General features: G+C 46.6%; 2 protein-coding genes across 2 annotated transcripts; both read right to left on the bottom strand.

Annotated features, from left to right (window-relative positions):
* Window positions 1-53,221: 53,221 nt before the first annotated feature.
* LOC147725148 (GTPase IMAP family member 8-like) lies at window positions 53,222-72,468 on the bottom strand. The gene is made up of 3 exons (XM_086918189.1): window positions 72,423-72,468; window positions 71,423-72,163; window positions 53,222-53,802 (listed from the first exon to the last, which is right to left on the bottom strand). The coding sequence occupies exons 1-3, from the start codon at window positions 72,466-72,468 to the stop codon at window positions 53,222-53,224; spliced, it is 1,368 nt and encodes a 455-aa protein (XP_086774315.1).
* Window positions 72,469-72,880: 412 nt separating this feature from the next.
* LOC147725147 (uncharacterized) lies at window positions 72,881-118,201 on the bottom strand. Its single transcript, XM_086918188.1, has 2 exons — window positions 117,595-118,201; window positions 72,881-73,641 (listed from the first exon to the last, which is right to left on the bottom strand). The coding sequence occupies exons 1-2, from the start codon at window positions 118,199-118,201 to the stop codon at window positions 72,881-72,883; spliced, it is 1,368 nt and encodes a 455-aa protein (XP_086774314.1).
* Window positions 118,202-144,179: the final 25,978 nt, after the last annotated feature.

Below are 144,179 nucleotides of genomic sequence, written 5' to 3'. Positions count from 1 at the left end.
TAGCGTGACTCCTCCATTCCATCTAACGCTCGGTCCATCAATGTTGGTGACCAGAAGACACCCTGTCCACTGCCTGCCTGGCGGATGCTGAATTGCGGCTCGCTAATGTGAAGCCTGACTTCATCCTTTTCCCATTGCACAGGCTGAAACCCGGCCTGTAATTATTGATGGAAAAACAGGAAGTGATATTAGAACACCACTGACAAATAAATATAAGGTATGTACGCTGTGTAGTGCAAAAAGTCACACTTTGAGTTTCCTAATAGACAGTACAATATTTTTGAAAGTGCGTATTCTGTGTGAGTCTCCTTTTGAAGGATAAATAAGTATGGGCGAATTAATTTAGCGGATCTTTCCCCTCAAGCTAGGTGTACTGTAAACTGTGTTTTAGAACAAAATTAGACCTTCCCAGCAGTGCTCCCAGACCCTTACTAAACCCAGTCGCAAAAATGTAGAAGACCCCCAATCAGATCTCAAAAAACGAGGCCTAGTAGAAAATGGTGACAAAACGTACTTTGAAAGTAAAGTAGGCCGAAATCCCCCCTTACCCACCGTGGATTGTATTCAAACCACTTGCAAGCAAGAAAAAGTATCCATACCCAGCATCGCTCCAAGACTCGCAAGCCACCCCACAAACAGCCCCCCGCCCAAACACATGCAATACAATACTGCTAACCCTAACGAGCCCTAAGTTAAGAATAGTGGCAAACGCTTTCTTTAACTAGGCCAAATCCCCCCTTTCCCACCATGGATTTTCTTCAAATCACTTGCAACCAAAATTACACATTCCCACGAGGGCTCTAAGACCCCACAACTCAGTTGCAAACATCGAGAACACCCCGCAACACATGCAATCCACCTGCTAGTGGTAACCCTAACGAGCCCTAAGTTAATGTGCCAAAACGCTTTTCAGCATGGATTTTCTCCAAACCACTTTTATCCGGTATTAGACCTTCCCAGCAATGCCCGAAGACCTGCCAACCCACCCACAAAAAAGCAGAACACCCCCATACCGGCAAAAAGTAAAAATGGAAAATCTCATACTTAGAATATTTTCGGCCTTCTTTCAATTCTGTCCAAACGCGCTGTGCAGTTAGGCCCTAACTCCACTTTTCCACCATGGATTTCCTGAAAAACAGATGCAATCCACATTAGACTGGGCCAGCAGTGCTCCCAGACCCCAAAACCCACCCACAACAACCTAAAAGCCTGCCAAACAGCACCCCAAAGACAGGCAAGTGATCAAAAGCGCAAAATCTTTTTCTGCTCCGATTTTGTCCAAACCACTTTTATCCGGCATTAGACCTTCCCAGCAATGTCCACAGAGCCGCCAACACAGATGGAAACAAGTAGAAGACCACCAAACACCCAAAAAGCAAAACTACAAAAATGGGGACTTTGAAATTTTCAGGCAAATTTCCAAAATCACTCCGTGCGCGCTCTGCAGCTAGGCCCAAACTCCCCTTTGCCAGCATGGATTTGTTTTAAACCTCTTGCAATCAAAAGTATCCATACCCAGCAGTGCTCCCAGACCCCAAAACCCACCCAAAAGCACCAGGAAACCCCCCAAACAGGCCCCCGAAAACATGATAGTGGGCAAGAAGGCAAAAACTTTTTCAACTCTGATTGTCTCCAAAACACTTTTATCTGGTATTAGACCTTCCCAGCAATGGCCCCAGATCCGCCAACCAAGGCGGAAACAAGTAGAAGACCCCCAAACAGCCAAAAAGCAAAACTTCAAAAATGGGGACTTTGAAATTTTCAGGCAAATTTCAAAAATCACTCCATGCGCGCTCTGCAGCTAGGCCCTAACTCCCCTTTGCCAGCATTCATTTGCTTCAAACCTCTTGCACTTAAAAGTATCCATACCCATCAGTGCTCCCAGACCCCAAAACCCACCCCCAAACCCCAGGAACCCCCCCAAACAGGCCCCCGAAAACATGATAGTGAGCAAAAAGGCAAAAACTTTTTCATCTCCGATTTTCTCCAAAACACTTTTATCTGGTATTAGACCTTCCCAGCAATGGCCTAGAGCCACCAACCCAGGCGGAAACATGTAGAAGACCCCCAAACAGCCAAAAAGCAAAACTACAAAAATGGGGACTTTGAAATTTTCAGGCAAATTTCCAAAATCACTCCGCGCGCGCTCTGCAGCTAAGCCCTAACTCCCCTTTGCCAGCATTGATTTGCTTCAAACCTCTTGCAATCAAAAGTATCCATACCCAGCAGTGCTCCCAGACCCCAAAACCCGCCCTCAAACACCAGGAACCCCCCTAAACAGGCCCCCAAAAACATGATAGTGAGCAAAAAGGCAAAAACTTTTTCAACTCTGATTTTCTCCAAAACACTTTTATCCAGTATTAGACCTTCCCAGCAATGCCCCAAGACCCGACAACCCACACGCAAAAAAGAACAACACCCCCAAACAGGCAAAAAGCAAAAATGGATAATCTCATACTTACAATATTTTTCGGCCTTCTTTCAATACTGTCCAAACGCGCTGTGCAGCTAGGTCATAACTCCACTTTTACACCATAGATGTCATGGAAAACAAATGCAATCAACATTATACTGTGCCAGCTGTGCTCTCAGACCCCAAAACCCACCCCCAAACACCAGGAACCCCCCAAACAAGTCCCCGAAAACATGATAGTGAGCAAAAAGGCAAAAACTTTTTCAACTCTGATTTTCTCCAAAACACTCTTATCCTGTATTAGACCTTCCCAGCAATGCCCCAAGACCCGCCAACCCACACGCAAAAAAGCACAACACCCCCAAACAGGCAAAAAGCAAAAATGGAAAATCTCATACCATATTTTTTGGCCTTCTTTTAATTCTGTCCAAACACGCTGTGCAGCTAGGTCATAACTCCACTTTTCCACCATGAATGTCCAGGAAAACAAGTGCAATCAACATTAGACTGTGCCAGCAGTGCTCCCAGACCCCAAAACCCACCCCCAAACAGCAGGAACTCCCCCAAACAGGTCCCCGAAAACATGATAGTGAGCAAAAAGGCAAAAACTTTTTCAACTCTGATTTTCTCCAAAACACTTTTATCCGGTAGTAGACCTTCCCTGCAATGGCCCCAGAGCCGTCAACCCAGGCGGAAACAAGTAAAATACCCCCAAACAGCCAAAAAGCAAAACTACAAAAATGGGGACTTAGTAATTTTCAGGCTAATTAAACACTTCACGTGCAGTGTGCAGCTAGGCCCTAACTCCCCTTTGCCACCATGGAGTTTCTTCAAACCACTTGCAATCAAAAGTATCCATACCCAGCATTGCTCCAAGACCCCAAAACCCACCCACAAACACCAGGAAGCCCCCCAAACAGCACCTCAAAGATAAGCAAGTCAGCAAAAATGCGAAACAATTTTTTACCTCCGATTTTGTCCAAACCACTTTGATCCGGTATTAGACATTCCCAGCAATGGCCCCAGACCCCTGCAGCCACCCGCAAAAAAGCAGAACACCCCCAAACTGGCAAAAAGCAAAAATGGGCCTACTACCTGGAATTCCTTCCAAACGCGCTGTGCAGCTAGGCCCTAACTCCCCTTTTTCACCATGGATTTCCTGAAAAACAAATGCAATCCACATTAGACCGTGCCAGCAGTGCTCCCAGACCCCAAAAACGACCCACAACAACCTAAAATCCCGCCAAACAGCACCCCAAAGACAGGCAAGTGATCAAAAGCACAAAATCTTTTTCTGCTCCGATTTTCTCCAAACCACTTTTATCCGGTATTAGACCTTCCCAGCAATGGCCCCAGACCCGTCAACTCACCCGCAAAGAAACAGAACACCTCCACAAGTGCAGAGTCTTTCTTCATTGGGCGTAATCCAGCCATCTGCTTTGAGGGAAATAGGAGTCTGGAGGAGGAGGATAGAGGAGCATGTTCTTGTGAACTTGTGAACCTGAGGAATGCAGACTGCGGCACCTTCAAATCAATAAGCAAATAAGTGAAGACAGTTCTGCTGATGGGCTTGTTTTTGCGATTAGGTGATTAAAGTTTTTTATTATATAAATTTTGCAAAACAAAGAAAGACAGACACACAGGAATAAAAGTGAATAAGGATGAAAAAGAAAGTTATTGATTCATTGGCTCATTTTCAGGGCTCGGTGTCAGGGAAGAAGAGTGCGTCCTCATACTCTGCGAATTCAGGCGGGAGTAGGTCACATAACAGAGAAGAACTTCCCTCATCTAAGTTGGTGTCCTCCTCGTCTTCTTCCTGCGTGTATTCTCGTATTTTGTAATCTGGTGGTATGAGGTGCTGATTCATCTTGATCTTTGTTAACCTCTCCACATTTTTGGGCGAGAGGCGGGTCCTTTTGCAAGTTACAATGCCACCAGCAGCACTGAAAACACGTTCAGAAGACACGCTTGCGAGTGGGCAAGACAAGTAATTTATAGCCAGGTTGGAGATCTCTGGCCACAAGTCTTTTTTCCCATGCCAATACGCCAATGGGTCATCATGAACCTAGACCTCTGTGGAGTCATTCAGATAGTCCTGCACCATCGAATCAAGGTGTCATATAGCTAATTCTTTTCTATATACTGTGTTAAGTTAGCATGAGCTTATTAAATGTTTAAACGCCATTTTACCTTTCTGCCTTATTGTGCACACAACACATAATTGTTGTTTTAGCTTTCAACCCAGAAGAGCTTCGCGATTTACTTGAGAAATAATATGTTATTGCTCTGATATCAGTTTTGCTCGGTACACTGTCCGCACAGTGAGTGCTGAAGGCTGCAAGGATAACTTGACACAATGTTGTTGTGAGGTCTGATCTTCGCACCTCCATAGACATAACACACATGCTGCTGCCAAAATCTGGCTCTAGGCGGGATTTATATTGTTGTGCTGAACACACACGTAACACACTTGATGGTGCTTCTCATGCAGAGAGCTGGTGGAAGATGATGTGATCCTCTGCCACTGAGACCTTCATAGATATAAAATACTATGCTAAATAGGGAGGGTGTGAATTAGGTATTGTTAATTCCTATTCATTTCAGTATCTTAGTATGCTGTCACCATTCACCTTTAATGGACTAGTAACTATGCTGATAACTTTGTTGCTTATAATATGTTTGCTAGTATTGTACAAGATACTGCATTTGAGAACCATGCATTAGTAAATAAACATTTCAAATATGCACGTGTCCTCATTTATCCATGTTCTGGTTTGTAATGATTATATAACGAAAGAGTGTTCATGTGTTCCACGATACCTGAGGTAATCTAAGTTCATGTTCTAGTCTGTCTAAGGATTGGGAGTTTGTTATGACCAATGAGACACTGTAGCTAGCTCGGTAAGTGGATTTTGGATACTGAGGTGAGTTTTGGGCCATCCTAATTCACCGAGGTTCCAGGTCTCTACTCACAGTTCTGTAGGAGAACGGAATTCCCGCTACATGGCGCCCATAAGTTGTTGGCCTTATATCATGACACTCGAGTAGTATATCATTCATTCCTTAACCCTTTCACTGCTGTTTACGGAAAACAGTGGTGTCGGACAAACTTACCTATTTTGAAATAGGTCTTTTCAAGCTTGATTCTTACTAAAAAGGTTTCCTTGAATTACTACCCAGTTGTGCTACAAAGTTTACTTTGTTTTTCGTATTTCCTGTGCTGTCATGGCTGCCTTGGACATCCCGCAGCATAGTCGCATTGCGGTGCGAGATCATTTGCGGATGTACAATGTGCCTTTAGAAGGCTTGGCTGTGATTATGGTGGTGAGTGCGGATGCTGCTTACCCTTACGAACTGTTTTATTCGTGGGTGACGTTTCCGGCGGTGGACGCAAATTCTGGTGTGTTCCACACATACACTCCCACGGCTGTACCTAATGAGTATACTCCGTACAGGGCACAGGAAGTTCCTATTGATGTTTGGCAGCATCGAGTTTGGTTTGGTGGCGCCCTACCCTATTCTTTGAACGCTCCGAGGCTAGGTCATTTGTCCATTCCAGGCGCTAGTTGGCCTGTTTTGGCTGGATTTACTCCTCATCCTCTACACAGCAATTGTGACGTGGATGAACTTCGACGACTACATGTAGTCGCAATTGCCTTGATTAGAGCATTAGTGCATTACATGGGCCGTAATCTTCGGGTGGAGCTCCGGGGGATGCGCGCTTCCAGCCGGACAGGGTGGTTTGAAACTCAGTCCCGTCATGGTCAATGCCGTAATGGGCAAGAAGCCCCAGAATAAGGATGATTTTCGTTTCTGGCTTGCCAAGAAATTTGACCAGCTGGAAGCTGTATTTCCTAATACGACACTTTGTGAAAAACACCGGATTCTTACTCTAAGTTTGTCGAAGGATTTGACCCCTGAGCTTGTTGACTGTGAGACCTGGGGTAAGACTTTTGCAGCGGTCTATGCTAGGTGCTACGGCACCCCGTCTATGTCCGTGCTATCTACGGTCCTTAAACGTGTTCAAGATGATCACGGACCGGAGTCTGCGGTAGAGTTGGGCATGCGCCTGTGTGGCACTTTTGATGTAGTTTGCGTTCTGATCCTTGCTAATGTCAAAGGGGATGCAATAAATTTTCAGGTTGCTAACGCTTTGGCGGCATTTCCCGATGCCGAGAAACCCCGACAGTTAGCGAAAATTATTGTGGCGGCTTATAAAACCGTGGGTCGCAATACTAAGGGTCTTAAGCCTTTATCTGTTAAAGATAAAAAGCAGCCCCAGGGACAAACTTCGGAGACGGAAGTTTAGCCCAAGTCCAAAAAACAAAATTGGCCTAAAAAACAGAAACAGGGAAAGCAACAGCAACAACAACAAACCCAGGATTCTCGTCCTGCTTCTCCGTTGCCGGCGCAGTCGGAACGTGTTCATGACTTGCGCGATCGCGCGACGATTAAAACTCCTGATCGATTTCAGGCTTCTGACCAACGCTCTCCTCGTTCCTTTCAGGACTCATCGGCCCGACAACCGGTGGTGGAGGTGGTGGCAGGGGTCGGGGTGGCCAGCAAGGAAGTGACCAGCCCCGCCCGAGAAACGGTGCAGAAAAGCAGGAAGGCTCTACGCCTAAGAGACCGCAGTTTGCCAAGAAGAAAGTCGCAGCCTTGACAGCGCATCGATATGCCACAGATTGTGAGAACGTGGCTTCGGAATCTGTCGTGGGCTCTGACCTTGCTGGACAGCGCGGCGGAGATTACCATAGTGAAAGAGGCCCTCCGTCCACTATTGAAGGTGACAGCGACTGATACTTACATTGTGATTGAAACAGCTGATGCAAGAGTTGCTCCCCCTAATAGACTTCTTGAAATTGTCCCGCTAATCGAGGGTGACATACAGCGAACCATAAAAGGGGTATTTTGGGAAAATCTTTTTTCTACATATGACATTTTGCTTTCGGAGGCTGACTGGCCTCCACCTTTTGTGCTCGCAGCTCCGCGAGGGGAGGAGGTGATCCTCCCCAGTTTCACGAACACAGTCTCGAAAGAGGATGCGCTGCACTTTGCAGAGGAGTGGGCTCTAGCTCTAGCGCCGGCTGTGTACCGCAATCAATGTGGTTGGAATAAATTGTCCCCATGCCATGAGATTCCTTTACGGTCTCAGCCACAACCTCAACCTCAATATCCCATACGGCGTGAAGCAAAGGCTTCCGTCGCGGCTATCCTTGAACAATTAGAATATCAAGGTGTAATTGAAACATGTGTGTCACCAATGAATAACCCCCTTTTTACTGTAAACAAGCCAGACGGTTCATATTGTTTGGTATTGGATTACCGGCATTTAAACTCGCATTGCCGTAACTGTGCAGTACAGAATACCCGCGGCTCTGCTCTAGTGAATAGTCTTGTGCGTAAGCTGTTTAAAACCACGCTTGACAACCAGACCAACCTGGTGATAAGAATTATCCCTGGGACGGTGGGTTTCACGTACCTGACTTTTAATGAAGGAGACACAGTACCTTTTGCTTACAAGTCACACTTGTACACTTCGGCTGAGTTGCACTTTTCCACTGTGGAGAAGGTTTTGACGGCTGTGCAGACGGCAATTCTTAAGGAACATGCTCTGTCACAGGAAAAGCGCATGTTGGTTGTTACGCCGTGTCCTGCCTTGGAGGCAGTCACGAAAGCCAGTGTACCAAATTCTAAAGCCTTGCACCCTCGGTGGATTCAATGGGCTGCGTCCTTGACATCCCAGGATGCCATGTTTATTTTTGACGCCTCATTACGGTCGCAGGAGTACTTACAGTATGAATTGGTTCATCCAGCTCCTTTAGCATTGCAACCCCTGGAGGATTTCCATTGCATCATTTACACTGATGGTTCAGCGCAGGTTGCGCATGGCTCTAAACATGCCTACGTTTCTGCATGCGCCATTGTGGTCGGTGCCATGGTGAACGATGAGTTCAAGTCCAGTGTCGTGCACACGCAGACACTAGGAGACTGCACTGCACAATTAGCAGAGCTTTGTGCTCTGATGCTTGCATTGAAGTACGCAGATCCCAGTGTGACAACTCTAATCGGAAGTGATTCTTACTACTGTGTCCAGTCTTACAATGAGAACTTATTCTTTTGGATTCAGAATGACTTTCATGATTCCAAGGGTAGCACAATAAAACATAAAATGATCTGGGTCCAAGTGGCTTAGCTTAAAGAGCGGTTGCCACTTGTGTTTGTGATTCATACTCTCGGCCATCAGCTTGTAGGAGTCCACGCTGTCGGTAACTCGCTTGCTGATGAAGCGGCGAAATCAGCAGTATCAAAATATTTAGTTGCAGCGGTTACACGGTCCAAAAGTAAAATAGATGAGGACATCTTGGCGGCAGTTGCTGCCACTGAGAAGGGAGGTAAATATCCTTCGGGGTTCCCTTCGAAGTACACATACCGCTTAAGTCCCGATAAGGTTCCTTATGTGAAAATTCCTGATGTTGGTGAACGTTTGGTTCTCAACTCGGATCGCAGAGCAACTTTGATTACAGCGGCGCATGAAGGTGTGGCGTCTGCGCATGCGGGCGTCTCAGCCACTGTAACTCAGCTACAACAGAGGTTCTGGTGGTGGGGACTGTACAAACAGATGTGCGATTATGTCCTTCAATGTGACATTTGCCAGCAGATCAAGCCTTCGACTGCTGCGCGTCCGCCTCAGACACAGTTGTACATATCTAATAAACCACTGGGTTGCGTTTATTTGGATCACTGCGGTCCTTTTTCTTCTGATACTGCCTATAAATACATCTTAGTAGCAGTTGATTCATGCACACGCTTTGTGTGGGTATGGCCCCATCGCAGCGCTGATTCACGGACTGTCATAAGAGATTTGCGTGTCTTTGTAGGGATTTTTGCCTGTGGTACCTTCCATTCGGATCAGGGTCCGGCTTTCGCCTCTTAGGCGTATAAGGATGCTATGGTTTCGTTGGGGGTCCAAGTCAAGTTTTCGTCTCCACACAGGCCTGAGGGTAATAGTGTAGTGGAGCGAATGAACCGTGACTTAAAGCAATCTTTGACAGCTCGAGTTATAGGCACTGGCAAAAACTGGTTGGCCCACCTTAATGGCGTGCAGCTTGCTCTAAACAATCTCCCTAGAAGGTCTCTGGGTGGGCGGACCCCTTACGAAATGCTCTTTGGTATCAAGATGTATGTCCCTGACCTCGACGGTCTAGACTGCGTGGCTCAAGCCGCGGCCTTTGACGTAGATGAACATAATAATAATAATAATAATAATAATACTGGATTTTATTCAGCGCGAACAGCTACCTCGCGAGGAGGTGTCCCGGCGCTAGTAGAACCCAGATATCCTGGGCCAAAGATAGGAAAGCTAGCGTGGCTGGGTGAAAAGCCAGGTCTTTAGCAGTTTCTTAAAGCAGGGTTCGGAGGGGGCCTGTTGGATTGCTTGTGGCAGGGAGTTCCACAGAGCGGAGACGTTTGCTGAAAAGGTCCGACCGCCTAGTCGGGCCTTTTTTGCGCGCGGGACGACCAGTTGGACACAGTCATTGGACCGTAGTGCACGGCTTTGGGAGTATCTTGGAAGGCGGTTTTTCAGGTATTGTGGGCAGGAGCCATGCAGAGATCTGAACGCAAGCGTCAGGGCTTTGAATTTTATTCTGTTGGCAACTGGCAGCCAATGCAGGGTTCGAAGATGCGGAGAGACTGACTGCTTGAAAGGGATTCGCAGTAGCAGTCTCGCAGCCGCATTTTGAACTACCTGAAGTTTGTGAGTCAGGTATTTTGGGAGGCCAAGGTATAAACCATTGGCATAATCCAGCCGTGAGGTGACAGTCGCGTGGACAACCGTTTTTCTGCAGCTCTCCGGTAGGAGTCTTAGGATTTTTCGGAGGTTTCTTAGCTTGCTCAGGCAGCATCCGGCCACTTGTTGGATATGGGATGTAAAGGACATGTTATCGTCCCATCTCACTCCAAGGTTTTTTGCCGAATGACTGGGTGAAGGGGGCGGGCCCATCTCCGTAGGCCACCAGAGTTCTGGGGCGGGGGTGGGACCCTTGCCGAAGAAGATGACTTTGGTTTTATTGGCATTTAGTTTTAACTCCACAGTTGAGGGTTTTGGGTGTGGAAGAAATCGTCCCAAGTGCCACCTTCTGCGTTCTCAGAGATAGGTAGGAGTTTATCCACCCCAGCGCTCTGTCCTGAATACCTATCTCTGCCAGCCGGCTGAGTAGTCTGGCGTGGTCCACCGTATCGAAGGCGGCCGACAGATCCAGGAGTACCAGCATTGCTGAGTTTCCTGCATCCATCGACCACCTCACTGACTCGGCTACCTCTATGAGCGCTGTTTCAGTGCTAAAGCCGGGACGGAAGCCAGATTGAGTTTCATGTAGAATGTTGTTGGTTTCCACAAATTTGCTCAGTTGGCGCTGTATAACTTTTTCCAGCATTTTTCCCGGGGCAGCTAGTAGGGATATTGGGCGGAGATTCGTAAGGTCATCTGGGTCCCCATTAGGTTTTTTCTTTAGGGGTAGGGGAGTAGCGTGCTTCCAGACGTCCGGGAAAGTGCCCAAAGTGATGGAAGAGTTCCAAATACATTGAAATGTGGGAGCTACCGAGTCCGCTATGGCACTCCATAGTTTAGCTGGGCAGGGGTCGTCAGAGGAGCCGGATTTGCAGCGGCTAAGTTCTTGCCTTACCTCATTCAGGGGGATATGCATGAACTGGGTGAGGGTCTCTACTAGCTCGCCATTGTTCGCTAGGTCCTGCTTCTCTGTTTTTATTACTGGACCAAAAGAGTCGTACACTTTTTTAATTTTATAATCCAAAAACTTGCTCGCATAGCGTAGCTGTGGGTACAACCTCTCTTTCAATGCATTTTGGTTTGAAGAACGACTGTACCACTTTGAAGACTTGTAATGTAATGTAATGTAATGTAAATACCAATTTATAACGCGCGACAATCACTCCAAGGAGCATCTAGGCGCCCAGAAAAGGACCACCAGATGTTAGGTACTTGTTTGCTAGACTGTTCTGCCTGAAGAATCGAGTCCGCATAGTAACGCTTTTTACTTTTTCTGATGGTTTTCCGGAATTTTTTGGAAGCTTCCTTGTACCTAGCTTTTTCTTCCAGACCGTAGTTTGCTCTCCAGAGTCTCTCCAGTTTTTTACATGCCGCTTTCTCATTCCTAAGTTCCTGCGAGAACGAGGGAGCTGAGGGGGAGTCTCTTTTTGATAGAGCCCGAGAGGCTGGAGCAATGGAGGAAACCATCTTTCCGATCCATTCATTGAGAAGTATAGCATCCGTATTGACATTTTTTGTCAAGGAAGGGGTGGTTTGCGCAAGGACCGGGCACATAGTATCAGGGGTCAGTTTTTTCCATTGCCTCTTCAGGAAGTAGCATTTACTTGACGCAGGGATGTCATTCACAATGTTCAGTGTGAATGGGACGAGTGAGTGGTCTGACCATGTCAGAGGGAGAGGTGTTTCAGACAGCACATTCTTGATATTAGAAAAGATGAGATCAATAGTGTGGCCCCCTGTGTGTGTAGGGCCCTCATTGATCAGTCTGAGACTGGCCGTATTTAACGTGGTTCTGAGCAGCTCTGCCATGGCCCAGTTGGGTTCATCCATGTGGATGTTGAAGTCGCCTACCACAATAAAAAGGGGGTGGAGGAGCGAACTCTGGACAATCGTGTCTAATAAAGTAGTTAGGTAGGGGTCCGCGCCGACCGGGGGGCGATATATCACTAGTCCTGCTAGTGATAGCTGAGGGCTCACTTGGAAGCAAAAGTGGAGGCCTTCGATTCCTTGAATAGCAGTGAGGGCTGAGGATGTCAATACTAAGTGCTCTTTGAAAATAATGGCTACACCACCGCCTCTTTTTGTCCCAGGGCGGTTGGCGAGGCATATTTTAAATCCCAGAGGGACTGCAAGTGCAATGGAGGTCAAGTTGTCCTCCTTGATCCAAGTTTCAGTTAAAAACAGGATATCCCATTCCTGCTCTTCTAGTAGAAGCCAGACATCATCTGCGTGTTTGGCTAGGGATCTGCAGTTAAGTAGGCCCGCCCTAAGGCATGTTTGAGGTGGGGATTTGGGATTAGGGGGTATCGCAGAGGCAACGCTGCCAATAGCTATCCCGCTGTTGTTGCAGATCTGAGGGGGGTCGAAGGTCATAGGGTCTATTGAGTGAGGGCAGCATTTAGATGGGGGATCGAGCGCCTTTAGGTCCTCACCTGACCACGCTATCCTTCCACCTTGTGTTCCACTGCCGGCAGCATGTCTGGCCCCGGCCGCGGTCTGGTCACGGACGGGCGCAGACGGGCTTGCCTTAGGCGCGCCTTCGGCGCGCAAACGGCGCTCGTCCACTGCGCATTCTTGCAATGTTTTACAGGATCTGCAAAAGACCAGAGACAGTCTTGCAAAGGAACATTTGCCCTTCACATCGGATGATGCGTTGCAGATCCCGGTAGTTGGCTGGCTACCCAAAGTTGGAGAACTGGTTCGAGAGAAGATCGATAACAAGAAAGAATTTGGTCCTTCCTATCGAGCACTGGTTCCCGTTCTTGGAGTGAAGGGCACAAGAACAGTCATTTTACCACAACTTCCAGGTCGTAAGGAAAACAGGTTTATCTCAATTGACAATGTCAAGATACACAGGGTGGCCGATTCTTCATTTTATGACTCCGGCGGTCTCCTGTCCTTCGATTGAGAGAAATTCTGTGTTGACCACAACTTCTAATGCTGAACCAGAAGTGGCCCTCGAGATGCCTGCCATTTCCAAACATTTATTGAATACTTATCATGTTAATACCATTGATGATCTAGACTAAGCCTATCCTGCTAATTTGTCAGTACCTGATTTACAGACACGTCTGGCCACAGAATCCCGATTCTCATTTGACTCTGTTTCAGTGAATTCGAAAAAACCCTCACGTCTAGCAACTTATGCCACATTATTTAAAAAACATTTTTGGTCCCTCCATGGACGTATATTTGGCTGGTGCTTTTTTCAGTATATCTTTTTATGTCAATTGGTTATGTGTTTTATTTTTTCCGTCTGATCGATGGACACTATGTCGAGGAGAGAACATGCATTCAGCATCTTAATGGAACTTTGGCCACCCTTTCCTCGTCCCATTCTGCACACAGACTGAAGAGAGACTTGAATTTTGTAAACATCACTGCTTGGCCAGTTCTTGATGGGATTGTGTGGGATGCAGGTAAATTTCAAATCCATGGCCCTACTGAAGTGGTTAATGTCCCTAATGTGCTCAGGGTAAACATGGGGGATGTGGTGAAACAAAACATACGTTCTGATGATTGGGATGTTCAGGCCGTAAAATCATTGTTTTCTGATTTGAAATATTATGCTGCCTTTGATGCTGAAGATTTGTATTTAGAATCTGCTAATTATGGTGATTTATTTTGCTTTCAACATTTTGGTAACCATTTCCTGCATAAAACGAGTTCCTGGAGGGGTACTGTAAATTACACAGTGGGAACATTGCCAGCACCATTACAAGGCAGCTCCAGTACATTTTTGAAAAAGTACACTTATTTTACCGACTTTAATCAATCAAGTCCTGAGTCCTTTTATTTTAAGATGACACAAAAGCCCATGTCCAAAGTTAAACTTACCGATACTAAATTGTTGTATTCGAAGTCCTTTCTAGACAAATTAGCTGCAGAGGGCTATGAGCTATGGAAGAAAACCATTGACCTTAAATCGGTTTGGGGTTCTAAAAGTTGGCAGGTACAAGGCACTGAGGCTTTGCACCGTGCATGTCTCATCCCAAATCATATGTTGTTTTTAAATTCTACCATTTTCCAGACAACATGCTTTGGATTGGCTACTTAGAAAAAATTGAATACCCCTTCTATTCCTGATTTAGAAGAATATTCCGGTTGGAATAATTTCACACAGTTTTCCACTCGAGAATTGCAAACATTAATGCACAATTCATCCTTTAATGTATCCAGTTTGGATCCGAAGAGTTGGCTGATGTGGCACAGAAGCTCTGATTTTTGCCAACGTCGCTTTTTGGGTTTAACTGAAGGTTTTACACAAGTCAAGCCTGATCCACGTTTTGATACTGACCACACAGTCACCACTTACTCAGTTGGCAAATTATGTCAGAATTGGCTACATTCTACATTAGCTGCTGTTAAATTGCATCTATCCAAGCTGACTGATGATGTGGATTTAAATGATTTCGTAAAGGGCCCGAATAGTGGTAGATCTAAAAGATGGATTTATGTGATTTACAATGAAATCTGGAAAACTTCACAGGTTGAAGCTGCTAAGCGCCTAAGGGCAATTGATCAAGCTAATTTGGAAAAGGTGCTTGCAGTTGTCGATAACAGTATTAACATGCTTTCTTCCCGCATTTATACGTTAAATAATATTGTATCTTCTGTTGTTGACATTGTACATGATGAAGTGTCTGTTTTATACCATGTTCAAAATCAATTGCGTTCTATTATGCAATTTGCATGGACCCTGCAGACGCTTAAGGCTCGTATAGTGCCTTGGAGTTACTTGAACGTTTCCTCTCTTTTTTCCCCTTTTAATTTAACTAACAGACAACGCATGCTTTCAATGCGTGATGCATCATTTTCCATGTTACACATTGAGAGGTTGGAATCTTTACTGTTCTCTGTTGCTGAGGCCACTGCTACAACGTGGCTTATCCACGGATTATTCACATTACCTTTTGCCTTGTACAAGTTTACTAATTGTATGCGTTACATAGCGATAGGGAGATATGAACCATTAGGGAGCTCATTCCTCCATGAGGCGTGGTCTCTTCCGTTCACTTATAGATGCCTGAAAGACGAGAAAGAAGTGTATCTTAATGGGGAAGAATGCACAGAGTCCCCTGACCATTCATTGATATGCAGGCACATCCAGTTACATGGTTCCTGTAATCAGGACCGCCCTAATTTGGTCTGTTTTTTAAAAGGAACTCCGGTTCCCGCAATTGTTCCCACATTCACAATACTGGCGAATGGTAGTTATTTGCTGTTGAATAACGAAGAGTGATGTGGTTTAATTAAAGGTGTCGCTTATGTGGTAACTGTATCAGAACGTGTCGTCTGTTGCAAAAATGTTCTGTATCCCCCTACGCATGGGAATTCAGCTGTATCCATCTGGCCGCGCATCCCAACCTTGAAAGCAGAGTTCAATGGTATGAGTAGAATAAGAGCCCTTTTGTCTCAAAAAGAAGTGGCCCTGAGTTGGGCCCGAGAAACATTCGTCCTTCACATAGCTAGCACGCGCACGGAGGTGCAGGCCCTTTTGAATACTGATTTACCGTTACATTTCAGCGAGCTAGTTCACCAAATCTTTAATCCCTCCTCCACTTCTGGCCTGGCTCACTTTTTTAAATTAGTTAGCAGTGGTCTTGTGACTTCATTCGAGAAGATATTTGGAATCATCCCTAGCTTTTTCCATTCTATATTTTCGAGTCTGTTTTGTGGTTTCCCGGTTTTACTGGCATTAACTGCAGGCGTTTTGGTGATATTTTGTTTTAATAAACATGGCTGCCCGTCCTGCGTTGGAAGCTGCAGAGCCCCTCCTACTGCTGTTTCGCAATCGGATGCTTGATTACTATGGCACCCTGCCGCTTGCGACTTTAAGCACGGCATTTGGATTATCGTTTCGATTTTCCTATTTCACATGTGTCCAGCCTGTGTTTCATTGCCTGAGCTGCGATTTCGAATGGGCCCTTGATTTGTGTCTCTGCTTGACGGTGTCTCCTGACGTCGATTGTAATCATCTGATGAGCCCCGTAGTTGCTCACGAGTTGGTTTGTTCTGGCGAAAGGATTATGGCCTTGGCACCGATGCATGGACTAATGGGTCATTGGAACATACTCGCAGCAGCGCATGAGTTCTTGGCACAGAGCGTTCTTGAAAACCCACCGAGTTGTCCTCTGATGATGCTAAAGGATCCAGTGCTAGAGGAGCACGTATGTTCTTTTCCGCTGCTTAATTGGATGGCTGAACTGTTTTCGAATGATGACAGTGATTTCATGTTGGAAGCTGTTGCTGCATATTTTGCATATACAGTCCTATCCTGGGATGCCTTAGAGACTTTTTATTATTTAGGCACGTACCCGCTTATATTTTTTGAGGGTGCCTTTTTATTGCACTCAATTCTTTTTAAACGCCCCTGGCCTATTGACATTATATTTTAGGGCCTTGTGTTGGAGAGTTTGGTCCAGTTATTTTGGCCACTATAGACCTTCATGTATGCCTTTTCAGATTAGCTTTGCTAATTATTATTGAACTTTGCTTTCATACTATGCCCCTGTTCTGGTTTTACCTTGCCTTAGTTTTGTTCGTGCTCGGATCATTGGGGGGGGTGTCATATAGCTAATTCTGTTCTATATACTGTGTTAAGTTAGCATGAGCTTATTAAATGTTTAAACGTCATTTTACCTTTCTGCCTTATTTTACACATGACACATAATTGTTGTTTTAGCTTTCAACCCAGAAGAGCTTCGCGATTTACTTGAGAAATAATATGTTATAGCTCTGATATCAGTTTTGCTCAGTACACTGTCTGCACAGTGAGTGCTGAAGGTTGCAAGGATAACTTGACACGATGTTGTTGCGAGGTCTGATCTTCGCACCTCCATAGACATAACACACATGCTGCTGCCAAAATCTGGCTCTAGGCGGGTTTTATATTGTTGTGCTGAACACACATGTAACACACTTGTTGGTGCTTGGTGGAATATGATGTGATCCTCTGCCACTGAGATTTTGAGGTATGGGCCCGCCCTGCTAAAACCCAAATGAGACCTTCATAGATATAAAATACTATGCTAAATAGGTAGGGTGTGAATTAGGTATTGTTAATTCCTATTCATTTCAGTATCTTAGTATGCTGTCACCATTCGCCTTTTATGGACTAGTAACTATGCTGATAACTTTGTTGCTTATAATATGTTTGCTAGTATTGTACAAGATACTGCGTTTGAGAACCATGCTTTAGTAAATAAACATTTCAAATATGCACGTGTCCTCATTTACTCCATGTTCTGGTTTGTAATGATTATATAACGAAAGAGTGTTCATGTGTTCCACGATACCTGAGGTAATCTAAGTTCATGTTCTGGTCTGTCTAAGCATTGGGAGTTTGTTATGACCAATGAGACACTGTAGCTAGCTCGGTAAGGGGATTTTGGATACTGAGGTGAGTTTTGGGCCATCCTAATTCACCGAGGTTCCAGGTCTCTACGCACAGTTCTGTAGGAGAACGGAATTCCTGCTACAAAGGTTCTCCACAGTTCCTCCACTTTGCTTACTTTTTGCTGGGACCTTTTGAGAAGCAAACCCAAGCTGAGTTAGCCAATCCTCTTCTTCACACAATGTTACTGTTGTGTCTGGTGAAGATGATCCGGTTGCTGGTGTCTTTAACGGCTGAGATGGAAAATCACTCACTTCTGCCACAGCCACAGGTGCAGAAGTGGATTCTTTTGACTCCGGATGGCCTGCTGATTCTGATGTACTGCCTTCTCCTTCAATTTCCTGCCGTTCTCTTTCAAACCCAGTGGCTGACACAGCTAGCCAACGTTTGTACTTTGTAACTCCTGCGTCATCAAAAGGAAAGAATACTCTGCCTGCCAGTGCCTTTTTGTACCGTGGATCCAGAATAGTAGCACAAATGTAATGCTGTTCTGTGTGGATCTTTTGAAGACGTTCATCGCAAAGTAGGCGCTCTAATAATTTCTCCGCCAAGTGCTCTAGCATGCGCAACAATGGGATAGCTTTTCCCAAGTTACAGTCCTCCCTGCTGACTGCACACGTTAAGACCTCAAAAGGACGAAGCATGTCTGTCAGGCTTTGAACTAGCTTCCATTGCTCCGCATGTATCCTCAGGTCCTTCATAGCTGCACCCTGTGTAAAGAAATACTGATCGACTACCGCACACTGCTCAAACAGGCGCTCAAGCATGTAGAAGGTTGAGTTCCAACGTGTTGCCACCTCCTGGATAAGGGCTTTCACTGGCAGTTTACGTTGATGTAGCAGGCCCCTCAGACGCTTCTGGGCCTTAAAAGAATGGTTGAAATATGTGCACATTCTTCGGCAGGTGGTCAGTAACTCGCACACTGGACTTTCTTCACTCAAGAATTTTTTAACAACCAGGTTTATACAGTGCGCCAAACACGGCACTCTGAAATAGTTACCCATATCCATGGCCTTAACTACATTGGCGCCATTTTCCGTGGAAACATAACCAATCTTGCGTTTTATTGGGGACATCCTTTGAAAGACCTTTGTGTTAAACTCCTGCAAAATAAACATGGCTAGTGTTGCATGTTTCCGAGCAGCTTTAAAAACGTTGCCCGGGTCAACACCTGCCCTTAGCTTTGCTGTAACCCCTGAAAAAGAGACCCAGTGTGCAGTGATGCACATGTAATCAGTGGCTGCACATCTGGTCCACATGTCTGTTGTCAGATGTATAGTGTGAACAGCACTCTTCTCCAAAGCTGCCCCAATCACTTCCAGCAGATCTTCATGTAGTGCTGGAACCGCAACTCTGGAAAAATAGAACCGGCTAGGAACCTTCCATTTAGGTCAGAGCGTTGCCACTATTCAAGAAAACCAACCCCTTCCACAAAAGCAAAAGGGAGAAGGTCCAGAGCTAGCATTTTAGCCAGCTTAGCGTTATACAGACGCGTCATTGGGTGGTTGCGTTCAAATGGCGCATCTGAAAACAACATGCTTCTAATGGAGGGCTGGACCATTTTGCGGGATAATGATGATGATGACTTCTTCGACCCAGTTACGCTCGGTGATGATGATGAACTTTTTCGCATTGGTGACTCACTCTCTCCCACACTCTTAGTGTGGCTCATATATCTTGCAGGGGGTGTGCTGCTGACAGGGGTACTGGGTGTAAGTGAAGAAATGTTCGACGCTTCTTCCTCCTCGTCATCATCAGATGAAACATCAACGGATACAGTTTCTTGACTTGCAATTCGGGCATTCCTTGATCTCCTTTAGGCGCGCATGCCTTTTGACAGTGTGCTGTCTCTCAAGATGGCCTCTCTGGCCTCCGGTACCATAGTTGGTACCAAGCTTACCACGACTAACTCCAAGTTTACAAATGGTACAAATGGCTATGTTTTCCCTTGTTGTGCTAACACTAAAGAAGTCCCAAACTGCGTACTTCAAATGTCCGTGGGGGGCGGAGGAGGCAATACTGGTCATGCTAATGCCAGATGAAGTGGAGGATGTGTGTTGCCGAACTTTACTACGTTGTGCACTTGCAGCACCACTAATTGAGGAAATGGAGGTCGAGGTGGATGGAGGTCCCTTCTGGCGAGAAAATATGGAGGCAGTAGGTGGTGTACTAGTTAACTGCAATGGTGGTGGTCCCATTGCCTCGTCGACAACATCACGCTCAGCAGCTTTTCGGGCTAGGGTCAAAATGTCTGTTTGCTGCATGCCCGCTGGGGCTGCAGTGACGTTTATGATGACTGCGTCTTCGTCGTGAGAGTCTTCATCAGCAGTAGTATACGCAACTTCTTGTTCAGCGTCATCATCACACTCCATAAGTACGAGAGTTTCGGGGACCTTCCTTTTACGCTTAGCTACCTTTGTCAGATCATGGTGTGCCTCACTCTTAGATGGCAGTGGTGGTTCTTAATTTGGATCCATATCATCAGAAGGAAAGGGGCTTGAAGAAGATGTAGACAACATCCTTGATCTTTTCCTTGCTAGGGATCCAGAAGACAATGAATGATCAGGAGGAGTGGCTTCCTCAAATGATACCTCAGCTTGAATGTCGATTTCCTCATGTGCCCCTGCTTAGGGAGGAACAACTATTGTGGGCACTTGTGCCGCTCCATGCACCTCTGCTTGCGCATCTCCTTGCGCTGCCTCTCCTTCCACATGTACTTGGGCTTGTACTTGCACATGTGGTTGTTGTTGCGGCTGTGGTTGTTGAACACTCGTCAGATGAGTTACAACAACCTGTGTTGATTGAGGGATGCTGCTACTTTCTTGCGAAGAGCCAACATCACTGGTCGATGGTGATTAAACAACTATACTGGCTACCTCTAAAGCACTCAAGGGCTTGGACTTAAGTTGGTGTGGTGGTGGTGGCACTGAGCCCAATGGAGCGGGGGTGCTGCTCCCAGCTTGGTCCCCAGCAGATCCCGCTGCTGCTGCAGGCGTACTTTTTTTTCCCAAAAAATGTGGCGGGCGGCACACCAGTCTCCTTGGTAAATGGCACCACTTGCTTCTTCTGCTCCTTACTGGCAACTTTCTTGCTAGAGGAGCTACGGGGAACTTTTTTTGGCACCATCTTCATCAGATGTCAGAACAGCAGGCCGCAGTTCCACGAGTTGCAGAGTTGTCTTGTCTGTGGCCACACGTGATGTCGCGTGACGTTATGCTGCACACACCGCTGCAGGACTTCTTCCTGACACTGGTGGTTCTCTTGTGCACCTAAAAGCAATGGAAGACAGAGGAACATCAGTTATACACCCCAAAAAGTTGAAAAACACACAAAAATCAGCACAATCCCATGCCATCCATGCCCTCAATGATGTTCAAATTCAAGACACCCCACAGAAAGACTAGGCCCATGCACCACTCACGACCCATGGGCATAATGGATGAAAGCTAGGCAAAATGGGTGCAGGCCTGAGAGCACTGCCTGCCTTCAAAATGGCCCCTTGCCCCCCAGCACATGGCCAGGCCCTGCCTGTATCAGCACTCAAAATGGCCCCCACCCACATGGCCAGTCCCCAACAACACCCCCAAAAATCGAAAAACACACAAAAATCAGCACAATCCCATGCCATCCATGCCCTCAATGATGTTTAAATTCAAAACACCCCACAGAAAGACTAGGCCCATGCACCACTCACTACCCCTGGGCATAATGGATGAAAGCTAGGCAAAATGGGTGCAGGCCTGAGAACACTGCCTGCCTTCAAAATGGCCCCTTGCCCCCAGCACATGGCCAGGGCCTGCCTGTACCAGCACTCAAAATGGCCCCCACCCACATGGCCAGTCCCCATCAACACCCCAAAAAAATCGAAAAACACACAAAAATCACCACAATCCAATGCCATCCATGCCCTCCATGATGTTTACATTAAAGAGACCCCACAGAAAGACTCAGTCCATGCACCACTCACTACCCCTGGGCAAAAGGCCCCAACAGCAGCCAAAAAAATCGAAAAACACACAAAAATCAGCACAATCCCATGCCATCCATGCCCTCAATGATGTTTAACCCCTTCCATGCTGGTGACGAACCCCAGCCGTCATGCACTACGGTGCTCGTGTGCTGATGACGGCTGGGGTTCGTCATGGCCCGCCCGTGTTCTGCCGGCGGCCGCACACGGGGAAAATCGCGGCAGCACGGAAGGGGTTAAATTCAAGACACCCCACAGAAAGACTAGGCCCATGCACCACTCACTAGACTACCCCTGGGCATAATGGATGAAAGCTAGGCAAAATGGGTGCAGGCCTGAGAACACTGCCTGCCTTTAAAATTGCCCCTTGCCCCCCAGTACATGGCCAGGGCTTGCCTGTACCAGCACTCAAAATGGCCCCCACCCACATGGCCAGTCCCCATCAACACCCCAAAAAATCTAAAAACACACAAAAATCACCACAATCCAATGCCATCCATGCCCTCCATGATGTTTACATTAAAGAGACCCCACAGAAAGACTCAATCCATGCACCACTCACTACCCCTGGGCAAAAGGCCCCAACAGCAGCCAATAAAATCGAAAAACACACAAAAATCTGCACAATCACATGCCATCCATGTCCTCAATTATGTTTAAATTCAAGACACCAAACAGAAAGTCTAGGCCCATGCACCACTCACTACCCCTTGCCCCCCAGCACATGGCCAGGGCCTGCCTGTACCAGCACTCAAAATGGCCCCCACCCACATGGCCAGTCCCCATCAACACCCGAAAAAATCGAAAAACACACAAAAATCAGCACAATCCCATGCCATCCATGGCCCATGCCCTCCATGCTGTTAACATTAAAGAGACCCCACAGAAAGACTCAGTCCATCCACCACTGAGTACCCCTGGGCAAAAGGCCCCAACAACATCCCAAAAATCGAAAATTCCAAAATTGTAGTTGCAGCAACTGTAATGCCCCAAGAAAACTTACTTGTGAAATTTCTAATCCAAAAGTGATCCAAAGAAAGTCAAAAAGACCTCAAATCCAAATATCCAGCAGCATCCACAAAAAGATCCATATGAAAGTGACCAGCACATGAAGAAAGCACTGGGAGGAGCCTGTTGGACAGGAACAGGAAGTTGGAGACTGTGCGGCACTTCCTTCCTCCCACCCCTGTCCCCCCAAAAATGGACTCCTTGCAAAAAAAAGTGCAGGCAAATGTCAACCTGAGGAGTTATTCTGATGAAAATCATCATTTTCAGAAGGTTTATGCTGCTTGCTGGTGGATTTCTTGTGCAGAATTGCAAATTTTGCAATTTCGCGAGTGCGAGATTGTTGCTGCCCGCCGCATCTACGTGTTCGCAATTGCGAGCTCTCGCGATGCGTGCTGTGCAAGGTGGCAAGCCGCGATGATGTAATCGCGGTCGCCAAACTCCCGCTGAATCCCCAGCAAGATCCAAAATGGCGCAGCACATACAAAATATGGAGAAAAACAACTCTGCAAACTCTGAATGACGGTAAGTGAACGCCGCGCGCCGCAATATTGTATCACCAAGCAAAAACAAAAGCTGCATGCGTTCGCGGATTGCGAATTTGCCGAAAATCCGCAAATTCCACGAGCGGAATGGATTTTACACCCATGCTTACTGTAGACTAATAGGAGCATGATCTGATTGTGACATTTTAGAAATTGCAATATCTATTACTTTTGATATAACATAATGTGAAATAAGGAAATAGTCTATTATCGAATGGGTATCATGTACTGCAAAGTGAAATGTAAACCCGTTATCTGATGGATGTAGTAAACACTAGAAGCCAATCAAACCATGATCTGAGGGGCCAATTCTGTCTGAGATAACATCCAGGGCGAGATTCCAATTGCTCCCAAAACTATTTTGGAAATTCCCATTTCCATTAGAATTTTGTTTAAGTGAAGGAAAAATGGCCTTTGGTCCCAACGGGGGCATACCTTGAACCTACTCATAATATTTTGTCACAGACTTTAAGGTTCGCTAAAATAAACTCATGATCCTCATCAGACCATGACTGTTATATTTGACGTTACAGCGTTTTCTGTATAAGAATGGCTATCCCAAGTTTTCTAGTAGGGGATCTCCTGACATGTGAAAATGGGGTTTGCAACTGTAAAGAATTAGGCCCACTGTTGGACTTGGCCCTTTTGGCAGGTTCACCTCTAAACTTTTTGCATTTGCCTAGCCTGTTTCTGTAACCTGGTGTTGGTGATTTTAGGCCTCTGCGCACTTTTTCACTGTGGTCCAGTGAAAAGTGTGTGCGCTCTCTGTATATGGGTGGTGAGAGTGGCCTGCCCTCCCAATAGGAATGCATGGGGATATGTGTTTCCATGGTAGTTCTGGATGTGTGGGGAGTGCAAGGGCGCATTTGGTATGTGCGAACTCGTGAGATTAAATGCTGAGCGCCGGTGTGCGCAGATTTAATGTGTCTAGTGGAGAAGTGCCACTTCTAGAAGTTTGCAACAAAGAAGGTAACCCACACTTCTAATGGTTTAACACCATTCTGTTTACGGTGAACAGATAAACAAAACTTAATATGTTTATCAAGGCGATTATTTGCGCCGTTTTTATTTTTCAAATTTTTGTAGAAAAATTGTATATGTGTACAGAGAAATCACACTGCCATTTACATAGTAACCAACCAAATTTAGCTACACAAATCATAAATTTACAAACATAAACAATATGAAAAACAGTGCGTGAAAAGTTTTATATATACAACAAAGTGAACATATATCATGAACGTGGGGAGGGAAAGATGTCAAAATATTTTTTCAAAAACAAACGCAATTTAAGCAAACTTTTTCAAACCATAAAGCAATTATTGCCCAAGGAGCAGCCTTTCAATGAATCTGCATGAAAAACAAAATAACCTCTCGGAAACAATGTTTGTAAGGTTATAGAATCCCAAGTGTTTTAGCCTGTTTCCAAACTTAGGACGTAATCCTGTTCGCCTACGCATTTCGAGTTTGCAGGGTATCTTCACAAACTCTCTTCAGGGCCAAACAAATTCTTTCCCCTGTTTCTCAACCTATTAGTGAAAACACAAATAATTGCGGACACTCATTATAAATTGCTCTCCTACGCCCACTCGTACCCTCTCCTATGTACAACTTAAAATTAGGGAAACATACCTCAGGGGACTTGAGGTAAGATCCGTATGTCCGGAATGTAACGACAGGATTTTTCGAGTCTGTGCGTTTTCTAAAAAGACACAAGTAGTTGTGTCAGAAATTGTGCTATTGATGATTATTTGCCAGCTCATTAAGACCATGGGAGCAACCAAACAACTCCTACCTGGATACGTAATTCGGGAGGAATCAAGTGGATTCTTCAATTCTGTGGTCAGAGTTTGGCGTTAGTTCGATTCGCAACCTTTTTGTCGAGGGAGGGTCCAGCAGCGGACCGGTGTCCCTTAACTGATCCTTGTCTTTGTCTGCAAGTGAGAAAAGAAGGACCGGGCGCCCTTGTTTAGAAACACACCCGTTCGGTAGTCTATTGCTTGCGCGGCTAGTCTTTTGACAGCACGTACCTGCTAATGTGTCAACGTGTTCCACTTCCTCATTCCATCAATTAGTGTGAGCGGCATACAGCTCCAACAGTCTCTCTAAGAGGCTCGCTGTTATGTAGCCAATCACGGGAGGAAAATTTTTGAAAACCATCCGTGGTGCATTGTGGGACCTGTAGTTGAATTGCCTGTGAGTGGACTTCAAAGTCTAGAAATTTCACTCATTGAGTTAAGGCCCGTATTGATGGTGTCAAAGCGGAGTATCAGGTACGCCTCTTTGCGCAGGAGTGCTTGCTCTATATTGGGCGATCTATGTTGTGGATCTAATCCAGACAAGACCGTCCATTTGAAGTCCGTTTCTTTGTGGCTGGCAGCTGGAAAATGCTCCACCATTGGGGCATTCTGTACTTTTTTCTTAAGTCTCGAGTGGTGTTGCGTTATTCTGACATTTACTTGTTGACAAGTTTTACCTATATACAATTTGTTGCACGCACACAAAATCCCGTAGATTACGTTCTTACTCTTACAGTTTGTGTGTAAACTGTGTCTCCATTTGATGCCATTGTGGCAGAATTCATCTCCTTCTACAACATTATGGCAGGCCACACAAGTACCACATTTGTGGTGGCCTGTCACCGGTTTCAGATTCCATTTGGAAATGAGGTCACTCTTAGGTTTGTGTAAAGAGCTGTCAGCTCTGATGATTTGTTGTCCGACGCTTGGATTTTTCTTCATTGCAAAAATTGTTTTTTGCAAAGGGAATTCCATCCCCTCTAATAAATGCCAATTGCGTAAGATGATTTGGCGAAATTTGTTTGTGTGCGCCCCATAGGTAGTCACACAGACCAATTTCTCCAATTCTTTTTTCTCCTTGATTGTTAGTAATTCTTCTCTGGGAGTGTATCGTGCTCTTTTCTTAGAGTGTTTTAAGAGTTTGTGGGGATATCCCCTTTTGGTAAGTTCTTGGCAGAAGTTGTCCGCATGAGTATCAAACTCCTCAAGTTCAGAGCAATTGCGTCTGATACGCAATAGTTGGCCATAAGGGAGATTCTGTTTTAAACACTGTGGATGGGCACTCTTGTAGTGTAAAATGGTGTTTTTGTCTGTTGCCTTTTTAAACAGAGTAGTGGTTAACCTATTTCCCTGAGTGCAGACGGCCACATCAAGAAACGTCATCTTTTGATTACTATGGTTGATGGAAAACTTGATGTCGGGGTGTCTTGAGTTAAGCCATTCATGGAAGGCTATGAGCTCTGTCTGGCTCCCCTGCCACAGGAGCCAGACATCGTCAATATACCTCAACCATTGTATGATGTTTGTGCTGTAGGGGTTGTCTTTATGAATAAACTTTTCCTCGTATTGGGACATGTACAACACAGCCATTTCTGGTGCGTACGGACATCCCATGGCTGTGCCTTTGATTTGAATGAAGAATTCATTTTCAAATTTGAAATAGTTGTTTTTCAGAGTAATGTGGGCCAGAGCTAAGATAAAGGCAGTTGGGACTCTGTGTGGTCTTACGCGTTGTTCTAAATACAATTCCATCACCTCAAGAGCCTCGTCTTGAGGGATTTGAGTGTATAATGAAGTGACGTCTAACGTCACCATCAATTGTGTGTCAGAGTCGAAGGTCATGTCCTTGATTTTATTGATGAAGTCAATAGTATCTCTCAGATACGATTTGACTTCAGGCAAGAAAGGCTTCAAGAAAAAGTCTATATATTTTGACGCAGGCTCCAGGGCTGAGTCACAGCCGGAGACGATTGGTCTCCCTGGTGGTGTAGTGCTGTTTTTATGAACCTTTGGTAGGAAGTAAAGGACTGGTGTTCTGGGGGACTTTTTGTTTAGAAATTCATGCTCCTTTGGACCAAGGAATCCATTCTCTAGTGCCTCAGTGGTGATTCTGGCAATTTTTTCTGGAATTTCTGTTACTGGGTCATCTTTGACCACTCGGTACCATTCTCGATTATCCACGTGAGTCCTTCCTTCTGAGAGATACATGGGGCGAGGCCAAACTACCACTGCACCGCCCTTATCAGCCTGTTTAATTATGATGGATGGATCTGACTTTAAATCTTTTATAGCCTTAAGCTGACCCTTACTGATGTTATGATGAATATATGTTTTGCTCTTCTCCAATTTCGTTAAAGATGACAAGACAGCTTGTTCAAAAGCATACACCTGTTTAGGTATATTTGTAGTGGGCAGGAATTTCGATTTTACTCTTAAACCTGTAGTTTCGCCACTTGTAGTGGCCTCTGCACCAGCAAAATAGGTTTTGAGTCTAATCTTGCGACAAAAATCCAGCGCCTCAAGTTTGAGTTTGGTAAAATCTGTTTGTCGGTTAGGTACAAATTTTAAACCTAAGTTTAGGATGGTACTCTCGTCAGCAGTGAGGGTTCTGTCTGAGAGATTAATTATTGTGGATGTGTCTAGCTCTAGTAGTATCTGTTCCTTGTTCGCATTTCCCATGGTTCTTTGAAGCGGACGTTTTGCTGCCCGCCTCTTGCTAAAAAAGGTTGATTTGAGCCCTTTTTGTTTTGTGGGCCTTGGTTGGAATCACTAGAAGACCCGGACGAAGAGGTCGAAGAGAAAGTGGTAAATCTGGACCTCGACCTTCCCTGATATGAGTTTAGGGCTCGTTTAGACTCAATAGTGGTGTAATAGTCCTCTTTCAGGAATGGGTAAACTTGCTCTATTTTAAACGACTTGGAGTCTTTTTCAAATTGAGCAGTTTTGGTGGTTATGGTAATGTCTTTAAAGGTTTGAATTTCTTTTTCAATTTTTTCCAATACATTTTTGGCCTCTAGTTCAGTTTTATTGTCAGCGATTGCTTTTATGAGTTCCTCGATTTCTTTCTCTTCCTCACTGCATAAACGTTGAGCGGTCTCTATTGTATGGACCATGAGGTCCCTGCTACACTTGGTGTTAATATAGCTAAAACCTTTTTATACTCAGTGTCTTCTACAAAGATCACTGGTATATTTTTGACTTCTAGGCCCCAAGGTATTGTGCCGGCCTGCAAATGTTGTAGAAGGAAATATCCGTGTAATTCTGTCCTTATGTGTTTCTTCTGGAGACGAGTTAATTTCTCTGCTTCATTCTGATGTTTCGCAGAAGTACTCAGAGAAAGACCTGAGAAGGGTTTGGAGGCAATTAGATTTTTTATGTGGCTTTCTGAAAATGACAATGTTTAATTCTCTGACATATTTTAACAAGGAAGGTGCCCTTGTTACGGAATTGATCAATTCAACAATGTTCAAGAGACACAAATTGTCTCAGTCCTACTCGCTCGGGTGACAACCCGCCCTAAACTATGTAACAAAAAGGAGTTTGGCCCACGCGGACAGAAGTGGGGTAAGGGCCCAATTAACTTTGCAACAAAGAAGGTAACCCACACTTCTAATGGTTTAACACCATTCTGTTTACGGTGAACAGATAAACAAAACTTAATATGTTTATCAAGGCGATAATTTGCGCCGTTTTTATTTTTCAAATTTTTGTAGAAAAATTGTATATGTGTACAGAGAAATCACACTGCCATTTACATAGTAACCAACCAAATTTAGCTACACAAATCATAAATTTACAAACATAAACAATATGAAAAACAGTGCGTGAAAAGTTTTATATATACAACAAAGTGAACATATATCATGAACGTGGGGAGGGAAAGATGTCAAAATATTTTTTCAAAAACAAACGCAATTTAAGCAAACTTTTTCAAACCATAAAGCAATTATTGCCCCTGCTCCTTGGGCAATAATTGCTTTATGGTTTGAAAAAGTTTGCTTAAATTGCGTTTGTTTTTGAAAAAATATTTTGACATCTTTCCCTCCCCACGTTCATGATATATGTTCACTTTGTTGTATATATAAAACTTTTCACGCACTGTTTTTCATATTGTTTATGTTTGTAAATTTATGATTTGTGTAGCTAAATTTGGTTGGTTACTATGTAAATGGCAGTGTGATTTCTCTGTACACATATACAATTTTTCTACAAAAATTTGAAAAATAAAAACGGCGCAAATAATCGCCTTGATAAACATATTAAGTTTTGTTTATCTGTTCACCGTAAACAGAATGGTGTTAAACCATTAGAAGTGTGGGTTACCTTCTTTGTTGCAAAGTTAATTGGGCCCTTACCCCACTTCTGTCCGCGTGGGCCAAACTCCTTTTTGTTACATAGTTTAGGGCGGGTTGTCACCCGAGCGAGTAGGACTGAGACAATTTGTGTCTCTTGAACATTGTTGAATTGATCAATTACGTAACAAGGGCACCTTCCTTGTTAAAATATGTCAGAGAATGAAACATTGTCATTTTCAGAAAGCCACATAAAAAATCTAATTGCCTCCAAACCCTTCTCAGGTCTTTCTCTGAGTACTTCTGCGAAACATCAGAATGAAGCAGAGAAATTAACTCGTCTCCAGAAGAAACACATAAGGACAGAATTACACGGATATTTCCTTCTACAACATTTGCAGGCCGGCACAATACCTTGGGGCCTACAAGTCAAAAATATACCAGTGATCTTTGTAGAAGACACTGAGTATAAAAAAGGTTTTAGCTATATTAACACCAAGTGTAGCAGGGACCTCATGGTCCATACAATAGAGACCGCTCAACGTTTATGCAGTGAGGAAGAGAAAGAAATCGAGGAACTCATAAAAGCAATCGCTGACAATAAAACTGAACTAGAGGCCAAAAATGTATTGGAAAAAATTGAAAAAGAAATTCAAACCTTTAAAGACATTACCATAACCACCAAAACTGCTCAATTTGAAAAAGACTCCAAGTCGTTTAAAATAGAGCAAGTTTACCCATTCCTGAAAGAGGACTATTACACCACTATTGAGTCTAAACGAGCCCTAAACTCATATCAGGGAAGGTCGAGGTCCAGATTTACCACTTTCTCTTTGACCTCTTCGTCCGGGTCTTCTAGTGATTCCAACCAAGGCCCACAAAACAAAAAGGGCTCAAATCAACCTTTTTTAGCAAGAGGCGGGCAGCAAAACGTCCGCTTCAAAGAACCATGGGAAATGCGAACAAGGAACAGATACTACTAGAGCTAGACACATCCACAATAATTAATCTCTCAGACAGAACCCTCACTGCTGACGAGAGTACCATCCTAAACTTAGGTTTAAAATTTGTACCTAACCGACAAACAGATTTTACCAAACTCAAACTTGAGGCGCTGGATTTTTGTCGCAAGATTAGACTCAAAACCTATTTTGCTGGTGCAGAGGCCACTACAAGTGGCGAAACTACAGGTTTAAGAGTAAAATCGAAATTCCTGCCCACTACAAATATACCTAAACAGGTGTATGCTTTTGAACAAGCTGTCTTGTCATCTTTAACGAAATTGGAGAAGAGCAAAACATATATTCATCATAACATCAGTAAGGGTCAGCTTAAGGCTATAAAAGATTTAAAGTCAGATCCATCCATCATAATTAAACAGGCTGATAAGGGCGGTGCAGTGGTAGTTTGGCCTCGCCCCATGTATCTCTCAGAAGGAAGGACTCACGTGGATAATCGAGAATGGTACCGAGTGGTCAAAGATGACCCAGTAACAGAAATTCCAGAAAAAATTGCCAGAATCACCACTGAGGCACTAGAGAATGGATTCCTTGGTCCAAAGGAGCATGAATTTCTAAACAAAAAGTCCCCCAGAACACCAGTCCTTTACTTCCTACCAAAGGTTCATAAAAACAGCACTACACCACCAGGGAGACCAATCGTCTCCGGCTGTGACTCAGCCCTGGAGCCTGCGTCAAAATATATAGACTTTTTCTTGAAGCCTTTCTTGCCTGAAGTCAAATCGTATCTGAGAGATACTATTGACTTCATCAATAAAATCAAGGACATGACCTTCGACTCTGACACACAATTGATGGTGACGTTAGACGTCACTTCATTATACACTCAAATCCCTCAAGACGAGGCTCTTGAGGTGATGGAATTGTATTTAGAACAACGCGTAAGACCACACAGAGTCCCAACTGCCTTTATCTTAGCTCTGGCCCACATTACTCTGAAAAACAACTATTTCAAATTTGAAAATGAATTCTTCATTCAAATCAAAGGCACAGCCATGGGATGTCCGTACGCACCAGAAATGGCTGTGTTGTACATGTCCCAATACGAGGAAAAGTTTATTCATAAAGACAACCCCTACAGCACAAACATCATACAATGGTTGAGGTATATTGACGATGTCTGGCTCCTGTGGCAGGGGAGCCAGACAGAGCTCATAGCCTTCCATGAATGGCTTAACTCAAGACACCCCGACATCAAGTTTTCCATCAACCATAGTAATCAAAAGATGACGTTTCTTGATGTGGCCGTCTGCCCTCAGGGAAATAGGTTAACCACTACTCTGTTTAAAAAGGCAACAGACAAAAACACCATTTTACACTACAAGAGTGCCCATCCACAGTGTTTAAAACAGAATCTCCCTTATGGCCAACTATTGCGTATCAGACGCAATTGCTCTGAACTTGAGGAGTTTGATACTCATGCGGACAACTTCTGCCAAGAACTTACCAAAAGGGGATATCCCCACAAACTCTTAAAACACTCTAAGAAAAGAGCACGATACACTCCCAGAGAAGAATTACTAACAATCAAGGAGAAAAAAGAATTGGAGAAATTGGTCTGTGTGACTACCTATGGGGTGCACACAAACAAATTTCGCCAAATCATCTTACGCAATTGGCATTTATTAGAGGGGATGGAATTCCCTTTGCAAAAACCAATTTTTGCAATGAAGAAAAATCCAAGCGTCGGACAACAAATCATCAGAGCTGACAGCTCTTTACACAAACCTAAGAGTGACCTCATTTCCAAATGGAATCTGAAACCGGTGACAGGCCACCACAAATGTGGTACTTGTGTGGCCTGCCATAATGTTGTAGAAGGAGATGAATTCTGCCACAATGGCATCAAATGGAGACACAGTTTACACACAAACTGTAAGAGTAAGAACGTAATCTACGGGATTTTGTGTGCGTGCAACAAATTGTATATAGGTAAAACTTGTCAACAAGTAAATGTCAGAATAACGCAACACCACTCGAGACTTAAGAAAAAAGTACAGAATGCCCCAATGGTGGAGCATTTTCTAGCTGCCAGCCACAAAGAAACGGACTTCAAATGGACGGTCTTGTCTGGATTAGATCCACAACATAGATCGCCCAATATAGAGCAAGCACTCCTGCGCAAAGAGGCGTACCTGATACTCCGCTTTGACACCATCAATACGGGCCTTAACTCAATGAGTGAAATTTCTAGACTTTGAAGTCCACTCACAGGCAATTCAACTACAGGTCCCACAATGCACCACGGATGGTTTTCAAAAATTTTCCTCCCGTGATTGGCTACATAACAGCGAGCCTCTTAGAGAGACTGTTGGAGCTGTATGCCGCTCACACTAATTGATGGAATGAGGAAGTGGAACACGTTGACACATTAGCAGGTACGTGCTGTCAAAAGACTAGCCGCGCAAGCAATAGACTACCGAACGGGTGTGTTTCTAAACAAGGGCGCCCGGTCCTTCTTTTCTCACTTGCAGACAAAGACAAGGATCAGTTAAGGGACACCGGTCCGCTGCTGGACCCTCCCTCGACAAAAAGGTTGCGAATCGAACTAACGCCAAACTCTGACCACAGAATTGAAGAATCCACTTGATTCCTCCCGAATTACGTATCCAGGTAGGAGTTGTTTGGTTGCTCCCATGGTCTTAATGAGCTGGCAAATAATCATCAATAGCACAATTTCTGACACAACTACTTGTGTCTTTTTAGAAAACGCACAGACTCGAAAAATCCTGTCGTTACATTCCGGACATACAGATCTTACCTCAAGTCCCCTGAGGTATGTTTCCCTAATTTTAAGTTGTACATAGGAGAGGGTACGAGTGGGCGTAGGAGAGCAATTTATAATGAGTGTCCGCAATTATTTGTGTTTTCACTAATAGGTTGAGAAACAGGGGAAAGAATTTGTTTGGCCCTGAAGAGAGTTTGTGAAGATACCCTGCAAACTCGAAACGCGTAGGCGAACAGGATTACGTCCTAAGTTTGGAAACAGGCTAAAACACTTGGGATTCTATAACCTTACAAACATTGTTTCCGAGAGGTTATTTTGTTTTTCATGCAGATTCATTGAAAGGCTGCTCCTTGGGCAATAATTGCTTTATGGTTTGAAAAAGTTTGCTTAAATTGCGTTTGTTTTTGAAAAAATATTTTGACATCTTTCCCTCCCCACGTTCATGATATATGTTCACTTTGTTGTATATATAAAACTTTTCACGCACTGTTTTTCATATTGTTTATGTTTGTAAATTTATGATTTGTGTAGCTAAATTTGGTTGGTTACTATGTAAATGGCAGTGTGATTTCTCTGTACACATATACAATTTTTCTACAAAAATTTGAAAAATAAAAACGGCGCAAATAATCGCCTTGATAAACATATTAAGTTTTGTTTATCTGTTCACCGTAAACAGAATGGTGTTAAACCATTAGAAGTGTGGGTTACCTTCTTTGTTGCAAAGTTAATTGGGCCCTTACCCCACTTCTGTCCGCGTGGGCCAAACTCCTTTTTGTTACATACTTCTAGAAGTTGGCATGTCTGTGTGCAGTGAATGTGAATTGCCTGTCTGGCTGTGATTGGCTGGGGCTGGCTGGTGTGCCTGGCTCCAGGAGTCGGGATGGGTCTGCCTGGTGGTGAATGGAGAGATCTGCATGTAGATGGGATGGAGGAGTTGCACCTGGGACCTGAATAGGGCTGGGCCTTCCCTCCACAATGCTGGCTCCGCCCCCTCTGGTGCGTCTGATGTCCCTGGCCTGTCCTGTGAATCGGGAGGGGGGCTGAGCAAAACAAAGTGCTCAAGAACCAGTTGAAACTGGTTCTCCCCCTACCCTACAGCCTTAATTAACGGATTTCTGTTTATAAAAAGGGTTTTTGTTTTGTTCCTGGAATCTACAAGTGGCGTGCTGCTGCTGGGGCCCAGGGGAAGGCTTGACTCCCTGAGCCCTGCCCAGCACCTGGATGCCCTGGAGACTTTGTGGGACCCTTCCACTTTGCTTCATCACTTTCAGGGCCCCAGAGAGACTTTTGGGGGCTGCCCCAGCACCTTGTAAGAGCTGGCTTCGTTTTGGGGTTACCTAGCTCCTCATGGCGGCATTTATAATTGCAGCACAGGTGCCCACCCTGCTTATTTTGATATTTACAAACAGGTGCCTAACCTGCATTATGCCTTTGTTTTTGATGTTTTAATTGCGCGGGTGCCCACCCCGCGACTTTGCCTGGATTCCTATTTTATTTCCGAGCTGGTGCCCACCCCGCTCCTAACTTTGTTTTGCTGATAAAGGGAGCCTACCCCTCGTTGTGCCCCAAAGAATTTCACCGCCGCAGCCGCAGGCAAACAGAAAGTCAGGCACTGTAGTGCCTGATGGCAGGCGTGACTTCCGGTTTGGAGGGAAGTCCCGCGCCCTCCGCCGCGCTGTGATTGGAGGAAGCCGGCAGAAGTGGCACCAGTGTTGCGGGGGTCCCCTGCGCTGGGGGGAGCCCCGGAAGAAGAGTTAGCCCGGAGCCATGAGGGCTCCACATCCTAAGTTCCAGTCCTGAGATGGGGGACCCGGTGAAGACCGGCACATTGTGATGGCGAGGCTCTCGAGATGAGTGAGAGTCCCGCAAGTGCCGCCTGTGTCCTGCGGAATGGGTGCGCGAGGCACATTGCTGGTGCTTGCACCCCCTGCCACCTTGTGGAAAATGCCGCCACCCGGAGGAGCCCCTATCAGCACAAACAGCCCGGTGAGTCAGGGCTGGGCCGGGTAACGTGAGGGAATTCCTGTCTCCGCTTCCTCCTGAGGGAGCAGATGGAGTTTTGTGGTGCCAGTGCGAGGCACCGAGCTAGAGCGGCCCCGTCCGTCAGCGGGCCGCACCCCTGAGGGGGCAATTATTTCTAAAAGGAGCCAGAGTGGCCCAGGGACAGTTCCAGGCTCCACCATTGCTCCCCGAACCCCGTGTGGTTCCAGCATTACCACAGGTGTCTCCTGAGCCTGAGGGCTCCAACGTGCTAGGTAATTAGTTTAGGAGCCAGAGTGCTTCAGGGACACCTGATTATTTCAGAAGCCTAGATGGCTCCAACATGTGGCACATTTGTCCCCAGGGCCAGTGAGAGCCCATGCCGCAGTTTACATTTTCCAGCTGCCTAGCAAGTAGTGGGTAGCTGCACCTTCAGGGGACCTGTTCTTGGTGAATCTAGGAGTGAGACGCACTCCTTCGCCCTTACCTTGGCCTTCCACAGCTGCGCAACACTTACTGCCAGCTGCAGCGTTTAAGCCTCCAGTCATTGTTCTCAGCTGCCCAGCAAGTAGTGGGCATCTGCAACGTTTAGGTTTGTGCAGATGGCGCACCCCTGACTGGCGCTGCGTTGGCAGCGTGCCCTGACATTCTGGACACAGGGCATTATAGCCCCCTTTTTGGAGATGGCCAGTTGACCAGAGGGACTGGTAGATGTATAGGGCGCAAGGCCCTAATGTGATTTTTGTGCTGAAGTGATAGTAGTGCTAGGAAATGTAATGCATTTTGTATGTTTTACGCACCCTGTTTGACACCTCTAGATAAGGTTTAGGCTTATGAGATTGTTTTACCTATTGAGGTTTGTGTTAGTGAGATTGTACTTCACGCCCCTAAATGTGAGTTATACTTAGGTGGTAGGGTCTAATGTGTTTAGACTAGTGAGGTGATTGCATAATGTGTTTATGCAGGTGAGGCTGGCGTAGGATGTAATTTGCGCCTGATGTGACTGTGCACAATGTAAAGTAATGTTACAGGTTGAGGTGGAGTACAGTAAATACCAGTGGCTACTGGTTGTAGGTTTATGATCTGTTTTTACTTGTACCAATTTCTGCTAGGTGTTGAACTTGACAGTGTCCCACGTGGCCCTGTCCTGTATAAATAATCCCTTGTGAAAATTGCCCGTGCCAGTTGGCACAATGTATATTGTGTGATTACTATCTGATGCGTTTTGAGAATACAAAGGCTAATTTTACATAACCTTGTGTGGAGTTCCTTTTGTAGTGTGCCTGGGATGTTGTTGCTGAGTGCGTGCGCAAATGCTGCCTCCTCCACAGACTGAGCATCCTCCCCATCCCATAGCATCCTCACCAGCCCAGAGCATCCTCCCCAGCACGGAGCATCCTCCCCAGCCCAAGCATCTCCACCAGCCCCGAGCATCACCACCAGCCCAGAGCATCCTCCCCAGCCCAGAGGATCCTCACCAACCCTGAGCATCCTCACCAGCCCTGAGCATCCTCACCGACCCCGAGCATCCTCACCAGCCCCGAGCATCCTCCCCAGCACCGAGCATCCTCCCCAGCCCTGAGCATCCTCACCAGCCCTGAGTATCGTCCCCAGCCCTAGCATCGCCATCAGCCTCTAGCATCCTCCCCAGCCCTAAGCATCCTCCCCAGCCCGAGCATTTTCCCCAGCCCGAGCATTGCCACCAGCACCGAATATTATACCCAGCCCCAAGCATCCTCACTAGCCCGAGGACCCTCCTCAGCCCGAGCATCGCCACAAGCCCGAGCATCACCACCAGCCCAGAGCATCCTCCCGAGCCTCAAGCATCCCCACCAGCCCAAGCATCCTCACCAGCCTGATCATCCTCACCAGCCCGATCATCCTCACCAGCCCTGAGCATCCTCACCAGCCTGAGCATCCTCCCCAGTGCCGAGCATTCTCCCGAGCCCCGAGCGTTTTCACCAGCCCCGAGCATCCTTCCCAGCCCGAGCATCGCCACCAGCCCGAGCATCCTCCCCAGCTCTGAGCATCCTCCCCAGCGCCGAGCATCCTCCCCAGCCCCGAGCGCCCTCACCAGCCCTGTGCATCCTTCCCAGCCTGAGCATCGCCACCAACCCTGAGCATCCTCCCCAGTGCGAGCATCACCCCCAGCACCGAGCATTCTACCCAGCCCCTAGCATCCTCACCAGTTCCAGCATCCTCGCCAGCCCTGAGCATCGTTCCCAGCCCGAGCATCGCCAACAGCTCCGAGCATCCTCACCAGCCCTGAGCGCCTTCACCAGCCCTGAGCATCTTTCCTAGCTGCAAGCATCATCCACATCCCCCAGCATCCTCACCAGCCCCAAGGATCCTCACCAGCCCAGAGCATCCTCACCAGCCCCAAGGATCCTCACCAGCCCAGAGCATCCTCACCAGCCCCAAGGATCCTCACCAGCCCAGACATTTTTGTACTTTTATGTAACTGGCTGTGCTACAAACGTCTTATTTACGAGTTTATTCCAGTCCATACAGCGCTGATGTAGCTTCAAAGCGCATTTACAAGTAAAACAACATTACAAGGCTAACATCCGGACCAGGAGTTGCCACTCATGGAATATGACGTGCTGCAGATGTGAGGAAATAATTTTTCATCAAATGTGTGGAGAGGGCTACGGAGCCTTGTGAGCGAGGGTCTCAGCTGTTTACATTACACACAGGCATTCATTTGCGCAGGGTCTCCGATGTTTACATTACACACAGGCACAAATGCACGGAGAGTCTCAGATGTTTACATTACACACAGATTAATGCACGGGGTCTCAGATGCTTCATTACATACAGACATTAATGCGCAAGGGTCTCAGGAGCTTACATTACGTGCAGACATGAATGCACAGAGGGTCTCAGATGTTTACATTACACACAGGCACAAATGCAGGGAGAGTCTCAGATGTTTACATTACATTCAGACATTAATGCACGGAGGGTCCCAGATGTTTACATGACATACAGACATTAATGCACGGAGGGTCTCAGATGTTTACATTACATACAGACATTAATGCAGGTAAGGTCTCAGATGTTTACATTACATACAGACATTAATGTACAGAGGGTCTCAGATGTTTACATAACATACAGACATTATTGCACGGAGGGTCTAAGATGTTTCCCATACAGACTTTAATGCAAGGAGGGTCTTAATGTTTACTTACATACAGACATTAATGCACAGAGGGTCTCAGATGTTTAACTTGAGCCTATGGAAAAATTCCTGGAGACCAACTTTGTATACCTTTACACCATCCTTTCATTCATTGATTTTATTTATCAATCACACATTCATGTCTCATACTAATCCAACCTTAATCCCAAGTATATTCTAAGACTGAAATGTAGGCACTTACGGTGTTTTATTAGTATAAAATCGTTTCTTGTCTTGACATTTAAAATTTACGGAAATACTTCCGAAACAATACACATAAACAATAAATAAAACCTTTACCACAATTTATACATCTCACTTTATGTTGTCATGCACTAATACATAGATACTTTAAAAAGAAAGCATAAAGCATAATCATAAAAACAGCATTAGAATCAACCCACTTAAAAAAAAAACAGTTTTAATATTCTAATTAGATACGGGTCTGATCCAAAAACCCTATACACATTACAAGGGATGCTAAGTACAGGAATTTCCGTGTATGTCACAGTCCCTCAGCTTTTATGAATTTCTCATTATAATATAGGCGTCAACGCGTTTCGGTGGTTGAAACCAATAGATATGGGGCCACCTTCTTCAGGACAGTATTTCATGTGGGGTCCCTTTTTCATTTGAAAGTTAATTCTGTGTATGTAGAGATAAAAGAACAATAAACTATATTTAGACTTACATTACAACATTAATCATATGCCGCTCTAAAATAACATGAATCTTATTGCACCCTGGGAATGTACTTCATGAAGGAAAGACCTGTTCCTGCTGTCATTATATACACATTTTCTTCTTATCACATCTCTTATCTTTACAAGACATTCAAATGGACTCTACGATGTGCCTTAAACATTGATGTGCATTGCAGCTCACGTCGTGTAACACTTCATTGATACAATCCCCCCTCTGAATTAACAGAAACCTCATTACATTCTGGGTATCGATTAACATGAAAAAAACATATACATTTACCTCCTACCACATCTCTTATCTTCTCAAAAAGTTCAAGTGTGTTGTATGGTGTGCATTACATTTTAGTTTGGAATATAGCGGGAATTCATACACTTCAACAGTCTTACAACCCCCATAGTCATACCGCACCCTTTATTTTTTTGTACTGACCTTCAAAGTTTCTAGTGGTTTTGTTAATGATATGAGCCTAATATGGACTTATAAGTAAGTTGATGCTCCGGTTTTTGGAGGTATATTTCTAATCAGGAGGAAAGACAAACCTTTTCAGTTTTTTTGTATATATCATATGTATACCTATACATGTTCTATTTTCTCAGATAGTTTACATTTTTCACTGAACATTTAAGATATATAATCTTCCTTTGTTTCTCCTTTCTCAGGTGGAGGTAGCCTTTGGCCGCAGGTTAACACTTTGATAACAAGTTAATTCCACATCTATATGTTTCTGTTGTGGATATATAATCAAATGGACTTTGATCAGTCACTCTCCCGAGCACAAACAAAACCCACTCTTTTTGTTGTGGACTTCACTATCTCTTACCTTTTATCGATAATATGTACTCCCGTTTAGAATATTGGGAGGCGGGAAATCACCCTGGTCTCTTTGTCGGGTTGATTTCAGAATTATATTTTTACCGATCTCTCGGAGTTCTAAAATCTGCTATAAGAAAATATCTAATTAATCAACCTTCCCCTTCTTTTTCTACTTTGTTCCTTTTATTTTCAAGCCCTATAGACAGTTATTATATCCATTCTTTTTATCCCATAGTTTGACTCCTCATGTTATTACCCTTCACATTTGTTTATTGGGGGATGTGTGCATAGATTTAACAATACATCCCTTTTGTGATAATCTCTGCTTTTATCTTTGTCCCATAGGGGCTTCACCCTCTTATTTTTTCTCCAAATGCGTTTCAGTGTTAGTATATATCACCATCCACTCATCTGTAAGCACAGGCTAGGATTCCGGCAATGTCGTGCGTATGGCATTCCCTTTCTATCCGAGTACTCTTTTAACAAACGCTAATCATATTTACAAAGACTGGTGTCTATTTCTTCTATTAGCCTGATGCCAATTCACTATCTCAAATCCCCAAACGACCCAACGACCAGTCTCCTCACCTGTATGGCGTGGTTGGCTCCGCTCCGCTCCTGATTTCGATCTATCTGCGGGGCTCCCTAGATGTCCTATTTATATTCTGGTTAATTGGTACTGATTGATTCTAGACACAATACAAAAAATAGTGGAGGGTCAAGGGGTATGGAATTCACAAGAGACGACTATGTGATGGAAGTAGTGATACTAGTTCACTAGACCGGGTACATCATTCATAGTTATTGAAAAATACCCATCAGTAGCTCTTCCTGGGCGCCCTTTTCATCATGTGGGTTCCTTCTAACCATGAAGGATAGGAAAAGAGTTTAGTCATAAATGACAACATGGGAAACAGTGATGTTATATCTGGGTCGCAGGGGGCTACTGAGAAGCAGTGCGAGGAAAAGTGAAATAGTGCAAAGGTGCAAAGTAGTGATATTTAAAATTAGATGGCTCTGAGGAAAGTACTTATTTATTGGAGACCACAGAGTCTCTAAGACTTAAAAAGAGCGAAATTGGTAGTTTTAACTAATAGCTACCAACAGGTTGGTCGACATGTTTCAGCAGGAATTGCGGATCACACTGGTATCCACTGCATTCTTCAGGACCTGTGTCGCTACTGCTAATATTGTGTAAAGAAAATATGAAAAAAGGAAAAGGTATCACCTGGGTATTAGTGAAGGATCATTCTCCCAGCTGTGAAGTCCGAAGGAGAATAAACATAGTCGAAAACAAGGGAAAAACATTTAGTTAGTATATCTACGGTATCCAAAACATTTACATGGTATACCATATCTGAAAAGAGAATTTATAAAGCAATCCTCTTGGTAGTGTTTTAGTTACTACATATAACTACAATACCTACATATGATATGTAGTAGAACTCCCACTTACCATATTGTGCAGGAGAGTACTGCCTCACCTCACCTGGCAAACAGCTCAGGTAATTGAAGCACCGCTCTAGTGGAAAGAGAGAGACATACAAAGACACGTCAGCGAGCAGCTGACTTCACACTTAATCACAACTTGTACTGGTGGTAGTAGTAGGTCAAAAAAAGCCAAAAAGCCCAAGCTTGGGCTTTGGCCGCAGTTGAACAAATGGCAAGGAACAGACCCTTAATGGCCTGGAAATTTGTTTGATGGCGATTAGGACAATGCAAAGAACAAGCATGTCAGTTCCCAAAAAAATGATGAGGTAAGAGGTTCGCCTGCGCCTCATTTTATAATTTCTCATGCATATATCGCTGAGTCATTAAAGAACTGCCACTAGTAGACATCGTGACAGAATCCCTGCTTGTGAGGCTGTATTTTAATTTCAGCTTGAACACTCTAGCAATTGTATTAAAGCACTTTCCGTTATCTAGTCAAAGTGTAAGCACGTAAATACATAAATGCTTTTCAAGCACTGCTCGCGTGTGGGTTTAGAACAGCAGCCCAACGCGAGAGAGCAAACAGATAAATAATGCCCATAAACGATGTAAAGCTCTAGTGCGCTTTAAATCAGATGTCTATAGCCGCGCTGTGGGTTTAGATTACACACAGGCAGCAGCGCTTTTCAAGCTCTGCTCGCGTGTGGGTTTTGAACAGCAGCCTAACGCGAGAGAGCAACCAGATAAATAATGCCCATAAACGATGTAAAGCTCTAGTGCGCCTTAAGTCAGATGTCTATAGCCGCGCTATGGGTTTGAATTACACAAAGGAAGCAGCGCTCAACTGATAATACAGAGCTCTGGTCCGCAGTGAGTCAATTAGCTCTTACCGCGCTGTGGACTTAAACTCTACAGAGGCAGCAGCGCTCAATGGATAGACAGCGCGCACACTGGTGGGGAGCGCGCACAAAGGCATCCTGCTAGCAAGGATTGCTGACAGCCAGGCAAGCAGAGCGTGTCTCTCACCTGTCCGTCGGTACTTCCAGCGTCCCTCTGGCTGTAAGGGGAGGTAACGCGCGGAGTCAAACACTGTGGTTTTACTTCCTCAACTGGGCGTGTCAAAAGTCATCACATGACCACCAAGGATTCTGGGATATGTAGTCCGGTTGAGAGGATGGACGCTCTCAAGGAGATTAGAGGTTATGAAAGCTCACATATTTATTAATTTCTTTATTACTACTCAAACATGTATATATATGTTTAAAGCATGGGCATCAAATAGAAGCACACCAATGCGCTGGAGGAGTGCATCTCACAGGGACATCCACGGGATGTCATCATTCAACCCGTCCTTATCTGTGTTGAGAGTGTACACCCATTTTTGTTCTTTTTTGAACAGATACTTGCTGATGTCTGTCACATGGTTGGGTATCAGGGGCTGTTCTAGAATGGTCCATCGAAATTCATCAGGGCCATGTCCCACCTCCAAAAAGTGATTAATCATTTTGGTGGACTGTTTGCGACAGCGGATGGTACTCCTATGCTCGGAAATGCGCGTCTTGACCTGCCTGGTCGTCATACCCACGTATTTGTATTCGCAGGGGCAGACTATCAAATAAATGACATTGAGGCTGTTACAATTGGTGAAGCGCCTTTGTTCCCATAGACGCCCGCCTCCAATGTCAATAGTGGTAGATTTGGCAGTCTGGGGGCAAGCAGCGCAATTCCCACATGGATGGTGGCCTGTCACAGCTGGCATACCCCAAAGTGTGCCCACTGCCCTCGGAGTCGCTGCTTTTGGTCTAGTGTGGACAAGTTGGTCTTTAAGGTTCCTACCTCTTTTGAAGGCAAATAGAGGCGGGGGCAGATTATCATTACCCGTGTTCAAGATACCCCAATGTTTCCTAATGATCTTCTGGATCTGATTGGAACGGGTGCCAAACGTGTTGACACAGGTGATCCGAGATTCTTTGGCTTTTGGAAATGTGGGCTCCAGAAGGCTTTCACGGTTGTTATAGAACGCCCTCTTTGATTGATTCTACCATGGCGAGAGGACAGCCCACTTTGTAAAGATCCATTCTTTCTATTGCGTGTCTGGCGGCCATCGCGAAAAAAGTTGTCCATTAACTTCACTATTACGGCGTGATGCAAACAGACAAAGCTCATTTGCGCAGGTCTGGCAGCCATATTGGAAAGGGTTGCAACTGATGTTTTGCAACTAATATTTTACACCCAAATTGTGGCGTACTAGTGCATTAGTCACTTATATGTGCATGTCAACTAAATTAAACTAAGACGCCCCATGCTGCGCAGGTCTAGCGGCCATATTAAAATGGGTTTGCAGCTGATATTTTGCAACCCAAGTGTGAACATTACTCACTTATATGCGTTTGTCAACTAAATTAAAGTTAGATGCTGCATACTGCGCCGGTCTAGCAGCCATATTGGAATGGATTTTTAACTACATACAGACATTAATGTGCGGAGGTTCTCAGATGTTTACATTAAATACAGACACAAATGCACGGAGGGTCTCAGATGTTTAATTACAAACAGATATTAATGCGCCGAGGGTCTCCGATTTTTAAATTACATACAGGCACAAATGCACGGAGGGTCTCAGATTTTTACATTACATACAGACATTAACGCACAGAGGGTCTCAGATGTTTAATTACATACAGACATTAATGCACAGAGGGTGTCCGATGTTTACATTACATACAGGCACAAATGCATAGAGGGTCTTGCATGTTTACATTACATATAAGGACTGATGTGCGGAGGATCCCAGATGTTGACATTACATACAGGCATTAATGTGTGCATGGCCTCAGATGTTTACATTACATACAAGTGTTAATGCACGCAGGGTCTCAGGTGTTTACATTACATACAGGCATTAATGCACGGAGGGTCACAGATGTTTACATTACATACAGGCAATAATGCGTGGAGGGTCTCAGATGTTTACTGTATCTTAATGAGCGGGGTCTGAGATCATTGCATTACATTCAGGCCTTAATAAGTGCAGGGTCTCCAATGTTTACATTGCATATTGGCATTTGTGCGCAGAGGGTCTCAGATGTTTGCATTACATACACACATTAACTTAAGTAGGGTCTTGCATGTTTACATTACATATAGTGATTGATGTGCAGAGGATCCCAGATGTTGACATTACATACAGGCATTATCCCGTTTACCGCTGCAACCATTTTGCTGTGGTGCAGGTGTTCTGAAGGGTGGGTGGGGCTGCGTTGGCCAACGGTTGTTCGCAGCACCAGGGAGGGAGTGCTCCATCAGCCACGGAACAGGTTAATGCACGGAGGGTCGCAGATGTTTACATTACATAAAGGCATTAATGCATGGAGGGTCTAGAATGTTTACATTAAATAAAGGCAATAATGCGTTGATGGCCTCAGATGTTTACTTTACATACGTGTCTTAATGAGCGGGGTCTCAGATCATTGCATTACATGCAGGCATTAATAAGTGCAGGGTATATGATATGTACATTGCATATTGGCATTTAAGCGCAGAGTGTCTCAGATGTTCACATTACATACAGGCATTAATTCAAGGAGGATCTCACATGTTTACATTACATATAGTGATTGATGCGTGGAGGATTCCAGATGTTGACATTACATACAGGCGTTAATGCAGAGGGTCTCAGGTGTTTATATTGCATACAGGCATCTATGTGTGGAGGGTCTCAGATGTTTACATTGCATACAGGCATTAATGCATGCAGGGTCTCATTTGTTTACATTACGTACAGGCATTAATGAGTACATAGTTTCAGATGTTTACATTAATGTTAGACCTGGCACCATTGGCGTGGGTTTCCCTTCCATTTTTGCTGTTGCCTCATGTGTTTTTCTGGTGTTAGATGCTTTGGGCACTGTGCCACTGCTGTCCAGTGCCACAGTGCGAGTGCTCCCTACTGTACATTGATCTATTGATTAGTGGTTGGATGACTGGCTATTTGGTTTACATGTCAGACCCTTGTACAGTGCACTGAGTGTGCCCAGGGCGTGTACATCCAAATGCTGCTAGTGGGCTTGCAGCACTGGTTGTGCCACCCACAGATGCGGCCTTGTAAAATATGTCTAAGGTCTGCCATTGCAGAACCTGCGTGCAGTCTGGTATCGTCATGCTGACTGTGCAATTGCAACCACTTGCCGGTGCCTAAACCTTCCCTTGTCTTCATATTAGTCAATAGGGAGATCTGCATCTAAGATGGGAGGGAAGAGTTGCACCTGGGACCTGAATAGAGCTGAGCCTTCGCTCTACAATGCTGGCTCCACCACCGGTGGTGTGTCTGATGTCTCTGCCCTGCACACTGAAAGAAGAGAAGGAAGACTGTCAAAAAAGTGCTCCTGGACTGTACTTGCCTTCCACAATGCTGGCTCCACCTCCTGTGGGGCGTCTGATGAGCCTGCCCTGTGCTGTGAAAGGAAAGGAGAAGTCTGGTAAACAGAGTGCTTCAGAACTGGCTTGAACTGGGCACAGGCCCCTCTCCCCTCAGAGAACAAAGGATTTTGGGGTATAAGTATTGGGACCCTGATCCCATGAAATTAGATCACTCCTGGAACTGACAAGAAGAAACCTCTGCTGAGGAGAAGGAACCTGAGTAACCTGAGGAAAGACTATTCGCAAGCTGAAGTGCTGCTTGGGGGATTGGCCTGCAGTGGTTGCCAGGCTGCCTAGAGAGGAGAAATGACTTTGGGATTTTACCTTTGCTTTCAACTTGTGCTAAAATGATCTCCAAGGGCTTGGAAGAGAGATTGTCCCCTGACCAAAGTCCCAGGATCAGTGACCTTCACCAGCCATTGTGAATTGCTGCTGTTCCAGTGGCTACAGAGGCAGGGAGATGTGACCGACTCTCACGACCGGCCCGGTGTCCTGTTGGCACCGCACTGAGCAAAGTCTGCCTCGTACAACGCAAGCTCTGTGCTCACTGACTCCGTCTCGACGCCGCTCAACGAGCTGTAGCCTGCACCGCGACTGGAAGGACACTGCAACGTGCAACACCTCGCTACACCGAATGGAACTGGTCTGTCCGACCCGGTCACTGCTGCTGACTTTGAGTCCTGTGACCGCACCGGAGATGTCCGGACTGACCGACGCCAGCTCCCAAACTCCGGCTCGAATGCTGCACTGTAAAACTGGAAGCACCGCAACGAGCAACGTCCGCCCCGAACAATGCAAGCTTACCAGCGCCATCAACGAGCCATAGCCTGCACCGCAACGGGAGGGATACCGCAACCTGCAACTCTTTCTTTCTCTACACCGCGACGAACATCGGAACCGGCTCGCACATCGGTGCTGGCTGCCTCAAGGAAAAGGTACTGTGTTTGAGTATGTTGACATTTGAGTGGGCCCGGACCATCGCGGTACGCTGGATTTGTTAGACTCTGTGTTCATTCAGCACGCCGTAGCCGGACAAGGCTACCGACTCGTACAGAACTTTGATTTACACATTTATAACCAGAACTCTTGAAATGTAATAGTACTGTGGATTCTTTTTGTCGTTTATTGGTCTTGTGATAATTCTATATAAAGCATACTTATTTTTTATATAAAACCTTGTGTGGTGCCCATTTGTAGTGTTGTCACTGGGTTACTGTATGTGGTCACAAATGCTTAACTTACATTGCCTCTGAACTAGCCTGGACTGCTCGTGCCACGCCACCTAGAGGGTTAGCATGGGTTATTTTAAGAGGGTAATTCCCTTGCCTTGACTAGAGGAGAGGGTTCCTGCTTGTCACAAGTACCTACCTGTGCCAACCAGAGACCCCCAATTCTAACAATTACATACATGCATTAACCAGTTTACTGCGGCAACCATTTTGCCTGGGTGCAGGTGTTCTGAAGGGTGGGTGGGGCTGCGTTGGCCAACGGTTGTTCGCAGCACCAGGGAGGGAGTGCTCCGTCGGCCACAGAACAGGTTAATGCACGGAGGGTCGCAGATGTTTACATTACATACAGGATATAATGCGCAGAGGGTCTCAGATGTTTACTTTACATACATGTCTTAATGAGCGGGGTCTCAGATCATTGCATTACATGCAGGCATTAATAAGCGTAGGGTATCCGATGTTTACATTGCATATTGGTATTTACGCACAGAGGGTCTCAGATGTTTATATTACGTACAGGCATCTATGTGTGGTTGGTCTCAGATGTTTACATTGCATAAGGGCATTTATGCATGCAGGGTCTCAGATGTTTACATTACGCACAGGCATTGATGAGTGCAGCGTTTCAGATGTTTACATTACATACAGGCATTAACCTGTTTACCGCAGCAACCATTCTGCTGCGGTGCAGGAGTTCTGAAGGGTGGGTGGGGCTGCGTTGGCCAACGGTTGTTCGCAGCACCAGGGAGGGAGTGCTCCGTCAGCCACGGAACAGGTTAATACACGGAGGGTCGCAGATGTTTACATTACATAAAGGCATTAATGGATGACGGGTCTAGAATGTTTACATTAAATAAAGGCAATAATGCGAGTAGGGTCTCAGATGTTTACTTTACATATGTGTCTTAATGAGCGGGGTCTCAGATCATTGCCTTACACGCAGGCATTAAAAAGTACAGAGTATCAGATGTTTACATTGCATATTGGCATTTATGAGCAGAGGGTCTCAGATGTTTAAATACAGACATTAATGAGCAGAGGGTCTCAGATGTTTACATTACATACAGGCATTAATGCGCTGGGTCTCAGATAAGTACATTACATGCAGGCATTAATAAGTGCAGGGTATTCGATGTTTACATTGGATATAGGCATTTATGCACAGAGTTTCCCAAATATTTACATACAGAAATTAATGCGTGGGGGGTGTCAGATGTTTACATTGCATACATGGGTTAATGTGTGGGGGTCACTGATGTTTAAATTACATATAGGCGTAGATGTGCAGAGGGTTCCACATGTTTCTTTACATACAGGCATTTACCTTTAATGTAATGATGGATAAAGTGGTATAGTCAGAGGTACAGGTCTGTTGGTGAACATCTGGCTTCACGCTTCGATGGTCCTTCAGTACCAGAGACCCTAAGGACCCTCCACTTCCTATGGCGCGGTGTGACTGAAACTCAACTGATGCAAAAACCACAGTTGATGGACAAAATGCAGAACAATGTCATATATTCACCCCAGTACAGAGATCTGGGCCTAAATCCATCGTTTTTTTGCACTCCACACCACCCCAGTTCAGACATGGCCATATGCAAATCAGTCTGACCCTGTGCCTCATGGGAACAGTCCAGCCCGAACTGCTAAACCATGACTTCCCTGGACCGGAAACAAGCATCCTGGGACCGGTTTTGGATTCATAATCCTCATCAGCCAGGCTATCTTGAATCCAGTGGCCAAGTGAGCAAGGGACTCACGTCTCAGCATTTGCAATTTTCACCCGAGTGGGCTGGGTATGCTCAGACGTGAGTCCCAGGCTCTACACATCACTGCAGTCAAGCTATCCAGGCTGAAGAAGGCTGATAGCCAGAAACCGGTCCTTGGATGCTTGATTCCGGTCCAGTAAAGACATGGCTTGGCAGTTCGGGCTGGACTGATCCCATGAGGCACAGGGTCAAGGCAGATTTGCATATGGCCATTGTCTAACCTAGGGTGATGTGGAGTGCAAAAAAACGATGGATTAAGCCAGATCGTTGTACTGGGGTGAATGTAAGACATTGTTCTGCATTCTGTCCATCAACTTTTTTTTTTGAAACTCAACTGAAGCATGTAATTAGCATGTGCAGGTGTTGTGAGTCAGCTGGGCTAGCCGTGGTGCATACACAATGGTAGTTGTCAACAAAGAACAAGAGGCAGGACGAGGCGAGGACAGAGCAGGGTTTACTGAACATTATGTGAGCACCAGAGCTGTACTTCCGGGGTATTAATGCGCCCACGATTACCCTGTATCAGTGGAAACTTTACCTACACATGCACTTTGGCTAACAAAATAGTAGGTGATTGGCTAAAAACTCACCTTAGTGTGTACAGAATACATGGCTTTGTCTTATAAGGTGCCGCTCACCAGTTTAGATTCACGTCTTTTCTTTTCACTGTTCACGGGTGAGCCCTTGATGGTGTCATTGAGAGGCCTCGGAATGCAAGGTCACTCCTTCCTTTCGAACTTTTAAATTTCGTTCCCTGATGAAAGCACAGTAGGTGCTGAGGGTGTCAGTGAATAAATGTGATTTTACAGTGAAAATAAAAGCATGGTCGTCTGCCCGTGGGTAGGGAGCTGCAGTTTTCTTTTCCGTGTTCACGTCCGATTTTGAATTATTTGAACATCCCTCTGAATGCCGCTGCCCGCGCACCTTCTTTCCTCGCCGTGGGCTCTTGGCGGCGATGTCGCAGCTCTTCATCACTTCGCCCAGCCCTCGCCCTTTCCTTAATGATCTCTCCCTCCCGTCTCCGGATCTTCTCCTCCGCCTTCTGAAACCTCTGATTCGTGTAGTAGGAGCCCCCGTTCTTCTCCACCATCCACTGGACCCAGTGGCGGTGCGTCCATTGGGGGCGTTGGGGCGTTGCCCCACTAGCCATGGACGCACCTGCCAACAACAACAACATGCATAATTTAAAAACTAAGTCAGAACGTTCTCAGAACGGGATTAATCTGAGCAGCGTGCTACCGTCCCCGGCCGGGAGAAGCCCGACAGAATCGGGCAGCGCATAAGGGAGTGGGCCGTGCGGGGGGCGGCGCAAGCAGAATTGCGTTGGCACTGGCAGTAACTGCGCGCGGGCCAGTCAAAATATTGAGGACTCGTGGGTTTCACATGCGCAGTGTGTACTACAGTAACTGTACACACCGCGCAAGTGAAATCCAGGAGGCCTCGATATTTTGACTGACCTGCGCATGCGTACTGTGGTCCATCCACCCCCCACCCCCCATATCACTCAGAGACTAGACAGGCATGGGACCCGGGCCCCGGTCTCATTAGGGGCAAATAGCAGTCTGCTCGTAAACCAATCCTGGCGCTGTGGCGCTCTTAACGCTGCGCCAGGATTGGCTGCTGCAGCAGGATGGTACCTCGCGGCGTGGGTGTTGGCTGCTCTGCTGCGGCCCGCACTGCATGGCCAATCACCTGTGGCTATTATCCAGCAAAGTAGAGGTGATTGGCCATTACCACGCGTGGCGCACCAAAACAACAACCAGAATACGAAACTAACAACAAGTCTACTAAGTGAAAGTAGAAGTAGACTCGTCATCGTCAGAGAGAGTGTGTCTTCTAATCTAGAATCACTCACAACTCACAAGGAGTCCGTCCGTCGTCGTCGTCCTGCCCTGGCCTGGTTACAGAGTAGTGAGAGACTGAGAGTGTGTGTGCCCAGTGTGCCCCTACGGACCCGGACCGGACCTCACGACCACCGTGACACGGCACCTCGTCCACCGTCTACGACGTAAGTCTTTTACTGTGCACAGCACAGACAGTAGCAGCGCACACCACACCACTGTTTCACGAGTACTGTTTCACCTGTACCTGCATGTTACAGACGCCCCCCGCGCTTTTGCCTGTAGGCTGCTGCTACAGTTAGCATAATGTGAATGAAATGCGTTAGTGTTACTTACTGTAACTTGCCGCAGGTGAGTAGTCGGCTGCACTCGGCCTGTGTGACCCTAATTTAAACTTAACCTACCCTGCTGAATCTGATGACCGCATACCAGTCCAGAACTCTCTGTACTGAGAACTCTACTAGAAGGCTGAAAACTGGTGTGAACTGTGGGGTGGGACTGTCTTGTGACCAGAATGAAGAGTGAGAGTCGCATTTGACCCACAGGCTCGGAGGCGCCACAAGTGCAAAAAACTTGTGTTCTTCAAATAAATACCCACAGGATGGCTCCCGCGCCTCTGCGCCTGCCTGCTACGCTACCACCCACTCCGGTTCGAGTGTATGCCAGACAATGCCCTTGCGCCAGTTCTGAGATGCCAAGTTAGAAAGCCTGCAGTATAGCTTTACGCGTTCTCCCTGCCTGCAGGCTTAGAGGCTCTCAGAATAAACAGTCTGGAAGTATTCCTGGCATTCTTGTTTACTCCTTGCTCCACAACAAAGAACTTTTTAGGTCTGTGGGGTGGGGTGAGTATTGTTTGTTGTCCTACATTATGGCAAATGGTATTTTTAGGCCTATTGTACGTGATTGTGATACTGTTTATGTACACGTGCGCTAACATAATGTAGTAGTGAATGATTAAAGTTATTTTTCTTTTCAGGTAAAAGCCCTGATTGGACTCTGAATGTTTTACTGCACCTCGTTGCATTAGTTAAGAATCATGCTTCAATACCGCTCTTAGAGGGCGTCGTCAGTAAACTCATTCCACCACCTGATGATTGCGGGGATGTTACCACATCGAGGTATTACCACATTGGTAATACCTCGATGTGGTAACATCCCCGCAATCATCAGGTGGTGCGTTATTACCATTGGTTGGTTTATGTTATCGCATATTTTACTATGCTTACATGTACAGAGTTACTGTCTGCGTTTAACTGGCGGCGCCGGCGATGATGCACTGGGGGCAGAATGCGCATAGTGGGTAGTACTGTTTCCCACTGCCTCAAATTACTATCAGAGCTTCTCCATTTTAGCGACTGAAAGCAAATTTATTTGCTATTAACACTGGAATGCTTGGGTGCAATTGTGAATTTCTTGCATAAAATGTATTCTCGTCGGTCGTCCTTAATCTGCAGGTACCAGCTGACGGCATTCATAGCAACTGCCTGTCCATGACTGCTATGAGTGTACTATGGGACCCGTATCCGATGATTTGTACCAGCCCGAGAGGTGGATGTAGCTGGGTTTGGTTGCAGGACAGACACAATGGATATATAGATCCAGACCTAGGGTTCTGATATGAAAATAAGAACAACAGGACACGGACAGAGTATGATTGTAAGGGCCGCCTCTATTTTTAAAAACTTAATGGACCGGCCAGGGTTTGTAGTAGGGGTATTTTACCCTAGCACGACGTGCGATTTGAAGGACATGGAAGAAAGGCAAGTTACGAACGAATTATGTGACAAGTATGTTGGGAATGTGGGCAACATCTCCGTGACATCAACTGAAACCAAATGTCTTTGCCATGTGTGGAAAAGAATTCTTTAATGGCTTTGAAGAGACACTGATGGAATGAAACAGTAAACCAAAGATGAAACGGGTAAGGTCTGGGATCTGATAATATAAGAACAAATCGTCGTTGTGGCTACTGTGGTCCGTCTCGAGTATTGTGAAATGAATAAAAGACGCTAAATTAAGACAGTGCTGAAATGAAATTTGGGAAGTCATGTAACTACTAAAGACTTAACTGCATGATAAGAATGGCGAGAAGATGCACTGTCTTTATGCATTGTATGTGACAATAACTCTGCAACCATTGAGCCTCTGCCACTTTAATAGGAACAATATGTGAATGGTCCAGTCCTTCCTTACTGTTTGTAGTTACCTTTTGTAAAGATCAAACATGCCTGCCTTAGTGCCTTTACTATGCTGTCAGCAATGTCAGTGCCGTGACTGGTCTTAACACAAAGTCGGACGCGCCACCGTGATCGCTTCTCACTCAGCCAAGCACGGCAGGGTCCGTGGGCCTGCCTGAGGTCCGAGGGTGAGAACTTGAAGGCCTGATGTCCGGGGGTTAGAGGGCTGCAGAGTGTGAGAGCCCGATGTCTTGGGTGAGAGGGGCTGGGGTCCAGGGTGAGAGCGCTGCAGAGTGTGAGTGTCTAAGGCCCGAGAGGGTGGGAGGGGCTGAGGTCCGAGAGTGTGAGGGTCTGAGGTCCGGGGGTGAGAGGGCTGCCTGCAGGGTGTGAGCCTGAGGGTTTAAGGTCGGAGAGGGGCTGAGGTCCGAGAGTGTGAAGGTCTGAGGTCCGGGGGTGAGAGGGCTGCAGCCAGGGTGTGAGGGTCTAAGGTCTGAGAGGGTGAGAGGGGCTGACTGAGGTCCGAGGGTGGGAGGGTCTGAGGTCCGGGGTGAGAGGGCTACAGAGAGAGTGTGGGGGTCTGTGTTACAGGATGAGTGGGCCTGAGGTCTTGGGTTTGAGGGCTTGAGCCCAGAGGCCTGGAGACAGCAGGCAGCAGAGTGTGAGGTCCTGAGGTGCTACGGTGCAGTGTGATTACCACTTTCCGCCCCACCACTTTCAAATGTCACCAGCCGCCACTGACTGGACCAGTGAGATCAGCGCGCGCACCTGCTTCTCCCGCTCCTCCTCCTGAGCCCGGTTGTTGAAGGCCACGCAGCGGCCCCCGCAGCCCTCAAGGATCGCGCTCAGCCTGGGATCTGAGGCTCTGATGTGCTCTGCCAGGGTGACCCCATCCTTTTCCAGGTCATCCATCCGCGTGAACAGGACCAGCGTGAACCGCGAGGCCCCTTCTCCGAACAGGGTCTGGATGTCCCGGACGGCCGCCGCATCTTCATAGGTGAAGCGACCGGCCTGGAGCACCAGGACGATGGCGTGGGGGCCGGGTGCCGCCATCACCACACATTCAGCGATCTCCTGAACAATCACTGAATTTGGGATCACGGAATTGAGCAGTCCAGGGGTGTCGACGACCACGATCTTGTGTCCGCTCCTCACACAGGACGCTTCCTTGCATTTCAATGTCACTGCATTTGAAGACGGTCTGGAGTTGAATTCTCTCCGTCCCAGGATGGTGTTTCCGGCCGCACTTTTCCCCGATGTCGACCTCCCGACCAGGACGATCCTCAGCTCACGGGGCCCTGGGAAGAGAAGAGAGCGCAGGTTACTCAAGGTCACACTCCGGTCGCACAGGTCACGTATAGCTCACACATAGGTCACAGAGGTCACACAGGGTGCCTTTCAGAAGTGCTAAGAACGGGAACAAGTGCAGGCTCTCACCTCTAAAGTGCAGCTGGGCGGGGTACTTAATTGAATTAACATTCATCATGCACATTTCTCGCTGCCCTCCAACGCACAACAACCATTGGCAACGCCAAAGCATGTTGTCTATCCAGTGGCGGCTGGTGACATTTGAAAGTGGTAGGGCGTAAAACAATTGTCATACTGCACTGCATCGAGTGAGCGTAGCGAGCAATCCAAACCACCTACCCCCAAGAAAATTTTGAAGAAAGATTAGGCAAATGGTGCATTTTCAAGCAAATTTGTGACAGCAGGAAGATTTATCAAGCAATTGTGAATCTGTTCTGACAAAGACAATGACTGGCAAAACTGTCAGTCTAATTGAATGCATATCAGACGCCGGGCTACCACGTGCTCTGTCCATCTGTGCCACTGTGTGCTACCCTTTCACACATCTAATGTGCCCCCGTTACTAATTGACAGGAGAAGCTGGTTTCTTGTCACACTTCAGAGCGCCACGAGAAGACTGCAGCATGTAAAATGTGAAACATTACATCACAAACTTAACGTAAATGCTGTCAAATCCTTTTCACTTGATAAATACAACCTACTTACCAATCAATGATCCCTATCTGCAGTGCTCTTCTAAGCCATCGCACCCTGGCCTCAGAAAGGACAGCATCGGTCCAGCCATGACCTGCGTGCTCTTATTAAAGACAAATCAATACTGCAGTAAAATCACATGTGTGACTCGGAAATAAGGGGACGTTGGGAAAATATGATTTTCTCCAAATCTTATGGCACAGAACAGCCCAGGAAAAGAACATAGTTGCCAGTCCCAACTTTCCGCTTCTGCGTGGCCTGGTTATATGCGTTAACTAAATAAGCAGAAAGAAGTAACATCCAAACATGTTTTGCCTGAGCTCAAAACCTAGAAAATGCATTCCTTAGCTTCATTATAAAAACCCAGCTCAGGAAAACCCACCTGGATGCCATCAGTCGTACACAAGTAAACATTAACACGCCTGACATTACTGCAGGCCTGCTGTCCAGCTCGGGTTAGAAGGGTCACAAGAAGCAAGATGATAGCTGTCGAGCCAGCCTCAAGGTGGAGATGCTCTGGAAACTGTCACATGGAGGAGGCTCTTCGTTCTCCCTCAGAAGCATCACACTCGATCTCCGAGGACTCGCAACTCCCTGTCTCTTTGATCTGGAGGTGTGAGGGCCCCCCCTCCCCCCACAGACACCCCCACCCCACTCTAATCCCTGCGCCAGGTGGGCCGCCTCCAATCCCTTCAAACAGATGATGAGCAGCAAATGGCTTCCACTAGCCTTCCGGCGACTACCAGCAGTTCAAGGGCACGCGCGTATTTTTGGACAACTGCATCACTCCGCCCCGACTGGTTTCGCCAATGCTCGCTTCTCTTTTATACCCTTATCATGGGAAAATGTCACCATTGACACAGACTGCATTTATCGGCGGTGCCCATCAGCTGAACTGAAGTGTCTCAACGATAAAACAATGATAATGCTTTTTTATGTAGCCCTCCATATTGCGCTTAAGGAGCTGTCATCAACACGTTTTGCTATTATTATTCGATTCAATTCACCTTCCTCTAATACAGTGAACACAATGAACAAAATGACAAATTATTTTCTTTGCGTTCGAATCCCAATTCGTAGTGTTATAATCAAAAAGCAAATCAATTCAAATTCGTGTCCTGTACCAGTGAACCTGTGATTCGAATCGACGATATATCTTGTGTACGCAATACAATATGCAAGCAATGCACCTGTTTGTCAGTAGTATAACACACAACAATACTGACGAGTTAAAAATCTGACAACTGTGGCACCAGCCTGTCTGTCTCAGGGGAGGGGACTGGGGAGAAACCTTCAGCAAACTGCAGCCTCTCCATTCCGTTCATGAATAGAGGAGTTAAAGGTCACAAATGCTGAAGAGACGTGAAGGGTGAACAGCCTTTAATGGCGGGCTCTAATTCGCCGGCATTACGGGGTGGGGGTTGGGGGGATTGGAAATGAGGGACAACCAATATATTTTAAATAAAATCGTATAAACTTACCAGAGACTCCGTCCCGATTCCCGCCGTCCTCGTTTTGAAGTCCTGTCCTGCTGCAGCACGTCATCAGGAAGGCGGCGCGGCAGGCAGCCTCCCTCTCCACTGCCGCAGATTGATTGGTGCGGCCGGCTGCCCCAGGTGACGTAGTTTTCTGTCGTATGCTGCTGCTGCAGCATACAGAGAACAGGGAGAGTTGAGGCCAGGGGGGGGGTGGCTTGGGGGAGTGGCTTTCCCACTGTAGTTAATACTGTCTGTTTGGGCACCGGCCTCAGGCTGTCCAAACAGTCAGTATTAACAATAGTGGGCAAGCCACTCCCCCAAGCCACTCCCCCTGCCCTCGAGTAACACTCCCACTGTAAACACGGAAACTGTTCTGCTTTCTCGCCGTGCGAGAAGGCACAAACAAATGCTAGTTATCATATTATATAACTTATATAATATGATAACTAGCATTTGTTCTGCCTTCTCGCACGGCGAGAAAGCAGGGGGGGCGGCGCCCAAACGCCCCCATGTAAGAACCGCCACTGTGTCTATCACTGTTTCCAAGATGATTTTGGAGTAGTGCATGGACTGTGTTTGCGAGCTTCTATGCACAAAAAGCATACCATAGGCCATACAGATGAACTGTTTTTCCACATTTGCAGTTAACATTCCTGTGAAATAAGAATTTCATCCAAGAATGATTTTCTTTACTGAAAATAATTAGCAGTATGACAATGCGTACATACATATAGTTTATGGATTACTACCACATTTCTGACCTCCATTTGCTTTTATTTAATCCGCAGCCTTTTTATACTCGGGGGTGTACTAACATTAATTTGCAGACTGCAGCTTACAGCACATATCAGCTGAGAGTATGTACTTCTTAGCACATTATTAAATAACAAGCATTGGCATAGCCAATAAGTCTCTCCTTTGGGACCTTAAAATGCCGCTGCCAGCGCACCCTCTGTTTTCGCCGCCAGGAGCTTCTTTTTGGCCTTGGCGGGGAGGGGGCAGCTCTTCATCACTCAATCAATCAATCAGGAGTTTGTTAAAGTGCAACTACTCACCCATAAGGGTCTCAAGGCGCTAGTGGTGGTGGGGGGTGCAGGTTCCATTCCATCAAGGAGGGGGTCTGTTGAAGAGCCAGGTTTTGAGGTTTCTTGCAATGATGGGGAGCGATGTTGTCTGTCTGAGGTGGAGCGGAAGGGCGTTCCATGCTTTGGCCGCGAGGAAGGAAAAGGAGCGGCCTCCCGATCTGGTCTTTCTGGTGCGAGGGACCACGGCGTAGGAGAGCTGGGCTGATCGTAGGGTCCTTTGGGGTGCGTGGAATTTGAGCCGGCTGTTCAGGTATGCTGGTCCGGTGCCGTGGAGGGCCTTGTGTGCGTGAGTGAGCATCTTAAAGGTGATTCTCGCCCCAACGGGGAGCCAGTGGAGTGTGCGCAGGTGCTGGGAGATGTGGCAGTGTTTTGGCAGGTTGAGAACCAGTCTTGCGGTGGCGTTCTGGATGTTCTGTAGCTTGCGGATGAGGTTTTTGTTTATTCCGGCGTAGAGTGAGTTTCTGTGGTCGAGTCTGCTGGTGACCAGGGCGTGAGTGACTGTCTTTCGGTGTTTGAGGGGCATCCATTTGAAGGTCTTACGAAGGAGGCGTAGGGTGTGGAAGCAGGAAGATGAGACAGAGTTGATCTGGCGGTCCATTTTGAGCTCGGAGTCCAGGATGATTCCCAGGTTGTGTGCGTGTTCTGTGGGGGTTGGCGGGTTTCCGAGGGCGGTGGGCCACCAGGTGTCGCTCCAGGCGTCGGGGTTTGAGCCCTTGATGAGTACTTCTGTTTTGTTGGTTTTTAGTTGTAGGCAGCTGTTTTTCATCCATTTGGCGACGGCTTCCATGCCTTCTCGAAAGTTGCGTCTGGCGGTGTTGGGCTCGTTGGATAGGGAGAGGATGAACTGGGTGTCGTCTGCGTATGACACGATGTTGAGTCCATAGGTTCTGACGATGGGGGCAAGTGGAGCCATGTAGACGTTGAAGAGCGTCGGGCTGAGGGAGGAGCCCTGGGGGACTCCGCAGGTGGTAGGTGTCGGGTCTGAGAGGAAAGGGGGGAGTCTGACCCGTTGCGTCCTGACGGAGCGGAAGGAGCAGATCCAGTCGAGGGCCTTGTCCTGGATTCCTGCGTCGTAGAGTCTGCGTATTTGGGTGCGGTGGGAGACTGTGTCGAATGCCGCTGATAGGTCTAGGAGGATGAGAGCTACTGTTTCTCCTTTGTACAGTAGGGTGTGGATGTCGTCTGTTGCGGCGAGGAGGGCGGTTTCCGTACTGTGTTTTTTTCTGAAGCCGGATTGGGAGGAGTCGAGGATGTTGTGTTCTTCAATGAATGTGGCGAGTTGGCTGTTGATGGCTTTCTTGATGACTTTCGCTGGGAAAGGGAGCAGGGAGATGGGTCTGTAGTTTTTGAGGTCGGTGGGGTCCGCTGAGGGTTTCTTCAGGAGGGGGTTGACCTCAGCGTGTTTCCAGTCATCGGGGAACGAGGCGGTCGCCAGGGAGCAGTTGATGGTGTGGCAGAGCATGGGTGCGATGGTGTCAGCGGCTCTGTTGAATATGTGGTGAGGGCAGGGGTCCACGGGGGCCCCTGAGTGGATTGACTTCATTGCCTTCAGTGTGTCTATGGTGGTGAGGACTGTCCATTCATCAATCGCTGGTTTACGGGTGTCGGGGGTGGTTGGTGAGGGTTCAGTGTGTTGGTTGTCTTCGTCGAAGTTGTCGTAGATGCTCTTGATTTTGTGGTGGAAAAAGGTGCTGAGTTTGTCGCAGAGGTCTTGTGAGGGAGGGATGTCGGTAGACTCGCTGGTGGGTTGGGCGAACTCCTTGATGATGCTGAAGAGTTCCTTTCTGTTGTGTGCGTCGGTGGAGATTCTGTCTTCAATCGCTTTTTTCCTCGTTTCTCTGATGAGTTGATGGTGAGCGTTGGTGGCGGCTCTGTAGTTGTTGTGTGCTTCTGTGGATTTGGTGTTTCTCCAGGCCTTTTCGAGGCGGCGGCATGTGTGCCTGGACTCTCGAAGTTTGGTGGTAAACCATCTGGCTTTCTTGGCATGGGTATTGTTGTTTTTCTTGAGGGGGGCTATGGTGTTGGTGCTGTCCGAGATCCATCTATGCAGGGTTCGGGCTGCGGTGTTGGGGTCGTCCTTTTCCGCGATGGTTGGGGTGGAGTTGTTGAGTGAGGAGATGAGCTGGTCGTCGGTGATTTTGGTCCAGTTTCTTTGTGAAAGCAGGTGCTGGTGTCTGTGGATGGTGGGTGTTCTGAAGGTGAAGTGGACGCAACAATGGTCGGTCCATGGGAGTTCGGTGGTGCGGCTGAAGGTGATGGAGTTTCCTGTAGTGAAGAGGGGGTCGAGGGTGTGTCCTGCTGATTGCGTGGGCTCGGTCACGATCTGGCAGAGTCCAATGTTGTGGAGGTTGTCCAGGAGGCATGTGGTGTTGGGGTCCAGTTGATTGTCGAGGTGGAAGTTGAGGTCTCCCAGCAGGGTGTAGTTGGTGGATGCAACGGCCTGCGGGGAGATAATGTCCGTGATGGAGTTGGCGAAGGGTCCGCGTGGTCCAGGGGGTCGGTAGATGAGGGTTCCTCGGAGGGCGGCAGTAGGGCTGGCCAGTATCTTGAAGTGAAGGTGTTCCATCAGTTCTGTGGACTCGTCAGGGAGTGTGCTCAGGCGGAGGCTGGATTTGTGGACGATGGTGATTCCTCCTCCTGGGTGGGTGGGGCGGTCCTTCCTGTAGATCTTGTATCCTTGGGGGATGGCGATGGCTATGTCCGGTCCTGAGATGACGTTGGTCCAGGTTTCAGTGAAGAATGCTACGTCCGGGGTGGTGCTGTCGGGGAGGTCCCAGATTTCTGTGGCGTGTTTGTAGAGGGATCGGACGTTGAGGAGGATGCATAGCAGGGTCTTCGGTTCGGTTGCGTTCTTGTGGGCGGGTTGTGCTGGATCCGTGTTCTTGGCGGTGCTGCAGGTGTGCCGGCAGCGGTGACAGCTGAAGGGTCCATGGGTGTCGGCTGGTGATGCTAGCTTGCAGTTATTGTTGCAGCCTGGGTTGAGTGCGAGGAGTGCTGCTGGGTCGTAGCGTTGGCGGGGGGGAGGTCCAGGGTTCCTGGCGCTGGTCGCAGATGGGTCGCGGACGGGCGCAGACGCGCAGTGGCCGCCATTAAGTAGGGGTCGGGGAGGGCTGGACAGCTGGGAGGTGGGAGCGGGGAGAGGAGCTGGATTGGGCCGGTCGCGCTGGGGGGGAGGGGCCACGGGGGCAGCAGCGGCGGGGAAAGGTAAAGGGAGGAAAGAAGGGATAAAGAAAAAATGGAAAATAAGCAGAAATAAGGCACAAAAGAGCAGAGTTGCAGAAATGGGCAGAAAGGTGAAAGATGGAAAGGGTAGAAAAACAAGTGAAAATGAGTGAAGGAGCAGAGGGAGAGAAAGGGAAAATGGGCAGAAATAAGGCAAAAAAAGAGCAGAGGTGGAGAAAGATGAAAGATAGAAAGGGTAGAAAAACGAGTGAAAACGAGTGAAGGAGCAGAGGGAGAGAAAGGGAAAATGGGCAGAAGTACGGCACAAAAGAGCAGAGATGCAGAAAGGTGCAGAGGGGTGAAAGATAGAAAGGATAGAAAAACGAGTGAAGGAGCAGAGTGAGAGGAGACAGAGGTCCACTGGACCACCAGGGATGAGGCGCAGGGAAACCTGCGGGTGGAGGAAGGCCTCGATCACTAACACTCAAGAGTGCAGGGGCAGGGGCACCTCACTTAATGGTGGAGCTGCGAGGGTGGGAGAGCAATTTCACTGACAATGAGTTAGTGGTCTTGCTCGCCTGTCCCTGCAGTGGCCGCCATTAAGTAGGGGTCGGGGAGGGCTGGACAGCTGGGAGGCGGGAGCAGGGAGAGGAGCTGGATTGGGCCGGTCGCTCTGGGGGGGAGGGGCCGCGGGGGCAGCAGAGGTGGGGAAAGGTAAAGGGAGGAAAGAAGGGATAAAGAAAAAATGGAAAATAAGCAGAAATAAGGCACAAAAGAGCAGAGATGCAGAAAAGGGCAGAAAGGTGAAAGATGGAAAGGGTAGAAAAACAAGTGAAAACGAGTGAAGGAGCAGAGGGAGAGAAAGGGAAAATGGGCAGAAATAAGGCAAAAAAGAGCAGAGGTGCAGAAAGGTGAAAGATAGAAAGGGTAGAAAAACGAGTGAAAAAGAGTGAAGGAGCAGAGGGAGAGAAAGGGAAAATGGGCAGAAATACGGCACAAAAGAGCAGAGATGCAGAAAGGTGCACAAGGGTGGAAGATAGAAAGGGTAGAAAAACGAGTGAAGGAGCAGAGTGAGAGAAAGGAGACAGAGGTCCACTGGGCCACCAGGAATGAGGCTCAGGGAAACCTGCGGGTGGAGGAGGACCTCAATCACTAACACTCAAGAGTGCAGGGGTAGGGGCACCTCACTTAATGGTGGAGCTGCGAGGGTGGGAGAGCAATTTCACTGACAATGAGTCAGTGGTGTTGCTCGCCTGTCCCCGCAGTGGCCGCCATTAAGTAGGGGTCGGGGAGGGCTGGACAGCTGGCAGGCGGGAGCGGGGAGAGGAGCTGGATTGGGCCGGTCGCGCTGGGGGGGGGGGGGGGGGCCACGGGGGCAGCAGCGGCGGGGAAAGGTAAAGGGAGGAAAGAAGGGATAAAGAAAAAATGGACAATAAGCAGAAATAAGGCACAAAAGAGTAGAGATGCAGAAAAGGGCAGAAAGGTGAAAGATGGAAAGGGTAGAAAAACGAGTGAAAACGAGTGAAGGAGCAGAGGGAGAGAAAGGGAAAATGGGCAGAAATAAGGCAAAAAAGAGCAGAGGTGCAGAAAGGTGAAAGATAGAAAGGGTAGAAAAACGAGTGAAGGAGCAGAGGGAGAGAAAGGGAAAATGGGCAGAAATACGGCACAAAAGAGCAGAGATGCAGAAAGGTGCAGAAGGGTGAAAGATAGAAAGGATAGAAAAACGAGTGAAGGAGCAGAGTGAGAGAAAGGAGACAGAGGTCAACTCAAGAGTGCAGGGGCAGGGGCACCTCACTTAATGGTGGAGCTGCGAGGGTGGGAGAGCAATTTCACTGACAATGAGTCAGTGGTCTTGCTCGCCTGTCCCTGCAGTGGCTGCCATTAAGTAGGGGCCGGGGAGGGCTGGACAGCTGGGAGGCAGGAGCGGGGAGAGGAGCTGGATTGGGCCGGTCGAGCGGGGGGGGGCACGGGGGCAGCAGGGGTGGGGAAAGGTAAAGGGAGGAAAGAAGGGATAAAGAAAAAATGGAAAATAAGCAGAAATAAGGCACAAAAGAGCAGAGATGCAGAAAAGGGCAGAAAGGTGAAAGATGGAAAGGGTAGAAAAACGAGTGAAGGAGCAGAGGGAGAGAAAGGGAAAATGGCCAGAAATAAGGCAAAAAAGAGTAGAGGTGCAGAAAGGTGAAAGATAGAAAGGGTAGAAAAACGAGTGAAAACGAGTGAAGGAGCAGAGGTAGAGAAAGGGAAAATGGGCAGAAATACGGCACAAAAGAGCAGAGATGCAGAAAGGTGCAGAAGGGTGAAAGATAGAAAGGATAGAAAAACGAGTGAAGGAGCAGAGTGAGAGAAAGGAGACAGAGGTCCACTGGACCACCAGGGATGAGGCGCAGGGAAACCTGCGGGTGGAGGAGGGCCTCGATCACTAACACTCAAGAGTGCAGGGGCAGGGGCACCTCACTTAATGGTGGAGCTGCGAGGGTGGGAGTGCAATTTCACTGACAATGAGTCAGTGGTCTTGCTCGCCTGTCCCCGCAGTGGCTGCCATTATGTAGGGGACCAGGAGGGCTGGACAGCTGGGAGGCGGGAGCGGGGAGAGGAGCTGGATTGGGCCAGTTGCGCTGGGGGGGAGGGGCCGCGGGGGCAGCAGCGGCGGGGAAAGGTAAAGGGAGGAAAGAAGGGATAAAGAAAAAATGGAAAATAAGCAGAAATAAGGCACAAAAGAGCAGAGAGGCAGAAAAGGGCAGAAAGGTGAAAGATGGAAAGGGTAGAAAAACGAGTGAAAACGAGTGAAGGAGCAGAGGGAGAGAAAGGGAAAATGGGCAGAAATAAGGCAAAAAAGAGCAGAGGTGCAGAAAGGTGAAAGACAGAAAGGGTAGAAAAACGAGTGAAAACGAGTGAAGGAGCAGAGGGAGAGAAATGGAAAATGGGGAGCAGAGGGAGAGAAAGGGAAAATGGGCAGAAATAAGGCAAAAAAGAGCAGAGGTGCAGCAAGGTGAAAGACAGAAAGGGTAGAAAAACGAGTGAAAACGAGTGAAGGAGCAGAGGGAGAGAAAGGGAAAATGGGCAGAAACACGGCACAAAAGAGCAGAGATGCAGAAAGGTGCAGAAGGGTGAAAGATAGAAAGGATAGAAAAATGAGTGAAGGAGCAGAGTGAGAGAAAGGAGACAGAGGTCCACTGGACCACCAGGGATGAGGCGCAGGGAAACCTGCGGGTGGAGGAGGGCCTCGATCACTAACACTCAAGAGTGCAGGGGCAGGGGCACCTCACATAATGGTGGAGCTGCGAGGGTGGGAGAGCAATTTCACTGACAATGAGTCAGTGGTCTTGCTCGCCTGTCCCCGCAGTGGCCGCCATTAAGTAGGGGTCGGGGAGGGCTGGACAGCTGGGAGGCGGGAGCGGGGAGAGGAGCTGGATTGGGCCGGTCGCGCTGGGGGGGGGAGGGGCCGCGGGGGCAGCAGCGGCGGGGAAAGGTAAAGGGAGGAAAGAAGGGATAAAGAAAAACTTGAAAATAAGCAGAAATAAGGCACAAAAGAGCAGAGATGCCGAAAAGGGCAGAAAGGTGAAAGATGGAAAGGGTAGAAAAACAAGTGAAGGAGCAGAGGGAGAGAAATCGAACATGGCCAGAAATAAGGCAAAAAAGAGCAGAGGTGCAGAAAGGTGAAAGATAGAAAGGGTAGGAAAACGAGTGAAAACGAGTGAAGGAGCAGAGGTAGAGAAAGGGAAAATGGGCAGAAATACGGCACAAAAGAGCAGAGATGCAGAAAGGTGCAGAAGGGTGAAAGATAGAAAGGATAAAAAAAACGAGTGAAGGAGCAGAGTGAGAGAAAGGAGACAGAGGTCCACTGGACCACCAGGGATGAGGCGCAGGGAAACCTGCGGGTGGAGGAGGGCCTCGATCACTAACACTCAAGAGTGCAGGGGCAGGGGCCCCTCACTTAATGGTGGAGCTGCGAGGGTGGGAGAGCAATGTTACTGACAATGAGTCAGTGGTCTTGCCCAGCTCTCCGTCAGAATCGGTTGCTCCCCACGGCCCCTGGCCCTCGCTGCTATCTCTGTGCTGCTCGCATTGCTCAACACATTACGTCTGCACCATTGCCTGCATTGGTATCGTTGTGCTGCTCGCTCGGAATTAATTGTTTATTTCTGTTGCCTATATCGATATCGCTGTGCTGCTCGCTCTGCATTAATTGTTTATTTCTGCTGCTTGGCATTAATTGTTTAATTCTGTTGCCTGGTGCCTGCATTGGTCGCATTGCCTCATTGAGTATTCTTGCCTTTGCATATAGTACACACATCGCCTCGCGTAGCGCTCGCATTACCAGCTAGATTGAAATTTAATTTAATTGTGCCTATTCGTGATAGTGCCTCTGCCCACTACGTTGTAACTGTTTGTTGCCCCAACCGGTTCCGGTTTCGATTCCGCTGCCATTTTGTTGTTGTTGTGCCTCGGAGCCCGTCCTCTCCACTCCGCCCCCGCCTCCCAGCTGCTCCTCCCTCGCCCCTCCCCTTCCACTATCCACTTATGTCAGATGCATTTGCGTGCAGCATTCAAGCGCAGCGGGCGTGCCCCATGTGCGCCGAAGGTGCGCCAAAGGTAAGCCCCTCTACGCCCGTCAGCACCTGGACCGCGCCCAGCGCCAGACACCCTGGTCCTCGCTATACCCACTCCACTCGCTTAACGTATGGCGCCGCTACTCTCCTTGCCCTTAATCCCAGACGCACCCCACAATGCTGCGTAGCTACCCCAGGACACACCCACAGACCATTCCCCTGCCACTCCAGCAAGTTCGTCTGCGTCAGGACCCACACCAAATCCTCCTCCCCCAAACACAGCTCCGTCTCTAACCACCTGAAGTGCATCCTGCTGAACGGACAAACACGCCACTGAACTCTGGGACCTACTCGACACTACATCGCCGGACGTCGCCTTCCTTACAGAAACTTGGATGAACCCCTCATCAGCACCCGACATCGCCATAGCCATCCCGGACGCTTACAAGATCATCCGAAAAGACCGCACCAACCAAACAGGAGGAGGCATCGCCATCGTCCATAAGAACACCATCCGAATCACGACCAGCTCCGACGATAACCTCGCATCTGCCGAACACCTTCACTTCAAGATCCACATCGAGCACAGGACCACACTTAGAGGCACCCTCATATACAGACCACCAGGAACCCGCACACAATTCAACAAAGTCATCACTGACTTCATCAGCCCACATGCCCTCACCTCCGAGAACTACATCCTACTGGTAGACCTCAACTTCCACCTGGAAAAGAATAACGACAGCAACACCACCACCCTTCTGGACAACCTGGCCAATCTCGGACTCAAACAACTTGTTGACACCCCCACCCACTTTGCCAGACACACGCTCGACCCTATCTTCACCTCCAGCAAACACATCTCCTTCGATCACACCGCAGCTCTCCATTGGACGGACCACAGCTGCGTTCACTTCAGCTACAAAAAGACCACGACCCACATCCCACCACAACCTATTCCTCGAAGAAACTGGAACAAAATGACCACCGACCAACTCTTCACATCTCTTAACCAAAACCCCCCCACCATATCACCGGACCCAAACCAAGCTGCCACCAAACTCACACAATGGATCACCCACAGCGCGGATGAATTAGCACCCTTGAAAAACCACCAGATCAAACAAGGTAGCAAAAAGGCCCCCTGGTTCAACGATGACCTTAAGAAATCCAAGAAGTTATGTCATACCCTCGAGAAATCCTGGAGAAAAAACCCAACCACTAACAACCTGACCACCTTCAAGGACGCCACCCGCAAACACCACCAATTGATCCGATCCACCAAGAAATCAGCATTCAAGGATCGACTCAACAACAACGTCCACAACAACAAGGAATTATTCAACATCGTCAAAGAATTTACCAACCCCATCGCCGGCACCAACGACATCACTCCCTCCCAAGAACTATGCGACTCTCTATCCTTTCTTCCACAACAAAATCGCCGACATTCATAAGAGCTTTGAAAACCTGTCCGAAGAACAACCCACTCCACCCACTTCTGAACCAATACAGCACTCTCACAACCTTTGCGCCTGGAACCCAATCACTACTGAAGACACCATCCGTCTGATGAACTCCATCCACTCAGGTTCACCAACTGACCCATGCCCCCACCACATCTTCAACAAAGCAGACTCCATCATCGCACCCCATCTCCACGATGTCATCAACTGCTCCTTCAACTCCGCTACCTTCCCAGAAAGCTGGAAACATGCCGAACTCAGCGCCCTTTTGAAGAAACCCACAGCGGACCCCTCTGAACTTAAGTCAAGTCAAGACAAGTCAAAGAATTTATATAGCGCACTACATGCCCAGAGGGTCTCAAGGCGCTTAGGTAGGGGAGGAGGATTACTTGTCAAATATCCACGTTTTAAGTTGCTTTCTGAATGCTAGGTGGTTCTGGGTAAGGCGAAGGTAAGTGGGGAGTGAGTTCCATGTTTTAGCTGCCAGGTATGAGAAGGATCTACCTCCCATGGTGGTCTTGTTGATGCGAGGTACAGTGGCGAGGGCTTGGCTGGAAGAACGTAGTTGGCGGGAGGGGGTGTAGAAGGACAGTCGTGAGTTGAGGCATTCTGGTCCGATATCGTAGAGTGATTTGTGTGCGTGGGTTAGAAGTCGGAAAGTGATCCTCTTATTGACGGGTAGCCAGTGGAGGTTTTTCAGGTGACCAGAGATGTGTTCGTTACGCGGGATGTCTAATATGATCCTGGCTGAGGCGTTTTGGATTCGTTGGAGTTTTTTCTGGAGTTTAGCGGTAGTACCTGCGTAGAGGGTGTTTCCGTAGTCCAATCGGCTCGTGACCAGAGCGTGGGTGACTGTTTTTCTGGTTTCGGTGGGGATCCAGCGAAATGTTTTTTTGAGCATGCGAAGAATGTTGAAGCAGGATGAGGAGACGGCGTTGACTTGTCTGTTCATTGAAAGTGAGGAATCCAGGATAACGCCTAGGTTCCGTGCGTGGTCTGTCGGGATGGGTGCTTTTCCAAGGGCTTCCGGCCACCAAGAGACGTCCCATGCAGAGGGGGATGTACCTAAGATGAGGACTTCTGTTTTATCTGAGTTCAGTTTCAGACGGCTGTGTTTCATCCATTCGGCAACTTCTTTCATTCCTTCGTGTAGGTTAGTTTTGGCGGTGCTGGGGTCATTGGTGAGAGAAAGGATCAGTTGAGTGTCATCCGCGTAAGAGATGATGTTGAGGTTGTGTTGGCGGGCGATGGCCGCGAGGGGGCTCATGTATACGTTGAAGAGGGTGGGACTGAGTGAGGATCCTTGTGGTACGCCACAGATGACTTCAGTGGCCTCGGACTTGAATGGTGGAAGGCGGACTCTCTGGGTTCTACCGGTGAGGAACGAGTGATCCATTCAAGTGCTTTTCCTTGTATTCCGATGTTTCTGAGGCGTTGTAAAAGGGTGTTGTGGCAGACTGTGTCGAAGGCTGCAGAGAGATCGAGGAGGATGAGGGCGACTGTGTCTCCATTGTCCAGTAGAGTTCGAATGTCGTCTGTTGCTGCGATGAGGGCGGTCTCAGTGCTGTGTTTTGCTCGGAAGCCAGACTGTGAGGAGTCGAGGGATTTGTTGGCTTCGAGGAAGGCGGCGAGCTGGTTGTTGACAGCTTTCTCGATGACTTTGGCCGGGAAAGGAAGGAGCGAGATGGGGCGGTAATTTTTGAGTTCGGTGGGGTCCGCTGTGGGTTTTTTCAGAAGGGCGGTGAGTTCAGCGTGTTTCCAGCTTTCCGGGAAGGTGGCGGAGTTGAAGGAGCAGTTGATGACGTCTCGGAGGTGCGGTGCTATGACGGAGTCTACTTTGTTGAAGATGTGGTGAGGGCATGGGTCTGTGGGGGATCCTGAGTGGATGGAGTTCATCAGGCGGATGGTGTCCTCAGTGGAGATTGGGTTCCAGTCGTTAAGGGTGTTCAAGGGGGGAGAATGTTCATCATATGGTTGGTTGGGTTGGTCTCCGGTTTGTTGTCGAAGCTGTTGTGGATGTCTGCAATTTTGTTGTGGAAGAATAAAGCCAGGGAGTCGCAGAGGGCTTGAGAGGGGGTGATGTCGTTGGAGTTGGCCGAGGGATTGGTAAATTCCTTGACGATGTTGAAAAGTTCCTTGCTGTTGTGGGCGTTGTTGTCTAGTCGATCCTTGAAAGCTGTTTTCTTGGCCTTTCGGATTAGTTGGTGGTGTGTGCGGGTGGCGTTTTTGAAGGCGTCCTTGGTGCTAGTTGTTGGGTCTTTTTTCTAGGCTTTTTCAAGGGAGCGGCAGAGTTTCTTGGACTTCTTAAGATCATCGTTGAACCATGAGGCCTTCTTGCTGCCAGGTTTGCTTTGACGTTTTTTCAATGGTGCTAAGGTGTCGGTGGTGTTGGATAGCCATAGGGTGAAGTTGGTGGCGGCTTGGTCTGGATTAGAAGAGTGGGCTGGGGTGTTTAGACGGAGCGATGAGGAGATCTGGTCGATGGTGATTTTGTTCCAGTTTTGTTGCAGAGTTGGTTGGGGGTGGTTGATGGGTTTCGACTTGTTGTAGGTGAAGTGAACGCAGCTGTGGTCAGTCCAGAGGAGATCCGTAGTGTGGCTGAAGGAGACATGATTGCTGGAGGTGAAGATAGGGTCGAGTGTGTGACCTGCGATGTGGGTGGGGGAAGTGACCAGTTGTTTAAGTCCGAGGTTGGCGAGGTTGTCCAAGAGGGCGGTGGTGTTGCGGTCGTTGTTCTTTTCAAGGTGAAAGTTGAGGTCTCCCAGAAGGATGTAATCTTTGGAGGGGAGCGCGTGTGGAGTGATGAAGTCCGTGATGTCTTCACTGAATTTTGCGCGGGGTCCTGGTGGTCTGTAGAGGAGGGTGCCTCTGAGTGTGGTCTTGGGGTCGATGTGGATCTGGAAGTGAAGGTGTTCAGAGTTGGCGAGATTGACGTCAGAGCTAGTTGAGATGTGGATGGATTTCTTATGGACGATAGCGATTCCTCCTCCTGTGTGGCCGGTACGGTCCTTGCGTATGATCTTATAATGTTCTGGGATGGCAATGGTGATGTCCGGGGCGGAGGAGGCGTTCATCCATGTTTCTGTTAAGAAGGCGATGTCCGGAGAGATGGTGTCAAGTAGATTCCAAAGGTCAATGGCGTGTCTGTGGACCGATCGGGTGTTGAGCAAGATGCATTGTAGGTAGTTGGGGTCGGAAATCTGTGGTGTGATCGTAGCGGAGTTGTTGAGGGTGCCGGTGAATTTGCAGGAGTAGCATGAGAAAGGTCCGTGGGTATGTCCAGGAGCGGCTTGGACGCAGTTGGGGGAGCGGCCGGGGTTGAGGGCTAGGAGGGTGGTGGCATCGTAGGTAAAGCGGGAGGGCTGGACAATGCGAGGACCAGGGGGTCTGGCACTGGGCGCGGTCCAGGCGCGGACGGGCATAGACGGGCTTACCTTTGGCGCACCTTCGGCGTGGCCGTAGCGCGTGGACGCTGCGCGTTGGGACATCTGACTAACATAGGTGGTGGAGGGGGCGGAGCGTGGGAGGGTCCGCTGGGAGGCGAGGACGTGGAGGCGGGCCAGGGGAAAAGCACAACAACAAGATGGTGGGGGGGCTGGAAAGTGAAACCGGGAGGGCGCAATGCGAAGGCTGGTAATTTCGAATGCTAATAAGTACCAGCGTGCTCACACAGAGAGTCCCGGTAAGAGCGCTGACAAATTTAAAACAACCTGTCTAAAATGAATGCACTGCAGGTTAAAAGCGCTGCCAAAACTACATGCACAAATGAGTTATAAAGCGCTGCCTCTAGAAAAGAAAGAAAACTTAAGAACTACCGCCCCTTCTCACTCCTCCCCTTCCTGGCCAAAATCATTGAGAAAGCCGTCAATAGTCAGCTCGCCGCCTTCCTTGAATCCAACAATTCACTCGACCCCTCACAGCTGGCTTCCGAGCCAAACACAGCACCGAAACCGCCCTCATCGCTGCTACAGACGACATCCGATCGCTACTAGACAACAGAGAAACAGTTGCCCTCATCCTACTTAACCTCTCCGCCGCCTTCGACACAGTCTGTCATAACACCCTCATACAACACCTCAGCAACGTCGGAATACAAGGAAAAGCGTTGGACTGGATCATCTTGTTCCTCGCCGGAAGAACCCAGAGAGTCCGCCTCCCCCCATTCAAATTAGAAGCCACCGAAGTCATCTGCGGCGTACCACAAGGATCGTCACTCAGTCCGCCCTCTTCAACGTATACATGAGTCCCCTCGTATCCATCGCGCGACAACACAACCTCAACATCATCTCCTAAGCTGGCGACACCCAGCTAATCCTCTCCCTCACCAAAGACCCTAACACCGCCAAAACCAATCTACACGAAAGAATGAAAGAAGTAGCCGAATGGATGAAGAACAGCCGTTTAAAACTAAACTCGGACAAAACAGAAGACCTCATCTTAGGACCATCCCCCTCTGCATGGGACGACTCATGGTGGCCACCAGCTCTGGGCACAGCACCCATACCTACAGATCACGCACGTAACCTGGGCTTCATCCTAGACTCCTCCCTCTCGATGACCAGACAAGCCAACGCCGTCTCATCATCATGCTTCAACATCCTACGCATGCTCAAAAAATCTTCCGCTGGATCCCCACTGAAACAAGAAAGACAGTCACCCACGCACTAGTCACTAGCCGACTAGACTATGGAAACACCCTTTACGCCGGAACCACAGCCAAACTACTGAAATAACTCCAATGCATCCAAAACGCCTCAGCCAGACTCATACTGGACATCCCCCGCCAAGCTCACATTTCCAGTCACCTGAAAGATCTCCACTGGCTTCCCATCAACAAGAGAATGATGTTCTGTCTCCTCACCCATGCACACAAGGCCCTCTACGACTTAGGACCCGAATGCCTCAACAAACGACTGTCCTTCTACACACCCACCCGCCAACTACGTTCATCCAATCAAGCCCTCGCCGCAATCCCGCGTATTAATAGATCCACCATGGGAGGAAGATCTTTCTCCTACTTAGCGTCCAAAACCTGGAATTCTCTCCCCACTCACCTCCGCCTTACACAGAACCACCTCTCCTTCAGAAAGCAGCTAAAAACCTGGCTATTCGATAAGTAATGCACCCACCCTCCCTCAAGCGCCTTGAGACCCTCTGGGTGAGTAGTGCGCTATACAAATTACTGAACTTGAACTTGAACTTATGATATTTTCCTCCTGGCTCCGGAGCTCCTCCTCCGCCTTCCAGAACATCTCCGTGGTGTAGTACGACCCTCCGTTCTTCTCCACCATCGACTGGACCAGTGAGATCAGCGCCTCCACCTGCTGCTCCCGGTCCTCCCCCTGAGCCCGGTTGTTGAAGCCCAGGTAGCGGCCCCCGCTGCTCCTGAGCACCTGTTGTAGTTTATTATCTGCGTCTTTGATGTACTCTTCCAGGCTGACTCCATCCTCTACCAGGTCATCCGTCCGTGTGAACAGGACCAGCATGAACCGCGAGGCCTCTTTTCCGAACAAAGTCTGGATGTCCCGGACGACCGCCGCCTCTTTATCGATGAAGCAACCGGCGGCCTGGAGCACCAGGACGATGGCGTGGGGGCCGGGGGCCGCCATCACCACACATTCAGCGATCTCCTGAGCAATCACTGAATTTGGGATCACGGAGTTGAGCAGTCCAGGGGTGTCGACGACCACGATCTTTCGTCCGTTCTTCACACAGGACCTTTCTTTGCACGTACTTGTCACTGCATTTGAAGAGTGTCTGGATGCAAACTCACTCCGCCCGAGGATGGTGTTTCCGGTCGCACTTCTCCCCGCTCCCGTCCTCCCGACCAGGACGATCCTCAGCTCACGGGGCCCTGGGAAGAGAAGAGAGCGCAGGTTACTCAAGGTCACACTCAGGTCGCACAGGTCACGTATAGCTCACACATAGGTCACAGAGGTCACACAGGGTGCCTTTCAAATGTGCTAAGAACGGGAACAAGTGCAGCTTCTCATCTCTAAAGTGCTGTTGGGCGGGGTACTTTATTGAATCAACATTCATCATGCACATTTCTCACTGGCCTCCCACGCACAACAACCAATGGCAACGCCAAAGCATGTTGTCTATCACTGTTTCCAAGATGATTTTGGAGTAGTGCATGGACTGTGTTTGCGAGCTTCTATGCACAAAAAGCATACCATAGGCCATACAGATGAACTGTTTTTCCACATTTGCAGTTAACATTCCTGTGAAATAAGAATTTCATCCAAGAATTATTTTATTCACTGAAAATAATTATCAGTATGACAATGCGTACATACATATAGTTTATGGATTACTACCACATTTCTGACCTCCATTTGCTTTTATTTAATCCGCAGCCTTTTTATACTCGGGGGTGTACTAACATTAATTTGCAGACTGCAGCTTACAGCACATATCAGCTGAGAGTATGTACTTCTTAGCACAGTATTAAATAACAAGCATTGGCACAGCCAATAGGTCTCTCCTTTGGGACCTTATAAGTGTTTATTTATCCAGCACAATATCCTTGGTGCAACAACATTAAATGTTGCATGGCTAAACACTAATAAGGTCCTAAAGGTGAGACCTAATGGCTATGCCAATGCTTGCTTGGAATTTTTTGGAAATGACTCTAAATGCCACTGCCAGCGCACCCTCTGTTTTTGCCGCCAGGAGATTCTTTTTGGCCTTGGCGAGGAGGGGGCAGCTCTTCATCACTTCGCCCAGCTCTCCGCATCTTACCCATGATCATTTCCTCCTGGCTCCGGATCTCCTCCTCCGCCTTCCAGAACATCTTTGGTGTGTAGTACGACCCTCGGTTCTTCACCATCCACTGGTCCAGTGAGATCAGCGCCTCCACCTGCTGCTCCCGCTCCGCGCCTCTAGCCCGGTTGTTGAAGCCAAGGTAGCGGCCCCCGCTGCTCCTGAGCACCTGTTGTAGTTTATTATCTGCGTCTTGGATGTACTCTTCCAGGCTGACTCCATCCTCTTCCAGGTCATCCGTCCATGTGAACAGGACCAGCATGAACCGCGAGGCCTCTTTTCCGAACAAAGTCTGGATGTCCAGGACGGCGTCCGCCTCTTTATCGATGAAGCGACCGGTGGCCTGGAGCACAAGGACCAGGGCGTGGGGGCCTGGGGCCGCCATCACCACACATTCAGCAATCTCCTGAGCAATCGCTGAATTTGGGATCATGGAGTTGAACAGCCCAGGAGTGTCGACGACCACGATCTTTTGTCCGTTCCACACACAGGACCCTTCCTTGCATTTACTCTTCACTGCTTTTGAAGTCGCTCTGGAGTCAAACTCTATCCGCCCGAGGATGCTGTTTCCGGTCGCACTTCTCCCCACTCCTGATCTCCCGACCAGAATAATCCTCAACTCAGAGGGCCCTGGGATGAGAAGAGAGCACAGGTTCCACACAGGTCACACTCAGACCGCACAGGTCACAGAAGCCACACACAGGTCACTCAGGGTGCCTTTCAGAAGTGCTAAGAATGGGAACAAGCGACCTCACTGCGGTATCGTGCATTCAGCTGCTATGCTGCTTTCTGCTGCGCCCAATTTGATTACTAATTTAATTACATAGCGCTCCATCAAATTAGCTGTTGTGCAGTTTGTCTGAGCAGTTTATTTTAACAGCGTAGCGCTAGTCCCAATTGGACTAATTAGCATACTAGCATAGCGCTAGCCCTCCATAGCACGCTGTAACGCTGAGCTTCGTCTGTGGTGCCTTGCTTTCACTATTTTGTCTTCCTGTGCCCAAATAGTAGTTTATTAGCGTGTGATTGAAAGTCTGTGCCCCGACTGCTATCTTGTTTACTATCTTGTTGTTGTTTAGCCTCCCCTCCCCGGATATCCACCCCGCCTCCCGCCTCCCAGCTGCTCCGCCCTCCCACAGTTCATCAGGCTCGGTCTGTCCACGAGACCTCTGTGACCGTCCTGACTCATCAGAAGCGGTCGCTCCTCCTTACGCTGCCTCCCCGACCTCACTGCGGTATCGTGCATTCAGCTGCTTTGCTGCTTTCTGCTGCACCCAATTTGATTACTAATTTAATTACATAGCGCTCCATCAAATTAGCTGTTGTGCAGTTTGTCTGAGTTGTTTATTTTAACAGCGTAGCGCTAGTCCCAATTGGACTAATTAGCATACTAGCATAGCGCTAGCCCTCCATAGCGCGCTGTAACGCTGAGCTTTGTCTGTGGTGCCTTGATTTCACTATTTTGTCTCCCTGTGCCCAAATAGTAGTTTATTAGCGTGTAATTGAAAGTCTGTGCCCCGACTGCCATCTTGTTTACTATCTTGTTGTTGTTTAGCCTACCCTCCCCGGATATCCACCCCGCCTCCCGCCTCCCAGCTGCTCCGCCCTCGCCCCACTCCCCCCCACTATCTATATATGACTTATGTACTTCTGTGCAGCGTTCACGCGCAGGGGTCGCGCCCCATGCGCGCCGAAGGTGCGCCAAAGGTAAGCCCGTCAACGCCCGTCCGCGCCTGGACCGCGCCCAGCGCCTGTCCCCCTGGCCCCCGCCGCACCCAACCCACTAGAGTCACATATGATGCCGCTACTCTCCTCGCTCTCAACCCAGGACGCACACCACAATGCTGCGAAGCCACCCCAGGACGAACCCACGGTCCATTCACCTGCCTCTCCTGCAAGTTCACCTGCTTCAGGACCCTCACCAAATCCACTTCCTCCATACACAGCTCCGACTCTAACCACCTGAAGGGCATCCTGCTGAACACCCGCTCGGTCCACAGGCACACTACTGAACTCTGGGACCTACTCGACACTGCGTCACCGGACATCACCTTCCTCACAGAAACATGGATGAACACATCATCAGCACCCGACATCGCTATAGCCATACCGGACGCTTACAAGATCATCCAAAAAGACCGCACCAACCAAACAGGAGGAGGCATCGCCATCATTCACAGGAACACCATCAAAATCACGACCAGCTTCGACGATAATCTTGCGACCGCCGAACATCTCCACTTCCAGATCCACACTGACCCTAGGACCACACTTAGAGGCACCCTAATCTACAGGCCTCCAGGAACCCGCACTCAATTCAGCGATGACATTACGGACTTCGTCAGCCCACATGCCCTCGCCTCAGAGAACTACATTCTTTTAGGAGACCTCAACTTCCACCTTGAAAACAAACATGACTGCAACACCAACTCCCTTCTGGACAACCTGGCCAATCTTGGACTCAAACAACTTGTGAATACCCCCACCCATATAGCCGGGCACACGCTCGACCCTATCTTCACCTCCAGCAAGCACATTTCCTTTGACCGCACCACATCTCTCCATTGGACAGACCACAGCTGTGTTCACTTCAGCTACAAAACCACCTTGACCCACCACCACCCACAACCTATTCCTCGCAGAAACTGGAACAAAATCACCTCCGACCAACTCCTCACATCTCTTCACCAAAACCCTCCCACCCTCTCATTGGACCCTAACCAAGCGACCACCAAACTCAAGCAATGGATCACACACAGCGCTGACGAATTGGCACCCCTGAAAAAGCAAAAGTTCAATTCATGCAACAAAAAAGCTCCCTGGTTCAATGATGACCTTAAAAAATCCAAGAAGCTATGCCGCACCCTTGAGAAAACATGGAGAAAAAACCCAACCTCCGACAACATGGCCACCCTCAAGGCAGCCACCCACAAACACCACCACCTGATCCGATCCACCAAGAAATCAGCTTTCAAGGATCGTCTCGACAACAACGCCCACAACAGCAAGGAACTTTTCAACATCGTCAAAGAATTCACCAACCCCGCCGCAGCATCTAATGACATCACTCCCTCCCAAGACCTCTGCGATGCATTATCCGCCTTCTTCTACAACAAAATTGCCGACATTCACAACAGCTTCGAAAACACTCCTGGCGAACAACCCACCCCACCTCCCTCTAACCCACCACCACCAACTAACATCCTCAGCACATGGAACCCAATCACCACTGAAGACACCATCCGCCTGATGAACTCAATCCACTCCGGATCGCCAACCGACCCCTGTCCCCACCACATCTTCAACAAAGCAGACTCCATCATCGCACCCCACCTCCTTGATGTCATCAACTGCTCACTCAACTCTGCCACCTTCCCAGAAAGATGGAAACACGCCGAACTCAGCGCCCTCTTGAAGAAACCCGCAGCCGGCCCCTCCGAACTTAAAAACTACCGTCCCATATCCCTCCTCCCCTTCCCCGCCAAAGTCATTGAGAAAGCCGTCAACAGCCAGCTCGCCGCCTTCCTTGAATCCAACAACTCCCTCGATCCCTCTCAGTCCGGATTTCGAGCCAAACACAGCACCGAAACAGCCCTCATTGCAGCAACAGACGACATCCGAACACTTCTGGATAACGGAGAAACAGCGGTCCTCATTCTTCTCGACACAGTCTGCCACAGCACCCTTATACAATGCCTTAGCAACATCGGGATACAAGGAAGGGCCCTGGATTATTAATATTGCGACCAATGCTTCTACACTGTATGCTAAATAGAGATAATGAGTTGCATGCGTTGCAATGCCCATAGGACTGGAAGGGCTTCAGCCGCCCACCTGTGGTGTGTCTCAGCACGGGCTGATGCAGGTGTCACCCAGACACACACAGTCAGGGTCTTGAGCTTCCGGGGGTCTGGCTGGCGCCTTATTTCAGTCTCATCTGAGAATTTCACATGTCTTTAAAAGACCAATTACTTGTTAACAACACTTTTTGTTGTTGTTGTTTTTACACCGGTTCTGAGAACCCTGCATGCCCACTCTGCCTATTCCTTACATGTGTCCAATACTTTTGCTGCCACAGTGGGAAAATGCATTTTGGAAAATAAAGTAATGTTAGGCATATAGGGTTCCCACCTTGCCAGTTTTCTACCAACAAACCTGTATTTTAAAAATAAGCAAAATCACCCAAGGCCTGTACTTTTAGCCCATATTTGTATATACTTTACCCAGCAAATATAAACAGGAAGCACCTTTAAATGTGCCTTGAAACACGTCAATGGTTCCTGACTAATAATTAAGCAAGCATTTGCAATGCAATAGGTATCGCTTTTACGAGAGTTTGAGCTATTGGCATTGCAAATGCAAGAACTATTACATTGCAAATTTCTTTTTGCAGCCTAGGCCCCCATGCCACACTTTCACGTGAATGAAGCTGCGCCTCTTTCTATAAAAAATCAGTATCTAACAAAAGATGTGCTGCAGCTATTAAAGTGTAACCACTGCATTGGGGCTTTTACAAAAAAAAAATCTATTTGTAAAATCTACTAAAGAAAGTGGCGCGGCCTTAATGCTTGTGAAAGTGCAGCGTGGGGGCTTAGACAACAAACAAATATTTGTTTCCACAAACTCTATGAATCCACGCATCTGTGGCAGCAAGCGCTATGAATAACAAATAGGAGCAGATTTTTAAAGCAGCAACACCCCATAAGGTACAGTGTGTCCAGCAGCAGAGATGTGTGGGCACACCCTCCTTTGAACTACTGCAGCTCTGCCTTAGAGTCCTGATTCATTACAGTGCCGCAGCTCTTCTCTTATTACGTCTTTTTACTGCGCATTTTCTAGTGATTACATAAACCCTTGCACAGATCTGCTCTATCAATCCAGGTCCCAAAAACCAATGAAATTAGAAAAAACATAGTCGGGCGTGGCTTCAGCACCGATAAAGATGGCCGCCTGAGCCGAGGACTCCCCTGCTCTAGGACAAACTTCCGAACGTGGGAACTTATTTCCGTACCCTTCTGCCAGACCGCCGTCAATTCTCAATACCGGAACATGACGCGCACCCTGTGAGCATTTTTATATCCTGAAGCGAGCTCAATTTGGCCTTCTTTTCACTGCGGACATAGTTTCCTCAGAGCGCCCACCATTTTGCGCGCCGCACCGTGCCACGCTAATGCTCTTTAAGGATTCGTCTAGCTCCTTTCTGATGTTTAATGAGTATTTTTCAAGCTACGGTGACAACTAAATACAAACATCGCATACCTGCTTCAAATGGTGGCATGCTGCTGATTTCTCTAACAGTAAACTACAGTAAGATGCCTACTGTTATGGATACTTATTCAGCTTCAAAGTTCCATTTAACCCAGCTATATTTTTAACATGTAATTTGGGTAAATGTCTCTTCTGATTTGCACAATGCACCATGTCATTTAAGGAATTTTCATTGATGTCTCTACATTACTGCCTGTAAAAATTTGCTTCTATTCAACATAAGCCTGGCTATGTTAGTCTTGCGACATTCAAACAGCGTCACAATTTTAGGAGCTTTCTCTATGCCGATAACCTCTTTTCCTTTGGAGGAAACAACACCCCAGCTGCGTCACATAGTGGGTCATCATTAACTTTCATATACAACTCAATTTTATCATCTTCACATTGATGCCTCTCCTGATGAAGTATCTTAAAACCATTTTCACTTGACGTCAATGTTGAGAACAGTAATGGAAGTTTTTTTGATATCCCAAGTGCCTATTTTTGTTTATCTTCTGTGAGGATTACAGGTTACGATTGCCTATTGAGTTACACACTACATTTTATGTGCAGCTTACATATCATCTATATATGGGAAGGTTGCCTAAACCACAATTTGTGTTTTTACCTAAAAATCATCCTACTTTCTCACCACCAACTTCTTCCTCAGCAAATATTTCAGGTCACATTGCAGATGGGATGGCGGGCATTTCCTCTAATCTTTCTGTTGTAATTGGCCTGTTCGTATTAGCGATTAGCTGAACCTACACGTTGTCCTCCTTAACTTGGCTATATACGATAACGCCATTTTGAATGTTGCGGCGGCCATCTTAGATCATGAGCGGCCTCGTGGCCGACGTGTCCTTTAGTCCGTTGTCCGTTCCACTGACCACTCTTGTCTGCCCAGCAACAGGCTATTTTTAGTACTGGTCAAGCCGCACATGCGCAGCTCCCACTGACCCGTAGACCTTCAGGAATGTGCACCAAACTGACCAGCGGAGTTGTGCCCCCTCCAATGAGCTGGCAGTATTCCAGAACATGACCATATATGTCTCGAAAATGTATCTTAACTTGTGCCGTCTATCTTTTATTACCCCAAAACTGTATATAAACGGGGTCACACCGATGTTCGGTGTGATACCTCTTGCATTGCCGAAGGGTGCTGTTTGAGTGTACCACCACCCCATGGGGTCTTAATAAACTTGTTCTTTGCCTTTTACAGTTTCCGTGCCAACAGTTCTTGAGTGTGAGTGGGTTATCTCCGGTGCGTGTAGGCCTTGGGAACCCCCGAATACTTCAATTGGCGACTCTGGTGGGACTCATCGGCGACTCGGATGCCCGAAGGAGAGGTCGTGACGAAGGCTTGGAAACCCGCCATGGGCGCGCGCTGCCACGAGTGACCCGAGTCTTGGCTGCCACGGTGTTTTTCCTTTCCTTCCGATCTGACCTTCCAGGTGGCGCCGGTCTCCGACTGAGTCTTCGAAGTGTCCGCATCGCTGAGAAAGTGCCGTTTGGCTGATTTGGCTTACAAGACCTTGGCAGTTGGAATCTGGACATTTGAGAATTTGGTAAGCTTTGTGTTCGGTAAGGTAGTCTTCGGACGCTTACTGAAGTCCTACGATTTGTGTTCGGTAAGGTAGTCTTCGGACGCTTACTGAAAATCTGTGCTTTGTGATCGGTGAGGTAGTCTTCGGACGCTTGCCGAGTCCTATGAACTTTGATTTGAGTTAGCTAACATTGTGAATTTGTGATCTTTGAACTTATATGTGTAGTGCACTTCACATAGGCAGGCATGTAGAGATGTTTCTCTAACTTTGTTTTTTTTCCTTGAGCGGCACAATCGTGTGAAGACCTGTAAGTGCCATTTTGTCCGGTGTCATGCTTTCGTGATACTTTTTGAACATGCCTGTTTTCAGCACACTCCGAGGAATGTGTTGTCTTGGAGAAGGTACCTCAATTAGGTTAGCGGAATCACAGCCGGCTCCCCCAACGGGAACTCCAAATAGGGACATGTATATAAAATTTGGCCTTCCCCCTATTATGTACAGTAAATTATGGCATAAATACACCAAGGCCGATCCTGAATTGCAATGGCCTCTACACGGGTCGTATGATTTGAGTAAAATACAATTTGTAGAGCAATGTATGTTTCAACGCAGGTCTAGACAAAACATGTTTGATTGCGTGCGAATGTGGGAGAAAGCGGCGCGTGAGCGAATGAAGAGTGAGGTTGCCTTGGCGGACAAAGAGCAGCGCAAGGCTGCTCGGGATAAGGCTTTACAGCTTGAGGAAAAGGAGGCTCAGGAGAAGAAAGAAAGGGAGGAACGGGAACGTAATTTGCAAACGACTGGTCAGTTTCCAATTCGCCGACCACTTGATCCTGTCCTTAATAATGAAATTGATGATTTCTCTTTGTTAGATCGGTCACCGCCTCCGTACGTTACGCCGACGGCTCCAGCTGTGGAATCCGATGATGACGGACAGGATAAGTCGGACAAGAAGAGTGTATCTGCTCTCAGGTTTACTGCGGCGAGGTCCGCTCATCTACGTAGTTGGGCTCGAAAAGTGAATAAGCGTAGTGTTACTCAGGAGCAATTGATATCAGAAAAGACAGGGTGGACGGATCTTGAATTGATGTATTTTTTGTCTACTTTGGCTGATGAGGTTGTAGGTGCATATCGTGAGTTTTCTGATACGTTAGAACCCAAAGTGTTGTCAGTGTACCGTGAAAATTTGACTAAAGGTGATTTTGATCTTTCAGATGTCGATGACCTGTTTGCGCAATTGATCAAGCTGAGGGATGAGACAACCCAATTGCGGGAGGAGCGGAAAAGGAGGCAAAAGGAGTCCGAATGGGAGAATAATGGGCAGGCCAGAGAGTGTTCTCTCCGTGGTTCAGATAAGAGTTCTGCGTTGCATGTTATGCCTATGCGTGAAGCTGCGCCTCTGTATGTTCCGCCGAGGGGGGAAGGTACGGATGAGGATAAATTGTCAAAGGATGCGAAAGGGTATTTTGTGTATAATTGGGTTTACACTCCATGGAATAGAGCAGATGTCATGGCATTGAAAAATTCTTTACCTGATCTTCGGAAGAATCCAGCGGCATTTTATGAAGGGGTGGAGGGGGCTATATCGTCTTGTGTGATGACTCTCGTAGACATAGATTTGTTTTTTGGGTTGATATTACCACCTGATATGTGGCGGCAGATTCGTAAAAATAATGATGAAACGATATTGGGGGGGACATGGAAAGAAATAAATGCTGCAGATTTAGATAGGGCACCAGCATGTAAGCCCTGTCAGTTAATCCTAGACCTCCCGGCAGCTATCTTACATAAATTAAAAACGCTTGTTCCATCCAAAAAGATTGATTGGACCATGTTAACGTCGTGCAAACAGAAACCCGATGAAACGGTTTCAGATTTCTTTACGCGCTTCGAGGGGGCCTTTCATGATTACAGTGGTCAATCTTTAACAGACGATACGGGTCGGCATTTGTTTGTAGATAAGTATGTAGCTAATCTCCTACCAGAGATTGCAAAGCGATTGAAGTCGAGTGAAAGTTCCTGGGCCACGGCGACCCCTGCGTCCTTGCTAACTATGGCTCAGTACTATGAGCGGCAGGAAGTGGAGGCTAAAGAAAGTGCAGAGAAAAAGACGAAGGAATTGAAAACGAAGGTGATGTTGGCGCAGGTTCGGGGAACACAGGGTAGAGGGAATGATAGAGGAGTGGACAGATGAATGTCAGAAAGCTTTTGAACAGTTGAGGCAGGCCCTTTGTTCCGCACCCGTGTTAGGAACACCAGACTACACGAAACTTTTCACATTGTACGTACACGAGAATGATGGGTGCGCGTTGTCAGTGTTAGTGCAATTACACGGGGATAAGCAGAGACCATGTGCATACTTCTCTGCCATTTTGGATCCTGTAGCACGAGGGTTGCCTGGGTGTTTTCAAGCAGTAGCGGCAACAGCAGTAGCCATATGACAGAGTGAGGGCATAGTGTTATCACACAAATTATTGGTGTTAGTCCCTCACGCAGTAGACGCCCTGTTAAATCAAACAAAGACCCAATACCTCACGAGTGCACGACTTACAGGATACGAGCTGACACTCTTAGCGCCACACATAACATTGAAAAGATGCGCTACTTTGAACCCTGCCACCTTATTGCCCTATCCGGCTGAGGAGGGTCAGGAAGAAAAACATCACGACTGTGTTTTCCTGACTGAGGAACAGACAAAGGGTCGTGTTGACCTACAGGATGTGCCACTTCCTGATGTGGATGGGGAACTGTGGGTTGATGGATCGTGTTTAAGGCTGCCAGATGGTACGACTTCCGCAGCATATGCGATCACGACTCTTAAGACGGTGGTAGAAACAGCTAGAATACCACAAAAATCGGCTCAGGCAGCAGAGCTGATAGCTTTAACGAGAGCCTGCGAATTGAGTGCCGGATTATGTGTGAACATATACACGGACAGCCGGTATGCCTTTGGAGTGGCCCATGACTTCGGGCTTCTTTGGAGGGAACGCGGGTTTCTGACATCACACGGGGAGCACATTATGCATGGAGAGTTAGTGCGTGATCTCCTAAATGCGTTGCTTAGCCCTAAAAAAGTAGCGATAGTGAAGTGTAGTGCCCATAAGAAGATTACGGATAAAGTGGGTCAAGGAAATGCCTTTGCAGACAGCATAGCAAGGCAACGGCTATGTCCCGAACTAGCTCCCCCATGTATGTGGTACAATCACAGGCTGAGCGATGGAGTGATGCTAGAGCAGAGATACGGGATATTCAAAAATCAGCCACAGAATCTGAACTTGCGGCTTGGGCAGCAGATGGGGTACTAGATGACGAGGGTTGTTGGAGAAGCAAAGACATGGAGAAGTGGAAATTGCCTGCGGCTTACTTACAGGCGATGGTCCAGATGACACATGGACTGGCTCATGTCGGAGCTCTTGCAATCACTCGACTTTTAACACGAGTTTGGGAACATCCTGAGATTGCGAATACTGCAAAGAGAGTAGTGCAGACCTGCCTGGTATGCTTGCAACACAATCCTGGAAAGGGGACCCATACCCCGAAAGGAGGGTTCGTTCCACCTTCTGCACCGTTCGAAGTGCTTCAAATGGATTACATCCAACTCGAGCGCTGCAATAACCTGAAGTACGTCCTAGTGGTGGTGTGTGCTTTTAGCAAATGGGTTGAGGCCTACCCCACGAAAGACAATACAGCTTTGACAACAGCCAAGGTGTTGCTTAAGGAATTCTTTCCTCGCTTTGGAGTTTGCAAATTTTTGTGCAGCGATAATGGGCCCCATTTTGTTGGAAAGATTGTGGAATATGTACTGAAGGGGTTAGGGATTCAGCAAAAGTTCCACGCTGTATTCCACCCCCAGTCTGCAGGTTTGGTCGAGCGGTACAATGCCACGTTGAAGCTTAAGTTGGCCAAAATTGTGGCGTCTACATCGTTGAAGTGGCCGGATGCATTGCCGCTAGCACTACTATCTCTTAGATCAGTACCCCACTCACGAACTGGCCTTACGCCCTATGAGGTGGTGTTTGGCCGCCCTATGAATATCTGGGGGGTGCCCAAGCCGCGACTAATACATGATGTGCCTTGTGTTATGATGAATGATTATTTGGCACGATTAACAAATGATTTGCTCTCTATTCATCAACAGGTTCGAGAAGCGCTCCCTGACAACTCTACTGGAGAGGGCCACGATCTTCGTCCTGGTGACCATGTGATGGTCCGCTCGTTTGAGAGAGCAAGCAGTTTGGAGCCCAGGTGGAAGGGCCCCGAGCAGGTCCTCCTGGCGACCCGCACCGCAGTACGAGTGACAAACAGGAAGCGGTGGGTGCATTCGACACATTGTCGCCGTGTCTCTCCGGATCTGGTGACTCCTGCTGTGTTGACTGATTACAAGGAGATCTTGGAGAAAGAAAAGAGCCCAGCTGTGACGTCGGCCGAAGTAGAGGGAGCCTTCCCGGACCAATTTGTTACCAGAAGAGAGCGCTACGATCTACGCCCGCGATAAGAAGATTTTTGTACCCTTTTTATGACTGGTTGGTTACCGCTCCAGGTTTGTGAAACGGAGACCGGGAATTCCAAGGGGGGGGGATCAGTTCTGCCAGAGTAGCGACACCCGTCTTGGCCCGGAGAAGAAAACAACGGCTACCTCGGAGTTCAGCACCGCATTTTTCTTTTTTAGGTATACACGCACGTGTATCTGAGACAATTTGTGGAAAACTTGTGAACAATTTGTGCCACTTGAGACTTTGTACAAACTTTCTTGAACTATGGCAACAACGGCATCTCGTGATAAGAAGATATTGGGTGCCTTTCTCTTTGTCTTGACTATTGTGGTGATAGCTGTCATAGCCTGGGTAGTCGAACTTGTGGTGCCTGTACGTGAACATTTGCTGCCGACTACCCCGGCACCGTCTGAACATTTCCATTTTACATTGCCTTTCCATGAAGAGCGCCATCGCCAAACGTATTTAAATAACAGCTTCATTCAGATTCTTCACCACACGCATAATATGACCAATACCTCTAATTGCTGGGTGTGTGGAATGTTGCCTGGGCACCAGAAGAGAGGGGGCACCCCACTTATCCCACTCCCGTTTTCGCACAATGGGTCATGCAACGCCTGGTACACCCTCCTTTTTACTCTGAGATGGCCAACCAAAGGGGGGGTGCTTTTCCGTTTGAATAAAGTATGTTCCCATGACAAGGATGGGTTTCCCCGGGCTGAGGGCACACGTTTCGAATGGGAAGAGTATAGGCCTGACAATGTATCTCCCCCACGTATATATAGCAATCAGCGAAATGTGAATGTATCTAGTGCTCATGTTATAAATGTCATTGCTACAAAAGCCGATTTATGTATTAGAAACAAGGGCACGATTGCAGTGGGGAAAAGTGAATGTAATATTACTCTCACGTTTGATAGCCCGAATGGCATTTCATTTGTTGCATCGCGAAATACTTACTTTATCTGTGGAACGAAGGGGTACCATCAGCTTCCGGTGGGGTGGTTGGGCACATGCTACGTATCGTTTGTGTTACCTCCTGTATTCATTGCCCCTCCAGTGTATCACAACGATTATACATTATACCACGATTTCGTTTTGAATAGAGTTAAACGAACTGTTGCCCTAGAGGACATTGATCAAACGGACACTGCATTGCAACAGTATGTGGATTTCAATTTGGGACTATTCTCCTTTGTGGGGGCTGCACTGAACAGCCGGAAAATCAGACGACTGACACGCGTTGTCGAGGCTGTTGCGAATGACACTGCCGTTGCCCTGGGGAACATTACTGAGGAACTACAGATTTCCAGAATTGTCACCCTCCAAAATCGTATGGTGTTGGACATTGTGTTGGCCGATCGTGGGGGGGCATGTAGAATTATCGGAAGCAGCTGTTGCGTATATGTCCCGGACAATTCCCCATCTGTGTATGATGCTATTTCCAAGCTACATAAAATAGCTGCTGAAATACACCCGGACAATGGAACTTGGACACTTTCAGGATGGTTCTGGTCTATGATTGCAACTTGGGGCTGGAAACTGTTGACAATTCTCTGTATACTTGTGGGAGCAATGTTCTTTATATGCTTATGTATTCAATGTGGCCCAGCCTTATGTTCAATGTGTCTATCAGCTTGTTTACCATCAAGGCGAGCTCTTGCCCACGACAAAATAATGCTACACAAAGAGGTGACACAAATTATGTTAATAGACATCGAGGACGAACATCCTGACTATGTTCATTATGAGGTAGATTCAGCTAAACGCTAAAAGGGTCGTCTGTTGTAATTGGCCTGTTCGTATTAGCGATTCGCTGAACCTACACGTTGTCCTCCTTAACTTGGCTATATACGATAACGCCATTTTGAATGTTGCGGCGGCCATCTTAGATCATGAGCGGCCTCGTGGCCGACGTGTCCTTTAGTCCGTTGTCCGTTCCACTGACCACTCTTGTCTGCCCAGCAACAGGCTATTTTTAGTACTGGTCAAGCCGCACATGCGCAGCTCCCACTGACCCGTAGACCTTCAGGAATGTGCACCAAACTGACCAGCGGAGTTGTGCCCCCTCCAATGAGCTGGCAGTATTCCAGAGCATGACCATATATGTCTCGAAAATGTATCTTAACTTGTGCCGCCTATCTTTTATTACCCCAAAACTGTATATAAACGGGGTCACACCGATGTTCGGTGTGATACCTCTTGCATTGCCGAAGGTGCTGTTTGAGTGTACCACCACCCCATGGGGTCTTAATAAACTTGTTCTTTGCCTTTTACAGTTTCCGTGCCAACAGTTCTTGAGTGTGAGTGGGTTATCTCCGGTGCGTGTAGGCCTTGGGAACCCCCGAATACTTCAATTCTACTTCATCACAATCGAATGCCACAAAATCCTCGCCACCTTTATCCTCGTCCAAGCGTCTGAAGCAACTTCTATCTCTTTAGAAATATTACTGGACGAAATTCGAGCTCTGCGTCCTTTTGTAGAGTAAACCAATAGTAAAATGTAACTCTTGGAGGAGAAGTGGTCTACAATGGAGAACAGAGAATCTTCGGTAGAGAAGCAACTCAATGTGGTACATGATACCTCTCAGAGACTTTTCGTCTTTCATAAGGAAGCTTTGGAAAACAGGAATAGAAAGAACAATCTACGTATTTACGGCCTTCCTGAAATTCTTACTGAAGCTCCTGGACATGCCTCCTTCTAGATCTCTCCACATTCAGAGAGCTCACAGACTGGGCCCAGGTATTTCCAGCTCTACGTCTCCTGCAAAGCCAAGAGGATCATTTTTCTCTTTTTGAAGTTTACGAACTTACTTTCAGTTCTCTCGGCAGCTAGAGCCAAATGACAACTTTCTTGGCTTAGCCAGAGGGTATTCATTTCTCAAGATGTATCCAATGCAATGGCAACAAGAAGAAAGGAATTCCTTAATCTTCGAGCCCCTCTACGATCTCTTGGTGCTCAATATGGTCTTTTTCACCCATGGATCTTCACAGTAACATACCAAAACCAAACCCGGTCTTTCCAAGACCCAGCGGAACTTAAGAAATTAATTCACTCTCATACTGCAACTGTCATAGATACAGCTGGTCCTTCCAATGGTTGGCTTTCTGATATTCCTCCTATTCTGACTCATTAGCCATTCTACAGTCATGGCATAGTTTTGTTCTCAGTTTTCTTTATTATTGTTCTTAGAATTGTTTACTATGTGGTTTATTTCTTCTCTTTGAAAATGTATTTATGCTAAATGACATTAGGAGGTCGATTCTGATTCGGGAAAAACCACTCCGAATAGCCGAACGGAACGTTTTCCTGTACGAATCGTACCCTACAACATCGCCCGTACGTACGACAAAGTACGATTCGTACCAGGAGCTGGACTCAAATCGTACAGAGACCGCACAAATCAAATCCCCGTACGAATCTCCCTCAGAACCCGCTGTACGTGACATCCGTACGGTTCGCGGCTGGTTTTTCTGACCCAGCAAGTACGATTTGTGTCGGGTACGCACCGTACGACGCTTTTTATACGGGAGCCGAAAACATACGGAGAAGCACAGTTCACCTCGAAACAGGTAAGGAACAGCCCCCCCGGGTACGATGTGTACACCCCATGATCGCAGGGGTATGCAATGTACCCCTGCGATCATGGGGTGTTCGCGCCGTACCCCGCAATCATGGGGTGTATGCACTGTACCCCATGTTCGCTGGGTGTACGGTGCGTACACCCTGCGATCGCGGTGTACGGTGCGTACACCCCATGATCGCAGGGGTACGCACCGTACCCCTGCGATCATTGGGTGTACGGACCGTACGGTGTGTATGTGATTGTGTGCTTTTCCGTACAAATCGCCCTTACCTGACGTGGACCGTACGAATCACATCCTCATACCCCGGTCCGGATCGTACTCGTCGGGTCGTACGACATGTTTACGATTCGTATGGAGAGGGCTCCGGATATGAATCGTACGGACGTTTTTTTTCCAAGATCGAAATCGACCCCAAAGTGTTTGTATTTTTATCACATGCTGATTTTCTTCATCTCAATGTTAATTATTTTCCTTTCTATTCCATATAGGTTTGTTTGTCTTAGTAACCCATAAGGTCCTTATCCTTTTCCTCCCCCGTCCCCATGCGATCCAGATGTCTTTGTATTGGTGTTCCGTCTTCTCATGTGTTGTCCTTGCCCTGACGTTTCTCCCTTCGATCCCCTTAGGTATGTTTTATCAGTCATCCTTTTTGGATATGTACTGTCTCTTCTTCTTTTTCCTCTGTCTTTACCTTTTCCTCCTTTTTCCTTTTCCTTCTTACTTCCTTATAATCATACTATTTTCCTACCTGCTGCGGGCTGCTCCGTCCTTTTCCTTCTCATATCTTCCCTTCCTTTGCAGTTCTTTTTCCTTTCTTACTTATCTCTCTAATATTACTGCAGGAATGTGCTATTTTCTATTTCTTCTTTTATGCTCATTTGTATTTTTGACTCATACTGTTTACACTGTTGTTACATAATGTTAATGTTTTCCATTTAGAGTTATCACATGGAATGTAAAAGGTTTTAATAATCCTATAAAGAGGCAGATAATTCTTTCACCTCTAGCCTCATATAAACCTGATCTAGTTTTGTTCCAAGAAACTCACTTTTCTGAGGCCGAAGCTCTCAAACTCAAGCGTAACTGGGTTGGTTCAGTATTGATACCAAAAAGAAAGGGGTTGTTACACTATGTCATAAAAAGTTGAAATGTTCTGTTCTAACGCAAGATATTGATTCTGATGGTAGGTGTATTTTAGTCAAATTACTAATTAATAATGTTCCTCTCACTGTGTTTAACATTTATGGCCCGCCTCAACCTGATTCAACTTTTCGGCCTGCCATTACAGATACATTTTTTCAACATAAGGACACATTTTTTATACTAGGAGGTGATTGTAATCAAGTTATGGACCCTTTTATTGATCGCTAATCCCAGGTTCGTTTTATTCCCTATAAAACACATAAACAATTTCTTCATACTCTTGCACAGACTCAACTAGTTGATGCCTGGAGGCTATGTAATCCAGATCAATCAGAATTCTCCTTTTTTTCCCCTCCAACTGGATACTTATCTCGGTTAGATTATATTTTTCTTTCAAAACCCTTGGCCCAGAATCTTACTTCTTCCTCGATTGAGCCGATCTTGATTTCAGATCATGCTCCAGTAATCACCAACTTTGATTTACTTCCTCCTCGCTCAAAAATTTCTAGATGGAGATTTAATAATTACATATTACAAGATCCAGTTTTTTCTTCCACTTTTATATCCTTTGCTGAAGAATTTTTCTCTACTAACGATGATCCCTCTTTATCTCCTGCTACGGTATGGTATAGTTTTAAAGCAGCAGCTCGCGGGTTTACAATAGACTTGGTGCTCGATACTATTGAGGTCGAAACAAAGTTGGCTCTCTTTTTGCTAATTAGTTAAAATCTAGGAAAGAAAAGACATTAATTGATTCCATTCACTCAACTGATGGTAAACTTCTCTTAAAAAATCAGGACATATCAGCCGAAGTTACTGAATTTTATAGCATCTTATATACTCTTGAGTCACCCCCATCGGATTCACTCATAGATGACTATCCTCATTCTATTCCCCCTCCCTTCTTCTCTGATCATGATTTTACCTCCTTAGACACAGATATCTCACTACAGGAAATCTCCTCCTCTTTGAACTCTTTAAAGAAAAAAAAATCTCCTGGCCCTGATGGCTTTACTGTAGAATTTTATCTTTATTTTTCTAATTTGTTTTTACCAAAACTTTTAAACCTTTTTCAACATTTATGTTCTACAGGAGCAGCTAGTGGTAACTTTCTAGAAGCCTCTATCTGCCTTATCCATAAAGATGGCAATGACCCCAAATTTTGTAAAAATTACCGCCCCATCTCATTAATAAACGTTGATTATAAAACCTATGCTAAATATTTAGCTCTACAACTTGAATCCTTTCTACCTCATTTAATTGGTTCCGAGCAATGTTATAATTCTCATCTATTTTTTAATGTTCTAATAAGGTCTCTTCATTATCTTTCCCCCTTACAGCGATTTCCATTGATGCTGAAAAAGCATTTGATAGAGTTGATTGGTCCTTTTTGTTTAAATCCCTTAGATGGAATGGTTTTGGTACTAAATTCATTTCCCTTATTTCTCTCCTATACTCTCCCCCCTCTGCTTCTACTATTGGTAATGGTCAAACTTCGCAAAGTTTCTCACTTCATCGTGGTGTTAGAAGGGCTGTCCATTATTCACTCTTTTGTTTGTTCTCCCTCTCGAGCCTTTTCTTACGGACATTCGTCAAAATCCTTCCATTTCTGGCTTTCCATATGGAGACAACCATCTAAAATTATCGGCCTATGCTGATGATATTTTGCTTTTTATTTCCAATCGAGGTTCTTCTATTCCTTTGTTACTGCAAGAAAAATCTGATTTCTCAGCAGTTTCAGGCTATAAGATTGATTCTGATAAAACAGAAGTTTTGCCGCTCACTACATTTTGCCTCAAACAGCAGTTTGAGTCCAATGGCTTTCATTGGAACAGTTCCAAAATCAAATATCTTGGCATCTGGTTTGTGATTTCTATTGCCAAATCTGTGAAATTAAACTTATATATAGGGTTGGACCATATCTCTAAACTCTTCTCTTCCTGAAATCCTCTCTTTCTCTCCTGGTGGGGCGACCCGACTCTATTAAGATGATGATTCTCCCATCTTATTATACTATTTTTAAATGATTCCAATACATATTCCAGTCACTTACTTTAAAAAAATGGACTCTCTTCTCTCTAAATTTCAATGGAAGCATAAAAAAATCTAGAATTTCCTTAACTCACCATAGGAAACTAAGACTTGTAGGTGGGGTAAATTTGCCGGATTTCCGATTATATCACAAGGCTTTCAGTTTAAAACAAGCTTCCTATTGGCTTCTTATGAAATCTTCTCCTTTTACTCCTATCTGGGTTAATATTGAGTATTGTTTGATCAACCCCTTCTCCACCAAGGAAGTTCTCTCCTTTACTGCTAAAAATGCCCTCACATCCCTTCAACTGTTTAAACACTTGTACCTTGTTAAAACCTCACTCTCGGCCAAAAATAATATCCAGGAATGCTTTTCTGCACTCTTCTCTGTGGCATAATTGTCTTATAACCATTAATAATAGACCCTTATACTGGTCTTCGTGGAGGTTACGGGGTATTGCCTGGGTTAAAGATCTGTTTGATGGTTCTTCTCCTTGTTCTTTCTCTGTTTTTAAAACTACATTTAAATGCCCTCATTCTTTCTTATATACATTTTCCATACTTATGGAATTACTTCTCAATATTTTTTTCCCTTCCCTCTGATGAACCTTCAATCACTCAAGACTCATTATTAAAAATATTAACATCAATCCCAAAAGCCTCCTTAATATATACATTTTTCTTCACCACGAACCAAGAACGTGATAAAACTAAGATTTAACTTGCTTGGGAATTTGATTTTGATTCTCACTGGAGCGTTGATTTATGGAATAGGATTTGGGCTCGTTCGTTTAAGATTTCAAATCTGCTTCTACTACTCAATCCATGTTTTATTTATATCACAGATGAAATCTCACTCCTACTTCCATAGCTAATTTACACATATAAATGATAAGAAATGCTGGTCCTGTCACTCCCCTTCAGCAGACCTTTCACATCTCCTTTTTTCATGTCCCCCTGTAATTTCTTTCTGGACACAAATCTGGGCTCGTATATCTACCATTTTTCAGATTCAGACTCCCATGTCCAATATCATTCTTGTTATTGGTAGCTTATCAGAATCCATTTCTTTACCATCCTCTGACAAAAGATTGTTTGATCTTATGTTGGCTTTGGCGTTTCAACAAATTACGACAAACTGGAAATGTTTGACCAAACTCTCACTTAAGTCTTAGTGGAATACTGTATGCCAATACCATAGATTAGATGTTGCTTATGCATCCCAATGTAATATACGTGTGAATAGAGATATTTTTGGTTGCCATTAACGAATTACTTGAATACAGTTTATATAAATACAGTCTCTATTAATCCTGTTTCTCATTGTCGCTCTGAAAACTTCCAACCCCCTTGAAACCCCTTCCTCTTTAACTGAAATTATGTTATTGTGTGGCAGTCGCTTTTCTGGGGTATAATTATAGATTTGCCACCTTTGTTTATACTCATCATCTGCTGCATAATCTGCAGATTTACACAAAAGTAAATGTTTATAGTACAAACCGTTCATAAGTTTCTAAAAATGCAGCAACACATGGTGGTGCTCAGTGGAAGGTCCTTTGCAAAGGTTGACTGAACAACTTATTTTGCTTCTTGCTATATTTAGGTGTTAAACTGGTACTACTTAGATGCAACCAATGCTCAGATAGTGGTAACAAGTGTGAAAATGGCAGAATATTGAAGTAATACTATCAAAAAATGTGCTTTGTTAATTGACCTTTGCTTGCTGCCTAATTTGCTCACCCATACAACATAATTAGGCCCTTCCCTGTTGAACAATTAATGTAAAAAGTAAGATATATACATTGATTGAAAAATAAAATTAAGTTAAACTAACATGAGAGACATTAATTGTTCTAGTAGGAAATTTCTGCTGATTAATGCAGTCACTTTAGATGCCTTTGTATGTAATTGGAGAGTCACTGGTATGAACTGTGGCTGTGTATTTATAGTGTTATATGGTCCCAGCCTGTGAGTGACCACTACCACGTCCCCACTGGGATGAATAAACTGTGCCCAATGCCCATAAGGAATGGAGCAGCCCCGGAAGTACCGCAACCCTCCCCCACCCCGTGCAGCATGTGAGGAGTAAAGCTGCGTCGGTGGGGGTGAAGCAGGGAAAAGAGACAGCGGGTGGCCTGTTGTGGTGCAGAGCGTCCAGCGTGAACTGAACCCATCCCCCCCCCCTACCGCGCAGCGTGCAAACTGAGGGGAATATTATCAAGAAACAGTGTTACAACTATTGCCGCTTTAGCAACAGGAAACTGCCGCTAAAGCGGCAATAATGGGCTTGATAATATGCCCTTGTGAATTCCAATAGAAGCCCAGGTTCTGGGCTTCTATTGGAATTCTCTACGGCATATCATCAAGCCCATTATCGCCTCTTTAGCGGCAGTTTCCTGCCGCTAAAGCAGCAATAATGTTAACACTGTTCTTGATAATATGCCCCTTAGTGAAGCTGCTGCAGGTGGGAGGGGAGCAGAAAGAAGAAGGCGGGCGGCCCGCGGCTGATTGGAGGCGGCAAAAGTGAAGGTGACTCACTGTGTGTGTTTGGGGTAGCAGCCCTATGGGGAGGTGCAGATACCCGATGACAGAGCAGCCTCCGGCGCTAGTGGCCTGCACCGAGGAGAAGCGTGCACATGTGGCCGGCAAGCACTGAAAAAGACTAGGCTGAGAGGGCCCGGTGTAGCCAGGAGACCCAAGATTGATGGAAAGAGGCAGGAGCAGCCGCGAGCTCAAAGAGACAGGAAGGGGAGGCCGGCAGCGTGGGTAAAGCTGTTCTGACCGATCTGAGCGCTGCAGGGCCTGTTAAATCTTTGCAGCAGGGAAGTGCCCCAATCGTGTGTGTACAAACAAAAGCATTTCCACAAAGTGAAGAGGCAAAGTATATAAAGCGCCTACCTGTTTGCGAGTGCCTGTGCCCTGTCGGGAAAGTGACAAGGAGTAGCCGAGGTCATGAGAAATCTTGTACCGGCACACCCAGAGAAGAGCAGAAAAGCGTGAGGTTTTGGGCTCAAGCAAACAGCCTGGGCCCATGTTTCACAGGTTGTCACAGCAGCAGCAAGAGGACACCAGTGCAAGTGACCCAGAGCAAGCAGAGAGCACACAACATGTCCCCGGACGCGGACAGTACAGGAAGAAGCTCGACAAGCGACCAGGTTGGAGGCTGGCAGAAGCAGTGACCACAGAAGAGGTCAGAGAGCAGTGACCACCAGAAGAGACTCAGAGAGCAGTGACCGCAGAAGACATCAGAGTGCTATGACTGAAGAAGAGGTCAGAGAGCAGAGCCAAAGAAGAGGTCAGAGAGTAGCGACCGAAGAAGAGGTCCGAGAGCCGTGACCAAGGAAGAAGTCAGAGAAAGGAGATCTGAGAAGAAGTCCGGCAAGGAGAATGACGGAGAGGTCCATGAAGAGGACGACTGAGGAAGTGTCCACGTTGAGGACCAAGAAGAGGTCAGAAAAGAAGTTTGACAACATTGATCGGTAGTCAGAAACAATTTGAATGAAAGAAGTTTGCTACGTCAGGTCCAGTCACAGAGCAAAGTGAAGCCCGTGTCCTAGAGTGTCAGGACAAGACCGGGAAGACACGTGTGGAGTGCCCGCTACACGAAGAAACCTGGTTAGAGCGGACATGCATGAGAGTAGACCAGAATGCATCGCGAAGGAAGGAAAAGAGAAGACAGAAGTTGAGTGGCAAGACGACATGGTGAAGAAGAAAAGCAAAGGAGAAGAGTAAAGGAGGGTGTGACAGGTCATGATGAGTTAAAACTTCCTGCCTGCCTTCCTTCATAGGTAGTTCCCATTGCTGTAGATACTCATGGACAACTAATTTTTCCTTACGTCCATTTGTCCTTAGGGACATCCATTAAGGAAACGTAAAGCCTTGCTCCTCTGGTTATGCTGCGGGAATACACTTCTCTATTCTTGCCTAGAACCTTCCTCATTCTGAGCCAGTGACACAGTATATAGATGCATTCGTCAACGTACACGAATTGATGTGAGTATAAGAGACCATTTGTCCATTACTAAGCATATAAATAAGTAAAATGGATTTCGTTGCACGCACTGCATTGCTTTTGGGGATGCAGTGCACACAACAAAATTTATTTTATTTATTTATATGTTTATTTACCTGTAAACCTCTGTAATCCATAGTTTACTAGCCCCCACCCTGCCCCTCCCCCTCTCCATGTCACTGCCCGGCAGGTACTCCCACTACCGACCGCGGCTGCTCAGTGAGTAAGAGAGGTATCACGGAAACTGTGTTCCTAAACTACTGTTAATTTAGTCTGTAAATAACAATAGCACTATCACGGGCATGTAATCTATCTTGGTAATCTCTCCAGATTCTTTTCCCATTTGTATAATGAGTTGGTCCAATCAAGTGTTTTTTATATAAATTTGTCATTGTATGGGTTATTAAAAATAAATTGTTTGTGCCCTGTAGGTTCGCCCTTTCAGTTGCCTGTGTGACCCTATACTATTTGGGGAAGGTCCTGATGAAGGTGGTTAACAATGTGTTTCAATCCACCGAAACGCATGTCGATCTCATGTGTCTAGACCTTGTTGTTATGGTCATATAATTCTGTTTTGGAGATGTTTTACATTCTTTTATTTTCTTCACACCCAGATGTGTATATGTTTTTTTAATGATTGTGAACGGTTGGGTTAAATGAATGAGTGTTGTATAATGTCGATTATTTAGCAGGGGGTAGAATGTTTTTTTTAATTTTTGTATAAAAATAAGAAAAATGCTTGTACAAAAAGAAAAAAAAATCTCTCTAAAGATGGTATTAAATGTTGTTTCAAATAATGTATTCGTTAAAAAAGGCTATCATGACTAATAAGTAAAAGTTAAAAAATAAATAGGAATATTTGTATCATAATTGTGTAGTTTTGTTCACGTGTTTGTATTCACACCCATACTAGATATAATTTTTTGTAAAGGAATATAGGTCAAAGGGGAGCTTTCTCAGCTCAGATGATCTTATTTTCATTCCCCTTTTACTCCCTGACCTCAGTTGCATTTTAGTAACAACAAAGTGGCTGAAACACGCCTAATTTATTACAGCTCGTAGTTAAAATGTCTAACCTGTATATTGCCAGTTGTGCATGGCAATGACGCGCCAGGAACAGACTGCAAGCCCCAAATACATCATGGGCTTTGTAGGGTAGGTGGAAACCTAGAAACGTACCAGCTGAAACGAGGGAACGCGTGGTGAAGGGAGAATAATGACAACACACGGAGTGTTTTATTTAGAGCTCTTGATGCTCACCTGAACAACAATGTATATACAAAAGAAGTTTCAAACAAACACACAAAGGGGCATATTATCAAGGGGGTTTATCTCCACTTTTTTGGCTTTAAAAGCCAAGAAAGCGGAGATAAAATTATCTCCCTATTACCTAGCTGTCGCTAACACCAGTTAGCAACAGCTAGTAGGAGATAGCGACCATCTTGGGCCCCACTTTGCATGTCAGTGATATTTATCACTAATGACATGCAAAGTGGGCGTGCCAAGATGTTAGCGACTGGAAACAGTCGCTAACATCGCTATCTCCTATTACCAACTTTTGGAGATATTCGCGCTAAGCTAAGGATAACATGGCTAAGAGCATTAGCTCGGTAATGCATGAATATCGCCGACTTTTCAGCGATATTCATGCATTGCGGCCGATTTTTATCGCATTTGTGATAAACCTTGGTAATACCAAGGTTTATCTGCGATAAAAATCGCCGTAGCTCAGCGGTAAATTTTGTGTCTAACTAAGCAATAGCGATAATTATCGCTATTGCTTGGTAATATGCCCCAAAGTGTTTTATTTGGCGCTCTTGGGGCTAGATGTAGGTAGAATAGATTTACCGATTTTTAATTACCGAATTTTACCGATTCAGTAATTAAAAATCGGTAAATCTAAGGGGTGGGTATGTAGGTATCCCAAATGTGCTGGAATACCGAATTGGAAGAATTCGGTATTTACCGATTCGGTAAATACCCATTCATTCCTATGGGCTTTGAAGCCCATAGGAATGAATGGGCATTACCGATTCGGTATTTACCGAATCGGTAAATACCGAATTTCACAAGGGTGCAGGGGGTGTCACTTTGACACCCTCTGGCACCCCAAAAATAGGCATGTGTGTCATGTGGCACACAGACATGCCCTAAGGGCATGTCTGTCTGTCACATGGCTAGGTGTGCATGCACACATGTGCATGCACACCTGAATTCGGTATTTTAACACCCAATTGGATTGGGTGGTAAAATACCAAATTTGTAGGGCCTTTGGGACTCAGAAGAGTCCCACCTACATCTGGGAATTACCGAATCGGTAAAAATACCGATTCGGTATTTTACAGATTCTGTAAATTTACCGATTCGGTAAATTTACAGAATCTGTAAAATCTGCCCCCCTACATCTCAAGATGCCAAATACCGGTCGGAAACGGCCGAATTCGGCCGTTTCCGACCGGTATTTGCCACCTACATCGGGCCCTTGATTCCTACCTGGGTCTAGTGCGCTAGACACAGAAGAAGCCAATTAAAAGTGACACAAGTTGGACTGATTAAGCACGCAGATTTAGGGTAAGTGGGGGTAAAGTACGCGTTCTTTTGACTGCACCAGCAGTGAGAGGAGTTCAGATGCACTTATGTGAGGACATCCAGGAGGGATGAAGGAAAGCGGGGGTTTTAGATGGTCATTAAGAGAAAGGGCTGTGGATGAGAGGGGGTTGGAATGTAAGTCTCCCGGGGGTTGTGAATAGATATTTACAAGGGTACGACCTAATGCGAAAGGTTTTTGAAATTAAAAGTAGGAAGTAGGCACAGGCTGGGTGCGGCCCACTCACCCTCCTCCTGCGTGCAGTCCTGCCAAGTATCACGCATCAGGCGTTAGACTAACGCATTTCAGTGCGGTGCTCCGCATCACCGCACTGAAATGCATTGTCACACATTATAAGCATAATGACAAAACTTTCACTCAAGCTGTTAGCCTGCCTAAAACTTTAAACTGGACTGGCAGCTTGTAGTGCGCACTGATCCAGTATCATGCTTCGGCTCGCTGCCTGTGCTGGCTCAGATAGCAGCAGCAGAAACACTCTTTGGGGCAGATTTACAAGCCCTTGCGCTACTTTTGCATCATTTGTAACATGGGAAACATTACGCAAAAGTAGTGCAAGGGGCTTGTAAATCTGCCCCATTATGAGTAGAGGGGGACCGAATGTCACATCCTGCTACGTGGTGACTGGTGGTTGGGGCTGGGCTACTTTGCGTCAACTCATTGGGGTGGGAGCGCTTCCTACACACACCTCCGGCCGCAACGTGAGTTTGTTGGTCTGGCCACCTGCAGCAAAGGCCCGCCAGGAAGGTGTGACACCTCCGGTTCAGGGCCTCCTGTGTGTTCCAGGCCTGCAGCAGGATCGCCAAGCTGGTGTATCAGCACAGTTTTTAGCCTGGAGGCAGGCACACCTATCTCCACGCTGGACAGGATGAGATCAGAAGTGCTGCAGCGATTCAGGAGAGGTCCCAGGCTGAAAGCAAGAGGGATCACATGGAGAAGAAAAGCAACCCTGAGCTCTGAACACCCACCGGCTGAACTCCAAGACACCGTGGCCCTCCTGCAACAGCAGCCAGCACCTCCTTCAACTGAAAGGTAGTCAACGGGGGGAATAATTTATGGTGAGGCGGGGGAAGGGAACGACCATTGATCGAAACCCGGGAACTCAGCTCAACTGGAGACTCGTCACTATCAGTCACTATCGAGACTCTTCGACAAGCGAGCGTATGCCTGCATTTCCACCCTAAGGTGAGCTGCTCCTGCTTACAGCAACTGAAAATACGTGCTTTGTTTTTGTACCAGCTGTATGTACATTTTAAAAAGGAAAGCTTTTTTAGCATTTTAAAAGTGTTTTAAATACAAAATATAGAGTTCTGGAGGTTCATCATTTGCACATAGAAGTGATCACGATCTTGTGGCAAGTCAAGCTCACAGCTGCTGCTGCGTGAAAATTACTGTGTACTCTTAAGCAATGAAGCCAAGGTTATTTTTATACTTCTATTGAACGGAGAAGCCCATGGTTCACACACTCCCTAGATTGTACGCAAACCCATTCTATATAATTTTTTAAGATCTTGGCTAGGCAGCGCATGCGCTGTCTTGTTGAGAGATGCTACATACAGTATAGTGGGGGATGCTCCGCCCACTTTCTGCCTATCTTTTGTGATTGGCTGAATTCCTAAATGCTGCAATCAGATTGGTTTTCCTTAACTTAATCCCGCCTCCTGACGGTCATGTTGTAATTTTTCTCCTTCCATAGCTATCGGCCACTTTACTTCTAAAACTGTTTTGTTCCCTTGCCTCCCCCGTTCCCTCCCACAGTCCCTTACTTCTCTGCCCACCACAACCCTCCCCAGCCAATCCTGTTCCTATCTTCTTGGACGCCCGCATTTTTATTTACAATGCAATAGGACTCGCGTAACTACAAGTTCTATTGCGTTTGTAAATGCTTGTTTTCTCCTCAGATTGACTGGCTGTATTCAGGCACTCTATTTTGCCTGACCTGTCCCTCTCACCTGCGGGCGATACTATATATCCAGTATACAATGTAACACTGAATTCGTCCTACCGCGGCATGGCACACTGGTCACGGGTGTGTCTGAAACTCAGTTATAGGCATGTGGCGTGGTATTTAAATCAGTTTTGTTTTGCTAAATGTAAATGTAACTGCAGTGCCCAGAGAGGTCAGCAGCTAGTAGCTGAGCGAGCTGCCTCATGGGCACAGCCCATGTGCGAAGCTGCTGTCGCAGGCTGACCTGCCCGGAATGTGTGGACTGACTCACGTGGATTCAGTCACCACCGCAGGTAAGTAATTTGGCGCATTAGGGTTGGTGTGAAGGTCACAGAAGCTCCTCCGCCGCCGGGGATCTGAGTTTGTCCACTGTGACCATCGTCAGCGAATCAATTTTTGCATGTTGTTATCTTAGAGTCACTTTTAGTTTCGTTTACACTATGTAATAAGAACGCAAGTTTCCGACATCATGTGGAGCTTTTCTGCCTTGATAGAATTAGGCAGGGTCGGATTGGCAAGGCGGGCATTCGGGAAACGGCCGAAGGGCCGTTGTCTCAGTGCCCTCTGTGGGCCGGTTTTTTCTCCCCTTTTTCAGTTCACAGAGAGTGCTCTCTGCTATCTGCTCTCTGTGAACTTGGGAAGGGGAGAAAAAAAAACGGCCCACAGAGCGAAACAGAGACAGAAATGAAAGCGCTTCACTGTGTGCCATGCAGTGATTATTAGCTGTGGCCTCACTTCACCCCCTGCCCCTGAAAAGCAATCACGCCAAGGGTGGGCTGGGGAGCGGTGATTGTCTGCGAAAATCGGCCTCCCTGGGGGCCAGGTGTTGCTCAGGCCTTGAGCCATTTCCACCTCGGCCCCCCTGGGGCCCACGCAGCCGAGAAACGCTGTTAATCTTAACACCTCGCCCACAGCCCCTCAGATTCAGGGCACAGTGGGCGAGGAAGAATGGGTCTGGCTGTGGGGGCTAGGTGATGTTTTGAACTCCCACCATCTTCACCTCAGCCTTCCCCTGTCTACCATTGTGCTCCCCTGCCAAGACATTGCCCTGGGGCCTGGAGGGCTGGGGATGGCTGATTAATTTACTAATTGCAGGGGCCATACTGCTGTTCATGTGCTCTTGAGCTAAGTAGGTTAGTAATAGCAGGGGCTTCCCTTCTTTTCAGGTGCTCCTGCACTGAAGTTCTTGAATAATTTTGTGACAGAAAGGGGCCTTGCTGTTTTTTTAGTTGCTCAGCATGTAGGCCATTGTCACCTTGGGCCTGTGTCCTGCGCAAGAACAGTATCCTCCCACTTTCATTCCTTATCTTTGCATAGGCATAGGTGGCCTAACGCCAGAGTTGCAGAGATGGGGATTCAAGTTTGAATCCCAGGGTCTGCTCAACAGCCTGTGATTCTGGGCAGATCACTTCCTCGCCCAGGCCCTTAAATAAAAAATCAGATCATGTGTACTGTAATTGGTACTCATGAATAGAACTCAAATAGCCTTTGTCTTGGGCTGAATTTACACTACATAAAACTGTCAAATGGTAAGAAAATTATAAAAAATAACCATTTGTTCATGCTTTATGATTCTGCAAAGGGACCATGATAATTAAAGAGGACACTTTATAAAAACATGTCCATATTTTTAACACAGCTTTTCCGATACAAAATTTCCATTTCATGTGCCAGTTAACAATTTAACTCTATTTTAAAGGCCTAATCCAAAATGCAGACAAGGGGCATATTTCTATATATGCCAAAAATATCATTTAGTAAGTTTTGGTTAGTTTTTATTTGTAGTTTGTAGGTCATTCTGACAGTAAACACCCATTATCCCGAATCTTTCTTGCCGCATACCATCACTCCGCATACTTTTATTACGAATCTACTAGGACTCCGCAATGCCGTTATAACGCATGGCATTACATTTTATATGCTTTTACCACGCATATATTTACAACGAAACTCGTAAATGCATGAATGATAAAAGCATGTTTTTTTGTATATGTTAGGATAAGGTAAGTATGGGTATATAGGGTATATGTTTTGGGGTTCTGAGGTATATGTTTTAGGGTGATTGGGTATTTTAAGGGTTCAGGGATAGTTTTGGGGTACTGGGGTATTTTTAGGTTTCAGGACTAGGTTTTGGTTTTGGGGTACAGGGGTATTTTTAGGGTGAAGGGATAGGTTTGGGTTTTGGGGTACAGGGGTATTTTTAGGGTTCAGGGATAGGTTTGGGTTTTGGGGTACAGGGGTATTTTTAGGGTTCAGGGATAGGTTTGGGTTTTGGGGTACAGGGTATTTGTAGGGTTCAGGGATAGGTTTGGGGTTTGGGGTAAAGGGGTATTTTTAGGGTTCAGGGATAGGCTTGGGTTTTAGGGTGCAGGGTGTATTTTTAGGGTTAGGATGGGTTATGATTATGGGTGCAGGGGTATTTAAAGGGACCATGGTGGGATTCGTTTTTAGGGTATTGGACAACTTTTTCTGGTTGGTTGTGTTTTGTTATCATGCATGTGGGCCCCAGAACGTGCTTCAGAGTTGGTGCTACATAATGTGTCTTACACATGGAGGACATGCGAAAAATTGTGAGGGATTGTTACACAGTTGGAATATTTAAAACCAATAGCACTAGTTGTTTGCAGGTCTCTTGTACCATGATTCAGAGAACAGAGTGTGTGTATTGCTTCTTCTATATAAGGAGGAAATTATTAGATTTCCTCCAATGGAATGGTGAAAATCCTCAGAACATCGCATTGGTTTTCATTGTTGCTGAAAGAATGGCATAAGTAAACATAACTAAAGCTACAATTGCAAACACAATGCCCGTATGGTTTATTGTGATATTGTGTGCTAGCTCACAAAACAACAACCAAATCACCCTTACCACTAAAAATGTGAGAAATAGGCAGGTTGCACACAGAATTCCACGTCAAATGTTGTTGCAATTTAATGTACACAATTTACCCAAGGAATGATTTTGCAGCATTATTCCAGATTGTATTACATTATGATATAGGCCTGAACATAGGTGCTCACAAACATTTTGCCAGGAGCAACAACATCTGGTCTGAGTTATGACCAAGAGCTATGTTGATACCAGATGAGTTGCAGTTGGGGGTAAGGTGAGTGTAAGGGAAGTGAGGCATATACATCTAGTTTCTGAATTGCACAATGTGATACCAACAACTTGGCATTAATACTGGTTTCGTATCTTAATCAGATCATGTGATCCTAGGCAATTGTTTTATTTCACTCCCCATGGCCCAGACTTTAAGGCAGCAACAGATATGAATAAAACTGTGTTTTTTGTATATAGACATCACCTGCTGACTGTGAAATAAATGTATGACTAGATTGTACAGATACATTTTTTCAGCATTCTTTACACCCCAGACTGCCTTTTCCTCGTTTGTGAATTCTTACTTTTGTCATTACATGTTCTATTACCAGAGATTCCAGTCTTACACTTTCTCCTTGACTTTGTACTAGATTTCTGGTTTATGTGATGATTAGAGTCTAGGACATAGCTGGTTAGGAAAGAGTATCCAACGACATTGTGCAGGGCGTTAAGACTGCAAGTAAGTATTCAGTTATCTGAACTGCAGTGCTCCTAGTCTTTACCAATGTTACTTGCTCTGTAAGCTTTAAAAGGCTTAATTTACTAAATATTTGTCTACAAATTAGACCTCAAAGAGTAAACAAATGGTGTTTCATGAAAGGGCATGCCCCTCGAATGTGGGCCACGCCCCTTAAATATAGGCCACGCCCCTTAAATGTAGGCCACGCCCCCTTAATGTGGGCCACTTTTTCGTCAGTGCCCGGGCCAAATTGTGATCCCAATCCGACCCTGGAATTAGGGTAGCTTAGATTGTGTTTATTGTAGTTTTTCAACTTTAACAGACTGTTGAGGTAGATGAGGCACAAACATGAATCCCCCGCTGTAGCCGGGACTGTAGTGCTATATTCCTCGGTACGATTAAACTCCGGGGATGACCTCCGGTTTAAGATGCGATCTAGTTCATTCAAAAGATAGGTGGTGAGTGTTATTATATCAGTTGAGCTAATGGCTAAAGTTATAAAGTAACAATACACTAAGTGAAATATGTGTGTTTTTATAGACATAAAGCACCTGAATTAAGATCGGTTGCTCCCCCAAGGCAGGGTGGACTTCTTTGAGAATTTTAACAGGAATTTTTTTGCCATGTTTACTACGAAGAAGAATTTAAATAAATACAAATCAATATCATTAACATTTGTGTTTATCCATCTAGAAACTGCATGAACAGTAATACGTAGAAACATTGGTATAAATACCCAAGCAGTGTCGCAACGCAATATGAGGACGCAACTTTGCAAGTTGACTCTGATTAATACTGGAGCTTTTTTAATTTAAGGTAAGAGATGTAGCAGCTTTTTGTTACTTGGGCCTAGATGTATCAAGCCTTTTGCGATTCGTTAAGGCCGAAATTCGCAGAATTTCGGCCTTAAGGAATCGCAAATGGACATTTAGCATCTTTTGAGATGTATCAGAAATTAGCAAAATAAGGAATCGCAAAAAATTGCGATTCCTTATTTTGCTTATGCATTTAAGGAATCGCAATTTTGCGATTCCTTAAATGCCATGTATGAAACTTTTTAAAATTGCGAATTTGGGTTAAGGAATCGCAAATTAACACTAATTTGAGGTTCGTGTTAATTTGCGAAATCCTTTTAAAAAACAAAATTTGACTATTTTGAAGGTGGCATGTGACACACATACATGCCCATAGGGCATGTATGTGTGCCATATGCACACACATGTAAGTTTCAGGGGTGCAGCAGGGTGTCCATGAGACACCCCTGCACCCTTGAAATAATTCTCAAATTGCGATTAGCAAATTGCGAATTCGCAATTTGAGAATTACTGCACAATCATTCCTATGGGCCTCCTGGCCCATAGGAATGCATGGGGAATTATTCCTTATTTGCGAATTCGCAAAATGCGAATTCGCAAATAAAGATAAGTAAGGAATCGCAAAAAAAATGCAATTTTTTACATACATTCCATTTTGCGAATTCTAAATAGCGATTCGCAAAAAATCGCTATTTAAGATTCGCAAAAAGGAATCTTGATACATCTAGGCCATAGTCTCTGTAAGCAATAGAAAGTGGAACTCACTGAGAACCTCATATGCTTGACAACCAGAACCAACTATAATATGAACCAATCGGAGAGAGAGAGAGATTTTTCTTTTAGAACATAAGAAATGCGTGAATGTAAAACCTGTTTACTGTTGCCTACACAAAGACTTTGTTTAAAAGGGAATCATGAATTACTATCCTGACAGAACAATTTGTATTTTAAGTTTGTTTTATTATAGAGACAGAACAATTTGTATTTGAAGTTTGTTTTACTATAGAGTTTTGTACTGCTATGTTTTCTGTATGGTAATCATGTATCTCCTTGTAGAGAAACAGTCCTGAAGAAGGTGCCCATCACCAACACCGAATCGCTGCGTCGACTCTTGTTCTCTTGAACAATTTTAATCCATTGATGTGTAAAAAAAATTATAAATTTTCCTTATGAATTTTACTATGTACTGAATTTTTATTGTCATATGCAATTGTGTTTGTGTGTATATTTATATTGAAACCATACAGAATAAACATGTACATGTTTTAATCATATTTTTGTCTAATTAAGCAATCTGTGGTACAGTTTGCGTTCCATCTAAATTGTGTAGATATATTACTAAGACTATTGACCATTGTTCCTAGACTCAGTTCCCTTGACATAAGAAGGTTGTATGGTTTTTGTGGTTGTCAGGCCAAAATAGGGGTACAGTGTGCTCACACGTCCTATTTTGGACGCATATATCCTGTGGGACCACTACACTGGTCTTCTAGATATATGCCATTGGGACACTTTCAGAATATTTTAGCATCTTTCCCCTGGTTCCAGAAGTGTTCAGTAAGGGGGCCTCCTTTCATTTTCTTTTTGAAAATTAATCAACATAGAATAGAATGCACACACAAATACATGGAAAAAACTAATTTGCTTATGTTGTAAAATATATCGATTAACTGAGTGATGTTGTTATGTTTTATATTGACGCAGCTATTATAAATTAACCAAAAGAAAAGCGGCATGAAAATACTTTTTGTCTGTGTTTTGTGGCGTAAAGGTTGGAGAAATGGTGAGTAAACCATGCATATATGTGCTTTATTGCTAGGTAACAACTAACAGGGATACCTTAGTATGGGGTTAGGTAAACAGAAGGGCTATAATTCAACAATTAACGTTTACTTATGTTTGTTTCTATAATAGTTCCCGCTCTGGCCTGTGAGGCCCACAACAAAATGGACGTCTCTCTGACTCCGAGAATGAAAAGCATACACATGTGTTAAAAGTGAAATACAGACAAGCAAGAGCTGCCTGTGCCTGAACAGAATGGGTCAGGGACAGTGTGCACTGAAAAACCTAGTTGACTGGCAACAAATGTGGACATCTGTATTGTAAATCGTAAGAACAAACCTGGATATTACCAGTTTGAGGACGTGTCTGAATAGGACATTAGAAACACAAAGGACCATTTACATCAAGGTGACATTGCGGAAACAAAATAATGAAATGATGAGGTTATGCTCATCCACTCCTTGGACTGACCAATCAGAACTGTGAAAGACACTGATAGTTACTTTTGTAGGTAGATAAAATAGTGAAAAAGGGTATAAAAGAGTGCTTTCGAACTTATAAAAAAACTCTCTTTCGATTTCCATCTTTGTATCCTGACATGCTGCCGGAATGCTGAATTTTACCTGAGGCCTAAGAACTTTGACATTTTCTGAACTTTAATTTTTCTTAAATGAGTACGGAGTCTTTACATGAATTAATAGCTAGAGAAAATAGGGAGATGAACTTCGGGAACTATTCTGTCCTTTGCTAATACTTGTGTCCTGCGATTAAAATAATAATGTACTTATTTCTGAACTTTTAATTAAATCAAATATAAATGTATGAGTTTAACCCCCACATGCATCAAACTCCCGTTTTGCGTTTCCAAATTTGCGATTTTTACCGAATCGCAAATATGGATTCGGAAAACGGGATGCATCATAGAAAGTGCTAAATATTTCCGATTCGGTAAAAATCGCATTTTTACCGAATCGCAAATATTATGCGAATTCAAAATTGCAAATTCGCTATTCCCATTGATTCCTATGGGCCAAAAGGCCCATAGGAATCAATGGAAATTGCAAATTCACAATTTTGAATTTGCAAATGTTGATGCATTCCATGGGTGCCGGGGGGGGTCCAAAGGACCCCCCTCTGCACCCCTGAAATGTATTTTTAAATGGATGTTTCACACACACATGTCCTAAGGACATGTGTGTCTGTAACATGACATTGTTTAAAATGTAAATTAGAACATTTTAAACATTTTTTGCAATTTACCACGAGGTTCAACCTCGTGGTAATTTGCACTTCCAAACTTTGTATTCGCAATTTGATTTCAGAATGATGCATTGCATTTAAGGAATCGCAAATTTGCGATTCCTTAAATGCAATCGCATTCTGGAAAGTCGCAAAATTAGCGATTTTCATCACAAAAAAATGATGCATCTGAAAAAGCATTTTTGGAATCGCAAACGGACGATTTTAAGGAATCGCACCGTTTGCGACTTCAAAAATGCTTGATGCATGTGGGGGATAATCTTTCTTTTCCTTAAATCTATTTTGCATTGAATGAATAAATAAAGCAAATAAATACAGGTCATGCTAGAAGATTTTCTTTAAATAAAAATGAGATAAATTGAGAATTAAGCTGTTCTTGTTACCCTAAGCCTAATTTTTTACTAGCAGATCCATTGACAAATAATGGTGGTGTTTCTGAATAATTGTCTTGTTGATAAAACCATGGTAAAAATAATTTAAACTGCAGGTGTACATATTATAAATATTTAGTTTTAATGTGACACTCCACTATGATCCAGCAGCTCTCCTTTGAAATTCACTGATCCATGAAGTAGAGAGAAAGTGTGTATGAGTGACTCACAGTGTTATGGGCCCCACTGATGAGTAAATGTATGATTAAGTACTTCAGGGAAAGGTGAGGAGGTTTTTAGAAGATATTTCCGGAGTAGGGCTGCATCAGTAATTAGCTTGGTAGCAGAGGATAGGTTGCTATAGAATTAGCTAGGATCTGACGTATAAAGCAATGTATGCAGGATATTTTGATGTACAGAATTATGACTAACATTTGTTGAGTTTGTATTACGTTACATGTCATCCGAAAAGGCTTCCGGGAAGTGTGGGAAGATAGTTACTGTGTCTGCAGGCAGATGAAGTGTGGCAAGTGAAGTCGCACATCGCATAGTCTGTTTCAAAAGGTTGTGGTATTGTTGTATATCACAGTGGTATCATCGCATATCACAAGTTTTTGGACTTTACGTGTGAAAGCATAAATGCATAGCGAGGACAGTCTATAAATCTTAGCTTTCAAGAACAGGGATCATTGCATATCCTAACAAAATAGAGAAAACAGCACTCCTGTAAAGCAGTAATCGTAACAGTTAGGGCAAAATAGATGGCCCCTGGTATGTAAGACTCTAGTATTTATAGAGTAAACACAAAAGCATTCAATAAGGTGACATTCAATGGCAATGATTCAGATATAGAGTTCTGAGATATAGTCCATTTGTTTTTTGTTATCTTCAATCTTTATTCTTATAGTTCCAAAACACAGGTTTTCCCAGCAAGATTAAACATCACCAACACGTGTTTCGTCCTACACAAGGACTTTTTCAAGGCTTGTAGAGGGTGAACTTGGAAGTCCGATGGGTATCCAAAGTGGGATGGTAAACCAAATTTGTAGAAAAGAATAGTATGTCCAGAATTCCAATAAAAGTTGTGAAGTTAGAGTTCGTAAAGTAACATTTAGCAATCGTCCGGTCCAAAAAATCAATCACAAAGGTCACACCTGACCTGGCCAGTACGCTAGCTGCACAGTAAGCAGAGTATATAATGAAAGTCAGTTTCTCATGGGCAAACGTGGACCGGAGGATATGTAATAGTGAAAGACGACAACCATGATAAGTTGAGACGCCTGAGTTTAGGGCTGTTACATGACCTTAATCGGACGGTATCTGGAGCGCGGCTTATCCTGATTTAAAACTTACTGCTCAGAGAGTAATAGAGCCTAACCCGAGCTTGAGAGAAGGTTAAGGTAGAGGGATGTGCTACTTTATCGGCGAGTCTAAAATTCTGTGGTAGAGAAGAGGTAAGCACTGTCTACTGGAAATACAGAATACTTGTGCGATTGAGAAAACTATCACTTTGGGTTAGCGAAATAGACGAATGGAGTTGTTTTATGTGGTTACTATCTGATTTGGCTGTATAAAATTGTAAATACAGCTTCTCGAAAAATTTTGTGAAGGAGGGGTCAGTCAAAGCTGCAGAAGCCGGAGCAGAGCTGACGTCAAAAGTGTCACGCAGGGATTGGTCCATGTGGCCGAAACTTAGTAAGGGCTGATTGGTGCATCAGGAAAAGCAGCGAGACTATTGGTTGAGCACTAAGACAACGTATTGTGTTCTAATTGGTGCAATAGTGTGAACTGCGCTGTGATAGTCTGGTGTTACAAAGCAGTACATGGAAGAGTGCGCAATCTTTTGAAAGACAGGAAATTATCAGAGAATAATTTAGTTTTATTACGGAGAAGAAAAAGAGAAACCTTCATGGTTTAAGAAATTGAAAAATGTATTCAAGAAAGACAAGGCGATAGTAACAAGGGAGGAAAAATTACTTCCTCCGCCGAAAAACGCCTGCTTCCTATATGATCACGAAATATGGCTATCATACATGTATTTGGTTAGAAAATTGGGCTAGTTTTACCAAGAATGATGGTGCGCTACCTTTTCTAGAAATAGGATCTTTGAATATGGCAGTTTTGCGAAATTTGAGAGAAAAGATGATGAAGCTTGAACCGAGACCTAGACCGACTCAATTTGAAACACTAGCTGAGTGGGAAGATGAGATGCATGAGTTAGAGCAAGAAAGATTGGAAAACCATAGAGGACCAAGAGGTAGATTACGTGGATCATGGGGAGAAACACATGAGAGTAGAATGCGTAGATGGATAAATGCTGATATGTGAGATGGAATGTATCCGGTTAGATTGGTAGATGAAATAGAAGGGTGAAAATGCACAATAAAGAGAAATAATGTGGAAACAGGAAGGAAAAGTTATAGTGAAAGTGAATCAGAGGATACAGTGCTGGAAGAAATATTAAATAGAAGACCACCACCATATCAACAGGGATCTATATGGACCACTCCAAATGCTCCGCCAATAGAGGATAGATTTGCTGAAACCCCAAAAAGATTTTCAAATTTCAGAGACCTTCCGGAATGAGTAGACATGAGATATGATTCAAACATCCCGGTAGTAGAAACCAGACTTATTGGTACTCCTAAGCAGAATGATGAAATTAAAATAAATGTAACTAGAGTAGAGAAACAAATTGGAGAACAACCAAGTACTAATGACTATATACGCTCTAATGATCAATTAGCAGAAAATATACAGGAACTTACTAAAAATATAGACGCTGTAACAGTCCCAGTAATGATAGGTTCTGTAATTCCAGTATTTGAAAATCAGACAATAAAAGAACCAACTTTGACGATTCCTTTGAACCAAAGTTTGCAAAGAGAAAGTTAAAAGATTTATCCAGATTTGTCTGAAATTGGGTGTGCAAGTAACACAGTACCGCCTGACTTGACTTTTAATCAGAGTCTATCATATTAGTCTCCAACTGGAGCAGAATCTTATTCTGCGACACCTGAAAGAGGAGTAGAGAAAATAGATTTAACACAAACCCCAGTAGGACCAACTGAACAAGAATTAAGTGATCGGCTTAAAACTCTGAAACTAAAAGAACATGAACCTAAAGTATTAGATGTGGCTAGACTGAAAATCGACATGGAAGAATTAATTATTGGAACAATTGGGACAGATAGACTGAAAGCATATCAGGACGATGAACTAATGTTCATATGTAAAAGTATTACTTGGAAAGCTAAAACTATACATGACCAACTAGAAGGATTAGCTAATGAATTAGAAATAGAATTTGCAAAGGATAAAACATTACAGAAATCCCACAGAGTAGATTTTACAGAAAAAGACATTGAAAATATGAATACTGCAGGAAGACTAACCCAAATAAAAGAGTTCATTGTATTATTGAGAAGATGGGGAGATGTGAATAAATGGATAGAAAAATGGGCAAAGAAAAGAGAAGAAGCCAGTGATAAATCTACATTAGCATTCCCCTTTAGAGAAAAAGAGACAGTGATAAATGAATTTCCTATGTGAGAAATACCAGGAGGAGGATATGTACATGTTCCTTGGAGAAGACAGGATATATTATAATTTACTAATGATTTCCCCAGATTGAGAGAAAAACCAATAGAATGGTATCGACAAGTTGATCTATTTGTAAAACTTCCAAAGGTACTATGGGAAGATCTAGATGGATTGTTTGACATAGTAGTGCCAGCAGATTTATGGTCTGAATGTAAAATTACAGTGAATTTGCCGACAGCTGAATATCCGCGAGATAAAGTAACAGGTGCTCCTGGACCTGAGGTAATGAGGAAATATGAGCAAGTAATAGTGTTTTTGAAAAATAAAATTCCACCAAAAGAGACAGATTGGGTAAAAATTTACAGGACATTGCAAGAGTCGAAAGTATCTGTACATGCATTCTATGAGAGACTGCTATTAGTTGTTAGACCTGGCACCTTGGTGTGAGTCTCCCTTCCACATTTTTCCCAATGTGCCTCAGATTTTCCGCTGGTGTTGGCTGCTCAGGGCACTGCGCCACGGCCAATCCGTGCCGCAGTGCAAGTGCTCTCAATGTAAAGTGTACCTGTGATTGATTTCCATGATTGGCTCATTTCATTTACTGTCAGTCCCCAGTAAAGTGCACCAGGAGTGCCAGGGCTTGTACATACAAATAATGCTAGTGGGCCTGCAGCGTTTCATTTCAGCCCGCCTCTGCCAGGATGTGTATCTGCTGTCTGGGTTGTGTGAGTGACAGGGCTGGGGATGACAGGTGGTGAATGGAGGGATTACACCAGAGTGGGTACTGGGAGTGCCCCTTGACTCTGAATAGGGCTGTGCTCTGCCACCACAATGCTGGCTCCACCATCTGGGGAGCGACTGATGACTCTGCCCGACACCTGGCCCAGGAAGAGGGAGGACTGTCAACAGAGTGCTCCTGACTGTACTTGTCATGCCAATGCTGGCTCCACCTCCTGCGGAGCATCTGCTGCCCTGCCCCTCACACTGAAAGAAGGAGCCAGAAACAGCAAAACAAAGTGCTCAGGGAATGAAATGGACTATGCAAAGGCCCTCCTGGCCTGAAAGAACAAAATAAACTGACTATAAATGTAGGAGCCCAGCTCCTAACAAATCAGATCCTGTTCTAACCACGACGAACCTCTGCCTGACGAGAGGGACCCTGAGGAGCTAAAAGAAGAAGGACTATCACTAACCTGGGGACTTGGACTGCCGCTGGGGACTTTCTACACTGAAGAAGAGGAGAAGACCCAAAGGGGCTTTGCAGATTTGTGCTTGGAACTGATCTCCAAGGGCTGGAACCAGAGCCTGCCCCCTGACCTGAGCCCGGGACCATTGGGCTCATCCTGCCTTCCCTGAAGATTTACTACGATCAGCCTGACTTCTCCTTGCCGCCGGGGCCTCGCCTGAAGTGCCCCTCGACCCCCCTTGGCAGCTTGTGCCTGGCCGCCCCGCTCTGCTGGGCCGCCTGCATCCTGCCCCTCTGCAGCTTGTGCCCGGCCCCCCTCGCCTCGAGCGCACTGCTCCTCCCAGAGCCGTGCCCCGCTCAGTTGGGCTGCCCACATCCTGCACCCTTTGTTCTCCTCGGGCCGCACTGCCCTTGGCCGCCCCCGCCGCTGGAAGCTGGAGTCTCGTGTGAGGCGCAGCCTGCCCGTACGCCTGTAGCGTACCGGCTGCATCAATTTGGGCTATTGAGAGGTCACCCGCTTTTTGATCCCCTGTAAATACGACGGAAGGTATGGCGAGTAGAGAAAAGCATCCGCAGCGCACTTGATTCTGCCGCCGGTACTGGCCGAGTACCCGCCACCTAGGTGCCTGTGTTGTACGCCTACGCGTGTCCTCCAACCTGAAAGAATCGTGCTCTCCCCCTGTACGCCACATCAGCTTGGCGCTTGATCTTGCCAGCGCGTACGCCGAGAGCCCGCCAAAGAGTACGCTTGTTATTTAGCAGCCGCTGTACGCTTGTCATTCGGCGCGTACAGCAAAGAGTACGCTTGTCTTCACCAGCCGCTGTACGCTTGTCATTCGGCGCGCACATCAAAGAGTACGCTTGTCTTCACCAGCCACTGTATGCTTGTACCCTCAGTGCATACACCAAGAGCACGCCACGTCCACTGGGCGCCTTCCATTCCCTACAGTACGCTTGTATCCTCAGCGCGTACACCAGGAGTACGCCGCATCCGCTGGGAGCATTCCATCGCAACCGTACGTTTGTCCTATTCCGGTGTACCCTAAGCGTACGCCCCGCGCTTGGACCGTCCGGAGCATCATCCACAACAGAACAGTGCACAACCAACGGATCCAGGGTTCGCACCATTTTGTTTCCCTGTTTGTGCACACACGAACCAGCGGGTCAAATCGCCATTGCCTGCGGAGCACAGGAGACCCATCAACAAGCCTTGCTAAAACCCACGAAGGAACTCCTATTAATAACTAAGCACTGTGGCCATATTGTGATAGCGTTATTTGTCTTGTGATAATACTTGCCTCCTTGCTATATCTTTTACATAAAGAACCCATATTTTTGATACATTACAGAGAGGGGGGTTGAACCCATGCAGTCGCGGGGACCTGGGCGATATATGGTACATATGAAAGGGATCCCCGCAAGTAAGAACGTGTTGTGTCAAATAACCAACAAATAAGATTTAAACAATTTTATGAAAGAAATGAAGAGAAGTTCAATCTAGGTACTGGAATTTATTTAACAATACCTCGGTAGTAACATAATCAAATGATTTTGTAAAAGCCCTAAAAGTGGAAGGGGGAAAGGGAAAGGGAGTGCTTTAGGGAGTGTAAGGGAGGGATGAACACAGTTAAGAAGAAAAGTGACAGGTACAATAATTTCCAGCAAAGTCAGAATTATACAGATACAAATGCCCGAGAATCAGGGCACACAATTATGATTAACTGAACAAGTAAACTTTCAACGGACACACAGTCAATTATCAGCTGTGAAGGGCTAGTGCCGGAAGTTTCAAATGAAAACCGTCGACGTTTCGACCCCTGTATGTAGGCTAGGTTCAGTCCTTGAGTGGGGTCTTCATCAGGACGAAGACAAAGGAGAGTGAGGGGCAATCCTGTCAAATAGATTAATAGTTCAATTAATAAATGTATTTTAATTATGCTATTACAACATGGTCAGTTAATTCAGACCATGAGGAAAATAAGTATATGACTTAAGATCAGCCAAATTACCATGGGGTCGTGGCCCAACTGGGCTCAGGACGTGGAGAAGTGATGGACTGTGCGTGGATCACATGTTGGTAACGACGTGATTTAATTCACAATGCTACAGAGGAAAACGAACAGCCAATGAAGAGGGAGTCCTACATGTCACTGTTAGTTAAAACAAACAGGTTACATGGTTAAAACCTGTGTCTAATCTGGTGAGTGAAGGTAAAAGGAGTACCTATGAAGACACCGCCATTACTATTGGTGTATGTTAAATTTGAACCAGATGGCGCAGAACACTAGTTCTAATATTGCAAATTAGGGCTAGCAATTATCTCAAAACAGCGGAATCCGTGTGAGAGGCAAAGTATAAAACAGACGCCAACCCTTCGATAATACCGATAAGCTGATGCTTAACATACCTGTATTTAGATGGAAGGCAGTAGTACAATTTTCAAAAAGTATGTTCAATTCGAGCCGCAAAAGCCAGAAAAGGTCTGTCGGCAGCCGATAGTTTTCGACAGCGTAAGTGGTACTGCCTCAGTTACACACCCAATGGAAGTCAATCTGAGGGGGGGCAAGGATTGATGATTAAGGACATTGGTGTGAATACCACTTCAGTGTGTGTTTCACAGACAAGAGCAGAGAAAAATAAAGGGAAAATTTATCGGGAAAATATCGGAAAAAATATCCCAGTATTACGATTACGGTGCTCCTCGCTAAATTACCGCAAGGCCATTTAAGATATGATTACCAGTGTCAAGGGGCCAGGAATACCAAAGCTACGGCGTGCGAGATTGCTCGACATACCTTATCTTAAAATCTGCAGCCGAAAGCTTGCAGACAGCGTTGGTGATGTCCGCAGCCGATGGCTCACCGTCAGCCTGGGTTAAGCTGCAGTGCAGTCAAACCCGGTCAAGGATCAGTCTGAGGGAAACAGCACAGAATGGAGTTTAAAAGCTAATCAAAACCTTCATTAGCATGATCTTTTAAAATGAGCCCTTTAATCACCTACCAGCTCACAATCACACCGTCCGCGGACAATAACTCTGCGACTCCAACTACGCGGAGTTGCAGGGGAGGGGTCAGAATTAAAACACCGCCTCGTAATAGAGATGGAAGAGTTACTTAGTGAACTACCGCGATCGTCGGCGAACAGTAAACACGAATTCACTAAATAAACAAGTCAGGTGTACTGTGGCTAATCAAAGAAATGTTTCAAGAAATATTTCTGTCATTATTGCACTTGCAGTTACATACTACATCAATTAAATACAACAAACAAAATGGGCCTTTTTGAACAACCCGCGCAACTCTCCAACATGAGGTTGAGAGCGGGTTGTGTTACTAAAAAAGAAAAAAAGAGAAGGGGTGTACTGTGGCTAATCCAAGAAATATTTCAAGAACTATTTCTATCATTATTGCACTTGCAGTTACATACAACATCAGTTAAATACAACAGACAACATGGGCCTTTTTGAACAACCCGCGCAACTCTCCAACATGAGGTTGAAAGCGGGTTGTGTTACAAAAAAGGGGGGGGGGGCCCGGATGGTGGCAAGGTATTTGAGGTATTTATGACATGGAGATGGATCGAATATTCAGCAAAACTTTAAAGTGATATTTAAGTCATTTGAACAATCAATATTTAAGAAAAAGTATTTAAGAAAAACAATGTCCGTGCAACTCTCCAACTTGAGGTTGAAGACGGATAGCTGTATATTTGAAAAGCGCACCACATTGGACTAAAAAATGATAGACATTTATTGTTATGGAGAAAAAAATTGTGGGTTACAGTATTTATCAAAAAACATTAGAGGGATGTCTGCGGAGACAACAAGACTGCCACTAGCCGTGCAACTCTCAAACATGAGGTTGAAGACGGGCTGTGGAGTTTCGGGAGGCCAAGATAAATAACAATCTAGTGATGAATGTTAGCTTGACAGCCAACTGACTATTCTGATATAGACAATCACATAATCCATAATACATGCTATATTCTCAAATATGGGGATGGCAATGAATGACTTAAGGGGTGCATCCCACCTATTGAATTAGGAACCAGTGCCTAATTAACCCAGGGCTGCCAACTGAGCTAAACTGCCTTCTTGTTCGTTGAGGCCATTCTTGATTGAGTCTAGGAGGGACATCCATTTGGATTCCCGGGTGTTCAGTACAGTCAATATGTTGCCTCCTCTTCTCCCCAGTGAGACCTTTTCAATCACAAACCATCTCAATTCTGAGACAACATGCCCAGCCACTTGCCACTGTTCTACTAGTGGGGCACCAACCACATTGCAGCGTATCCTGCTACAGTGGGACGATATGCGTGACTTAATTTTCTGTTGTGTTTGTCCCACATATGTCTGTCCACATGGGCATTGGATAATATAAATCACACAGCTTGAGTTGCAATTTGTATGATATTTTAAATTGTAAGACCGTCCACCATGATCAAAGCTCTTAATCTGCATGGTGGTCTCGCATGCAATGCATGTGCCACATCTGTAGTGTCCCAACACTGGAGGCAGATTCCACATAGTTGTAAGTGTGGGTTGACTCGCAGGTTCCAAATATGAGTGGACCACCATGTCTCGTATGTTTTTGGCCCTCTTGAAGGAATGAAGAGGGAACTGCGTCTGTTGGATCTCATCTGACACAATGGACTAGTTCTTATTGATGATCCGTTTTATTTCATTACTCCGTGTGGAGAAGGTAGTAACACAGATGATTCGGTCCAATTCGATTGGTCCCTCATGTCGGATTTAACAGATTATCGCGTGGATTGTACCAGGCTCGTTTCCTAGCACGTCTCACCATTTTAGATGGATAACCTCTTGAGATGAGGCGGTCACTTAAGATCTCAGATTCTTGAATATAGTTTCCACGAGTGGAGCAATTTCTCCTAATCCTGAGAAATTGGCCGACTGGGAGATTGTCTTTAAGCCCTCGAGGATGATGACTTGCATATTGTAGTAAAGAATTGCGCTCCGTTGGTTTCCTGAATAAGGTGGTTAATAGACGATTGTCTTCCACATAGATCGAAATATCCAGGAAAGGAATTTTCTCATTACTGGAATCCATCGTGAACTGAATGTGGGGATTTCTGGAATTAAGCCACACATGAAACTCCGAAAGGAGTTCCTTGCTTCCATCCCAGATGCAAAGCACATCATCTATGTATCTTACCCAAACAGTCAGACTACTGTGAAAGGGATTGTCAGGGGAGAAGATATGCTGGTGTTAAAAATGATCCATGAAAATGATGGCCAGATTTGGAGCGAAGGTGGCCCCCAAGGCTACCCCCTTAGTCTGTAAATAGAAGTTGTCTTGAAAGATAAAGAAGTTCTGTCGCATAGCGATATTCAGTAATTCGATTATAAAATCGGTTGGAACCTGGACAGGTGCTGGTCGTTTGTCTAAGGCTAGTTTCATTACTTCCAAGGCATCAAGTTAAGGGATACTTGTATAAAGCGAAACAATATCGCAAGTCACCAGGAGTTGGTTATCTGGGTTGAATGGCCTTTCATCAATGAGGTTAATGGTTTGTGTGGTGTCACGCAGATACGCCTTGGTATTGAGAGCAATAGGTTTCAAGAAGAAATCCACGTATTTGCACAGAGGTTCTAACATGGACCCACATCCTGATACAATTGGGTGGCCGGGTGGGCTCTCTAGGCTCTTGTGTACCTTAGGTAAGGTATATATAGTGGCAAGTCGAGGACATTTTTGATTAAGGAATTTAAATTCCTGCTCGCTGAGAAAGCCCGCATCCAATCCTTTTTGAGTAGCTTCCAGAATAGTAGTTGCCAAATCACGTGAGGGGAAGGTGGGTAGTAACTGGTAACTTACTCCATCCGACAATTGTCTATAGATCTCCTCTTTATATTTGCCAAGGTCCTGGATAACAATTGCCCCGCCTTTGTCGGCGGGCTTGATGACGACTTCTTTATTATTGCACAGCTCTGTCAGTGCCTTTTTCTCCTTTTTCATAAAATTGTTTAAATCATATTTGTTGGTTATTTGACACAACACGTTCTTACTTGCGGTGATCCCTTTCATATGTACCATATTTTTGATACAACTTAGAGCCTGGTGCCCATTTGTGGGGGAATCAGTGTGTTTACTGTGTACAATCATAAATGCTTAACTAACTTAACGCTCTTGGGATTAGCCTGAACTGCTCGCGCCACGCAACCTAGAGGGTCCGCAGGGGTTATTCTTAGGGGATAGTTCCCTTGCCCTGACTAGAGGAGGGGGTCCCTGTTTGTCACAAGTGCATACCTGTGCCAACCAGAGACCCCCGATTCTAACATTGGTGGCAGCGGTGAGATTTTCGGATTTGCATTTATGATTGGCGTACAGTGAACTATTGATCACCACATAGGGAGAGCAGACCAATAGCGCAGCCACAGGTTATTAATTTTGTCAGTTTTCTGAGAGATCCCCAAGTTAAATCATGCCGGGTTCATGCCATTCTGGAAGGGCAGCCTCTGTAATTTCTGGACTAGATGACGTAGATTAGGAAGGACTTGATGGCTACGCAGTGGAGCAGTTGAGAGGCTTCTGCCATAAGTTGAGAGTTTCCCACGCAGGATGTAAAAAGAAGTACCAATTCCTAAAGGCGCCGAGGGCCTGGAAGGAATCAAGAGCACCAGAGAATGTGGTGGAAGTAGAGCCCCCAGAAGGCCTTGTTGATTTTTCCAGAGGCCTGTCGCCAGAGAAAGTGGCAGACAGGGCCGCAACCCGGGCCCATGAAATGGAGACGACAAAATTGAGTGGACAAATGGAAATGGAGAAACAAATATTGGCAATGGAGGTGCAAAAACTACAGATGGATCATGACATGAGATTGAAGGAGTTGGACCTGAAAGCTAAAAGTTTGGAAACAGCTCCTTCTGGTGGCAGCACAACGCCGATACAGGTAGAGTCAAGGGTGTACATGCCTAAAGATATAGTCAAGGAGTACTTCAAGGGGGATGACATAGGGCAGTGGTTCCGGGCCTATGAGGTAGCCATGTCCTCCCACCGGGTCCCTGAGAGAGATTGGGGAGTGGGGTTGTGGGGGCGGTTCCTTACTGAGGGGCGGGACACTCTGCTATATCTCCCCTCTGAAGTCTACAACTCTTATTCCCACATGAAAGATGCCTTACTGACCAGGTTTGGGTTAACTCCTGAAATGTATAGACAGAGGTTCAGGTGTTGTACTAAGATTCCTGGGGGTACGTATATGGAGTATGTAACCTTTTTCTGCAGAGCACTGGATGGTTGGGTAAAGGGTAGCAAAGTGAGTGATTTTCAAGGGTTTCTTGATTTAATGGCCTGAGAGCACTTGTCTATTAATTGTTTTCCTGAGCTACGCCAGCACCTGATAGTCAGCAAGCTGACTAACCCTAGGAAGCTTGGTGAGGAGGCAGACTGCTGGCTGAGCACCAGGGTCCACACGGGTCCAGTGGGAGCCTCAGCCAAACGTGGGCAGGGTCCCCAGCCGAAGAATGGGGGGACAGGGGAAAACAGAGGGAGTTCCAAAGAGGGCCCCAAAGTAATACCCAAGGGAACCAAGGGAAAGGTTCTCAGCCTCCCCCACCCAGAAGCAAACCGGGACCCCAACAGGTAATCCTGTTCAAAGAGGGCCCCCAACGTGCTTTAAGTGTGGCAAACTGGGTCATGTGTCCAGTGATCCCCGGTGTCGCCTGTTTGTTAAACCAGCACCCACTTGTGCTCCCCCCGACAGATGGCTAGTGTAACCTTGGGGAAGAGGAAGAAGTCCAGGATGGGTGGGACTCCGTTCAGATGACCCTAGTCTCACTAGGAGACAGCGAGATTTTCCCTGAGAACTACTTACCCTCTAACACTAAAAAGTATGGGCAAGTAGTGACCGTCAATGGAAATAAGGTAGAGGCTCTTAGAGACACAGGAGCCAGTGTGACTGTAGTCCAGCAGCACCAGGTGTCCCAAGAGCAGGTTGTACCCCATGCCTACTGTAGGGTTATCAATGCTGACAACTCAGAGAGTCGTTGTCCAATGGCTCAGGTTCATTTTTAGCGGGGGGTCTCTGGTACTCTGCAGGTTGCTGTGAGAACTGCCATGCCTGTAGACTGTTTGCTAGGGAATGACTTGGAGAGCTCCCCTTGGGAAAAGGTGGAGAATACGTCTCACCTGCGGATGGTGGGTCTACCTGACTGGACATGTGTGACCACCCAGTCAATGGAAGCCAGTAGGGGTGTTGAAGAGGTCCTGGAGTCTGAGGGAGTGGCCCAGGACCCAACCTTAGAGGGAGGGTGCAGGGGGCGTGGGAGACCGGCCCCTTAAGTTCCTACGGCCCAGGACAAAGCAGACCTTGAGGGGGATGCCCTGGAGCCTACCGGGGAACAGATAGCCGAACTGGGGCACCAGCCTGAACTGACCCATTGGCAGCAAGAAGGAGGCCCCTCCAGGGAAGAATTCTGCAGGGAGCACGGAGAATGCCCCTCTCTCGTGGGCGTGCGGCAGGAGGATGCAGACCAGGCCAATGGAAGTCAGTCTGGTACTCACTTCATTTACTGGGAGAATGACCTCCTGTATTCAGAGCCTAAGGTTGCTGAACCTGGGTCAGCCCGTGCGCTGGTGGTACCCCAGAGCCTTCCTACTGGGGCTGGCTCATGACGTTCCATTAGCAGGACATTTGAAAGGCTTGTCACCCACTTTTATTGGCCCCCAAATACGCAAGAGCTCAGATGTTCATTGCAGGACCTGCCAAACCTGCCAGGCAAGTGGGAAGAGTGGGAGGAAGCAGAAGGCTCCGCTCCAGCCCTTCCCTGTTGTTAGTACACCATTCCAGCGAGTGGGAATTGACATTGTTGGGACTCTGGACCCCAAGACAGCCATGGGTAACAGGTTCATCCTGGTCTTGATGGACCATGCCACTCGTTACCCTGAAGCCATCCCTCTGAGGACAGTGATGGCCCCCCTGGTGGGACGGGCACTGATGGGAATTTTCTCCCGAGTGGGATTCCCTCTTGAGGGGGTGTCTGACAGGGGCACCAATTTCATATCCAAGTATATGAAGTCCCTTTGGCAAGAGTGTGGTGCAACCTCCAAATTCACCACCCCTTACCACCCCCAAGGGAATGGGTTGGTTGTGAGATTCAACAGAACTCTGAAGGGCATGATTATGCGTCTGGGAGAACCCATGAGGCGTAAGTGGGACGTCCTCTTGCCATGCCTTCTCTATGCATACCGTGAGGTGCCCCAGAAGTCTCTAGGGTTCAGCCCCTTTGAGCTTCTGTATGGTCACCCAGTGAGAGGACCTCTGAGTTTGGTAAAGGAAGGCTGGGAGCAATCTCCTAGGAAACCGCCCCAGAATGTATACAGTTACATGCTGGCCTTTAGAAACCAGACCAGGTGATTCAGGCAACTTGCTGAGGCAAATCTGGAAGCCAGCCAGGAAGAGATGAAGCAGTGGTACGACCAGAATGCCACTCTGGTAGAGCTTCAAACTCGACAAAAGGTGTGGGTCTTGGCCCCAGTGGAGCCTTGTGCACTTCAGGATAAGTGGACAGGTCCATTTGAGGTTGTGAAGCGCAAGAGTCCTGTCACCTACTTGGTGGACTTGCACTCTCCCAGGAACCCCTTGAGGGTCCTACTTGTTAACCGCCTTAAGCCCCACTTGGAGAGGTCCGAAGTGGGCATGCTCTTGGCAACCGATGATGGGACGGAGGTGGCGACCGAGCCTCTTCCTGACCTCTTGGTAGCTTCAGAGCGAGACGGGTCAGTGGATGGAGTTAACCTCTCACCCACCCTGACCCCTGAGCAACAGAGTGACTGCTGCCAGCTGCTGGGGCAGTTCCCTGATCTGTTGTCCCTGGTTCCTAGTGTTACAGATTGGTGCGTCCATGATGTGGACACAGGAGACAGCTTACCTGTGAAGCACAAGGCTTACAGGGTAACGGACAGGGTCAAAGCCTGCATCAAGGAGGAGGTCAACTTACAGCCTGGTGTCCATTTGTGGGGGAATCAGTGTGTTTACTGTGTACAATCATAAATGCTTAACTAACTTAACACTCTTGGGATTAGCCTAGACTGCTCGCGCCATGCAACCTAGAGGGTGAGCCGGGGTTATTCTTAGGGGATAGTTCCCTTGCCCAGACTAGAGGAGAGGGTCGCTGTTGGTCACAAGTGCATACCTGTGCCAACCAGAAACCCCTGATTCTAACATTAGTGTTTAAACAGTACAGCGGATACGTATAACTAAATGAAAAAGATATGAGTCATTTTGTATATTGCTTTGTGTTTGGATTGAGACCAGAAATAGGAGACATGATTAAGTATAATTTGATAGGATGGCAAACATGTTCTGTGGAGGAGGTATTGAGACATGCGAAATACTGTAGTGATGAAATAGAGGCTAAGCAGAGAAAGCTCAGAAAGAAAGCAATGTGGGCTAAAGTGAAGGTAGCAGAACATCAAGCAGCACAATTGGAGAATAAAAGTGCAGACGGGAGTCAAGGGAAAATAAAGGGACATTTTAATAAACCTAAATTAGTAGGAAACATAGAGGAGCTTAAGAAAAAGTATCCTTGTCACAATTGCGGCAGGATAGGGCATTGGAAGAAAGAGTGTATGTGCCCATCAAGAGTTAATTCTGAAAATACATCATTGAATCTGCAGGTGCAGAATGAGGTAATTCAACAGCCATCACAACAGCAGCAGGTAGATACTCAGCAAAGTCAGGTGCCACAACCGCCACTACCACACAGTGTAAATCTGCAGAGATACAGTGCAGAGACAAGATTCAACGGAGGCGAACAGGTAAACAGATCGCCCAGAGTGAATGTGAGTCCTCAGTATTGGTTACAAGAGGATGGCGGGAGTGAGTTGGATGACAGCTTCTGACGGTGCCTGAGAGAGGGAGAAGAGTGTGTGCTTTGAGCCACTCTTGAGGTAGATCTGTCTGGTCCATTTGTGAATGGAAAGGTGAATTACGTAAAAGTAACTTTCCTAGTGGACACTGGTGCTACCCATTCTACTGTCAGATCAGTAGAAGTACAACATCTTCCTCTCTCAGGAGAACAAATCCAAGTTGTAGGTGTAGCTAATAGACAGAATAAAACTTCCCTAACAAAACCAGTTGAAGTGGAACTTGGAAATTTCAAAGACATGCATCGATTTGTGGTGTGTGATAGTAGTCCCGTTAATCAGTTAGGTAGAGATGCTATGTAAAATGAACTGTGCCATATATTGTTCACCAGATGGCATAGAGTTCCAAACCCCAGATGAAGATAGCCTGTATAAAATGAACATCTCAATGGTGGTATCAGAAAAGAATGAATTGGTTCCTGTGTTTGATCGAGAAAAGATACTTGCTGAATTGAAACAGGTAGTGAAAGAACATGTATGGGATTTTACAGGAGAAGATATTGGTCTGGTGAAAGATGTAGACCCTGTGAAAGTTTCTGTAAAAGAAGAAGTAAGTTACCCAAACATTCCCCAATATAAAATGACAGCAGAAACAATTGAAGGAATAACGCCAGTAATAAACAAAATCATTGAACAAGGCCTTTTGAGAGAGATAGAAAGCAGTCCTTGTAATTCAACGATAATGGTATTGAAAAAGCCTAACAGAACATTTAGGATAGTACAGGATCTTAGAAAGGTTAATAAGATCGTTGTCCCATGTTGTCCGATTGTACCAAACCCAGCAGTGATCCTATATCAGATTCCACATGATGCAGAATGGTATACCATGATTGATCAATGCAATGCGTTCTTTACTGTTCCATTACACCCAGAAAGCCAACCAATATTTGCGTTCCTGTTCGGAGATCGCATTTTGGCATGGTGCTGAATTCCTCAGGGGTATACAGAATGTCAATCTATCTTTAATCAGTTGCTAAAGAAGTCATTAGAAAGTTTGAACATTCCTGGAGAATCTGTACTAGTGCAATACATTGACGATTTGCTAGTGGCGTCAATGACAAAACATGCATAAATAACAGATACTGTTGCATTATTGAACCATTTGGTAGAGGAAAGACATAAAGTGTCTCCATGAAAGTTACAATTTTGTCAGAAAGAAGTGCGATACTTAGGTCACAAGATTGTGAAAGGAATTAGACAAGTCACCACAGAAAGAATTAAAATGACACAAGGAATGCAACCACCGAAAACACAAAGACAAGTGAGAATGTTCCTAGGAATAGTAGGTTACTGTAGACAATGGATAAGTGGGGTTTCACTAATAGCCAAACCTTTACAGAGACTAACCAGAGCAGATATAAGAGACCCTATAGTACTGAATAAAACTGAAATGGAAGCATTTGAACAGCTAAAAACAAGCCTATGTGAAGAACCAGCTCTGGGAATGCCTGACTATGAGAATGAATTTGAGCTGTATTGCAGTGAACGAGAAGGATGTGTATTGTCGGTATTGATTCAGAGATATTAAAAATTTTGAAAGCCGATTGCATATTTTTCAGCTGTTTAAGATCCAGTTGCAAAAGCCTTACCAGGATGTTTGAAAGCAGTAGCAGCTACAAGTGTAAGTTTGGAACAGAGTGAAGGAATAGTAATGGGATTTCCTGTGAGGGTATATGTACCTCATTCTGTAGAGATTCTCCTCACTACAACAAAAACACAGTACCCCACTAACAATAGAATGACAAAATATGAGAAAATAACTTTAGGTTCAGATAATGTGACAATTTCAAGATGTGTGATTATAAATCCTTCTACATTGTTTCCTGATGCTATGGAAGCTGAGGTGAGAAATGAAGTTGATCAAAAATGTTTGGATGTTTTTGAATACTGTACCAAGCCAAGGCCTGACATCAAGGATGAACCATTGCCTGAATCTGATTATGTTATGTTTGTTGATGGTTCATGCCTGAGAACAGATTAGGGTGCTCTGAGTGCTGCATATGCTGTGTGTACAGTGGCAGATGTCCTGGAAGCATCTTGTCTGAAAGTAATTCGTTCAGCTCAAATAGCGGAATTGATTGCTTTTATTCGAGCATGTGAGCTGGGAAAAGAGATCAAAATTACCATAGTGACTGACACTGTTCCCAACAAGCTGCGCGGGTGAGCGTGCGCGCAGAGAAGTCACCCTAAGCGCGCAGGTTGCTAAATTTACCGCGCACTCCAGCAACACCGTTCGCGCCGCCGCTTTTAAAATACGAGCGGCGCGAAAAAGTGCCATTTCCTCGTTGCGGCAGATTGAGAAAAAAAGCAGTCTCAAACACAGCGTGTGCTTTAGCACACGCTGTGTTTGACACTCTGCATTCCTCTGCATTCCTTTTCTTACACTGCACAGCTGCGGGGCTGATTGTGAACCTTTAGTATTCATGTTAATTGTAGCCCCCCGGTGCGCTGCAATTAACACGAAGACTAATTCAAAGGACCTACAATCAGCCCCGCAGCTGTGCACTGTAAGAATCGTCATTGTGCACTACTGAGGGGCTGTTTGTGATCCTTTGTGTTGCGTTGCCTTCCTCCAGCTCTCCTGTCCTGTAAGGGAGAGACAAACGATCATCAAAACCATTAGTATAGTCATAGCACAGATGACTGAATGTAGCTCACACAGATAGAAAAAATTAACAAGATTTTTCAAAAAGTTATTGCTGGAGAAACACATGGGCCTTCAAAAATATTTTTGAAATGGTAAAACGTGCTGACCCACATTAAGCCATGTTTTATACGATAGTGTGCGTAATAAAATGCGAATGACAAACATAACAGGCCATTGTGAAGAGAGCAGGTTGAAAGTCCTTATAAAAATAGTATATATATATATATAATTTTAGTAAAAATGGAAAGGCCTCGGTTAACAACCGAACTAAAACCAGGGACAGACACCAGGGAGCAGGGACAGACACCAGGGAGCAGGGACAGACACCAGGTAGTAGGGACAGACACCGTGGAGCAGGGACAGACACCGTGGAGCAGGAACAGACACCAGGGAGCAGGACAGACACCAGGGAGCAGGGACAGACACCAGGGAGCAGGGACAGACACCAGGGACGGACACCGGGGAGCAGGGACAGAAAGGGGGCAGGAACAGACACCAGGGAGAAAGAACAGACACCAGGGAGCAGGGACAGCCACCGGGGAGTAGGGACAGACACCAGGGAGTAGGGACAGACACCAGGGACGGACACCGGGGAGCAGGGACAGACATCAGGGAGCAGGAACAGACACCAGGGAGCAGACACAGACACCAGGGAGCAGGAACAGACATCAGGGAGCAGGAACAGACACCAGGGAGCAGGGACAGACACCGGAGAGCAGGGACAGACACCGGAGAGCAGGGACAGACACCGGAGAGCAGGGACAGACATCAGGGAGCAGGGACAGACATCAGGGAGCAGGGACAGACACCGGGGAGCAGGGACAGACACCGGGGAGCAGGGACAGACATCAGGGCGCAGGGACAGACACCAGGGAGCAGGAACGGACACCAGGGACGGACACCAGGGAGCAGGGACAGACACCAGGGCGGGGACAGAAATCAGGGAGCAGGAACAGACACCAGGGAGCAGGGACAGACACCAGGGAGCAGGGACAGACACCAGGGAGCAGGGACAGACACCGGGGATCAGGGACAGACACCAGGGATCAGAGACAGACACCAGGGTGCAGGGACAGACACCAGGGACAGGGACAGACACCAGGGAGCAGGGACAGACAACGGAGTAGGGACAGACACCAGGGACGGACACCGGGGAGCAGGGACAGACACCAGGGCGGGAACAGACATCCGGGAGCAGGAACAGATATCAGGGAGCAGGGACAGACACCAGGGAGCAGGGACAGACACCGGGGAGCAGGGACAGACATCAGGGATGGACACCAGGGAACAGGGACAGACACCGGGGAGCAGGGACAGACACTGTGGAGCAGGGACAGACACCATCGAGCAGGGACAGACACCGGGGAGCAGGGACAGACACCAGGGATCAGGGAGCAGGGACAGACACCAGGGAGCAGGGACAGACACCAGGGAGCAGGGACAGACAACAGGGAGTCGGGACAGACACCAGGGACGGACACCGGGGAGCAGGGACAGACACCAGGGCGGGAACAGACATCAGGGAGCAGGAACAGATATCAGGGAGCAGGGACAGACACCAGGGAGCAGGGACAGACACCGGGGAGCAGGGACAGACACCGGGGAGCAGGGACAGACACCGGGAAGCAGGGACAGACACCGGGGAGCAGGGACAGACATCAGGGACGGACACCAGGGAGCAGGGACAGACACCGGGGAGCAGGGACAGACACCGGGGAGCAGGGACAGACACCAACGAGCAGGGACAGACACCAACGAGCAGGGACAGACACCGGGGAGCAGGGACAGACACGGGGGAGCAGGGACAGACATCGGGGAGCAGGGACAGACATCAGGGAGCAGCGACAGACATCAGGGAGCAGGGACAGACATCAGGGAGCAGGGACAGACATCAGGGAGCAGGGACAGACACCGGGGAGCAGGGACGGACACCGTGGAGCAGGGACAGACACCATGGAGCAGGGACAGACACAGTGGAGCAGGGACGGACACCAGGGAGGAGGGACGACACCAGGGAGCAGGGAGCAGAAAGGCACCAAAAACGAGTGGGTCAGAGGGCAGAAGGGCACCAAAAACGATAGGACAGAGGGCATAAAGGCACAACAACGAGTGGGACAGAGGGCAGAAGGGCACCAAAAACGAGTGGGACAGAGGTCAGAAGGGCACTAAAAACGAGTGGGGCAGAAGGCAGAAGGGCACCAAAAACGATGAGACAGAGGGCAGAAGGGCACAAAAAACGAGTGGGACAGAGGGCATTAGGGCACAAAAAACGAGTGGGACAGAGGGCAGAAGGGCACCAAAAACGATTGGGACAGAGGGCAGGAGGGCACCAAAAAGGAGTAGGTTAGAGGGCAGGAGAGCACCAAAAAAGAGTGGCATTTGGCGCCGCAGACCAGCGAGTTTCGGTTCCTGGCGCACATAGCAATGGTTGCAGCGCACAGAGACCCTCCACTGCCGCACACAGAGGAAAAAAGTTAGAGGGAACATTGGTGACTGACAGTCCATATGGATTTGGGGTTGTCCATGACTACGGGCAATTGTGGTCCTAAAGAGGTTATTTAACTTCGGCAGGGTCCCCCATCAGGAATGCTGAGTTTGTAAGGATGTTGATTGATGCAATTCAGTTGCCTGAGAAGATTGCAGTGGTGAAATGTGCGGCTCATATAAAGGACGATGACTACTTGACCAGAGGTAATAGATATGCTGACTCCATTGCAAAATATTGTGCCAAAATATTGCATCCCTAAATCAGGATAGAAAAGAGGAACATGTTCCAAGTCCTTTAATGCTAACCACATTAGTTGAGACATGGCAGGAAGTGAGACAGATGCAGGAAGAAGCTACTGAAGAAGAGAAAAACAACTGGCTAAAAGCAGGATGTAGACAGAGGGAAGAAGATGACATTTGGGTTATAAAGATGAAAGACCAGTAAAGCCTGATAACATGATTTCAAATATGGCCCAAATGTACCATGGTCAAGCCAATGTAGGTAGGGATGCCATGATCAGGATGTTTAGACAGACATGGTACAATCCAAAATTCAGGATGATTGCTGAGAGGTTGTGCCAGAGATGTCTTGTCTGCCAACAATTTAACCCACGAAAAAAACAATTGTGAGTTTGGGAACCATAGGACGGGAGGGAGGTCCATTCACACGAATGCAGTTGGATTTCATTGAATTGCCACCATGTAATAGACTCAGATATGTTCTTGTAATCATTTGCCTGTTTTCTCGGTGGCTAGAAGCCTTCCCTACCCGGAGAAATGATGGTGTAAATGTTGCAAAATCGCTTTTGCGTGAAATTATACCACGCTACGGTTTTCCAGTAACGATTGAAACAGACTGAGGGGTTCATTTCCAAAATGAGTTATTGCAAACGATTTGTGAAGCACTGGACATTCGTCAGAAACTGCATTGTGCTTAAAAACCAGAGGCTTCAGGGGTAGTTGAACAAGTGAACAGAACAATAAAAAAACAGAATTGCAAAAATGTGTTTAGCAACAGGACTAAAATGGCCGAACGCATTGCCACTTGTTTTGATGACCTTAGGGAGTATACCTGACAAAAAGACTGGACTATGTCCACATGAGATTTTGATGGGCAGAGTAATGAGACAAGCATATGTACCAGTTGATAAACTGTTAACTATTAATGATGACATCATACTGGATTACTGCAAAAATCTGTCTGACTTGGTAACTTCTGTGTTCCATCAGGTGGGAACTGAATCAAACAGGAAAGAAAAACATCCAGCTCATGATCTAGTACTTAGAGATTGGGTTCAGATAAAGGTACACCGAAGAAGAAACTGCTTAGTGCCTCGTTGGCAAAGACCAAGTCAGGTTATTTTGGTCAGCACAACTGCAGTTAAATGTGCTGGAGTAAAGAGGTGGGTTCATGCCAGTCACACCATCCGTGTCCCAAAACCTGATAACCTACATGAGGAAGGTGAAAGCACGAGTGATTCTGATTCTGAAGAAGAACCAGAAAGGAATCCAGATACTGAAGCTCGAGGGGAAGGTTGACATATGGAAGTATCTGATGCTAGCTCTGCATCTGAAGGAGAAGGAGAAATTGTTGAAATTCCAAATTTTGAAGATCGACCTGAAAGTCGAGATTTGGTAAGAACTGATACCAGTAAAGACAGTGAGCAATGTGGAGATACAACTGGTAATCAAGAGAATCCTGAAGAAAAGTCAGAAAGCTCTGAAAGCAGGAACCAGAATCCTGACACTGGAAAAGAGGAAATAACTCACGATGAGGATGAGATTCCAAGTACCAGTTATGGAGATGTTCCTAACAGAAACTAAGGAGAAAACAGACTCTGAAAAAAAAGACATTATAAAGTGTGTCATAAATGAAACTGTCGAAGATACTGAAATTGAAACCGATGACAGTGGAGATGAAACTTAATTGAGAAAAAGTTCAAGAAAAAGAGTTTGGAGAGTGGAACATAACACTACAGACCCAAAGACAAAGAGAGCTCGTAAAGGAGATAATTGGCCAGGAGAAAGTGAAGGACTGAAATTCAAACTGGTTAACAAAGCAAGAAGGGGCGTGGCTTGGGCGCCAAGGGGAATGGCGGCGTGAGCTCGGAGCTCCGCGCCCGATCCCCACAGAAAATCACAGCACCCGTGACGGCCCTGAAACGCACATCGGAGGAGGGTGACTTGAACCGGCACATTGGGAACCGCTAACGGAGCCGCTTTGCAGAGATTTGGCGCCGGCGGAACACTGAAAGCTCGGCACGAAGAGGCTCCCAAGATGGCGGCAGAGAGGAGATAAGGACCGTTCAACAGCGAGCGAAGCTCTCCCCCTGGGGGAGCTGGGGGGCCCGACTCAGGATCGCACCGGCAAGCAAGGCCAAGTGACCCAGCGGTGAACCTGAAAAGCCGGCGTTGAGACGACTGCCACCCGCCGGGCCTACTAGCCTGAGAGAAGGGACCTTGGCAAGATGGAGGAGAGGCCCGGGCTGGTGCGTCATGAATAGAAACGGCGCCCGGAGGAGTGAAGGCCTGTAGCCTGCGGAGAATGACGGGGGCGGCGGAGACCTGCGAGACCGAGACGCCCTCGTCGGCGGACCAGACGGTGGCTGGCTCAGGGCCCCCCCTGAACGAGACGGAGGAGCGGGGCGCCGGGCCCAGGGCCATCAGCGGCGGATGAAATGATCGTGGGCACTCGAGGAGAAGTGGCCCCTGTCGCCCTTATGACAGCAGAGCTGAAGGGGAGACCACATTGTCGAGCCCTGAAGTAAACGGAGAGGCCCGGACTGAACTTCGCGACACACGGAGGTCGACGAAGAGGCGATGCGCAAAAAAAGGAAGTGGGCCCGCCCTGCGGCAGACTGCACGAAAGAGCTGAGTGGAGAGCAACTCCTAGGTCGATCTCGACCCGAGAGGGCGGTTGCTGACTCCACCGTGATTCCGGAAGAACACAAACACATGGCGGGAGTCGACTGGTGGTTAAGAGATCCAGAGGCGGCCCAGTTGCAGAAGGACCCGAAGCAGGAGCCCCCTGGGCGTCAACAGGCAGAGAGCTAGGCACGCGGCGGTGCTTGCTGTTGTGGTCCCGCGCCCGGGGGGAGAACCGGAGGGCAACGAGGGAACCTGGCTGGCTACTGGGGGCACTGCGCACACCGGCAGAGAAGGCGGCTTTGCATCATGGGGAAAACCAAAGGAAAGCCTGAGGGAGCCGCGGCCTTGGACGTGGCGGAATGGGATCCTACAGGGCCGTCGGAGCTGCAGCAGCTGCAGGTTCGCATATTGGAGGCGATTGCGGCGACAAGAGACACTTTGCAACAAGATATACCACAGGTGGTATCGGGACTGGGCCTCCTACGAGCGGACCAGGACAAACTTAAAGATAGGGTCAAGGATGTTGAAGATACCCTACAGGAACTGGCTCCTGCCCATAAAACTATGGAAGGAAGACTAACGGATGCCCTTGATCGAATACAGACCCTAGAAAAAAGGGCTGAGGATGCTGAAAATAGGAGTCGGCGCAGCAATGTCCGCATAGTAGGAGTTCCAGAAAAAGCAGAAGGGGACGACATGGTTGAGTTCCTCGACAACTGGCTCAGGACTACGGTAGCGCCTGAAGGCCTATCGCCCTTCTTCACCCTGGAGCGCACTCACTGAGTCCCGTCCGGACAGCCCAGACCCGGCCTGCCCCGAAACCGATCATAGCCAAATTGTTGCACTACAAGGACAGGGACCTGCTGCTCCAAAGAGCTCGGGACACTTGTCCATTCCAACTGGAGAACAGCAGGGTGACATTATATCCTGATTTCACCTTTGAGACGCAGCAAATGCGCGCCTCCTTTCAGGTTCCGTGACAATTGTATGTGATGTTTTCAACTCGCTCGAATATGTACGAGTTTGGTATCTATGAACCGCAAATGACGAGTTTAGTGGGTGTATGCGTTTTCGCTACGCTGACCTGAACCGTTCGTCTGTTTCGTGGGTTTCCATTTTAGATACGGCATCCATTTTGTTTCTTGCACTCAAGTAGCCAGCGAACGGACGCTGTCCGCTTCGTGACCCTGGGATCCTATGTAAATATGTCTATACTTTAGGCCGAAAGGCTGAGGCTGGATGAAAGACTTGTTTTGTAAAATTTATATGCTATGAATTGTAAGGGACTGTTCTAATTTGGAGACCTTTTGTATTATCTTGCCATTATGCTGCTAAAGTTTATGAATTTGGTATATGTAATGTTCCTTGTATTCTTGTATTTATGTTTTGTTTAATGTTGGAAGCAATGCTATAATGTGTGTTCAAAGATAGAGTAGGACATTTCATTGTGTGTTTTAGAAAAGTGTATTCTTTAAAGTTATATTTGATTTGTTTGGATTATAATTTGGACCAATCTTATCTAAATTTACAGAATTGTTGGGAAACAGATAAATGCATACCCTGATGAAGGCGGTCATACTTTGTTCACACCGCCGAAACGCGTCGATGCTCAAGGAGTGAATGAGGATCACAAAACTAAGGAAAATTCATAATAATGGTGCTTGAATTTAGTCCTTCTCCTCTAGCTCCTTTTTAATTGGAATGTTTTTATTTATTATTGTTACGCCCTATGTTTGTTTCCCAATTTTTAATTACCATGATGTATGTCAATAAATTGTACTAATGTTTTGATCCTATTATAGTGTTTTCACGTTTTTGAATTTTTCATTTTTCATTGCTTCTTTGTCATGTCTATGTATTAGTGAGGTCATTGTTTGTAAGTACTGTGGTATTAATGTTCATCTGCCCAAAGGGAATTGACTTTTTTTGACTAGTCTCCGATTTCTTTACGAGATTTGAGGAGGCATTCATCGATCACAGTGGTCAAGATATGAGCACCGAGGGAGGTCAGAGGCTGTTCGTAGATAAATTTGTATCGAATTTGTTGCCTGAACTTAGCAATAAATTGAAAAATTCCGAAAGTGCGTCGGCTGTTTCTACCTCTGCTCAGATATTGGCCCCGGCTCAATACTATGAAAATAGAGAGAAGGAGGAAAATGATCGTGCGGAGAAAAAGACGAAAGATCTCAAAACAAAAGTTCTGTTACAGCAAGCGTATCCTCCGCGCTCAAATCAAAATGATTCTCAACAGCGGAATAGATCACAATCGCAATCCGCTAGGTCGCAACCGCAGAATGACTCTTCTTCGCAGAGATCTATGCTTGGATACAATCAATGTGCCTATTGTAGAGGTGAGGGTCATTTGAAGTTTGATTGTCCGGTTTTGCGCGATCGAAATAATGGTAATTCATCTAGAGGAGGTCGTAGTGGTCCTCAACAGGCTTCGCGAGGTAGAGATCGTGGTGTTACTCAGAATCAACATGAGCGTTCTAACAATTCATTTGATTCCAATAATTGTTTTGATCAGCGCGCTTCATCGTCAGGTAGATCCGCACAGTACCATGTGGACGATTTTTATATCGAGCAGGGTATTGATGACGGTAATTACTAGGATAGCCACAGACAAAGAGAGGGAGTAGTATCAGTTCCGGTTGATCAGAGAGGGCCTTACGTCGCAGTTGCCACATCGGGCGTAGTTGAGCCTTTTCTGTTGGACACTGGTGCAGCGAAAAGTTCTATTATGCATTCAAAACTCCCTGGCGCACCTTTGTCTGGCTTAACAAATGTTTCCGTTGGATTCTCTGGCGCCCCTGTTAGCAATCCGGTCTCTAGCCCTTTGCCCCTTGTAATTGGGCCTTGTGAGCTGAAAGCTCCTTTGATTTTGACTACTGGTTGTGGTGAGAATCTTTTGGGCCTGGACTTGCTGAAACGGTTATATGCGACCCTGTATTGTTTTCCTGCGGGAGTGGAGCTTACGTTGGGCCAGAGAGTGATCTCTCCCATGTACCTGTCATCTGATAAGCTCCCACCGGAATTGAGTTCTCTTCCTGCATCTTTGTGGGCAACAGGTCCCAATGACATGGGCCTGCTTGACATCTCCCCTTATGTTGTTCAATTGAAATCGAATGTGCGATTGCCACGTATTCCCCAGTATCGTATCTCCCTTGATGGAGAGCGAGCGTTGTTAGCGATCATCTATGATCTGATCGAGAAAGATGTTATCGAGGAGACTCGGGGAAACGTGTGCAATAGTCCTGTGTTACCTATCTTAAAACGCACTGATCCATCCAAGCCTCCTGTTTACCGTTTTGTTATTGATTTACGGGAGGTATACAAAATTGTGATTCCTCAGTTTCCTGTGGTGCCTGACATTACGGCTTTACTGACCCTGATTCCAGCATCTGCTTCTTGGTTCTCAGTGATTGATCTGAAGAATGCTTTCTTTAGCATTCCGATTGCTGAGGAAAGTAGGGACCTATTCGGTTTCTCATTAGGTGGTCGCAGCTTTAGGTTTAAACGCGCTCCTCAGGGCTATTGTGAGAGTCCATCGAAATACAGCCAAGCCCTGAAGAGTCAACTCGATGCGTTTGTGTTACCGGTTGGTGCGGCCTTGATTCAATATGTCGATGACTTGTTGGTGGCTGCCGACACAGAAGACATCTGCAAAACTGCTACGGTGTCTCTGTTACAGCATCTCTGTGACTTACATCACAAGGTGTCACCTTCTAAACTGCAATATTGTTGCCAAGAAGTAACCTATCTCGGTCACTTATTGTCAAAGGAGGGAAGAAGGTTGACCCCAGAAAGAATTGCAGCGATCGCTCGAATGACTGTGCCAACAACTCAGAGAGATGTGAGTGCCTTTCTAGGTATCACGTCATACTGCAGGCAATGGATTCCGAATTTTTCATTGCTAGCGATACCATTGGTAGCCCTCACGTGCAAGGATGTTCCAACTCCTTTGCCATGGACGGACGAGTGTCAGAAAAGTTTTTCTGAACTGCGTGATGCGTTGTGTTCGGCTCCTGTGTTAGGTACCCCTGACTACAGCAAGCCGTTTACACTATACGTTCACGAGACAGAGGGTTGTGCGTTAAGTGTTTTGACGCAGCAATTTGGCGGTAAGCAGCGTCCATGTGCATATTTTTCCTCGACCTTGGACCCAGTAGCTAGAGCGTTGCCGAGTTGTCTAAGAGCGACAGCGGCAGCTGCGGTGTCCATCCGACAATCTGCAGGATTGGTCATCGATAATATGCTTACGGTGATGGTTCCACATGCAGTTGACACTCTCTTAAATCGCACGAAAACCCAACACTTGACAAGCGCAAGGTTGTCTGGTTACGAGTTGACGCTTTTGGCAAGTCATATTCAAATAAAGCGCTGTAATGTCCTAAACCCGGCGACTTTGTTGCCAACCAACATGGAATCAGACGACGTACCACCACATGATTGCTATTTGAGAACTGAGGAGGAAACGAAGGGTCGTGTTGACCTAAAAAATACTCCGATGGTACTTTGTATGTTGACGGTTCGTGTTTTAAGTTGCCGAATGGTGATGTGACGACTGCGTATGCTGTGGTAACATTGAGTACGGTGGTGGAAACTGCGAGATTGAATCAGAATTCTGCGCAGGCGGCAGAGTTGATTGCGTTGACGAGAGCGTGTGTTTTGTCGAAGGGAAAGCGAGTGAATGTGTTTACTGACAGTCAGTATGCTTTTGGTGTTGCGCATAGTTTTGGTCGATTGTGGCGAGAGAGAGGCTTCATGACATCGCATGGCACGAAGATCCAGCACGGACAGCTTGTGAACAAACATTTGGATGCACTTACATTGCCCAAGCAGGTGGCGATTATTAAATGCAGTGCGCACCGTAAGGTGACGGATGATGTTGGTCGTGGTAATGCGTTTGCGGATGAGATTGCTGAAGAGACTGCTAGAAACCTTGCGACAAGAATGTATGTGACGAGTTCGGTAAGGTGGCCTGCAGAAACTGGTATGTGTGAGGATACTGTTGAAAGTGTAATAGCAATTCAGAACGAGGCCACCGAAACTGAAAAGACTAAGTGGAAGGAGAGCACAGGAAAGTTGGATGCGAATGGATGTTGGATTGATTTGTCGGAGAATCAGAGGTGGATGATGCCGGATGCATATGTGCTGGATGTTGTGACTATGGCACACGGCTTGTCACATATTAGCGTGAAAGGTATTTGTAAGTTATTGTCCCCTGTATGGAAGAATGATGGTATCGCTAAATGTGCTGAGAGAGTGGTTAAGAATTGCATGGTATGTATGATGTACAATCCTGGCAAGGGCACCCCTACCCCACCTGGCCACTTTGCTCCTCCTACATGTCCCTTTGAAGTTATCCAGCTAGACTTCATCCATATGGAGCGATGTAATAACCTGAAGTACGTTTTAGCTGTGGTTTGCGCATTCTCCCGATGGATCGAAGCCTACCCTCTCAAAGACAATACTGCCCTGTCCACAGCGAAAGTCCTACTGAAGGAATACTTTCCTCGGTATGGAATGCCACTGATTGTATGGTCTGATAATAGAAGTGAGTTTGTGGGGAGTGTGATAAAGAGTGTGTGTAAGGGCCTTGGAATTACACAAAAATTCCACAGCGCCAATCATTCCCAGTCAGCAGGTTTGGTTGAAGGGTACAATGGTACTCTAAAATTAAAACTCGCAAAGATTCAGGCTACGACTGGTCTGTCGTGGCCTGATGCCTTGCCTTTGGCTCTTTTGTCGACTAGGGCGACTGTACACTCTCGAGTAGGGCTCAGCCCATATGAGATTGTGTTCGGCCGTCCTGCAAATATTTGGGGGGTTCCTAGACCCAGGTCTTTCGACAGTCTTGAGTACCCAATGTTAATTGATTATCTCCATGATCTGACTGCTAAACTGAGGTTAATTCATCAACAGGTCTTTGAAGCACTGCCGGCACAGACGGAGGGTCCTGGCCATCGGCTCCAACCAGGAGATTGGGTGGTGACTAGAAACTTTGGTTGGAAGCGAAACCTGGAGCCAAGGTTTGTGGGACCCTTCCAGGTTCTACTCGCCACGAGAACTGCAGTTCGTTTGGAGGGCCGCAAAAATTGTGTGCATGCAACCCATACGAAGAAGGTACCAATACCTTTACCAGCAGACTCGTGGGTGAGGACCAGTATCGCCGCATCGGAAACAGAAGCTCCGGTGAAATTTTTGCCGTTCAGTGACGCTCAGCCTGTGGGAGATACTTCAGTGCAATCAGATAACTTTGTTGAACCTTTGCCATTGGAGAACTTAAGACTTGAACTATCGTCTGACCGACAGGACTCTGTTCCGCAAACTGAACAATTATTTCAAGAGCAGACTCGTCCTGGAAGAAGCAGATATTTTCTTCGTTCCCATACCAAAGACTAATACAATCTTTTTGTTTTCTTCTCCTTTTGAAAATTCACGTTGCCCCCCCATTATCATTTTGAACATTTCTGAACAATTGTGGTTTCTATTAATTTCTGAGTTCTTTTCCACGTGTGTGTTTTTCCAGAGCTAGGAGATTTTGTATTATATTGTTTGATTAAAAGAACCTTACATCCGGGTTGACCGTAGGGCCGTGTGGGTACTTCCTTCTGTTTAACAGGTTCCTGACACTAGGTCGGAGACCGTCGATTCCTAGGGACTCCTGGGGATTGATAATTGCTTCTCAGAACGAAGTGCGTCAAGAACGTTGCGGGCGGTTTTTAGAGGATGGAATTCTCGAAGTTGTCGGAAGTGGAGAAGACTCTTGCGCAAAGATCCATACTGCACAGGGTTGTACGTACCAAATGCTTTCTGTTTCAGGTGTTCCTGCTGTCCCTAACTGTTTCCATGTTATTGGTGGGTGGAGTATATTTTGGAATACAAACATTATTGCCTTCTGCTTTACCTACTCTTTCCTCTGAATCAAAACCTACCCCCACTGTTTCTCCTCATTCCTTTCACCCTCTACCTCAACACGAGCAGGTTAGACGTGCGGAATTCATGAACAACTCCTTCGTCCAACTTCTTCATCAACATCAGTTGGTGATGAACACTACAAATTGTTGGGTGTGTGGTTTAATGCCACATACCATGGATAGGGGAATTCTGTACTTGGTCCTTCCTTACAGTTCCCAGGGTTCAGCTCGAGCATTCCAAACTATGTTTCGTAGCGCACTAGATTCCTACCCCCATCGAGAGCCACGCACTGCAGATCTTGGTCCTGGCCCGTACCACAAGCCTTTGCAAAGAGCGATTGCCGATTTAGATAGGGATATCTTCGACGCATCGCTTATTCCAGAGGAAGAGGTGCGAGCATACAGAGATCTGAGTGAGGCTGAGTCTAGCATGTCAGTGGGTGATCGGCAGCTTAAAAGCTTGTCTCCGATCTGGATCGTACCCCATCTCGGTAATTTCTGTTTGAAAGGTCTTGGCCGAAGTCCGCGAGCTCAGCGCGGGAGGAGTGCCTGTACTGAAACGTATGTTTTACCGATTGCCTCTTCCCCTGTTCTTTTGACTGCCAAGGGTACATACTTTGTTTGTTACGACCGCGCATATACATGGTTGCCTCGTGACTTCTCAGGCACCTGCTATATTGCGAATCTGTTGCCGCCGACCTTTACTGTTGGGTCGGATTATCACAAGACCAGAGTTGTGAGAGGCGTAATTAGCGAAGAAGACACTGCCGGTCAAGAAGCAGGAGACTTCTTTAAAGGTTTCTTGCCGTTTTGGGGACCTATGATCAATAGTAGGAACCTGAGACAGTTGACTCGAGTGGTGGAATCGACTGCTAATATCACTGCAAGTGCCCTTGGTAATCTTACAGCAGAGCTTCAGGCGGACAGGCTTATGATGTTACAAAACCGTATGGTTTTAGACGTTGTTCTTGCAGATAGAGGTGGAGTATGTAAGGTGATCCATTCGAGTTGCTGCATTTTCATTCCTGATAACGCTCCAACTGTCTATCAAGCCATCTCGAAGTTGCATAAGATCTCCGAGTCCATACACGTGGACGTAGGTGATTGGACGGCCTGCAGCAGCATCTGGATGGTCTGATTAATATCGAGATCGATTCTGATATCGACTAGTGCTTGCCTACATGAGGGCAAAAGGAGCGTCTGAGGTTCCGTTACAATTGTAAGTGATGTTTTCAACTCGCTCGAATATGTACGAGTTTGGTATCTATGAACCGCAAATGACGAGTTTAGTGGGTGTACGAGTTTTCGCTACGCTAACCTGAACCGTTCGTCTGTTTCGTGGGTTTCTTCATCTGAACCCACGGGTTCCATTTTAGATACGGCATCCATTTTGTTTCTTGCCCTCAAGTAGCCAGCGAAGTGACGCTGTCCGCTTCGTGACCCTGGGATTCCCAAACTCTTGCGGAAGACACGTGTTCCTTTGAGGGTGTCTTTATGACAAGGGGGATGACACTGCAGAAGCAGATGGCCTCGCTCGAGGCTCATCTTGCCGTGCCGGTCTATTGTTTCAGCCGTGCATTCATTAGGCGCGACTCCTTTGATCCTGCAATCGTGTTTCTAATATTACCCCCTCACACTCTTTTCAATCTGTTGACTATCTTTGTCTTCCTCTGCACCTGTTTCTGACTCTTTCTTAACTCATTTACAGCTGGAATGGAATGCACTAATGGTGGGAAGATGTACTTTTACAGTTGGGAACCGGCGATGCTACTGTAATTATGTTCCGGGACCCTGAATACATGAAAGCGACCCCCTATGAAATTTACTGAGGGAACTGGGTTGTAACCTTTTGTTTGCCATGTTGTTCTATGACGAAAAACTTTATAAAAGGAGCGATCCACAGATGCAATTTGAAGCAGTCTCCTAGAACCTACATACGTTGTACTTCTTGTGACTTCTGTGTTCCCTGCAGTAAATAAACCCTGATCTTTGACGCCGAAGGAAGTGTCCCGTGTCTCTGTCATTTGTACGCCGGAACAGGTAACCCACGAAGGTTTCCGGTGTTGTCCCCTGGCACCGCTGGGTCTTAGAAAAACCCAGTCCTTTACCTTTCTGTCCATTAAACGGGAACTCCGAACTGAAGGCATCCCATACTCCTTGCTTTTCCTAGCCAAGCTCCGGGTGGTGGTATATGATAAAACTCATTTCTTCAGCACGTCGCCCGGGGTTACGACCTGGGACATAAGACCGCCGCTACTTATGGGGGGTTCACGGGAGGGTGTGGGGAGAGCCTGCGTAGCTACCTTCCGATCTGGGCCACGCTCCACTCGCCCTTAAGGCACTCGCGGTTACGACCGTGAATTAGCAACACAGTTTGAAAGGTTGAATAAGTTTGGATGGGAACTGATAAACTAATATTGGGGCCTGTTCTGTGGGGGGTGGAGGGGACTCTGTTGGGGATGTTTTCCATATTTGGCAACTGTTGATCCCGGGGCACCTGGGAGTCAGGAAGCTGGAAGGTTCAAGAGGAATTTGGGGGGGGTCCACCACCCGCGAGGGAATGGGATACTGTGTGATGAAGCAACGCGAACTGTGGGACAATGGCTAGTACAAATGCATTGAAGTGTATAACCTGGAACGTGCAGGGGCTACACACGATGGTAAGGAGACATACGATGCATGCCTACTTCATTCGCAGGGGTGTCCATATTGCACTATTACAAGAAACACACCTTACAAAGCAGGAAGGGGTAGCGCTGCAAAGAAGATTGAGAGGTCAGGTCTTTAATACCACTTACTCAGCGTATGCTAGGGGAGCTTTGATATGGATAAGGGCGGGCACACCCTTTCAGGCGACGAGACATGTAATAGACCCAGAAGGGAGATATGTTGTGGTAAAAGGCAGGTTGAGAGGCAGGGACATAGTGCTGTGCAGCATATACGCCCCGAACACGGAACAGCTGTCCTTCTTAACGGGTTTGTCAGGGACACTGGCACACTTCTTAGCGGGCCCGATTCTGATAGGAGGGGACTTTAATTCAGTGGTGGACACAACACTAGATAGATCCCACCCACCATTGAGGGACTCCCCTGTTTACAGACTCACTAAGGGTAGATTGGAGTGGCAGGAGGGATGGGGCTTGACTGATGCCTGGCACGTACAACACCCAACTGATCGAGATTATTTGCATTTCTCTAGCCTGCATGACCTCCACGTCCGAATCAATGCAATACTGTGCTCTCAGGTCGTGATGCCGGCTATAACTTGGACCGAGTACCTAACAAGGACAATCTCGGACCATAACCCACTAATAGCCAACTTGGCCTGGGCAGTCGAAGTACCTCGAGTGCGGACCTGGAAGCTGAGACCAGAGACCCTAGAAGACCCATTGTTCCATGCGGCATTGGAGGAAGGGATATCCCAATACTTCGCTGACAACGAGGGGACGGCAGCCACTAGAGCGGTGGAGTGGGATGCTTTCAAAGTGGTAGTGAGGGGCCAGTGCATAACGAAATATTTGGGCACTCGGAGGGTGCTACTAGAGGACTTTAATAAGGCAGATTCCAAGCTGCCAGATGCAGAGAAGGCGAGGCCTGGCTGTCCCGAACTCCAAGATGAGGTCAACTTAGCTAGAGAAGCGGTGGCGGTGGAAGTGGAACGCCTTTGTAGCTTTGATCACCGCGCATACATGCTCAGGGCTCATGTTGAGGGGGACAAAGCTGGAACACTACTAGCATGGCTGGCAAACCCTACTAAGCGATGCTCCCCAATACTAGCCATTGAGGATGAAGAAGGCCACGTTCACTACTCCCAAACGGAGATCTCTGGATGGCTTTCAGAAGTACTATGAGGGCCTGTACAAGAGTGAACCGGGGGGACGAGAGAGTGAAACCGATGACTTTCTTGATGGCCTCCAATTGCCCCAGATAGACAAAGAACAGGCGATGGCTTTGAGGAAAGACATAGAACTGGGGGAGATCAGAGGAGCGGTGAAACGGATGGGCCGCTACAAGACACCGGGATTAGATGGGTTGCCCATAGAATTTTATAGCAAGTACCTAGACGTATTAGCGCCGCGACTCCAAACGATATACAACAAAGCCAGAGTAACTGGTTGCCTACCCCAATCACTCCTAAAACCTGGGAGGGAGAGCTGCAGCCCTGCGTCCTAAAGGCCACTCTCCATGCTGACCGCCGATTACAAGATACTAAGTGCTATACTAGCAGCTAGGCTCCTACAACATATGCCCGACCTAGTGCATGCAGACCAAAATGGATTCATTCCCGCACGCAACACGACAATTAATATCAGAAGGCTCACACGCCTGCTGGAAGGCCCATATACTGCAGATCGGACGCCTTTAGCCCTATCGGTAGACATTGAAAAAGCTTTCGACAGTCTAGAATGGGACTTCTTATACAAGGTCATGGAACGCTTTGGATTGGGAGAAGGGTATATTAACTGGACGCGGGTCCTGTACACAGCGGCAGTAGCAAGGGTGAGGATGCGAGGAATTTGGGCATCTGGTTTGATTCCAACCTGACCTTTGGCCCCCAGATCAATCGGGTGGTTGGATCCTGCTTCGTGACTCTCAAGAGCCTTAGGAAGGTGCTGAAATTTCTACCCATCAAAGCACGCCAAACGCTAGTGCATGCACTAGTCACATCTAAGATGGACTATGGCAACCTTCTCTATTTAGGGACCTTAGAGAAGAATCTGAGCCGCCTGCAGGTCTTGCAGAACGCTGCTGCCCGATTAGTGCTCAGACTACCCAGAAGGGCTGCCTCTAAAGCGGCTCTTCAGACCCTGCACTGGCTCCCGGTAAGAAGCAGGGTGGAATTTAAAGCACTCTGCACTTGCCATCGAATCGTCAATGGTAGGGAACCCCTTCCATTGCAGGGACTGCTGACACAATACGAGCCTTGATCTTCCGGCTCGGGGCGTCTGTACATGCCCAAGGTGTCTAAAGCAAGGATGGGCGGAAGATCTTTCAGGCATCTGGCAGCGTTAAGCTGGAATAAACTTCCTGCGGCGTTGCGTCTTGAGCCATCCGAACCAATCTTTAGAGCCAAGTTAAAAACAATACTATTCACCCGGTAACAGGTTCTGCCCCCCTGCAGTTTCCCGGCAAGCACTCGCTCCACAGCGTGGGGACACGCCGCTGTGCGTCACCAAGCGCTTTACAAAACCCCCTATTATTATTATTATTAGGATAGGACCCCTAGTTTCGCACCAATATCAGGTGGAGAGAGGCACCCGGCAGGGCTGCTCCCTGTGCCCCCTGCTGTTTTCTCTAGCGATTGTGCCCCTTGCGGCCGAGGCCCGGACGTGGAAACACTTCGAGGGCATAGACAGCAGAGACTGCCAGCAATTTATTTCTCTGTATGCCGACGACTTGTTGTTATTCCTAGAAAACGACACGACAGCGCTGGAAGGTGCGGAGAGACTGCTGGAGCGGTTCGGCGATCTGTCGGGTCTAAAGGTTAACTGGGCGAAGACATGCTTGTTCCCACTACAGCGGGACTCGGATCGCCCTGACCACCGTCCTCTGCTCAATTGGGAGCCCAACTGCCTGAAGTACCTAGGGGTATATATATATATATCACATGGCCGCGGACATGCTAGAGGGGAACGTGGGCCTTTGTGTGCGGGCGCTGAAAGGCAGCAAGCTCCGGTGAAATTTTTGCCGTTCAGTGACGCTCAGCCTGTGGGAGATACTTCAGTGCAATCAGATAACTTTGTTGAACCTTTGCCATTGGAGAACTTAAGACTTGAACTATCGTCTGACCGACAGGACTCTGTTCCGCAAACTGAACAATTATTTCAAGAGCAGACTCGTCCTGGAAGAAGCAGATATTTTCTTCGTTCCCATACCAAAGACTAATACAATCTTTTTGTTTTCTTCTCCTTTTGAAAATTCACGTTGCCCCCCCATTATCATTTTGAACATTTCTGAACAATTGTGGTTTCTATTAATTTCTGAGTTCTTTTCCACGTGTGTGTTTTTCCAGAGCTAGGAGATTTTGTATTATATTGTTTGATTAAAAGAACCTTACATCCGGGTTGACCGTAGGGCCGTGTGGGTACTTCCTTCTGTTTAACAGGTTCCTGACACTAGGTCGGAGACCGTCGATTCCTAGGGACTCCTGGGGATTGATAATTGCTTCTCAGAACGAAGTGCGTCAAGAACGTTGCGGGCGGTTTTTAGAGGATGGAATTCTCGAAGT

This window comes from Lissotriton vulgaris, chromosome 4_1 (genome assembly GCF_964263255.1).
Source record: "Lissotriton vulgaris chromosome 4_1, aLisVul1.2, whole genome shotgun sequence".
In the NCBI taxonomy this organism is placed as follows: domain Eukaryota; kingdom Metazoa; phylum Chordata; class Amphibia; order Caudata; family Salamandridae; genus Lissotriton; species Lissotriton vulgaris.
Note: the sequence above shows the minus strand (reverse complement) of the source record. Positions and strands in the feature narration are given on the sequence as shown.

What these genes read in the sequence shown, in the direction of transcription:
- LOC147725148 (XM_086918189.1), bottom strand. Translation starts at nt 72,468, where the DNA reads ATGTTAACTGCAAATGTGGAAAAACAGTTCATCTGTATGGCCTATG. An exon ending in GTTCATCTGTATGGCCTATG is followed by an intron (nt 72,164 to 72,422) that starts GTATGCTTTTTG and finishes CCTATGTGTGAG; the next exon opens with CTATACGTGACCTGTGCGAC. An exon ending in AAGTTCAAGTTCAGTAATTT is followed by an intron (nt 53,803 to 71,422) that starts GTATAGCGCACT and finishes TTCTCTTCCCAG; the next exon opens with GGCCCCGTGAGCTGAGGATC.
- LOC147725147 (XM_086918188.1), bottom strand. Translation starts at nt 118,201, where the DNA reads ATGGTACATATGAAAGGGATCACCGCAAGTAAGAACGTGTTGTGTCAA. An exon ending in TATTGTTTCGCTTTATACAA is followed by an intron (nt 73,642 to 117,594) that starts GTATCCCTTAAC and finishes TTCTCATCCCAG; the next exon opens with GGCCCTCTGAGTTGAGGATT.